General features: G+C 32.8%; 10 protein-coding genes and 1 non-coding gene across 22 annotated transcripts; 5 read left to right on the top strand and 6 right to left on the bottom strand.

Annotated features, from left to right (window-relative positions):
• Window positions 1-6,625: 6,625 nt before the first annotated feature.
• LOC118032484 (VIN3-like protein 2) lies at window positions 6,626-11,901 on the top strand. Of its 5 annotated transcripts, none has more exons than XM_073409962.1 (5): window positions 6,626-6,946; window positions 7,121-7,221; window positions 8,395-9,070; window positions 9,781-10,100; window positions 10,502-11,901. In XM_073409962.1, exons 2-5 carry the CDS (start codon window positions 7,203-7,205, stop codon window positions 11,677-11,679), a joined length of 2,193 nt encoding a protein of 730 aa, XP_073266063.1. In that variant the 5' UTR covers window positions 6,626-6,946; window positions 7,121-7,202; the 3' UTR covers window positions 11,680-11,901. The 5 variants fall into 5 exon arrangements, with proteins under 5 accessions (XP_073266063.1, XP_034893083.1, XP_073266064.1 ...); XM_035037192.2 differs by having other exon boundaries at window positions 7,141-7,221; XM_073409963.1 differs by having other exon boundaries at window positions 6,626-6,918.
• Window positions 11,902-12,046: 145 nt separating this feature from the next.
• LOC118032485 (ribulose bisphosphate carboxylase small subunit, chloroplastic) lies at window positions 12,047-14,293 on the top strand. Its single transcript, XM_035037195.2, is given in 7 exon segments — window positions 12,047-12,725; window positions 12,727-12,768; window positions 12,770-12,799; window positions 12,897-13,028; window positions 13,184-13,209; window positions 13,211-13,352; window positions 13,354-14,293. Coding segments are annotated over 7 exon segments (501 nt in total). The 5' UTR covers window positions 12,047-12,644; the 3' UTR covers window positions 13,402-14,293.
• Window positions 14,294-24,296: 10,003 nt separating this feature from the next.
• LOC118032486 (histone H4) lies at window positions 24,297-24,833 on the top strand. The gene has a single exon (XM_035037196.2). It carries the CDS (start codon window positions 24,352-24,354, stop codon window positions 24,661-24,663), a length of 312 nt encoding a protein of 103 aa, XP_034893087.1. The 5' UTR covers window positions 24,297-24,351; the 3' UTR covers window positions 24,664-24,833.
• A 1,870-nt stretch (window positions 24,834-26,703) lies between these two features.
• Window positions 26,704-29,171, top strand: LOC118032487 (uncharacterized). Its single transcript, XM_035037197.2, has one exon. The coding sequence runs from the start codon at window positions 27,017-27,019 to the stop codon at window positions 28,970-28,972; it is 1,956 nt and encodes a 651-aa protein (XP_034893088.1). The 5' UTR covers window positions 26,704-27,016; the 3' UTR covers window positions 28,973-29,171.
• An 18,693-nt stretch (window positions 29,172-47,864) lies between these two features.
• LOC118032488 (uncharacterized) lies at window positions 47,865-49,454 on the bottom strand. The gene has a single exon (XM_035037198.2). The coding sequence runs from the start codon at window positions 49,212-49,214 to the stop codon at window positions 48,417-48,419; it is 798 nt and encodes a 265-aa protein (XP_034893089.1). The 5' UTR covers window positions 49,215-49,454; the 3' UTR covers window positions 47,865-48,416.
• Window positions 49,455-61,361: 11,907 nt separating this feature from the next.
• Window positions 61,362-61,434, bottom strand: TRNAR-UCU (transfer RNA arginine (anticodon UCU)). Its single transcript has one exon. It is a non-coding gene; the product is annotated as a tRNA-Arg (tRNA).
• A 695-nt stretch (window positions 61,435-62,129) lies between these two features.
• LOC118032489 (uncharacterized) lies at window positions 62,130-69,646 on the bottom strand. Of its 7 annotated transcripts, none has more exons than XM_035037204.2 (6): window positions 69,202-69,642; window positions 68,448-68,562; window positions 67,367-68,032; window positions 67,017-67,128; window positions 65,587-65,648; window positions 62,130-62,444 (listed from the first exon to the last, which is right to left on the bottom strand). In XM_035037204.2, the coding sequence occupies exons 1-5, from the start codon at window positions 69,282-69,284 to the stop codon at window positions 65,623-65,625; spliced, it is 1,002 nt and encodes a 333-aa protein (XP_034893095.1). In that variant the 5' UTR covers window positions 69,285-69,642; the 3' UTR covers window positions 62,130-62,444; window positions 65,587-65,622. The 7 variants fall into 7 exon arrangements, with proteins under 7 accessions (XP_034893095.1, XP_034893091.1, XP_034893094.1 ...); XM_035037200.2 differs by lacking the exon at window positions 62,130-62,444 and adding an exon at window positions 64,586-64,851 and having other exon boundaries at window positions 69,202-69,641; XM_035037203.2 differs by lacking the exon at window positions 62,130-62,444 and adding an exon at window positions 64,857-65,063.
• A 4,224-nt stretch (window positions 69,647-73,870) lies between these two features.
• On the bottom strand, window positions 73,871-80,115 carry LOC118032476 (ribulose-1,5 bisphosphate carboxylase/oxygenase large subunit N-methyltransferase, chloroplastic). Of its 2 annotated transcripts, none has more exons than XM_035037181.2 (12): window positions 79,979-80,115; window positions 79,313-79,405; window positions 78,783-78,911; window positions 78,159-78,459; window positions 77,828-77,946; window positions 77,062-77,194; window positions 76,387-76,463; window positions 75,624-75,821; window positions 74,985-75,174; window positions 74,668-74,846; window positions 74,466-74,566; window positions 73,871-74,363 (listed from the first exon to the last, which is right to left on the bottom strand). In XM_035037181.2, exons 1-12 carry the CDS (start codon window positions 79,997-79,999, stop codon window positions 74,234-74,236), a joined length of 1,671 nt encoding a protein of 556 aa, XP_034893072.1. In that variant the 5' UTR covers window positions 80,000-80,115; the 3' UTR covers window positions 73,871-74,233. The 2 variants fall into 2 exon arrangements, with proteins under 2 accessions (XP_034893072.1, XP_073265788.1); XM_073409687.1 differs by having other exon boundaries at window positions 79,313-79,406; window positions 79,983-80,021.
• A 10,882-nt stretch (window positions 80,116-90,997) lies between these two features.
• LOC118032477 (AAA-ATPase At5g57480) lies at window positions 90,998-93,301 on the bottom strand. The gene has a single exon (XM_035037184.2). The coding sequence runs from the start codon at window positions 92,767-92,769 to the stop codon at window positions 91,216-91,218; it is 1,554 nt and encodes a 517-aa protein (XP_034893075.1). The 5' UTR covers window positions 92,770-93,301; the 3' UTR covers window positions 90,998-91,215.
• Window positions 93,302-100,739: 7,438 nt separating this feature from the next.
• On the top strand, window positions 100,740-103,169 carry LOC118032481 (uncharacterized). The gene is made up of 4 exons (XM_035037188.2): window positions 100,740-102,360; window positions 102,431-102,635; window positions 102,733-102,896; window positions 102,992-103,169. The coding sequence occupies exons 1-4, from the start codon at window positions 100,755-100,757 to the stop codon at window positions 103,132-103,134; spliced, it is 2,118 nt and encodes a 705-aa protein (XP_034893079.1). The 5' UTR covers window positions 100,740-100,754; the 3' UTR covers window positions 103,135-103,169.
• Window positions 103,170-117,560: 14,391 nt separating this feature from the next.
• LOC118032473 (protein YIP4b) lies at window positions 117,561-122,081 on the bottom strand. Its single transcript, XM_035037179.2, has 3 exons — window positions 121,403-122,081; window positions 118,283-118,357; window positions 117,561-118,012 (listed from the first exon to the last, which is right to left on the bottom strand). Exons 1-3 carry the CDS (start codon window positions 121,919-121,921, stop codon window positions 117,752-117,754), a joined length of 855 nt encoding a protein of 284 aa, XP_034893070.1. The 5' UTR covers window positions 121,922-122,081; the 3' UTR covers window positions 117,561-117,751.
• Between the last annotated feature and the right edge of the window lie 15,534 nt (window positions 122,082-137,615).

A 137,615-nucleotide genomic window follows, 5' to 3' on the forward strand; every position in this document is an offset into this window, starting at 1 on the left:
TAATGCCCATGGTCACAATGAAAAAGGAAATGTATATTAGGGTTCCTCGTGTCCGTCCTATTTTTTATAGGAGGTGGGTATTGTATATTTGTTTCCCTCTTATAACAGCTAGCACCTCAGTTTATATGATGGTGAAATATGTAATTATGAGCTCTATAAATGTCATTCATTTTTTTCAGCTAATGTAATTTTCCATTATGTTTTTGACACTAATAAGACTTTGGTTGGGTAGAGTATATAATATTTTCCATAAATAATAGTTGTAAACTCTATTAATCAAGGCTTATATGGCAATAAGCTTAAGGAGTCATTCTACATTAAGCATTTTATCATCGAACCTTTAGAGATAGACTATATTGCTTTCATCTTCCCTTTGTATGACGATGAATAGTTTTTTCTTGCTCTTTTTGGTAAGATGCTTGTGTTGAAGTGAGAAATGAGTTTGGAGCAAAGATTATAAAAGTGAAGAATAAAGTCAAGCTCTAAACATGCATATTCATAAAGTGTTGTCTATAAGCCCTAGCAGAGACGTAGTCTTTGAAGAGTCGAGTGTGCAATATTTCTATGACAAAGTAGGGATTATTTCATTTGTTGATGGTTATGTTCTTGCTCATGAACTCCTGAAGTTATGGAGCTTATATTACTCCTAGGTCTTTTTCTAGTGTGTTAACGAAACTCAAATGGATATTTGCAGTAACTTGATTCTTTGGAGCTTCTTGCATAAGAACAATATATGTACCTCCTTCTAAATGTAGGAGTGTGAGTGTTACTCACATGCATGTCATTTTTTTATGTTTGGTCATAGAATTAAAGTTGTCATTACATTCTTATTGGTACTTATTGTTGTGTAGCCAGAAGAGAGCAAAGATATAGTTGCATCATCGCAACAACGTCATTAAACGATACACATGATGGGAGAGATGTTGGAAAGCTAGAGGAGCTGGAGTCCATGTAGTGGGGAGATTAGTTATCCTCCCTTGTTCTAGAGTTTTGTCATCCATGAAAAGTGTTTTTGGTGAAAATATATGAGATGAAAATGAACTAACTTTTTGTTTAGGATCAAACAGATAACACTACTAATAAAGTCAATAAAAACTTCACAAAAAAATCAGGTTTTCCACGTTCAATGAAACTAGGCCAAGTCATGTAAGATGGGTTTCGAGTTTAGACTTGAATACTTTTGAAAAAAAAAGTCTCTTATGGAATCAAGGACTCTCCGATACTTAAATCGGTAATGGTAGAAGAAAAAATATATATATAAAAATTGCGTCTTATAACTTAGGACAAAGTGTTAAAGGTAAGACATAATCTTGTAATGTAAAAGAAAAATGGGAATATGTTTTATGGCTCAGGAGGCTTATCTCATATTTACCTTATAATCTTAATATTTATAGATCTTAGTAACAACGGCTTACCTCAAACATGAAGAGTGGTGTTGTAATTAATTGGTGGGAATGTTGGTGTCCATCATTGGTTGTAGTGTTTAGGGTATTGAGTTTCATAAGAAAAAAAAAATTGTTTTTGCATCGTTAACCATTAGATAAAAAATGAGGTGTATGCGTAAAAGTCTACACTTGTTAAGAATTTGTCAGAAACCATGTTAGTAAATCATGAAAAATATTATGTGTGTGGGTAGTGTGCAACCCCGCATTCTAGCTATTCGAAACTCTAAAAAATATTTTGGGACATGATGAATAAAGAAAAGAAAAATGTGTGGGATACATTTTGGCCAGCCCAAGAACTTTTCGTGTGTTGGAGTAGTAATTTGGATCGAGACCCGAATGACATAAGTACTACCATTTAGGCATGACGTAAACAACAACAAAAAGGTATTGTCATCTGGGCTACATGGCCTAAACGACAATAAATTAATTTTTTTTGTTAGAAATCCATTTTACGTGAACCATCATAATTGTATGGTATTTTAATTCCTATATTGTATTTGGAAAGTGATAAGGAATTGGAATGAAATTTAAAATTTTTAATATCTAATTCTTAAGAAAAAAATATTTATTAAAAAATAATTTAATGATAGTAAAAACAACACAGGTAATTATGATGGTAATGATGGAAGAGGAAAAGGAATAATAATAATAATAAATGTTGAATGATGAAATTGAAAAAACATGAGGTTATTTAAAAAAAAAAAACTAAGCAAACTCATGCTAATCTCCTAAACTTGGGTTAGCATCCTATACTCACAACCCATGAAATCTGGACCAAACTCAATAAAAAAGCTCAATTTCCAACCAATTTAATATTGAAAGTGTTAAACTAGAAACAAAATTTGCTATAGTAAAAAAAAAATTACAATGAAAATAACGAGGACAAATTTTGATAAGAAAAAAACTAAAGAGGGATGAAATTGAAAAAAAAAATAAAAAAGTATCTCACATAAAAAAAAATAGCAATAAAAAAAATATGGGTCAAATCTAATATATAAAAAAAAAATTTAAAAGATGATAAAATAAAAAAATTTATTTCATAAATTATTTCAAATAAAATAAATAGTAATAAAAAAAAACATGGATCAAATTTAAAAAACAAATAAATTGAAAGGTTACTTTAAAAATTCAAAAGATTAGACTTAAAAATCAAGAAGAAGAAAAAAAGTTGTTGTTCATGCACGCCACCTTAGGATGGAGGGGTCGCTAGGACTATTTGAACGCTACCTGGACACCATTGTTTGACAATGAAATGACCTCTTACCTGCAGTCTAAACATGCTGACAAGTTTAATACATGTGTCAATTATTTTTAAAACAATATTTATATTTATTAAAAAATTATCTTACCCCATATCAATTCAATTATAATAAAAAAAAACCAAGATAAAAATATAAAAATACTCATGGATATCAGTTAAAAAAAATTCTATTTTTAATGATAATTAGGTTATTTTATTGTATTTAAAAAATTGAAAATACAAAAAACGCACATGGGCACAAGCTTTTTTTATATATATAATAATTTTAATTGCAATATAATGATTTTACTGTATTATAAAAATGTGAAGATATTGCTTTATTCCTTATCTTATAATTAATGAAACTTTGTGAAAAGATAGTATTAATTTAATTGTTTTTATTTGAGAAAAACAAAATGATTGCTATAATAATAATATAAAAAAAAAAACCCACGTTCTCTAGATTTTCCATTAATATTTGGCTCGACATGTTTGCAGAACGTGATTGGGAGGGCCCTATGCCATTTTTCTAAACTCTTGAGAGTCATGTGTTGTTTTCTAGGAAAATTATTAAATTAATTGTGGTATATAAGGAAAGACAAGCTTCATTTACATATATAAGCAGCAGCGATGTAATTGAGTCTTTGAATAATATAGCTGTGAAATATATATATATATATATATATATATATATATATATATATATATATCTCAATTTCAACTACAGTTTTAACTAAATAATAATAAATACTAAATAAATATCAACTAAAAATACTTTTTTTCAAATCACAAAGCTACCACATTACCAAACAACTTTTTAAATTACTCCACACACACACACATATATATTTCGATGATTTTTAATTTAAATATTGTAGATTTAACTATTGTTATTACATCATTAAATAAATAATACTTTATATAAAATATTTTTTTGTTATTCCATTAAACTATCTACAATTCCATCATGTATGAAATATATCTGATAAAAAATACATTTTTCTTGGTTTCTTAAGAGCGCAACAACATCAGGTAAAATATAATCAGGAATAAACTTGGGATTGCGATCAAATTTTGCAAATGCTACGTTATCAAGCGATCTCCGTCTAATTTATATAGTGTCATTTAATAATGTTTAATACTAGTTTTTTGAATAAAACACAATTAAAAATAAAAAAAATATTTTTATTTATTTATTTTACTATGTCGAACCCTGTTCAATGCATTTTTAGTTTTGAACCGGACCCGGTCCATCATAAAAGTGGAGAATGTCTCCACTGTTCACTGATCAGTGGAGCATTCACGTGAATAGTGGAACACTATTCAGTGATTCCTCCACGCAAGAAGTAGCAAAATTGTACTTTTAGAAAACCTGTGGCACAACCATAATTTATGGTGGGGTCTACAAAATAAAATTGCATTTTTTTAACCAAACGACAATATCTATCGACTGCAGGTGAACCTTACCCGTAACCATACTACCAAATGGCCACATAAAATTCAATGGGCTGGATGGCAAGATAGCGAGAAGTTAATGCCATGATTAGTATGAAAAACAGACATATTCATGAAAATAACCATCTAATTTTCCTTGTATAAACATGGATACCGTTTGTCACTTTTTGCTTTTAAATAATTTTAATAAATTTTGTTAGAGTTTTTTTTTTTTTTTTTTTTTTAATTTTTTTTTATATTTCTAGGTCATTTTGATTTATTGATGTTAAAAATAAATTTTAAAAAATTAAAAAAATATATATATTTCAAATAAAAAATATTTTAAAAAACAACAACTAACATAATATCAAATAAACTCATATTACCTCTAACAAATACTTTTTATCATTTGATTATGTTTCTTTAACCATTTTTATATTCACATCACAAAACCAAATAGAAACGTATCCAATTTATCTTTTGATTATGCTTCATGAACCACTTTTGCGTTCCCATCATATAGCAATGATTGTGATTCTCGTGCTTGTAATAGAAAAATTATATTTCATGCGGTTCTCACATAATATGCGAGCAGGAATTCATTTTTTCTTATTATATGATGAAGAGACATTATTGGACCAACTGAGATTAATTTTCTTAGATGAAAAACTCAAGATTCCAAAACATGTCATCAATTGACTTTCATATTCTTTCCTTTAAAAAAATAAAATAAAAAAAAGGACTTTTATTGCAAATTAATAAAAATGAGCACCTTTTGGGAGAAAAATCAAATCTCCTTTTGGAGATTCATGACAGTTAATTATTGTTAGAGAATAATATAAATTATATCTTAGAACATTACCTAACAAGATAAGTTATTAGGTTAAGATGGTTTTTTGATATGGTATCAGAGCCTTAATGACCAAGCAGTCACAAGTTCAAACCTCATCATCCCTATTTATTTGATAAAAAATCAAACCCAAGGTAATATAAATATGTACAAGTTTTAAGCCCAAATAACTTTCACTTAAGGAGATGTGTTAGAGAATAATATAAATCATATCCCGAAACTTTACATAACAACTTAACCTATTGAGTTGAGATGATTATTTGATAATTATTAACAAAACTATATTCCAACAATAATTAAACAATGTTTTAGCTTTTAATAAATTAACTTAGGTCAACTTCTTGCATAGGTTCTCATTAATGCATCTTTGTGTTGTGAGAATAAAACCTATAGTTTAAAAAATAAAATAAAATAAAATCAAGGTTGTAGCCTTTTGAGGCACCATGGCGATGGAGAAAGAGAAAGGTGTAGATTAATTACTTGATACTCTTACTTGGTGGTTTCTTTAGGGGATTAAAATATGCACAATGCTTTGAAGTATTCCACTTTCCCCTCAATTATGTTATATATCTAAAGAAAGAAATCATTGGACATGGGAAGATAATAAAAAAGAATGGAAGGGCTTCTTTCATTTGCTGAATGAGGAAAACCACCTACCATGGAAAGCATCACTATTATTTTATAGAGGTGCAGTCAAATAAGTCACTCGTTGAGTAGTATCATTTGGCCAAACAAATTAACTTCCAGAAATTATGTCTTGCCATTCGCCAGTTATATTTCCTAGCAACTTCCTCTGGCTGCCTAATTTATTTACCCCTTTCAATATTGGTGCAGGCAAATCCACCGAATGCCCTCTTCTTTGGCATCATCTCCTATGTCCAAAATAATCGTTTTTTTTTTTTTTTTTTTTAATGATAATAAATATAGCTTGATTGATTAGGTTTTAAATTTGTTTTTCAATAATCACAGGTTTAAATCCTTTCAAAACTACTAGAGGTTTATATAATTATTAACTTTAAAATTCATTGGATTAGTTGTGGTTTACGCAAGCTGATCTAGGTACCTGTATTAATAAAAAAATCAGTTTTATGAGATAATTTACACTTTATCACTCTAAGCATGGCCAAAAACATCACATAGTAGAGGGGATTGTCGCTGCTGAAATGCCAATAAAGAATATGACACCGTTGGCTTTGGGACTGATAGGTTAGCATAGGTAAAGGAGAGGAACACAAGTCAAAATATCAACGTGTAATGTTCTGTTTGTTCCCATCTGCGATCCAAGTGTTTTTTTTTAAACTAGGGATAAAACTTGAAAGATAACTTCTATAGTACAGACAACCTTGTATCATTAGTTTCAATAACAGGATCGTGTTTCATACCATGTTATATTATACACATCAAAAATAAAAAACAAAAATAAGAATTCTGTATCTAAAACATTTTACTGTATCACGACGGGATCTTGTCAGTCGTAAATGATGGCATAATACTCTGTCTTTTACTCGCACAAGCAAGAATAAATAAATAAGAAGGGAAGGTGGTTGAGAGGGTAGAAAAAGAAAGATGGCATGCACCCGCTTTTCATAGCGTATCTTCCCCCACAGGACTATTTATTTATTTATTTATTTTTCTTCTTCTTCTTTTTATTTCCTCCCTCTCTCTCTCTCTCTCTCTCCAGCAAAAACAACTCCTCCTCGAATCTCCTTTCACTGCACAGTTTTGGGGTCCTGAAAACTAAAGGAGGACCCATCCATCCTCACTCACCATATTAAAAACTGACCTATAGTCCTACACTGCACAGATAGAGAGAGAGAGAGAGAGAGAGGGAAAAATAATAATAATAATATCTCTCTATCTATTTTTTAGACATATATAGAGAAAAGAAGAGCAGAGAAGAGAAGAAAAGAGCAGAGCATGCTTATTTATCCATGGATTCGCTTGTTCTGGTAGAATTTCCAAGTGCCCTTTTCTTGGGTATCTTTGCTTCCCTTCCCGTTCACTCTCTCTCCCTATCACATAACAAATACACAGTTTTTTTCTTCTTCTATATGGGTTTGTTTTATTTTTATTTGTTATATATACAAAGTTTCCGTTTTTCGTTTTCTGTGTATAGCTAAGCTAGTGTTGTTTTATGTGATGGTGTGTCAGGGATTTTCTCTTTTTTGCAGGTTGGGGTTACGTTGGTAATGTGATGTGCTAAGTGGGTTTTTGTTCTTCGATAAATTCTACAATGGATTCGTCTTTTGAGGGTAAGTTTTATTGTGTTTTGATTTAATTGTGTTGGATTTCATTCTTTTTTGAGGTTTTGGTTTGGATTTGGGAAGATTTGTGATGTGAGCCATTAAATGTTTCTCTTGTCTGTTGTTTTTCATGGCCTAAAGTCAGAATCTTGCTATGGATTTGTAATCTGCATGGTAATTAATTTGAAAAAAAAAAACTACCTTTTGTTTTAAGATTTGGGTGTCGATTAGTGTTTCTTTTCTTGGGTTTTTTATATGTGACGAAAAAATTACAGCTTTATGGACGCTGGGTAAGAGTAGTGGTTGAACTTGTGATCACCAGTCTTTTTACTGATATTCAGTTTTAAGTTTATGAAAATAGACTTTGGTGGGTGAGTTTTCAAGGCTGGTAAACTGCATTTTTGTTTGATTCTATAATGAAAGTGGTTTCCTTCTCTGCATTATGTAGAATCTGTATGCATTTATATTGAAGAAGCAAGTTTATATATTATATAATGGATTGTTATCTTTCGGGCACGCCACTGTGTGAAGTAACACTTCCAATGACTTTTGTGAAAAGCCCAGAGGCAGAGACATTTCAAAGCCAAATCAAGTTTTGTGTGATTCTATAATTCACGCGTGTATGATTGGTGATTTTAATTAATTATATCAGAGCATCCTTTGTGAAAGTGTTTGATTATTTGATGTAGTTGGAATGTCTCTTTTAATTTCAGTCAACTATCTTGTTGTATGTTTTGATGTAGCTTATTGAAAAATGGTAACAAGTTGTTTAATAGTATCGAGAGAAAGGAAAAGAAATTTAGATCAAGCTTTTCAAATGAGTCTCCCAACTGGTTGTTAATGGAAACATGCTGACTCCAAGCTGGTTACATGTGGTTGGTTAAGCAGTCTTTCATATAAGATCATCATTTTCTCTGCTTTCTTCTGTTTTGACATATAAAGCAAATTGGTCTAAGTCATTCTAATTTACTGTAAATTTAAGAATTACATTAGTTTATAATGCAAAGCATGCTTTAATGTGTTCTTACATGCAGTTTGACATTCTACCTTTGCTCCGTTTTTTTTTTTTAACAAATATAGCATTGTGTCTCCTTATTCTTTGATTCTTCTTTTAACTAATCTAAAGTCTGTTCTGAGACATATTTTCTTTCTATCTTTGTTTTTTTTTCCCATGCAACATAGGAGGTGCTCTTGATCCGTCAAAATGCAGTAAGTATAGTATGAATGAAAAGAGAGAACTTGTCTACCAATTATCAAAGTGGCCAGGTGCATCTGAAAGACTACAGTCATGGAGCCGTCAGGAGATTCTGCAGATCCTATGTGCAGAGATGGGAAAAGAAAGAAAATATACAGGCTTGACAAAGTTGAAAATCATAGAGCACCTTTTAAAAATTGTATCTGAAAAAAAATCTGGGGAATGTGAGGCCTCACCTGACCTCGAGACCAAATTATCTGCTGCATCCATTCAGGGAGCTTCCAAAAGGCAGAGGAAAACTGATAACCCCTCTCGGGTACCTGTTTCACTGAGCTGTGTTGCAACCAACAATGGGATCAGTGATCAAGGCAATACTGTATACTGCAAAAACTCAGCATGTAGAGCTACCTTAAGACCAGCTGACACGTTTTGCAAGAGGTGTTCGTGTTGTATCTGTCGTCAGTACGATGACAACAAAGATCCCAGCCTGTGGTTAATTTGCAGCTCAGAGCCTCCTTTTCAAGGTGTTGCCTGTAGCATGTCATGCCATCTTGATTGTGCCTTAAAACAGGAAAGTTCTGGAATAGGGAAAAATGGACGTCATGGTAGACTTGATGGGAGCTTTCGCTGTTTTTATTGTGGGAAAGTTAACGATTTGCTAGGGTATTTATTCCCTCTCTTTTTATTTGGCATGTTACTTCTGTATTTTTTTTTTTCCTCGCTGTCTGGCATGTTTGCATTTGGTGGGTATGTTTCTCTTTTGAGACAGTTCATACTGGTGTTTGGTAATTCTTGGAGTACTTTCAGCCCCGTGTACTGTTTTCTCCCCTTCTTCATCAATGGAATTCTGATTTTTAAACAGTTTGTGGGTATCATAACACATTTGGTAGCAAATTAAGTTGCTGTTTTTCCTTCCCTCCTGCGGAATCATAGCTCTTTCATATATTCCACATCCATTATCAGAGCTATAGAGTAAAACTATAGTTTCCACATCATGTTTAACAGACTAATTCCATAGTGAGAGACAATTAACTTTTTAGTTATTGGATTTGTTAAATTGGTTATCTTTCTTAATACCACCTGCTCCATCCAGCATGAACATCCACAATAGTTCTGACAATTGTACATGGGCTATGGATAATACATTCTTCATGCAACCTGAGAATTATGTCTGCCATAAATTTAGTGCAAGTAGCAAATGTTCGATCAGATGTACTGCTAGTTTGGAAAATCACAGTATAGAACAATTCCTGATATGTCATGTCCTTTGCAATATCTGATTTTGAATGGTACATGATATTGACACAAATATAAATTTTGAATTTGAAAGATAAAGTTTTGATTAATTGTGTTGGTCTCTTGAATTTATTCAGATGCTGGAGAAAACAATTGTTGATGGCTAAAGATACCAGGAGGGTAGACATTCTGTGCTATCGTGTATCCTTAAGCCAAAAACTCCTGAATGGGACTGAAAAGTATCAGAAGCTTCTTGAGATTGTTGGTGAAGCTGCAACAAAACTTGAGGCTGAAGTGGGTCCTTTAATTGGTTTACCTGTAAAGATGGGTAGAGGTATTGTTAACAGGCTTTCTTCAGGATCAGAGGTTCAGAAACTCTGCACTTTTGCTTTGGAGTCACTGGACAAAATGCTTTCAAACACCATTTCACATCCATTGCCTGATCCGAAGATGCAAGGTAACCATTGGTTTTTTTGTTTTCTTGTTGTGACATAAGGATTTCAACGAGAAAGAGCAAAAATAGTTCAACTGGAGAATTAAGCAACCATCTCTAAAACACAATGCATTAGAGAACAGTGCCAAGAGCACATGTCATTGAACACGTAAAAAAACGAGCACATTCCAAAAACTTTGCATGTGTTACATGAAGCATAATATATTTACTTGCTGCAGAAAGTTGGATTTTTATCCAAGGACTGGTAATTCCAGAATGCATCATGGAAACATGGGCACTTTTGATCATGGAAAGTTAGGTCATTGCTGTTGGAAATATTTTCTGTTGTCCAAAATGCTGGTTTTTCAAGGTATTGACTCTTAGGGAAGCATTAATAACCTTAAGGTGTTCTCATGTCTCTACAGATTCAAACATGATTGCTCCAATCACAGTTAACTTTGAAGATGTACATTCGACTTCCCTTGCCTTGGTTTTGGGTTATGAAGATTCTTCAGCTGATGATATTGTTGGTTACACTTTGTGGCATCGTAAAGGTCATGATCTGGATTATCCAGCAGAACCTACTTGCAGGCTGTTCTTGCCAAATACAAGATATGTTGTCGCAGGTCTATCTCCAGCCACAGAGTATCATTTTAAAGTTGTTCCGTTCAATGGTGTAAGAGAATTGGGTACGTGTGAAGTTCAGTGCTCAACCGGAATGACTCAGGAAGAAGTCCTAAACTATTCAATAGTAGAAAGAAGTCAAAGCCCAAATACCAATTGTAGCAGCCTCTCTAATCCGTCTTCTGTGGAGGATGAAACAAATAACAATCCACCATGCAATGATCAGATTGTCAATCGAGCAGACAATTATCGTACTTGTTTGAAGGACAGTGATAAAATTGTTTCTGCCAACAAGTCCAATGGTGCTTTAAATTTCTCTGGCACCCTTGCAGATGCAATTCCCTTGCTAGATGAGGAACATGCCACACAGGTGGTAAGCTCCAAGCTCAATTCTGATATGCAAATGCTTGATAAGAAGCACATGACAGAGGGTCAAATCATTGAGTTAATTACCGATAATGGGTCAGATGCCCCTGTCCAGGCTGCCATGGAATGCATGCCATTTGTGAGCAACTCTGAAGCTAGCTTGCCCATTACTCCCTGCAAACTGGAAATGCACAAGGATGGGCAAGGAAGAAATGGAAGATTTAAATCCAGTGACAAAGACATAGTAAATGGGTCTGGAAAAGGAGAGGAGCCCCAAGATGGCAGCACTTCAAAGAAGAGAAGTGGGGAAAGGCGAGACGAGGAGTGCATGGCAAATGGTAATTCAGATAGGGACTTTGAGTATTACGTGAAGATAATCAGATGGTTAGAGTGTGAGGGACATATCGAGAAGAATTTCCGACAGAAATTCTTGACTTGGTATGGCTTGAGGGCAACAGAGCAAGAGGTAAGGGTTGTTAAGACATTCGTTGATACCTTCATTGAAGATCCTGCTTCTCTAGCAGAACAAATCATGGACACCTTTTCGGAATGTATTTCCAGCAGGAGATCATCAGTTGTGCCATCTGGGTTCTGCATGAAGCTCTGGCATTGACAAATCCTATTATGGTTACTTTGACTAGATCAAATTAAATAGCCCTTGTGCACAAACCCGCCAAGGGACTGTGTGGCAGTAATTCTTTAATTAGATCCCATTAAAATTCTTCATTCAGACTATCATCATTCACATGTATTGTCAGTATTTGTCATTCTTATGTTGCAAGAATGTCAGGATTCGTTTACTTTTATAATACAGCATCCATCTCATTCAATAGAACAGTTCCTTAAGCAGGCATGTTGATAAAGAGCATGACAATGGAACCAGATGGGGCTATATGGTGCTCTTTGCAAACATGGAGTGTATTGGTTCATGGTGATGTTCATTTAGGAGGCTTTAGATCCAACTAGGTCCTCAAAATGGTTCAAAAACTTGTTCTGAATGATATGGCCTGTTATAAATCCCCTACAGGCATATATGACTTGAATGTCGTTCTGCTGGTGTTGGATGATGCATTATTGTGTAAAGATTGATATATTTCTTTACCTGCTGAGGCCTGAGCTCAATAATGAACAGCAAGCTAAACCATCCAGTTTCACCTGTAACTTTTGGATCTTAAAACAAGACCATAGGGTTGCAGAGTAAGCTGACAGTCTCTTATTATTGGATGGTCTGTGCTGTTTTGATGGTTTACTGTGCAGCACCATTAGTGTGCATTTTGCCTCAATTTTATAAGCAGTACTGACATGAAACAAGACTCGGCCTACTGGAAACTCTAGTGATACCCATTGGTGTCTCACTACTTGCCAAATTGAATATTCAGACCCGTAGGGTTACACTGATGTCCTCAAGTGGGGTTGCAGAAACTCAGTGGAACCATTAGCTAGTGGGTCCCAAACTATTTCCTGATGCCACGTGTGTATCTACCACGACAAGAAGGTTAAAGGAACCTTTGCTGTGCTGTTTAGTCTCTCTCTCTATCTCTATCTTCGAATCTTTTCTAAGCAAAAAGTTTCAAGAGAATGTCTGCCGGAATCTTTGCAGCTCCTGCTGTGGCTGGTTCTGGTTACCATGGCTTAAAAGCACACCCCGCAAAAGAAGTTGTTTTCTACCATGGATTCTGTTGCATGGAGCCGCAAAACCGTGGTCCAATGGTTCTAAAATTTCTTGAATGAAGGTAATATGATTGAACATGTATGTCATCAAATACTGCTTAATTAAATCTCTTGTGGTCTTTGTTTCCTACTTACATGCAATACTTGTTAATCAAATAGAAATGGAATCCAATCAACAACAAGAAATTTGAGGCTCTGTCTTACCTGACTCCTCTTTCTGATGATTCAATTGCAAAGGAGATTGATTACATGATGAAGAAAGGATGGATCCCTTGCCTTGAATTTGATGATGTAAGATAAAGTATAGATTCCATCTACATGCATGATAGACAGCCAAAGATTAAGTTTTTCTTCTCAACTTGTATTTGATTTGTGTACTAGTAGGGGAGACAGTCTTTGATCTAGCCTCTTTATTTAGCTAATTTAACTTTGTCCAATGTTATTAGGCGGGGAGCATGCATCGGGAGCACAGCAGGATACTACGATGGAAGGTGCTGGACATTGTGGAAGCTCCCTATGTTTGGATGCACCGTCTCCTGATCTCAAGTCCTCCATGAAATCGATGAGTGCTAAAGGGCATGACCAAATGCTTGCATCCGTTGCCTGGCATTTGAAAAACAAGCACCAGGTTCAGTGCATGGCTTTTTGTCATTCAAAAACCTAGCATCTAAAGCAATAGTTTTTGTCAGTCTCATCAAAAAATTTCTATTTTTTTTTCCACTCTTGAGCATTCATACCATTTTCATGATGCTCCAGTACTCCGATTTTACATACCATGTATTTGATAAGCCCCCACTAGCCTAGCAGTGAGATCTTGAATTAAGATTTTGCTCTCTTGGTGTTTGGGCTAGAAATGGTAAAAATATTGGGTACTGCATCGAATTGAACGAGGGAGCGGGGTAGGTAATGTACATGACGATTTGGGAACTCGCCTGCCCGATTGGCAGAGGAGTGTCGTCCTTTGTAGTTGGGGGTGATTAGCAGACCATCCCTTCAGCTGTCATAAGATATAAACCTGATATCGTCAAACAGTGGATCGATCCTCTTTCTTCTGTACTGTTCTCTTTGATTGCCAGATTTCGTCAAAAAGTGGATCGATCTTCTTTCCTCTGTACTCTTTAGTTGCCATATTACAGGAGATCTTCCCTGCAGTAGGGTGATCTTGTAGCCGAGAACCAAGTGCAGTTTTGAGTCTTTAGATGTACTGAACCGAAATTCAGCAAGCACAATTGAGAGGTAGAGAGAGCACCCATTGTGTTTGTTTTTGCTCAATTGCAAATGAGACACATCAGTCTCTGATTGTTGCAGAATAATAAACCTGACAATTCTGGGTATACGAGACTCGACAAAACACAACACAATCTAATGTCAGCGCAGGAGCACATGGGAACACAAACTAAACATTGAGACTAATCTTGCTTAACTGCCCATCTGGACACAAATTGATTCTAAGACTGTCAGAATAATTATTCAGTGGTCGTAAATACCATGATGGAAGAATGCAGTCATCAATTCGTATGAGCATCTATAACACAAAAATAACTCTAGGCGCCAAACCCTCACCAGTGTGGCACTTGGGGCCTTGGCTTCAAAACCAATCTTCATGCTCACAAAATACTACCAATTCCATAGCCAAGAAAATGACAAAAAATGGTAAAATAATTGACAAATCAGATACAAAAATCTCATTTCATGGTAAAGCAGAAAACTCGGGTCTTACAAGGTTTTTCATCAACGTCCTACTGGTGGAATCCAAGCATGATAACAGCACCAATGAGTCACCTCGTGCTAAAAGACACTTCGCATCTGTAAAAACAAAGAAACAGCGACCAGGAAAAAGTACAGCAAAAAAAGAGTTGCCTGTTCGTTCTTAAACATTTTTTTCTCGACACGTGCATGCCAAAGATGCAATCATGGTCACAAAGTTTAGGAATACCAAAACACAAACAAACAAGGAAGAAGAAGAAAACGTGGGAAAGTGCTTTATGATTGAAAAAAGCATTGATAAATAGATAAATTAACATGCATCCATTAAAACAGGCCTCGGCATACATTAATAACACCTTATTCACATCAATGGAGAGACAATGCACTTGTTTCTTTCTTTCTTTATTTCTTATTTATTTATTTATTCTGGGGGGGGGGGTGAATAAAGTGACAAACACTCATTGATAGGCATAATCAAAATTAAACATTCAGATACAGTTATGCAACAAGAGAAAACACGACCTTGGATCAGTAAATGAGAAAACACGACCTTGGATCAGTAAATGAGACAGATAGGAGCCAGGGCCAAGGAGAAACCACGATTGCTCGAGCTTGCAGCAGGTATTGCACTGGAAAATAGAGCAGGTGGTATTCAGATAAAATACTCATGTGGCTGTCTTCTATGATGATAAGTTGCAGATTAAAAACCACCATACATTTCATCCACACCATCAGCACTTAAAATCTAACCGCCATGTATACAATACGAACATGACTCTTGTCTACAAAGTAAGACTATTGCAGGTCACTTTTTTTCATTCCAGCATACTTCATCAAAATGGAACTTAATGTCTAATGGATAAGAAGCATCCAATCAAAAACATTATATTGGTGCTATGCTCTAAGAGAAGAGAAAGCTCTCCTCTTATTTTCACTTTGTTTTCAGAGAGAGAAGAGGAAGTTTAATAATTGAGGCAGAACCTATTCACAAACTATATACACCCACGACAAAATTTCATTCTATATTCTGAAAATTGTTTCATTATTATCTACTACAATAAATTGAACTTCAATCTAGATTTCTCCTATTGAAATTCCAATTATTTACCAGTGCATGAAGCAATTTGAATTTGAATCAATCTTTCTTAATCAAGTCTACATCAAACAAATCAAAAACAAACTGCACTCAATCAAGGCCAGTTTTAGTTTTTTGTTTTCTTATCTGATATTGGGCTTTGAAGTTGCACGCAGCCATTGCACTAAAGCTTTAGTAGAAAGAAACAAGATGTACACCACCCATCATTAAGAAGTTCCTCTTAAGATATTCAAATATCTCAATGCAACCTTGAATACACAAGTACAAACAGTCATTCCAAGAACCTGAGGAAGAATAGCAGGCACAAGCACTCAAGCAGTTCACATTACCGAGAAACTCTCCACTATCTTCACACTATCATGGTCCAATTTTCATATTCCTAATCATGCAGAAAAAAACTTAAATGCAGAACATCCATCGTAGCAAACCAAACAAATCCAAACTTATTTTATGGTCATCAAATTCAAGACTAACTTTAATACGTGTATTTAATACTTGCATGCATGGCGGTATGTTCTCATCTCCCAGACCAACATCAAACAATACGTGTATTTAATACTTCAAGTTTCATAAATTAAGAACATCAAAGGAAGGAATTACTATATTATCCAATCCAGGTTAAAAGAAGAAGAAGCAAGCAACCAGCACAAAATCCCTCCTTCATAACCTCCAAAACAAAGACAAAAGAGCGAAAAATTAATGAAACCTAAACAAACAGAAAATTAGTCAGAGCCCCACACCTTGTGAAAAAAATATAAGTGATTCCTCTCGAGGGGCAATGTCTGATTAAACCGTCCTCTACGATTCATTTACTACCTAGGCTGTCGTTTCGCAACGGCTCTAACTCTACTAACATCCTCACTAGGCACTGGCTTCCCTTGAGTCGAATCAATTGATGGAATCCCTAACTGCTTCATCATCTCGATCTCATCCTCATCCATCAAACCCCCACTGTTGCAAACCAGGAAGAATCGTAGCGGGGAAGAGGATTTTATTGAAACGATGACATTTTTAATAATGCTTAATCTAGCCTTCAGCCTACACGTACCATTTAAATAAAACAGCCACTTACCATCATGCAACGCTAGTCTTGTCTTTTATTTATGTTAGTTGTTAGTATTGTTACTATCATGAGATACATGTGTAACTAAACTAACAAATTCTAGCATCTATTCCCTAGTACATTTGTAACAACTTAAGGAATAGAAGAATAGAATAATGCAATATAACAATTCTCGTGTTTTTCCCTCTATTCCCTCTTCTTTTTCTCTCATCTTCTTCCCATTATCCCTCTACTATTCTACTTACATTTTATGTTAGTTGGGAAGGCCACTACCAACCTAACTCATCAATTGGATTCCCTTCTAATTGGTTCTCTCAAGATTCAAATTGCAACAAGTGGTATCAGAGCCATAGATCTTTGGACTTCAGCTATGGCACCAGACACAAGATCTCAAGAAGCTAGAAGACTCCTTCAACATTACAAATAAGGAACAATCGCAATGGCATGAACAAGTTTTGAACCTATTAGAAACCTATGGGCAACTGTTACACTCTACCAAATCGACTCAAGATGCTAAGATCGAGGAGCTCAAATGAACTCATCAGTGGAATAGCTTACCAACAAAATATCCTACTATAGAGGATGCAATCAAATACGATGGGTCGTAGCCCCATGAAAGAATTCATAATGGAGGTTCTGTTTCAAAACCCGGTTGGTCTGGCGATGATAGGCAACCCTCCTATAAGATAAATAAACCTTGAAAAGATTTTTCATATTTTGATGGCGAAGATGTTCACAAATAGTTATATAAATGCAATCAATATTTTAACGTGGAAGAAATTAAGGGATCAAAAGGGGTTAAGTTCGCTTCTTTTTATTTAGACGGCATGGCTTTATACTGGCATCAAAACTTTACAAGGAATCTTAAGGGTCGGGAGGTTACTTAGAAAGAATATATTGAGGCTTTGTATGGCCGATTTGGTGGTCAATAGGATCCCTTCAAGGTGCTTATGGAGCTAAAGAAAATTGACAGCTTGGAGGCATATATTCAAGATTTGATGTACTCTAGAACAAAGTAGACATTAATGGAAAAACAAGCAATGATGTTTTTTATCGGAGGATTGGAAATAGAAATCAAGAATCCAGTTAAAATATTCAACCCTAAGGCTCTCAAACAAGCCTATAATCTTGCTCACTTGTAAGATAATACTCTGGATTATAGAAAATCCCACTCCCAACCACATCAAACATAGCACAAATACACCCCTAAGTCCTGCCCCACATTACCCCCACCAAACAACACACACCATTACTATATTCAAGACATCCAGCAATATAAAACTTTAACAACCTCAAACAACAACAAAATGGCATACTACCCTCCTTAATAAAACCAACCAGTTCAATAAAAGCTAGAGACTTAGAAGAAAGAAGGGCTAAGGGACTATGCTTCTAGTGTGATGAAAGGTTTGTTCCAAGCCACAAATGCAAAAATAAGCAATTTTATTCCTTGTGCATAATAGAAGATGATGAGGATGTGTAGATGTAGAAGGTGAAGTGAATGTTATTGAGCATGAATCACTCACCCCCCTATATTTCTCTCAATGCCTAGGAAGGTATAGTGGGTTGCCATACAGTAAAAGTAACCAGAAACGCTGACAACCATCTTCTAAGCATTCTGATTGATTATGATGTACCATAACTTTATCAATAGTACATCTGCCAATAAGCTGCAATATCTAGTGATTAATACTTAAAAGTGCATTTTTATCAAGATTTTATATCATCATTTTGCACTTGAAGTATCAATAACTCCTTAACTAGAGCATGTTTTATAATAACATGTCTGATAATATAAGATAGCTTTAATTTGTAGTAAATGCTCATTTTAAATACAAGCATATCTCATAATTCAAAGGATTGATTAATGTGATTAACTATTGAAAGTGAAAAGATAAAGAAAAGGCTAAGCTTAGAAAATATATGCTGATTAAATTCAAATTGGAACACTTTTCAGTCATTGGGTCATATCTAGAGATGTAGATCTTGGATTCCAGTTTGGTTTATATGGCTAGAAAGTTAAGACATAGGCCTAAAACATTCATGAGAGTCCAAGACTCAATTCTGCCATTTGGAAGTCCAAATCTTAGCATCAAAAGAGAAGTCTGAATCTGTCCTACAGCCCAAATACTATTCAGTGTTCAACATATATCTCGAGTTTTAGAAGTTCAAATGACCTCTTTCTTATTTTGTTGGAAAACTGAGATGATTTCCCAAAACTTTCATGAAGACTATTTGTTTAAATTCTGATGTTAGCAATGACGTTTCCTGTAGACAAGAAGATAATGATTGTTACCAAGTCAAAAGGTGGCCACCCACTCAATAATTAGTCATCAAATCAATAGTTCTAAATTTTAGCACATAAAAGGAGCCATTTTCCATGTATTTAGGCATCTTGGTTGTTTATATCAAGATATTGCTCCTGCTCTCTTTATTTGTATTTTGTAATGTTCAAGTTTTATTCCATGTTATATTTTCTTTAATCTCTTGTTTATGCTTTTCATTTCCTTTGCTATACTTATATAATTATGTTCTTACCTTATGTATCTATGTTTCTCTTCTTCATTACATTTAGCTAAGTTTATTATGTCAAGGTGAAAAGGTGTCACTAATGGTGTTAGGATAAGTATAATATAAACTCAATATGGATTTCAATGTTTATATCCTAAAAAACTTGCTATTGGCATATCTTATCATTTTTATCTTATTAATTCTTAATACATTACTTGTTAAATGGTTAATCTAGATTTGTGTTGTATAACACTTGGTACAACAATGTTTGGCACTTTCATAGCCAACTGTATGGTATAACCTATACATGTGCTATAAAAGGAACTTGATTTGTTATGGACATAAGTTAGTATCATGAATTCCTGAAAATATTTAAAAGTTTGGTGTTACTTAAATAAGATAATTAATATGATCATGTTAACAATTTATAATGAGCTATTAATGACAAATCATCCGATTGTAACCTCCTTTGTGTGTGGTTTCTGGTTGAGTAACAAAAAAAGTTTATATTATACTTGTTTGAAATACCATTAGTGGATCCTCTAACATTGACATTTGTTTTTATCATTGTTTAATCTTTATATCAATCTTACATCTTAAAGTCCTATTTAACTCATCATCACCATCATCGTCGTCGTCGTCGTCGTCGTCGCCGCTGTTATTATTATTTATAATTTATATAGTTAACCTCCCTTTGGTTCGGCCCTGGTCTTGTTGGGTTATTTATTACTTCTACATTCTTGCACTTAGGATAAGACATCAAACTCTTTGATTGTGTCATCTAGTTACTCCCATTAGAACCTTAGTGGTAGAAACAACAAATGGTGGAATTATGCACTGCTCAACAATGTGTAGAAATTTTATATGGAGAATGCAAGGAGTGAGTTTCATGACGAGTGTCTTCATTGTCGATTTAATTAATTATGCATGATGTTGGGTATCTAACTATAAAGATCTCTAGATGTCCTTCAAATGGCACGACCAAGACGTATTACTCAAAGCCATCAATTACACCGGGGTATAAACCATTGAGTTGACACAACTTAACATCTTGCTGGTTAATCCTACACAATTGGCAAGTATAAGTTTATCCAGTCTAACACCTATCAAGGGTAAAAACAGTACTACAAGTTTTATGTCACCATCAACCACAAGCAACTAGAAGAGGGAATTAACTCTAAAAGAACTACTTAAAAGTTACAAGGAGATATTCAAAGAACTTAAGGGACTGCCCTTCATCAAAACTCATGACCACACTATCCCTAAGAAGAAAGGTGTTCAATCAATTAACCTTAGACCCTATAGATACTCTAGAGTGCAAAACGACATATTGGAAAAGATGGTGGAGGAAATACTTGAGTATGTAATCATCTAACAGAGCAATAACCCCTTTGTTTCCCCTATTATTTTGGTTAAGAAAAAAGATAGGTCCTGAAGACTTTGTGTTGATTATAAGGCCCTCAATCAACTTACCATCAAAGATAAATTTCCAATACCTCTAGTTGATGAGTTATTAGAAAAATTGATGGGTACAATTATATTCTCAAAGGTGGATCTACGATCTGGTTACCACCAGATTAGAATGACTTCTTAAGATGTGTTCAAGATAGCATTTCAAACTCATAACAATTACTATGAATTCTTAGTAATGTTATTTGGGCTTACCAACTCCCCTGCCATTTTCTAAAGCTTGATGAATGAAGTGTTCAAAAAGCATCTAAAGAAGTTTATGTTAGTATTTTTTTATAACATCTTGATCTATAGTCATTCAATGATTGAAAATCTAGAGCACTTACAAATAGTATTTGAGTTACTAAAAAGGCATCAGTTTGTGGCTAAGAGTAGTAAGTGTGCATTTGGCATTCATCAAGTGGAATATTTAGGGCATGTGATCTCTAAGGAAGGAGTAACTACTGACCCTAAAAAGATTTAAATCATTATCGACTGGCCTGAACCCAAGAATGTCAAGCAATTACGTGGATTGTTAGGTTGTACTAGCTATTATAAATAGTTTGTCAAAGACTATAAATCCATTAGCAAACCACTAACTCAGCTACTAAAAAAAGATGCATTTTCCTAGAATGAAGATGCAGTTAGGGCTTTCAAAGGCCTAAAGGAAGCTATGACATAACCCCCGATTCTCTCCCTACTTGACCTTAACAAGCATTTTATGGTTGAAACAGATGTATTAGGATCTAGTATAGGTGTCGTGCTTATGCAAGAGGGACACCCTATAAGGCTATAACAATCATCAGCAAATCCTTGGGACCGAGACAACAAGCCTTATCTATTTATGAAAGGGAAATGTTAGTCATCCTAAATGCGATTACCAAGTGGAGATACTACCTATGGGGAAGACATTTTACTATTATAACAAACCATCCAAGTCATTCTAGTACATTCATCGATAAATGTGACAAAATAACGGGCTTTCGATATGGTAGAAAATTTTGCAGGACCCCATACATCAGAATGTATAATGGTAAAAGGTTCTGAACTTTTTTTTTTTTTTTTTGTAATATCTGCCTTCCATGTTTCTTGTAAAGGCTCCCCTCTTAGGGGTTTCTTGTGTTTTGGAGCTTAAGGACTAAATTCAACATTTCAAGAAACATGAAGGATCAAATAAAAAAGGATAAAGACAAGGCAAATTTGATGAAGTGACAAGAATATGGCGCGGCAAATGCGGGCCTGATTCTTTGTCTTATCTTTATTATAAAAATACTTCTCAATCAACAAACAATTGTATTTCAAACCAATCTATCTTTACCTTTAGCACTAGACAGCTTGCGCTTATACAAGGGTTGATTATTTTTTATTTGATTTGGTTTTTATTTTTTAAAAATAATTAAAAAATTTTTTTAAATTAAAATCGATTTAAAATTGACCAGTTTTAATTCAGTTTTTTTTTTAATAAAAAACCGGCTCAAACTGGTTTGGCTTGGTTTTTCTGGTTTAGCTTAGGGCTAAGCATTTTCGGTTCGGTCCGGTTTTGGACCAAAATAAACAACCAAACCAATTTTTTTTTTTTTTAAGATTTGGAACCGAACCGAACTGAAAACCAGTTCAAACCGATTAATTTCGGTTCGGTTCGGTTTTTTCCCCTTCCAAACAGGTTCAAACTGAAATTATGTCGGTTGAGTTTTTTTTGGGCTTTTTATTAACCACATTTTTCAGCAGTTTTGTTTCTGTACTTGCTTCCAAATCGGTAGCATGTAATTTACAATCCAAATCCCAAAATACAATAACGAGAACAGTCTGAAAATGGAAGGAACATTGAGCCAAAACTGGAAGTTTTGCAGAATTAAATCATAGACCAAAGAAAAGCAAATCCTCCCCGTAAAATGGTAGACAATGACAAATATCTTTGCCATAACTGAGTATCACAAGTATTGCAGGTTGTTCAACTGAATGTAACATGTTGCATATAACTACATCTTGTACCTCTTTATCAAGAACACAACTAAACTCAAACATACCTCAAATATCATATTTTTTAAGTTGGATCTGTGATACCTTAACACAGATTTGAGAAATAAGAGGCAGAGAGTAAGGAGGAGAAGACAGATTTGAGAGATGAGAGATGAGAGGCAGAGAAAACATGGAGAAGAAGGCCGATTTGAGAGACGAGAGGGTAGGTACAGGGGGCGGCTGAGAAAATGAGAATGGTGAGATAAGTTTAGGGTTAGAAAATATGTTATTTATACTTGCTTTTTTTCAAGAGATAGCTTAGTTGAACCAGACCGGTTTGGTTCGGTTCAATCGGTTTTAGAATTTGAAAACCGAAACCAAACCGAACCAGAAATATTTTGTAATTTTCTAATCGGTTTAATCGGTTTTTTTTCACGGTTCGGTTTTCTCGGTTATTTTTTTTCCGGTTTTCTCGGTTTAATCGGTTTTTTGGTTTATTTGCTCACCCCTAGTTTGGCTTGGTTTTGGCTTGACTTTTTTTTCCGGTTTGGGTTCGATTTGGTTTTTTCGGTTTCAGGCTTATAAAACCAAAACTAAACCGAACCAATTAGTTTTTTTTTTTTAAATTTTAATAGGTTTAATCAATTTTTTTTATATTTGATTTTTTCCGTTATTTTTTTTTTTTTTTATATAATTGATTTTCCTATTTTTTTACTTACCAAGAAAAAATTGTTATTATATGCCAGTTGAAACGACAGCTCCCCTGTAAAAATTTGTTACTTTCAAAAATCGCAAAACAATTGAAAAGTTCTGCTTTGTTACAAAAATAAAAGGTTTTATTTTTTAGCACAGTAATAAAATAAATTAAAAAAATATTTAAAATAATACTTTAACTTGATAAGTCGGCATGTGACATATACAACTCGCTAAAATATTATGGTCATGATGTCTTTGCTAACCTCTTAACTCCCTCTCACAAACAAAAAAAACCTAACAATTCATAATTCATAAAAAAAACAATTTATAATTTATCTTCCCCTTCAAAATTAAAAAATCAAAAATAGTTCATGATTCATCTTAATTAACAATTAATAATTAAATACAGAAACACATGTCTCACATGCTGTCGTGGTTAACTTTCTGGGGTGAATTTGGCTTGTTGATAATAATATTCAACACATCTACAATGGTATATGGAAGTCAAAATAAAATAATGTATTAACATGTGTTATCTCTAAGCAAGATCAGGGTCGTGATGTTTTTGCTAGAAAGAGCTCCAGGAAGCTATAAATTAGTCTTTGATTTTATAAAACAAATTAAATAGCCCCTTTAATTTAAAAAATAATTTTGAAATTTAATATTATATTATTTTAAAAATATATTCTCTTACCATCAAGATTCTCACGTCATCTACTTTTTTTTTTTTTTTTTTTTGTTCTTTTCCCTTTCATAAAAAATAATAATTAAAAATCAGCTTGATACTTGATAGTTTCCATGCTTCTTTGGTGAAATGTCATTTAAAATTTTGGGTTAACCAAACGCGGCAAAGAAGCTCTGTGTTTTCACATTTCATGGGCGTAAGAACCATCCCGCTTAAAAAATTCCACTTCCAAAGTACCCACGATCCCGCTCTACCCAATTCCACCAATCAGATTCAAGGATACATAATCCAATGGTCAATAACCTAAATCTCAATCCTCACGCGGATCGCCATCTGATCCAACGACCACCACACCGCCTTGCCTTCTATAAAACTAACTCTCCAAACTCTACCTCATCAAATCAAATCACAATAAATCAAAAGACAAAAGTCAAAATCTCCTAAAAAAATGTCAGGGAGAGGAAAGGGAGGCAAGGGATTGGGTAAGGGAGGGGCCAAGAGGCATCGTAAGGTTCTTCGTGATAACATCCAGGGTATCACCAAGCCCGCGATCCGTCGTCTAGCAAGGCGTGGTGGTGTCAAGCGTATCAGTGGTCTTATCTACGAGGAGACCAGAGGCGTGCTCAAGATCTTCCTGGAGAATGTGATTCGTGATGCTGTAACCTACACAGAGCACGCACGCCGCAAGACAGTGACTGCTATGGATGTAGTGTATGCTTTGAAGAGGCAAGGCCGTACTCTTTATGGTTTTGGTGGTTAAAGGAATTTGGGGATTTTCTGGGCTAGTGGTCGATTTAGGGTGCTTCTTTTTTCCTTTTTAGGGTGCGTGGGTTGATAGGCTTTAGGTAGATGTCTAATTCTTGTATTTTCAAAGCTGCAAGTGTCTCTCTCTTGATGCTTGATCTAAATGAAATGCTCCCTTTCCTTTTTCTTCCGTGTCCTGTTTTGACCGGTTTTAATTTCTGATTCGATCTCCCAAGTTGAATTCTTCTGTTTGCATACTGGATTTTGCTTTGGCGTTGCATATATATATATATTTCACCACCAATTCCGGGATCTTAGGTTTGACAAAGTAAGAATCCGAGAGCGCTGCTGTTTGTTTGGATGTATTACCGTTAGTTGAATCAGAACTGGGTTGAACTGTTTGATAACCTATACTTTTATGACGCAGCTCGCTAATTTAACGAAGAAATGCTTAAAAAGAGTAATCTTGTGGATGGGAATGCTAAGACTGTAGGATACCAATGATTGGTTTGAGATTGTTCCTCAGAATTGTCTGTCGTGAGTTATATACTTGAAGGGTATTATTTACTAGTCTGTTCCGGATAGTATTTTGTTTGATGTTTAATTAATCAAAAAAACTAGCAGAGGCCGAAAAAACCAGCTGTGTCCAATTCAATTCAACTTTGAGCTAAATTGCAAGTCTGGGCACTGCTTCTGAGTGCCCATTTTGTCTAAAAATTTGGGGTTTCAGCATTTTTCTTAAGAATTGGATCTGCTGTTTGTGTTTGGATGCACCCGCATGGTGTTGAAAATATGGCGGAGTAATGGGATTTTCAAAACAATTTTTAGTGCAACGTTTTTCATCAATCACAGATCTAAAGAAAAGGGTGAATGGTTCCTATGTTTTTGCCCTGTTTGTTTCATCAACCTGCCTGCTTCATGAAGAATAGTTTTATTCTATAAAATAAATTATTTTTTAATATTTGATGGTGTTATAAAAAAATAAATTTAAAAATTAATGTTTTGATTTTATTTCAAGTTTGTTAAAAAAAAATGAGGAAATCTAATAAATAAAAATTTTAAAAAATATAATTTCATAAGTTATTTTAAATAAAATAAATAAAAATTAAAATAATAAAAAGTAAATCTTACAAAGAATAGAGTTGGAGAATGATAAATTTTTTAAAAAAATCTAATTTCATAATTATTTTAAATAAAATAAATAATAATTAAAATAATAGAGACCAAATATGATAGAAAAAAAGTTGAAAAATAATAAAATTAAAAAATATATAATTTCATAAATTATTTCAAGTAAAATAAATATAATTAAAAGAATAAAAATTAACTGTGATAAATAAAAAATTTTAATTAAAAAAAATGATAAGATAAAAATAAATAATAATAATAAAAGTAATGATTAAGATTGATATAAAAATCAAATTAAATAATTTTTTTAAAAAAATTAAAATAAAATATATAACAATTAAAATATTGAAAAATCAAATTTGATATAATTAATAAATAACACAAGATATTTTTAATTTTTTGCAACTTTTAAATAATATTTTCTGTTTAAAATAAAAAATATGTTTTTTTAGAAAACATGTCAAATTTTTTATTGATTGAAAAATATTTTCATTGATTAACTTTAATAATAACAAACAAAAATAAAAATGTTTAGACCACTTTCCATGAAACATGAAACAAACTGGCCTTGGATTCATTGCAACGTATGCATTCAATTCCCTGAGTGGAATTTTTGTTTGGATGATGAGAAAATACAACCAGTTTTTTTATTTTGTTCTTAATTTTCCTAGCAACCAGACAATAAATCTAATCCGGCACCTCGGTCAATGCTTAATGTCAAAGAATGAATTTGGAATAGTTGTTTAATTCCCTTGAATCTTTCAAACAAATTGTGATGATATTCGTAAATCAAGAATCTTGGACATGAAAATGCTGGGAGCAAAATCAGTTTCAAGTGTAGTAATGTGCCTCTAGGCTTTATCTGAAAGGTCCGTAGTTGGGCTTAAATAGTTGCTTACTTTAACCGGGCAGGCCCATAAGACATCTTCGTCACTCTGAATCCTAACTCCTAATCACCTCCTCGCATCTCTCTTCCTCTCACCGATCGCCATTTCCTTTCTCCAACAACCGCTCCCAGTCAATCATTTGTCCTTTGTTCTTCAAGGTAAGGGCTCTCCTTCTCAGGGATTTCCCAAGATCTAATAGCAAAAAATATATATGGAAAAACTTTGTTTTCTTTTAGTTTTGATGTAAAGGATAAAAAATTGCTTCCAATTTACTTTCCGTTGTAAACCAATCAAACCAGGGTAGCTCATAACAAACAGATCTAAATCAATTTTTTTTTTTTTTTTAAAACTACCATGTCCTGTTTAGCCCTTTCTTTGCAACCCTCAAATGGATCCGATATCCTCCTCCAAACCCGTGAGTGGTTCCCACCCGCTCGCGCACTCATCGCCACCTCCGCCTTCCGCCAAACGCGCCTAGCCTTCGCCGCCACCAAACACCAACCAACCGCAACCACCAACCCTAGCAACCTTTCTTCCGACGATTACTCCCTCTCTGCAGCCTCTGTCGACTCCATTGCCTCTCTCGGTGACGATCCCCTCGCCGCCTCCAGCGGCCAGCTGATTGTCGGTGTTGAGAGCCGTTACCGTGTAGTCTATCGTCTAGTCAATGGAATCTACATTCTAGGTGTCACGATTGCAGATGGCGACAACTCAGTTAATGTGTTTGAGTGCATCAACATTGTTAATCAAGCTGTTAGTGTCATTGTAACTGCTTGTCGTGGCGTAGATGTGACTCCAGAGAAGCTCAGCCGGAAATACGCAGAGATCTATATGGCATTGGATATTGTACTTCGAGGTGTGAGCCATATCAGACTTGCAGCTATGCTAACTTCAATGCATGGAGATGGCATTGCAAAAATGGTGCATTCTGCTTTGGATACGGAGAACAAAATACGCGGAGCAGATAGTTGGTCTAATCTGGAAGTGCAGGCATCTGAGCAGCAGGCTAGCATTGAGGCATTTTCGAATGCAAGTTTTGAGTTGCCTCCGGAGACTATTGCCGCTGGAGATGAGGTGGCAGCGAGTCTTGCACCTGTTATAAGTGAGCAGGATCAAAAGTTGGAAAAACTTGAGGAACCTGAGGGGCCTAAAGATCCGTTTGCTGCGAGTGAGGCAGTAAATAAGCCAGAGGAGTTGGCTGGTGAATTTAAAAAGGATAAGACTCAGTCTAAGGATTTGACTCTTGCATTGGCAGGGTTGGAGGTTACTACATTGCCCCCTGCAGAGGCGACGCAAGCAACACATATAAGCGTGGAGGGATTTGAAGGGGACTATGGTGGGATTGAGTTTAGTAATGAACAGGCTTCTTTGGGAGAAACATTTGAAGGTTTCGGAGATGCATGGGGGGGTGGATTGGATGCTTCAGAGTTTGTGGGGCCGAAGAAAATCCCCAAACAACAAGGTCTCGGTGGACTTGAATTGTTGCAAACTGGTGATAGTGGCGATGCAGCAGCAGCAGCAGCAAAGGCTGCGAGTGGAGCTACAGGTACTCCTCTTGAGAATCTTTTGGTTCAGAAAACTGAAATGAAGGGTCCTGAGATGTATATTGTAGAGGAAATTAGTGCAGAGTTTAGGGAATCGTTGCTTGCAAGAGTTGGATTAATGGGCCTGGTTTATTTGAGAACATTGTCCCCTAAAACTGCTGCTGATAAAGAAACTGAGTTTTCATTTCGAGTTGATAATACAAGTGCTGTCAAGAGATTTGTTATGCAGGGTTCAAAGGTTAGTAGCCTAGGTAATGGGATGTTTCATGTGAGGACTGCACCCTCTGATGAGCCTATACCAATATTGAAGTATAGTTTGCTGCCTAGGCAAACTCCATTGCCGTTAAGGGTTCGTCTTACACAGCGCCATAGTGGAACTTTACTATCCTTGATGATCCAGTATGTTTCAAATCCAGATCTTCCAGCACCGCTCACTGATGTGACATTTATTTTGAAATTACCAGTAGACCCTACATTGTTGAAGGTTTCGCCTAAAGCTGTGTTAAATAGGTCAGAGAGAGAGTTGAAATGGCATGTGCCAGAGATTCCACTCAATGGTTCTCCTGGTCGATTGAAGGCAAGAATGCCTGTTGATTCTAACGAGGGAGAGGTTGATGAAGAGATTGAGGTTTTTGGTTACGCTAAGTTTTCGATGCAAGGAAAGACTTCTTTATCTGGCATTTGTCTACGGCCTGCTTCAGAGGGTAAGGCAGACTTTTATGAGGTTAGTCACAGATACGAGAGTGGGGTTTACATGTGCAATTGATCATTGACATTATGGCTGCTTGCTTACAGATTGTTGTGTTTGTTTTTCTCTTCTTTTAGTGTCCTGTGTTTTGTTGTTTTCCTTTGCTTGTACCATTCTTTGATATTGAGCTTGTACTCTAGATTGAGATTTGTGAAAACTTTGCTGTTACTTGTTATTAGCTAATCATTTTAGTAATGGATAGTGAATTTTGATATTTTATCCCTGTTTCTTTTAGCTGTTCATGGTCACTTATCGTTTGAAGTTCATGGTCTTAATATCATTTTGTTTTATATGAGATTTATCTGTGTACTATTGTCAAAATAAATTGTGCCTTTCGTTTACTATTCATATAGCACATGTGTGAAAGGATTCTAGGTAGAGCATCGAGTTTAATTAAGCTAGTAACATTATCATATTCTGGTGCACCTGATAGAAAAAAAAATAGTGATTGGCCTGTGTACTGAGACAATGACAATAGGGCAATTTCAGGTGTTGTTTTTCAATTTTATAATGGCACTGAGCAAATTATTGATGATGACATTGGTATCACTTGAATGGAGAGAGTTTGTAATGCTCAATCAAGAAATAACCAGCCGTGTAGGTTTTAGTTCTGCATTGAAAATTCCAATAGAACCTGTCCATCTGTGTCTTGTGTTGCATTCATTTTGTTGCTGTCATCTCATTGATATCCAATTAGTGCTTCTATTTGCCTTATAAGCTCCTCTTTCTACTTCAATGAAGGAATGTGTTAGGTATATGCAATGCTCTGTCAGATTTGAACACACTAAAGCAACATAGATCTTTTTAACATTCAACTACAGTCAATAGGCAAAGTCATGGAAGTTTGAATCTTTGAAGTTTTCTTCGATTTGATGGCTCTTAATGAAGTCGCTTTCAGGTTTTGCTTGACATGCATCCTTCAGTGATTTGATAGGTTAATGGAAAGCAGCATCTGATAAGTTTTCAATGAATAGCCAAAAATAGATTCTCTTGAAAAAATCTTGTTGGGTACTTGTGCTTGATGAGTTACTTGGCATATTTTCGAGTTTTCTGTGAGGCATATCCTTAAGCTGAACTTGCAGCTTCTCCTTTGATATTGCTGTTATGAAGGTTGTTTTGCATCTGAAGCATGTCTTGCTCTCAATTATAGAAAAGATTGTCCTATGCAATGAAACACATGCACATACAAACAAAGCACATGTGCGCACACATGGACACACACACACCTAAACGCATTAATTCATTTATACACAGTGCTTGGTTTTTATCGAACAATCTTAAGTATTAGGATGCCCTTCAAATTGTCAAATGTGCAGAAATTAAGGAGATATACCTTTTCAATTTTTTTTTTTTTAATATCTGATTGTGTGGAAAGAACCAATTTTATGCTGTTTCTACAAAGTAGGATGATTGAAATGGATGTCTAGGAGTGGAAATCAGGTTGGGGCCATTTTTTTGAAGGCTTTCCTGATACTGGCAATGAAGAACAAATCATGTAAAACTATAAGATAAGTTTTCAATATGATGAGAACAAGGTTCTGACATTGACATCTACCATATTTCAGAAGTCCATCGGAACTTCTCTAAAGGATGCATTTGTCATCCTTATCAAGTATACTGATCAAGTAATCATTCTAGAATACTAGATAAGAGTTTTCTGTTTTTGTCCTCATCAGCTATTTGTGCGGATGCTTTCTTTTGTGCCCAAGAAATTTTTATTTCCAACTTGTGAAACTTTCTTTTCTTGAATCTATATCATGTTTAAAATTAAAATAATAATATAAACACATGATGGCGTCTTTACCTGTGAGCTTTGCACCCAAGGCGCACTTCAACGAACTCCTGCTATCAGATTTATCTACTTGTGTATGTAGTTATTGAGCTATACTATAATTGAAATTCTGTAGCTAGCATTTTTATTTGTCAGCCGAAAGACTAAAGGTCTCTCTTTGGGATTTCTGGAATGAAGCTTTTTTGAATTGGAAAGTTGGGCTTCTGAAATTGATTGCAATCCTAGATCCTGATCTATCAACTTGTAGAAACAGATGGTGTCAATCATGTGATTTGACTTTTTGGCTGTCTGGAATGCATAATTCATCATTACCGGGAATTTGTTTAGGGAGAGTTGGATTCTTCAAAATATGAAATTGGATTGTGGTTTGATGGTTTTTTAATAAGTGGAAGAGATAGAAGGTTGCCCACTAGGACAGGTTGGAAATAGTTCAAGGATGGAAATCTTTATTATGAATTCATTGCTTTTAGCATTCAGTTGGTACGCACTGCACCAGTTCACTGTCAAGTTTGATTCCACATGCAAGGTACACACCGTATTCAGCTGCTAAACCCCTCAACAGCTCACTTTCAGATTCAGAAGGCAAATATGGCCCTTAGATGGTGTGTGGTGTAGTTTTTGCATCTGTTTTAAGTTTGCCTGACAACATAACTAAACACGCCTAGTCTGACTATTAATTCAATTTCCACTAGAAAAAGCTTATGCAGTAATGGTATACTGTGAATTGCTTTGTCATTTATTGGATGAAACTAGATAATTTTGTCCTCACTAGTGAATAGGTTACGAGGGTCTGCAGAATTTTGTGAATAATACCGGTGTCCTTAAGAGGTGGGGATTCTGAATGCTCTTCTGAATTCTGTGGTTTTTTCCATGTGCTTGTTCAGTCAGTAGACTATATTTAGGTCAGATATAAAAAACTTCATGTTATATGTAAGATGAATTCAATAATTCATCTCTGGACAGAGAAGAACTTCATAGTTTCCCTCTGATTCTTAGGGTTCCTCCCCCATAAAAACAGTACATGCACTACCGTTTTTGTCCTTTTTATGATGACAATAATCTAGTCTTACATCCAGGCTTGAGTTAACTCAAAGCATGTGTATCTTGATGACGAGTGGAATTTTAGCCTTTTCGTTTCTTAACGATTGAACTTACTTGGCAGCCCTAGTAAATGGGTTATTATTATTATTTTTTTAGTGTAATTCTCCATAATTTTATCCCCTTAACTTATATGTAAAGGCACGCATAAAGTATTTTTGTTTGAGCACATATATGTGTTTAAGAGGGTATTTGGTATTGAACAGTGATTTTATTAGAATATCAAAACGATTTAAAAAACGTGTATTGAAAAAATAAATTTAAAATTTAAAAAAATTCAAAAAATTTGAAGAGCATCGCTCAATCATAAAAAAAAAAAAAAAAAAATTGGCTGTAAATCCAAATTGTCACCGGAATGCATTGAAATAACCTATCTTCTTAGGCATGCATCGGATTTTATAATTTTTTTTTTTCAAGTAAAAGAATTCTCACCTTTTTCCAATTCCCCAAACCAACAATCTTGATTGTCATGAATAAATCCTATAATGAGGTATGATTTTTATAAATTGAGTTAAGTTGTTTTTTTATTGATTTATTTTTAACTTGAATAAAAAAGTTTGTTACAAAGTTTTGATTTAATGAAAATTTAAATTTTCATTATTTCTTAAAAAAAAAAAAGTCTGGAGTCATTTTTATATATATAAAAAATCTCTTAACTTCAAAAAAGCTAGATAACATAATCTTTGAAGCACTTGGTTAGTATTTCTTGCTCTTTAATAGCTAAGATCAAGTTGTTAAAATCAGAATTAACTTATAAAATTGTATGATTTTACAAGTTAATATATATATATATATATATATATAGTAAAATATGGTTAAAAATTCAAAAATCAATAAACTCGGTCATTTCAATAAACTCAGATTGAGTTTACGAAGTTTACCTAATAAATTGAAGAAGTAAGGTTCGAAGAATTTGACAATAATTTTTTCAAATAATCAAGATCGTTAAAAATCTTTTTCAATTCCATCTTCATTGCTCCTATAAATCTCTCTCTCTCTCTCTAAATCTAAAATGTGTGGTTCAGCTTCAAAATCTATAAATGTAAAAACAGAAATTAAAAAGAAAATCTTTAGAGTTTAAAAGCCAAAAACACAATTGAAGAATCCAAAGAAATAAATTAAAATCACATGCAAATCACCCTGCTCGAATAGCTCCAACAGATCCCACACAACACCATAACATTTCAGCCACCACCAGAGACTGACAGCAACCAAAACAGAAACTAGAAGGCCAACCCCATCCTCCACTCTTTCCTTTCCCCGAGATCACCTTCTTTCTCGCTACCAACCAAGGAGAGTTAAAATATTCGCCACATATAGCTAGTACTGTTCAGTGGATCTCCAATAAAATTATAAAATTGATATTTTTAAGTTATTTAAATTATATATGAATTTTTATTTGAATTATATTTTTTAGGGTGTTAGAACTTCATTTTAGTATTATTTATTTTATTTTTATTTTAATTATGAGTTATATTATTATTTATTACTTGAAATTATCATTATATATTTTAATTAATTAAAATATTTTACTTATAATTTTATGATTTGAGTTTACCATTTGAATTTATATTATATTTTATATGGTATTAAAAAAATATTTTAAACAAACCTTTACTGATACCATGATTGAAAGAGAGTAAAGGAAACGTAATGTATAGCCCAACCGAAGTGCTTGCCTTTGAAAGCAATCTAGCTAGCTTCTCATTATCCAAAGCACTTCCCCTTTTTTCTCACCTTTCATAAATTACTGCTCAACAAAATTCCATCCAGCTAGTTTTGGTTAAGTTTTATGGCAAAAATAAGGGCAGAATCAACGTCACCATAGCTTGTCTCCAGCCATTTCCCTTTCTTCTCTTTTCTTGTCAGAATTTATTTTTCCAAGTAGTTTTTTAAAATTTATTGAGGCAATGAATAAACTAGCGAAAATGCTGGCTCCAAAGCCCGGTGGCACAATCCCCACGCCGCCGCCATTCTTTTCTAAACCGGTTGCTTGAAGACCACTTCCATATCTTCGTCTTGTGTTCTCTCGATTAGCATTTAAAGCCATAATTTCGTCCATTATTACTGTTGACAACATGATGGCAGAGTTTCATGATTCAGCAAGGAAGCATCACTATCCTTCGTTCACAAGCGAGAATGATTTTTTCTTCTTTTCTTTTATTTTCGCATGGATGTTAAGAAAGAGTACTTGGTGGGTTAGATACTTTAATTAGTTGAATAGCCCAAAACTCGATTAAATGTATGACTTTCTCCATGCTCAATAAACCGCACCATGATATAAAAATATGCACTTACTTAAATCATGTTTTTTTTATTTCATATACCCATCATCTTCAATATGACATTATACGCATACAATTAACAGAGTTTAATATGACAATACAAACTTCAATGCTCTTGATATAAATTAGAGATATTCTAACAAAAAAAAAAAAGAAAAGAAAGAAAGAAAGAGAGATAGAGAGAAAAGGGATTGTTGATTTTGATGGTATGATTTATCTATAATTTCTTTCCTCTTGGTAGCATGTCTATAATATGATTTTTCTGTTAATTGTTATATTGGTGATTGGAAAGTAGTGCAATTGGAGAAAATCTCGTTCTACATTAACAAAATTGAAAGTGCCTGGGTTTTTCACTATAACACATAATGATTTTTTTTTTTTTTATATAATTTAGTTCTTAAATTCTGTTTTTCTTCAATTGCATCCTTTTATGCCCCCAATTCACTTTGGTCATATTACTTTTTAGACCATAGCTTTCTGGTCCCTCAATATTGCAAAATTTCAATTGTCATGCAAAACTTTATATTTCTTACTTTTTAGTCCTTTGTTTGAGAGAGCATAGAGAAAGTTACCGGATCCCAATGATAGAGAGAAAAAGTCTGGTTGACATTGATTAGGGACGATCTTGGTGTCAATAAGTTCTATTCGATGAAGAAAGTCTCACCTAGATGTTATTTAGCCTTCCTATCACCTAAAATAATAGATATGAACTAACAAAGTTTTTATGTTTCAAGTTGATTTTAGACTTTTGGACCTTTTTAGGTAATTGATGCTATATATAGGTTTATCAAGGTATATACAGTGTTTTGAATAAAAAGAATTATTGAAAATTGAGTTTTTAGGTAAAAAAAAATCCACTAACCTCAAATATTTTCAATCGATGCATTGCCTGATTTTTTTTTTCTAATTCATCCACCTCATTTCCAAATAATAAAAAAAAAGCACACATGCACGAGCTATTTTCAAAATGGACAACGCATAGCCTGAATTTTTTTTTTTAAAAATATTTGGGGCGAATGATGTGTCATTCACCCCATTTCCAAATGCAAAAATAAGGGCACACATGCATGAGCTCTTTTCAAAACGAGCCAGCCACACAAGCCTAGCTTCCCAAGTACAAAAACACCTAACCGTTTTTCCCTATATTTTTTATTTTTTTAATTGATAACTCTTTTATATCTATTTTTCTTTAAAATAAGTTTTTAATTTATATCTAGATTAATAACCCTTCTATCTAATTTTTTAGATTGTTTATTTAGCCTTTTTTAAATATTAGTTATTTAAAACAAAATTATTTTGTATGTTTTTAATATTTCAAAGAGGTTATTATAATTCATATATAATTTTTATGTTTTATAGAAATAAAATTTGTTTTTAAAAATAAATAATTATTTGCTCTTAGTAAGAAAAAGAAACCTTTAAGATTAAAAAACATGTGCATTAACGGCAAACATTTCAGTTAAATATTATACTTATCTATCTTTTACTTTTATGAGAAATATTATCCTTTTATTTTAGAATCTAATTGGCATTAACTACTCTTTCTCAGTTTATCGATTCATGCATTTTGAAATTTTTTTATATTTTTTAGTTAAGAGAATCATGATACAGTAAAATGTAATCACAAGATTGTCCTATTTTTTTTACCACATTAAGAATTAATTTAAGATCCTACACGCGCAATTGCATTAATAACTTTTTTTTATATTTATTAAGCACATATGATGCTCGTTTTATTTTATTTTATGTAAGTACCAACTTTTTGATTCATAGTTATATTTTCCCCTCAATGTCAAAACACGCATTAACAACACCTACACATTCATCACTTTATGTTAGAAAAACAATTATTTGACCCGTGATGAAGCAAGTAGAATAAACGCACTAACAATTGTTTTTGTATTTATTAGCACATATACTTATCACTTTATTTAATTAAATGCATGTATAAGCTTCTTGATTTATTATTAGGATTTTCCATCAAAAAACATGAAAAAACAATCAAATTGTTTTTTGCTAAATAAAAATTATTTGATCAAAGCATGAGTCAAATAGCTATTACTCTTACAAAATCAATTAATTTTGTTATAAAACAACACACCATGTAAAAGGATCAAACAATTAGTTTAATGCATACCATGTAAGAGGATTAAACAAAAACATTAATATAATTTTTCTGTTGGTAGATTGTAGTGAATTTTATCAACAGAATATGCCCTTGTTATATCCATTGGTAAAAACTGATGGAAATATTCCATCAATATATACTGAGAGAATTACAGTGCTAAAAGAAGAAATTAAAAATCCAAAAAGTACGATGATGTTTCATTTTTACTGATAGAATTATTGATAGATTGAAATCCATAAGTAAATCCGCTTGTAATATTTAATTTATGACATGACGAGTGATCCTTTTTTCTCCCTCCATCATTTTTATCTACAACAAACAACACCCCCTAATTTATAACAAATAAATCACCCACTATAAATTTGGCCACCCCAACAATCAGTTTATTTGCACCCTTATTTTGATTCAAATTTTATCGAATATTTTCCACTTTAAGTAAGCAAAAATATCCGTTTTTTATTTGAGATCAATTTTAAAATGTTAATTTTTATTTTATATTTTTGTAGTATATGTATTTTGTTAGGTGTTCACTTGTTTTATAGCATTTTCTCATAAAATTTGTTGTATGAATGTATGATTTGTACATGTTAGAGTTTGTTTGAGATTTTATAAATTTGTATTTGTTTGTAAATTGATGAAATGTATTTTGAATTTGTGACTTAGGTGTTTTGTGATAAAATAAATAATAACTTATTTAACGAGTCCATTTTATATTTTGTCAATTTTATTGTTGAGTTGAAATTTTCGGTAAATGTATAGAAATTTGAATTTATGTAGATAATTGATAATGAATTAAGAGTACTATTAAAATATAGTGAATAAGTTTGAGATAAACCAATTTTTGCAAATTTATTTAGTTTACATAATTAATTAATACATATAGTCATCAATATGCTTTATAGGTTTGATATAAATAATGAATGATTGTTCATGAATGTATCGACATTCACCCAAAAAATTATGAAGGATGAATTATTGTAATGGGTTTCAGGGTTTTATTAATTACACACTATCTAATTCGAGACATATTAGTAGAAGTGGTATTAGATATTCATGTAAGAGGTGTAAAAATAAAAGGTTTCTTGATCCAGATGTTATAATGATGCATCTTCTACAAAAAGAGTTCATGAAGAGATAGTTGTGTTGGTTTGCACACCAAGAACCATATATTCCTTCCGAGACCACAATACAAAGGATAGTTGGGTAAACTTCTAGTTCTAGTAACGTGCATAAAGTTATAGATGACAATACTAATCTATATAGAAATATAGTTATGGATGCGATGAAATAAATCAGAATTATATTGGTAAATTTCCAATTATAGATGAAGAACCTAATATAGACACAACCAAGTTTTTTGATCTTTTGAAAAACTCCGACGAACCATTATGAGATGGGTGCACAAATCATATTAAATTATTGGTTGTTGCATATGTATTCACCATTAAGTCAGATCATGGGTTAATAAAGGCCAGTTATGACATAATTATCGAATAAACAAGAAGCATTTTACTTGAAGGGAATAGGTTGGAAGATAAATTTTATGTGAAACCCTTCGACCTAGGATACCAGAAAATTGACATGTGCCCAAACTTTTGTATGTTATACTACATTAAAAATACAGAGTTAATTGAGTGTAGCACATGTGTACTTGCTCCTTATAAACCTAGAACTGTCAGGAAAATGACTCTTGTTACATATAGAAAACTTACATACTTTTTAATCACATATGGATTGCAAAGGTTATTCATGACACTAAAGATTGATAAACATATGACATGACATCATTCACATGATGCAATGGATGAAGTTATAATGCATCCTTCTAATGGTGAAGCCTGAAAACATTTTAACAAGATGCATCTTTAGTATTCAATGAAATCAAGAAATATGTGTTTTGGGTTATGTGTAGATTGATTCAATCAATTTGCGTCATTTGCTACCTTTTTATTTTTGTTGGCTGATGATACTCACGATTTAGAACTTGCCACCAGGGATGTGTATGAGGTTGGAGTTCATGTTTTTATCTACAGTTATACCTTGTCCTAATAGTCCAAGTCGGAATATAGATGTTTATCTTTGACCGCTGATTTATTAGTTTAAGCAGCTGTGGTCATCTAAGGCTTTGACTATGATATCTTGAGGAAACAAAATTTTCAGATAAAGTCAATTTTAATATGTATTATCAATGATTTTCCTGCATATGGTAGGGTTTTTGGTTAGAGCATGAATGAAAAACTAGCATGTCCATACTGTATGGAAAATAATAAGGCATTTATGTTAACAAATGGCAGTAAAATGTCTTTTTTTTGCAACCAACAGTTCTTGCCAACGGACCATAAGTATAGAAAAAATAGAAAAAACTTATTATTGGTAAAGTTGAAAGGGATGTTGCACTGCTGCTATTATCGAGTGAAAAATTGTATAACATGGTATCGAGGTACAATGGCATTAATAAATGGCAGTAAAACATCTTTTTTTATTGCCACCAACAGTTCTTGCCAACAGACCACAAGTATAGAAAGAATAGAAAAGACTTCTTGTTGGTAAAGTTGAAAAGGATGTTGCACTGTTGCTATTATCGGGTGAAGAATTGTATAACGTGGTATCAAGGTACAATGACATTATCTTTGGTTGTCAATCTTGTTAGCAGAAGTTTTTAGTTTTGGTTTGACTCACAATTGGATAAAGTGAAGTATTTTCTAGGAGCTTTCTTATTGAAAGATTAATCTTCTCCGTCATAACCTTGATGTCATGTACATTGAAAATAACATGTTTGAAAATATTTTCAACACAGTTATAGACGTGACAGGGAGGACAAAGGACAACATCACGACTATAATGAATATATCTTTTTTTTTTTTTTTTTTATCACTGTAAAAATATAAAGTTGGTTTATAATGGGTTAGGGGTCGTGAAGCTCAAAGCCAACTTCATCATAGATATGAATACATAGTTACTTGTTTACCAAGGACTTAAGAGTCTGTGTTTTTCTGATGGACATGCTTTAAACATATCAAGAATGGTGAATTTGGAGGATTGCAGATTATATGGAATGAAAAGTAGTAATTGCCATGTATTTATGCAAATACCCATTCCACTAGCTTACCAAGATTTATTACCAAAAGAGATATGGGATGAAATCTCAGAGATTAATCATTTCTTTAGAGCTATATACTTTAACAAGTTGCAAACATAGCATATAAAGAGGCTTGAAACAAATATCATCCAGATAATCTGCAAACTTCAGATGATATGTAAACCCCAAGAGAAAAAAAAATACATAGGAATTCAGAAATTTTTGAATATGAATTTTCGGGGTAAAATAATTCGAGATATTATAATGAACCCGGTACTGTCGAGGGTTGGATTTAATTGGAGAAAATAATAATAATAATAATAATAATAAATATAATAATAATACACTTAAGGGAAAAAGGGGGCCTAAATGCAAATAAGTGAAAATATAGAGTATAAACACTCTCTGCTCACCCAAAAACAAAATCGGGAGGAACCATAAGGAGAGAGAGAATATGGAGTTTTATACCCATTCTTGAAAAATCAAGAGAGAAACACTAACATTTTGAGAACTCATCCAAGATTTAGAGCTTATAGATGGGATAGACACTTGAGAGCAAGGGATTACCAAGAAATTGAACAAGAAGAAAAGAAATGAGGGAGTTGAAAATCTTCAATTGGTTGAAGATCAAGATCTTAATTTGTACCGGGTAAGGTATTCTAAACATGATTTAAGAATATATATATATATATATATATATATATATATATATATATATATATCATTTTTCTTTTCGATAAAGGAATGATGCTTTGATATCGAATCATAGGTTAGGGTTTTTAGACATAAATTGGGGAAAAGGTATTTATTGTTGAGATTAAGTTAATTTATGTGTATGATATGTAGTTTATTAAAGTATTGTGTGAAGGGAGGGGGAGACAACTCTGGACAGACTTGTCTCCTGACTTTTGGTGAGATTTTGAATAGAGGGATGAGGGAATTAGGATTGGATTCCTCATAAAAATTATAGATTTGAATGTTAGCTAACCAAGAAAACTGGTCTTACTCAATTTGGAGATGTAGAACTCCAGTTATGGGTTACCAACAAAAACTGAGTCGTGACTGATTATGTAGGGTAGCAGGACTGATTTGTTGATGAGCAATTTTGACCATCTTAGAGGCAGAACTGGGTTCTCCTTCCTCAAAGAACTGGTAGCCTCGTGTCTTAGCTTTCTAACTAGATAAATCTCACTTAAAATGGAGTTTTAGAACCTTAGATATAGTTAAAAACCTGATGAGTGTTGGACAGTGACAGTTCAAAGTGAGACAGTGACAATTGAAAATTGGACAGTGACAGTTCAAAGTTAGACGGTGACAATTGAAAATTGGACAGTGACAGTTCAAAACTAGACAGTGACAGTTGGAAATTAGACAGTGACAGTTCAAAGTTAGACAGTTACAGTTCAAAACTAGACAATGACAGTTGGAAATTGGACAGTAACAATAGACTTTCACGTGAATACTATAAATAAGAATATAAAAGAATTGAGTCATATGAACGCCTACACATTGAGATACTAACTCTGAAAATATATATGAAATATGTATGTATGTTATTATGAGGAAATGAACATGCATAGAAAGTAACATACGAGTGATGGATGAATATGAATTCTCTATAATATCGGCTTGAAGGAATTATAACAAGAAGAAAACTTCCTTGTGATTCAGGAGGAGCAACCAGGATTGGATCTTCTGTTAGGGGAGGTCGCGAGACCGACGAAGCAAGTGTGTGATTTTTCTGGTGCATGCAATTACAATAAATGTCGTGTTCAATATAAATAAAATCTAGCGTGAATTACAAGATTAGCTTTGGCTAATGATGTCCGTGATAGGATTGCCAGGATGTGAATTACAAGATTAGCTTCGGCTAATGGCATCCGTGATTGGATTGCCGGGATGTGAATTACAAGATTAGCTTCGGCTAATGCAAAGTCACCAAGTGTATGCAAGTAAATAAGATTATTTATCTAAGAATATACAAATGAGTGTTAATTGGGTTTAAAAGATTTACAAGTAAAATATAAGCTTCTTGTTAGAAATTCTCATGGATTCGATGGAAAGTTAATACTTCATTCGTATTCATTACATGAGTATACATATATTCTTTATCAACATAATGGTATGTTTATTCATGTACAGGTCCATCAAACATCCAGGAAGATCATTAGTTTAGGACTCTACTTTATGATGCTTATGTAAATATTTAACTTAAGCAAAAGGGAATTTACGTGATATATAGTATATTTTTGTGTAAACCTTGATGTAATTATAAAAGTTCAGCTTAACATTTAGTATTTTAGTTATCTTGTAATTAACCATTTGAAACATTTAGGGACACTTATTATGATGTAATTATTTTCCTTGCATGTTAGTATTTCTTTTCTTTTAAATTTTATGACCATGTTCATATTTATCTTACTCATATAATGTATATATTGTGAGGAATTATGAGGTTTGATATAAGGTCTGGAATTATAGGACCTTGTGATGGTGGATTGATTGAGTAAATGATAGTAGTCGATAACTTGGGATGTCCTAAATGCAAACGAAACTCTGCCGAATTTTTTTTTTATAAAAAATTTACCCTCAAATAAAGAGGATATGTTGGAATTTTATTACATTAATCGAGTCGTACAGCCAGACTGTTACATGATATTCCCTCCATTATTCTTCGACTCAATATAGCATCTACCCAAACATCTACTATTAGAGGTAAAAGTTGAAGGCCCAATCCAATATGGATGGATGTATCCATTCGAGAGGTTAGGGATTACATATGTATTATAATTAAAACTCTATTTAAAAAAAAATTCAAAACATTCATTTAATTGCATGCAGGTACTTGTTTAACCTCAAGAGAAAAGTAAAAAATAAAGCGCGTATCAAGGCTTTAATATGCGAGACTTATATTGTTAAAGAAATCTCAACATTTTTCTTGAATTATTTTGAGCCTCACTTAAAATTAAGAATCAAACGCGTTCCAAACATGACGATAGTGGGAAAGTGCCTTCGAGTGAGAACTTATCAATATTCTCCCATTCTGGATGACCCGTACTAAAAAATACAGTAAGGAAAAGATATTTGATAGAAATAGAATTCAAACATGTGCATAAATATTTGCTAGTTAACTATAATGAGTTAAGACCTTTTGTCTAGTAAGTTTAATACTTAACATGTTGTTACTTTCAAACAATTTTTCTTTTGCACTATCATAAACTAATAGATTTTTGAATTCCTCGTAAGCAATATCGTTAATTTTTATTGTTCTAAAACCCCCAGCTACCTGAATCCCAAATCTTTCAATTACAAGATAAATAATTTTCCATGTGGTTCAAAACACATGTAAGGATTGTTTAATTATTCTTATTTTTTATACTGTGTAAGAGATTTAATTCATGTACCAAGTTTATCAATTGGGAGTAAATGTTAATGTTACTTTGAATTTACTAAGTCTTGGTCTTGAAAGAAAGGCGAAGTGCTATAATGGGTATTTTTTCAATAAACATATGTTTCATATTGAAGAGTATGGTCATTATAGAAAGACATATAACAATGGAGTTTGTGTTCAGGGATTAAATTTTAATGAGTTTGAAGTTCATTACTATGGAAAGTTAGAAGAGGTCATTGAATTGTAATATCATAAAGAGCATAATACAATCTTTTTATTTAAATGTTATTGGTATGATACCACTGACAGAGAAATCAAAATAGACCCTCATCATGGTTTGGTCAAAATTAATACAAATGATAGACTCCTCAACATTGACGATGTCTTTGGTTTTGCCAAGCAATGCCAACAAATTTATTACACAAACACTTCTTTATTTAGAAATGATCGTTCAAGAGTTAAATCCTCAACATTGACAATGTCTTTGTTTTTGCCAAGCAATACCAATAAATTTATTACTCATACACTCCTTCCTTTAGAAAGGATTGTTTAATAGTTGATTGGTTATCTATAGTGAAAACCAAACTGAGGGGTCATATCTTGGTTATTCAGAATGTCAAGGATGATTTAACCATAAGAGATGATGTCTTTCAACTTGATGAGTTAGTTGATCCATATTGAGTTACTCTGCCTAATGTTTTAGAAGAATATTCAAATTTTCATGTCATTGATAATATTTTTGTTGATGTTGGGATTTAAATGATGTTTTGAGAGCCAACAAACATAAACAAGTCAATGAAGATGATGATAACGGTGAAATCAATGTAGAAAATTGTGATGGAGATGAAAACATTGAAGAAAAGGACAATTCTGATTAATTTGCACAATATGAATGTGTAATACCATAAAATATAATGTAATATTTTTTGATGAAATTTACTTGAATGTAATGACAATGATGTTTATTTATTATTAAATAACAATGAAGCATTTATTTTATGTGATATTATTATTAAAAATAAAACTAGTGTTACTGTGCTGTTGTAACTTGAAGTACTTGCAGGATGGATACATAAGAAATATAAATACAATTTGACAACAAAAATTGTTTTACACTAATGAAAAGATCGATAATCTGTAAAATACTAACATATACACCAATGGATTGAATCCATTGCTACATTCTATAGAGCATTGAAATTGTTCCATTCTCTATAACACTGTTCATTGTGTTCAATGTATACGAGATCATCGATGATTAATGTCTGTTAGTATTTTCTAGAGAGTTAAGGAACTGTTCACTTCTCATTTTCACTATTTATTACTATTCAGTACAAGTGGGATCACTAACGGTTAATGTATGTTGGTATTTTCTCAGATGGAATCACTAATGGTTTGGAAAAATCTTCTATTAAATTAAAATTTTTAACTAGACGTTACAGATGGAAATACCAAAATAAAAAATAAAAAATAAATATTTAAATGGCCATTAGGAATTTTCTCTGTAAAAATCCCCTAAATTAAAAGAGTAGAATCCCTGAAATCAAAACAGATGGGCACATATCTCTTCCCCTTTAGCTTATTCTCTTCTCCTCCTAAATCTTCATCTTTGTTTCTCTTCTCTTCTTCTCCATGAGCATGTATGTCTTCTCCTCTTTTCTCCTTCTATTCTTCTCTTATTATGTAACATTTAACATAATGTTTGAATTTCGTTTTATCTTCTTAAGATCATGAGAACTCACAACGACAATAAGATAACATTCTTCATTTTCCTTCTTCTTTTTTTAATGTTTTTTTTGCATTTTTTTAAATTTCTATTATTAATAATTGTATGAATGGGACTTGTTGTTCTTTAATGATTGTATGAATGTTTTTTTTTTTTAATTTGCTTTTTAATTTTTATGTTCTTATCTTTCATTAAATATTATTAGATTTTAATTTTATTTACAAGACCCACATAATCATTATGGTTACCTAATTGATTTGTAAGTGATAACAAAAGTTTTTTATTTCATGAAAAATAAAAAAAAATAGCTAAGATAATAGTTAGGATAAATGAATAGTTTTTTAATGTGAAATATTGATACTATGAATACTTTAACGTGTTTATATTTATCTCCTATGATCATTTCATAAATGGTTGTAGCAGAGTTAATTGAAAATTTGGTTAAATTAACATAATTGAAATGATTAGATTGGCATAAATTGAAGTAAAATCAACTGGTTTATGGAAATCCAATTTAAATTGTTGTGTATTTAGAGGTTTAAAATTTTTGGGTAGTCTCCTGTATAGGGGATGTGTTGCCGATTTTTTTATTTTAAATAGGAATGATTTACAATACTTTAATCTTTTAATTGATGTAGATGCCTATGAGAAAGTCAATAACACATCGTATGGACATGATCACTACTAATTCTCCTAGCAACAATTCAGACAACCATGAGTCGTTAGGTGTCGACCAAGAACAAACACTTAAGACACAAGCATCCACCATATTGAGGGAGGGGTCCCTTCAAAGTAGGATTCATTTACTTGGAAGTACTAGGCTTAGAGGAAGAACAATTTTTCAATGTAAGTTTGTTTTTCCTTTACATCAACAAGTTAATAAGTTTTGAAAAAATAATTTTAATTAACAAATGAAATTTCAGGTTTATAAACATTGGTGTTGCCAGAACCATACCATAACTCCAGTGCAGAGAATCGACACTGGTGTGTTCACAATTCTGTTACTAGGCATACTGATAGCTCTGTTTCGTTCGTTTCACATGCAAAGAGGATGATAAGATTCTTTACTAATCACATCAAATTTTTTTATTTAATATATTTACTAACATTATTTTTCTCTTGCAGGCTGCAATTCTTGGATGTGAATTAAGCCCGATAAGGCTTTCTATGGAAACGTACATATGGAGTGATAATTGCTAAAAAAAAGAAGTGTAGTAGCTCGTGAATAGTCAAGCTCAACACTTTATGGTATGTTAGTTTTCAACCATTTTTTTTTAAGTTATTATTATTTTTTTAAATTTGCTTCAATGGAGTTAGGTTTCCAAACATCCTAAATGAAAACCTATGATTGATGCATGGTTTAGAAGGTTTAAGGTTAGTATTGACTTAAATATTTTTTTTATTATGTTAATTTGGTTAGTTTATTAATATTAATGAAAATTTTATTTTACAAATTTTAACTGCAAGGAAAATTTTGAATGAGATAGAGCTGACAATGCAATTGCAAGGTGGGTTTGGGAGAATCACGCTGCAACTAGGTAAGGTTGAAATCAAGATAAATTTTGTAATCCTTTTATTCAATTTTATTTTTTATTTACTAATAGATAATTCATTTTTACCATAAAGTTTGCAAGATTTTTTGTACGAGACAAAAAAAAAAAAAAAAACCCAAAAGATATGCGAAAGAAAGAGAGTTTCTAAGATAAAAGAACATGATGGTTTTGGAGGATTTTAGACCTTCGTACATCTTGGAGGCTGTATGAGTGAAATATATTCAGCACATGATGTCTGAACGTTTCGTGTGACGATCACACTCTGGTGTGGAGAACCGGAACCATTATGTTTATGGTTTTGTTACCATGCATACCAACAACTTTGTTTCGTTCATTTCACACGCGAAGCGGATGATAAAATTCTTTATTAATTACATCAATTTTTTGTTTAATATATTTAACTAACAATAATTTTCTCTTGCAAGCTACGGTTCTTATACGTGACTTAAGCCCGATAGAGTTTTATGTGGAAATGCACATGTGGAGTGATGACCACCAAATAAAAGTGCAGCAATTCGTGGATAATCGAGTTCAACACTTTATAGTATGTTGGTTTTCAACCATTTTTTTCTTAAATTATTTTTTTTTTTTGAATTTCCTAACTTTGTTTTCTAGGATACATATAACACCTGGTTGAAAGATAGATACAAAAACGATCCTTCGACCCATTTGGATTTGTAGTTAGAGGGAGGTTCATCCAGTGGACCTGATAGAAATCGGATGTATGGTCTCTCAACACTACAACTGAGGACTTACTAACGACCCGTGATGTTTCAACCATTATATGCTCACAATCGATTTCGAGCACTCCAACTCTGGAGTTCGAGATGATTTTAGACCAATGAGTTTAAGCTCAAACAACTCATCTTGTTGCTGATTATGAATGACTCATTGTTGAGATGATCGAACTCTATTGATTGGTGATGGAGATGAAATCATAGATGGGTGGTACATATGCTCCCTTTTATTTGCCCTGTGGTCTCAATGAAGATCTGCCTCCTCCTTCTCCTATGCCTCTATTCTAGATGAATTTTATTTGAACTGATAAATGTTTAAATTTATAATGAATATTTTATTTTTATATGAATTCAATTATTTTCTACTTCTGTTTAATATACTCTTTTTCAATGAAATTACAGATGGTACGTTTGACGGTTATATGTCAAATTCACCGAGGGGATTATCGATGGAAAAAAAATCATTGATGGAATAACATACATATACGACTTTTCTGTTAGTAATATGTTATATTCACCGATGAAAATATTTGCAAAATGAAGTGAGTAAATTATTTTAGCTGCTTTTACCATTAATAAATCCATCAGTAAAATTGTTATCGACGAACTCACCGATAGACTACAAATCACCGACGAGAGTTTTTTCGATGGAGTATTTTTATCCGTGAGCTTGTTGGTAAAAGTTGTGCCGACAAATTGCAAGTATAAATATTGGCAGAAAATTCCATTGATAAATCTAAAAATTCTAGTAATGATGCAAGGGTGGGGAACACTGATTTTGAGATGATAAAGCCTCCAAACTATTTACTATGGACAAACATAGTAGTTATCCTCGTAGTCCATTATTAACCACCAATTTAGTAAGTATGATCAATTATTCCGCCTGTCGGCCTCTCTCATCAATACATATACAATTATGGTTGTCAACTTGTATAAATGACATTGCAGAGATCATGAGAGTTGTGGTTGGCACAACATAGACGATGATCCAGCAATGCATCGATATTCATCCGACCTTCAACTTGGTTTAATTGCACTGCATTTTCTACTTTGTCAGCTTCTTAAACTACTGGAACTGTTTTTAGACGATAAGTAAATGATGAGCCCAGGAAGCATCGGTGTGTAATAAAGAAAAACAAAAAAAAATATTATTTATTGAATATATAATATCAACCATCCACCAACTTTCAACATCTAGCTATAAATAAAGAGACAAAATCCCAAAAGTGACAATAACATTAGGTATAAATCACAGATAATATCGATATTTTTAATTATGCCACTCGCGGGACTCTCGTGATCATCTTTCACTTCACTCTCCACCACCTAACCTAAAAATAAAAAATTAAAAAAAACCCCTCAAATCTTGAATGCTCAGTTACTAAGGGGGCCATGAATATTATCAACCATGCATGTTCCATCACTCTACTCTTATCACCAAAATCATGTCCCTTGCTTCTACGTTGAGTCACAATTACATTACCCTCGCAACCAAGGCACCAACCAAATCAATCCTCACATTTAATCCAATCACCATTTTACCCTCACCAAAATCACCCACTCTTTTTTCGCACAGCAAACTTTTAGACCCAATATTGTCCCGAAAATGTTGATTTGGACGGACATCACCTGCATGGCAAGTGCCAGATCCAATCCCATTTGTTTCCATCTGCTCATACCTGGGGCGTCAGGAACGACGTCGCTACAGCAACACTAGCAGGGTCCTTGCAGCTTAATACTCTAAGCAGCCTACAAGAGCCCTTGCTAATAGAACTCTGGCTAACCGGCGCCTTCTTGCCGTCGGTATCAACAGGCGGGAACATGGTCATCGAACAATTACGGCGAACTTGCCGGCTTTTTATATCGCTAAGGTCCATCTCTGTAGGAGGCTTAACCACCCCGAGCATCAGCAGATACCATCGGGGCTTTGAGGTCGTCCTCTTAACTTCACCTCTTGCATGGATACTCTTTAATGATGAACTTCTTTCAATATCCAATTCCGGTGAAAATTTCTTAGAGCTAGGAAACCTTTCAAGGTTGCGATAATCCAGAGACCGACTGTTTCTCATGAGTGCAATATTATTCTTGGTACTACTCGAACGACTTCCAGAACTTTTCAACTCGGATAAAGACTCGCATCGGCGACGAAAAGAAATGCGTTGTTGGTCTTCTTTAGTTTGATTTTGGGGAGTAAAGTAGGGCTCAATGAAGGGAACGAGCTTACCATGAAAGATAATGTCTTCAGCTGAACTCATCTCTGAGCTTAGGTCGCTAAAGAACTCGAAGAATTCGGCAGGCTCCGATGATGGTCTTGCACTATTGTGGGCAGCTACATCTGGGCTTTCTTTGTTCCTGCCTTGTAGCGGGAGGTCACAAAGAGAGAGAGCTTCTTCTTCTTCTTCTCGGTCTCGGTCTCGGTCTCGGTCGTGTTCCTGTTCTCGATCACGGTGGAGATTGGTGTAATCTCCCATATTTGTGGAGAGAGATATCAAATGTGGGGAGGGGGAATGTTCTTGTGGTTTCTATATATATTATGAACTTAAGAGGAGGTTTGCTACAGAAAAAAAAAAAGAGAGAGAGAGAGAGAGAAAGAAGAACGAAATTTTAATTTTTAATTTTTTTGGTCTCTCTAATTCCCTCTCTCCTTTCTGTTCTTGGCATTTATCAATGCTTTGTAAAATAGAGGAGAAGGAGAGTATAAATACTATGTATAGAGTTAAGGAAAAAGAGAGGCAAAGACCACGCACATTGGATTTTTTGGGCCATAATAATTTAAGTTTTGGAGTATGTGGGGATTCTATGATAAGATGGTGTTGTTTTGGCTTTGTAGGTGGGAGAGATAAAGCCATTTGGATAGGGTGAAAACAAAGAATTGAGTGTTACATCGTTAGGACAAGAGGAGAGAGAGAGAGAGGGAGTGGACAACAGTGAAGAGGGAGGTCCTTCTTTCCAGCACTTTCGACCAGGTTTTGGAGGTGGCTGTTCTTTACTTGTTATTTTCAAATAAAAAATATTTTAAAAAATATAAATAAATAAATAAAAAACTAAATGCTTTTACTAGACAATACAGTTCTACGCAGTACGAGCTGAAGTATTTTAGATTTTATAAATGCCTCTCTTTTGTCTTTGCTTAACAGACTTTTTTTCTTCAATTTCTTCCTTACATATTCATTTTCTAAGAATTAGACTTGATGATGTATCTATATTGGTTATTATCGTGTCAAAATTATTTTAGCAACATTGAATCATTCAATTTTTGCAAAATTAAATTAAATTATTAAAAAAATAAAAAATAACTAGACCAGGATTGAAAATGGGTAAAAATGTAACCCATCTTTGGTCTAAGCATTTTTTCGTCCAACATTTTTTTTGAAAAAAATTCCTTGCAATTTCTTTTTTATTTATTTTTTTTAATCTTTTTAGTTCGACAATTATACATTTTAATCAAAAACTTTTTTTTTATTCATGTTTAAATAGTTGCTTTTGAGATAAGAGAGAGAAAATTTTTATAAATGGGAGAGGAGAGATAAAACCAATGATTGTCCATATTCCAAAAAATAAAAAACATGTTATTAGTTTTAATAGCTTCTATTCTATTAAGGTATTTTTTTACCCTTTGTATTTACTGAAAAACTATATCATGGCTGACAAAGAATTTTTTTCAGGTTTGATTTTATATTTTAGATAAATTTATAGGTGTTTTGGATTGAAAATTTGATTTATTGAGGTTTTAAAAATATTTTTTTATAGATATTTTTAAACAAAAATAAATTGAAAATTAGTTTTTTGAATTGGAAAAACTCACCGCATGATTTTCAAATTATTTCATTGATGGTTGAAATTTGATAATACAGGTAATGAATTGTCCATAGTTTTGATAAAAAAAAATATGGGTTTGTAAGCCTTGCGCATAGCCTGACTTTTTTTATGTGCTAGGCTCATAAGCCTAAATATTTTTGTCTTTTGTTTACCTTTATGTCTTTTAATTTTAATTTAAACCATTAAAATAGACTAATTAAAAGTTTATTTGATAATTTTTAATTGAATGAAATCCAATTTCCCCTAAGATCATAGTCTTTTTTTATCGTTATTATATTAGCAAGTGCTCTTTTATACAATCCTTTATACTCTATTTTTTTTTTAATAAATCAATCACTTTCATGTGCATAACTATTATTATATGATTAGATAATAAAATTAATTAAAAAAATAAAGTTATTAAACCTAATTAGATTATATATTTATCGGGTTAATATGGGTCGATCCAATAATCATCGTCTCAATATTTAAAAAACAATGTTAGCACACCATCGCCTTTAATTTTTTTCCAATCAAATCAGGTTTTTTTAGGGTTGATCGGATTGCTCTTTAACTCATTTAGTCAAATCAAGTTTTTTTAGGGTTGATCATATTGCTCTTTAACTCATTTAGTCAATCGAGTCATATGAAATCAACTCTAACTCGGTTTAGTTTAAGAATCAAGTCAAGCAAGAGCTTAATCCAACAGGTGTTTAGTTTCAATTGAGATTTATTAAAACATTAAAAGGGTTTTTTTTTTTTTTTTTTTTTTTTGCATTAGAGATTAACTTTTGATGTGAATTGCGATAAAGCGTGGACAAGTTTACTGTGGGTTGTAATAATAATTTCTCTCCATTATTTTTCCTTTAGGATTTTTTTATACTTTGTTCATCTAACTTTTTATTTTATCTTGTCCTTTCATGTTGTGTAAATTAAAAATTGAGCTTGATAATTTATTTTACTTTTCTTTCTAATAGGTTATTTTGTGTTGGCATGGCAGGATGTCGAGGTTGAGGAGTCACCACTTAGTTGTTTGGTTTAAGGTCACAAGGAAACCCATGTATACTAGTCTTATATGAAATTCTAAGGTAAAATACTGATTGTGGTTATGAAAGATATTAGTACGCCTAGCACATCTTACCTAAGATAATTTGCATTGTATGATGAATCATTACTCTTAAGACCAATTCGGCAAAAATATTTGTATTTGGGGTAAATAAATACAAAATTCAATGAATAGTGAGAAAAATCAATTTTTTAGAGTCAATTTGGGTGTTAATTAGAAGAAATTGAAGTTTGGGGGCTGAAATTGGACTTTGAAAAGCTTAATTAGCCAAATCAAGGGCTTAATTGTGAAATATTATAATTTTATAGCCAATTAGGGGTTTGATTGAAGAAATTCAGGACTAAGGACCAACTTGTAAATGGTACGCAATTTCAGGGGTATAAATTGGTGAAATCAGGGGCTAAATTAAAAAAAATAAAAAGTTGAATGGTTAATTAGGGGTCCAATTGAACAAATCAGAAATCAAGGACCAAAATGAAAATGACACTAAATTCTAGTGTTTAACCCAAATGACATGTCATTCAACCTCTATTCATCTTCTTTCTTGGCAGTTCATAATGATCGAGTTGGCACTTTATAAGAGCTCGTTGTAGAGTTCTAGACCTCAAAATGACATGAGATTTTTGCTAATAGAAAAGGAACATCCCTTTTACTACCCCATTTCCATGAAATTAGGCCTTTACATCCCAATTATTCCATATTAGTTTCTAACATCTTGTCCCTGATCAATCATTACTCAATTTTTAGATTATAGACTGATCGAGTTGACACCTTCAAACGAGTGAACGTAGAGCTACAAACCTCCAAATTGAGCAATGTTTGATCCATAAAAAAGATGTGCACCCTTTTTACCAACTTCAGAAGGTCTTTAATGACGATGACGTTAGAATTGCTTCGACGAAGCCTAAAAAATAATTAACTTAATCAGCCTTGACTGAGATACTTATTGGTGCAAAACCACCTAACATTTTCATGTGTTAACACTCCAAAGCTCCAAAAGAATTATTATCAAGGGCTATAAAACGTTCCCCCAAGATCAGAAGGTGAAGAATGCATGCCTTTATCTCCAAGTAAAGGAAACCCACTTAGGCCAAAACCACCATTGCAAAAACCATTGAAGGATAGAGTATTTAGTTGTGAAATTTTTTTATTGAACTCTTATTTTGATCAAAGGGCTCAGCTTTGATCAATTTTTGATGAAATCTATCAAAAAACCTAGAAAAATCCTATAAATAACCTTGGAAATTCAAGATGACTAAATTTTAAGGAGCATAAAAACGAGTACTTAGAAAATTATCTTAGTTGTTAAATTTTATGAGCCTAGCATAAGAGTTTCTTCATCTTTGATATGCAGCAAGTTTGAGGAAACAAAACCTTACAAAGGAAAGAAAAGAAAGGCAATAGATGTTCAAGAGATTTGAATGAATATTTCTTAACCTAAAGGTGGAGTCCAGTGACCTACTTGATTAGATTTTTATTGTCATTTGGTTTGTGTTTATGTTTACAGTTATGAAAATATGTTTGGAATGCTTGAAAAGCCTCCTAGTTAAATTAGTTTTTGATAAAATAATGCTTGTTTTTTTTAGTTTTGTTAGTTTGATTAATGCATTGATAAGATATGTTGTTAATCCTGGGTTTCTAAGGCTTTTGTCATGACCAAAATATGTTTATAAATAATTTTTTAATCCAAATTGCATGGATAAGCTTGCTGTTTTTATTTGCCAGTTTTGGAAAATGGGATGTCATGCATGTTTTTCGTGATTTGTTGTTTGTTTTGATTCAAATGTATATGATTATGACAATGTGGTCTGTGTGAACCAAAAAGATTCAATTTCGAGGTTTGGTATGCATTCCTAGCCTTAGTAGTAGGATGATGCATTTCTAGGCAAAATCTGAATTGGTGTTCTTCATGTTTTTCCCAAGAACATTGTCTTAGCTACGAGTTTTTGACCTATTTTATTTAATTTCTTTGCATCTTCACATTCTTATTACATCATTTAACAATGATCCAGGGTCTTCATGCATTAATAACTATTTCCAGTGAGTTTTAATGTTAGGGTTTTGGTTTTTTGTACCAAAATGTTTTTGGTCAAATCAAGATTATTAAGTGATAATTGTTGAGTTTTGTTGCTTGATTATTGGTCCTTGCATGGTCTACAACCTTTTTGTTCCTTTTATTTCATGAAATCTTGTCTAGTTTATAGTTCGTGTTACTGGAATCACTTTGAATGTTCATCTGTATTCTTTGTGTTCTTTGTTTTTTCTGGGTTTTGATCTATTTTCACCAAAAATTTTGAGTTTTTTGTATTCTTAACAAATTTAATCTATTTTTGTTTTGGTTTTTGTTTATGGCTTGTTTTTTTGGTCAAACTCATATCTTTGGTTTGGTTCATGGTTGGACCAATGATTTATGGTCAACATGGTCAGGTTAAAATTGAGTCAATGGTTAAGGCTTTGTTTGGCTAGCAATATTTTTACTAAAGTTTTTTTTTCATTTAAGGGTGAGTTTGACAAACACCCCTTAGGTTTGTTTTGGGGAGTTTTATTACAAAAAAAAAAAAGGGGTTTTTGTCAAACAAAGCTTAGAAAAAAAAAACATAAACAATAAAAATTATAGAACAAATACTTTTTTTTTCTTGTATATGGGCCAAAAATTCCTTAAAATTATTTGAGCATTTTTATTTAAAAATTATAAAATACTTTATAAAAGATATTGCATTGATTTTACAACAAGTTAATAAAATTTCAAAGGATTTTAACCTATATTTCAATAACTCTAAAAATTTTAATTCAAGAAAATTAATGGTCAATATCTTGACATAAATGCTAGACCTATAAGTAGACTAATATTAATCAATTTAAATTGGGAGTATTTTTTACCATAATATACGAGTTATGAAAAACCCTTTCGCTTTTCAGGATAGGTGAACCTTGTTAGAGCACATACATGAACCCTTTTCTATAAGAATTTATTTTGACATACGAGCCCATAATATATTTGAAATGCTAGATTTATTTATGGGAGTAAATCTTTTTTCTAAGCCGTAGACAAACCACCAGTTAGAAACCCATCAAAACCTTTAAATCATATCTAGACCATACAATAAAGTTTACCTCAGGTAAGGTGCCCTAGATGTGTTAATGTCTTTTCTAGTATACCAGGTCTTTTAGTGACCCTAAATCAAATAACTAGATTGCGACTCCTTGACCCCCACAATGTCACTCACTCTACACTCACATGTGCGACAGCCCTCAAAGTTCAAGAATTGAAATTTTTTTTTTTTTATGGAATTAATTCAAATAAATCATAATTAATGTTTATTCCTTAGAAGTTACACTTTAATTCATGCCATAACATCACAACCCATAACTATTTATGTTAATTTACCAAAATTTCCAAAATTGATATAAACCCTAAGTTTTCCTAATTTGGGGATTTTCAATTTCTAACATAATAAAAGAATAAAAAACACCATTAGAACATAAAAAATACTTTATTAAAGTGTTTTAATACAACTTTCCAAGCCTTATGAGCTCCTTTCCAAAGTTCCACTCCTTTCTTTTCAATTCAGCCAACTTTCTCTTTCTAGTTCTTCCACCAAAACTCTCACTGAAAACCACTAACTAAGGTTTAATCTTAAGTAAACCTTACTAACCAATATCTAGTAATTTAAACTTGTAAGAAAAAGAAAAGAGGAGAGGAATTTTTTAGAATTTCTAAGGTATTTTTCTCTATTAATGGCGCCAACCAACTTAAGTAGAAAAAGGAAGGAACTTTTTCTCTTATTTATAATTTTCCGCTCTTTATAATATCTATAGGTTATTTTGGTTAGTTCTATGATCCTCGATATTTTTCATGTATAACTATTTTCTTTATTCCCTCCAAAGTTATACTCTAATATTTTATGAAATTTCACCCATATAAAATTTTTTTTCTTTAATTTATTCTTTCCTTGTCAAGGTTTTATTATATATTTACCCAATCATGATTAATGCTCGCATATCGATTTATTATTTTATTCAGGACTTTAAACTAATTTACTGAGGACTTTCACCCCCAATCATAAAAATCTTCCTTTGAATTTATCATTTTTTAGTCTCGGATTTACACTACTTAAAACTAATTACTAAAGACTTTCACCTCCAATCTTACACTTTTAGGCCAGGGGTTTACAAAAAGAGATTGTCACCACTCTTAATGCATTTGAAAGAACTACACCAGCACCTAGTAAAACTAGGCCAAATTGCTCTTATCTTTAATGATCATGTATAGCCACCTAACCCTCACCGGTATAAACCTGATATGAGATATGATTACCAGGGTTATAGACCATGACATCGAAACATGTGTTGTATTTAAGAGACATGTTGGTTTATTGATTAAACATGGTTTGATATCTTTCAATGAATATACAAGCACTTCTAATTTAACTAAAAACCCTCTTCCATACAAACACCAATATTGAGGGTGTGAATGTAATAATTATTGAAGATGTGGCATATGATGAGAAAAAGGTAGCTTTGATGGTTTTGAAATCACTTGAACATGCAAATTAGTTAAGTATGGATGATGGTTTACTAAGAATGGGTCTCCTAGGTTAATCCATCATTGTAATAGTAAGCAATCAATTAGCCATAAAATGCTTGATGAAAGGAGTTGTTATAGTGAATGTTGCATTGTCAGCCCATTTTTGTTACTGGAATTTATGGATAAAGTCATTAAAACCTTATTTGCTCGAGTTTATTTTTAATGTATTTTGGGATTAAATCTTTTTACAATGAAGTGTGCCTTTTATATGTCTTATTCTTGCTTTGAAACCATGATATGCATATTTGAAAGTAATATGACAAATTCATTCAAAATTGGTCGAATTTCAAAATATATCATACAAATAGTAAAAGGAGTTTGTCTTTTTATGAATCTTGAAATTTCATTTTTTATCCCAATGAACCTTAAAAGGTAGAGTCTAATTTATCTTTTCTTTTCAACCCTAAAATATGCTCTCCTCCCTCATTAAACCTAAAAGGATAAAATTCTACTAGTCTCCAAGTTTTGAAGCAATTAAATAAATGATTATAAATAGTATGCACACGGTTCATGATCCCCTATCATATTTTCTCTAAGGTTTTAATGATTAACAATAAGGCTGAGATTTATCAACATGAATATATTTTAATTTAAGATGAAGAAAGGACATCTTTGATATATCCATCAAAAGTAAAAGATTATATTTTGTCGTTCCTATTTGAACCTTGTATATTTTCTTGAATAATAACTCAAACTAAGATCACCCTTCACACTAGAGGAGCATGTTTTGGAAGTTTTTGAATGATTAATGCAATTCTTGAAATAAAAAGAAATAAAAAGATTATAAAAAGGATGAAAAATGTTACAAATAAGAGAAAGAAAATAACACTTATGAAAAAAAAAGGCTATCTAGAACATCCCAAATAAGGGTACAAAGTCCAGAATTGACGACACAATATCAATGATGGACAATGAGATAGAGCTTAGAGAATTGAGATTGATGTGAGACCAATTACATAAATGTCAAAATCAAGACGAGAAGCCTAGAAGATCTTAGTATATAAACAAGTGATCTTATGTCCTTATATCCTTAAACATCATTTGAGCTTTAGCCTACATTACATGTTTTTAAAAGTCCTTCTTAGTCAAAAACATTTTATCTATATTGATAAGTGTTAACCATTAAAAGAGAACATAAAAAAATTTCAAGAAAAATATGACTCATATGGGTGTTGTATATCATTGAATAATGACATTAAATCAAAATCACATAAAACAAGATACTCCTTTTGAAAGTCAACTCTCATTTTAGAACCTATTGTTTTCTTTATAAAATAACCCTTCATATTTTGAAAAATCAATTATAGCCATTCATAGCCAAGATTTTGAAATAATTGTTCTTTTCCATTACCTAACCAATAACAATTTCATCATATGCCAACACTCAAAATTACATTTTAGCTGGGGGCAATTCATCTTGAAGAGACCAATTATGATTATAATAGTGGAACAATGATTTGATGAACTCCATCGCGAGCTAAGGTGACAGATTTTTCATGGAGATGATGAAAATGAAAAATAATGAACATAAAATCTTGGACTACATTTAAGGGCAAGGACAAGCAGAGTCAATATGGTCTAAGCTAATATGATGGAAGGATCATTCTTCTTCTTCTTCTTCCTTTTTTTTTTTTTTTTTTATCAAATGTAAGTAATTGTATAGATAAAAAAGGAAACAAAGCTGAAAACCAACAAGTTAGAATATACAGGCATATACATACAAGCAAACAAAGGGAACATACTCTCTTGAACAAGTAAATACAACCACAGAGGAAACATGCTCCCTGAACAAAGATAGCAAAACCAACAAGCTTAACAAAAAGCTATGGTAGACCAGCATAACCAGCAGCACACACATCCAACATTCTTATTCATTGATATGAATGAGAGAGAGAGAGAGAGAGAGAGAGAGAACATTGGAAGACAAACTTATGGCAAGCATTGAACGTATTAGGGTCATTTAAACAGTTCAAGTAATCTCGTACCTAGTGATTGACATTTCTAAAGTTGACGGTCTTTGTAGATACCAACTATAAGAATAGTGGGGTTTCAAAAAATATATAAGTTTTACTTTACAAATAAATCAAAATAAGTTGCTGCTATGGTCAAACCTTGGAATCAGGAAATTTCAAGCCTCGCAATCAAGAAATTTTCAAGCCCTATAATTAGAAAGTTCAACTCTACCGTCAAAAAGTTGAGCTCTTCCATTAGGAAGTGTAAGCCATACGATTAGAAAAATTCAAGCCCTATAATTAGAAAATTTAAGTCAAGCTTGCAATCAAAATATCTTTTAATTATTCGATATGAGAGTAGTCGCTTCTCTTATGAGATTTTTTTATCATAATAATAATAAAAAAAAAACCTTTTCTAGTATTATATTTCTTTACAAATTTATTATACAAAATCAAAGGAAAATGAATTTTTCAATGTCTTTGTACCATAGATATTGTAAAGAAATAGAAACTATTATAACTCATTTTCTACTCTTATTTTCTAAAATGTTTTAAAAAAAATGTATTTCTAAAGCAAGTTAGTCAATTTATGGTATTTTTGACACTTTCACTTATTTTATTGTGAGATGAGTATTTATAAAAAATAAAAACAAAGAAAAAAAAAAAAAAGAGTTTAAAGAGTGAAATAAAAATAAAAAGAGAACAAGGGACTAAGGTGATTAGGGACTAATAATATGAGAAATTATACGAAAGAGAAAAAAGGAAAATAAATTGGAGGATCAAGTAAGGTTAAAAAATTATTAAAAGAGATCCTACACATTAAGAAGAGAAAATTTAATTAATTAGAAATTTGTGGTCAAGAAGAAAATAATATAATTTTCTAATATTATTTTTTCAATTTTGTTTTTCCTGTTTTGCAGAGAATCACGAACAATATAAATAAAAGGTATTCCCCCAACAAGGGGACACATTGAGATTGAAAAAAAGATACTCTTGCAAAATAAACTACCAAAAACCCTAGCATAAGAGAAAGAAAAAATAAAACCAAGTAAAAATAAAAATAAAAATAAAGTTTTGAATTGCCTAAAAAATCTAGCATCACAACATCAACTATTCGGCCTTTGATCTTCCATCTTCCATGGAGGTGACTAACATTGCTAGAAAAAAAAAAAAAGAGGAAGTTTTTTCCCATCTAGTCATCTACGACATAGAGTGGTCCACTTGCCTCCCTATCTTGGTGGCGCGTGACAAAACACCTTGAAAGCTAAATTGGTCATCGACATGTGTAATACAACCGCCTACACTGCTTTTACCATCACTTTTTTTTTTCTTTATTCTAGCCTTTTGGTCTAGTTCCAACCTATTTAGATGACTTGTAAATGTCAATTTTAATTCTCATATATGATTTTTTTTAGAATAGTTTTTTTTTATTTATTTGTTAATTTTTTACTTGTGAATGTGTATTAATTTATATGTTGTTTTGAATAAATTCACGATGAGCACATGATTTTGTCCTTGTATTCATTAAATTGGTCGGAATATTTATGGTTATTTATGGTGAATATGTTGGGATAAATAATTGATTTATGGTGGATTAATACAAATTGGGTGATTAAAGGAAACGATTCAAAACCCGAGTTAGTCTCATTGTGTAATAATCATTTACTATTATTTAAAATCTTGTCCCAATAATAATAAATAAATAAAAAAGGATTGTACATCGTTATCTAGCCTAAATTTCAAATCATTATCCTATGATTTTTTAACCTCTAATAAATATATATTTTTAGTTTAGAAAAAATATTAACATGTATGCATAATAAGTGTTTTTTTTTCTTAAAATCAAATAACAATACAGCTTACTTAGGTATGATTTTTTTTGTGTGTGATTTTCATATTTGTTTTAACATAATTAATCCCTTACCTAAAAATCTCTGAAGACCAATTAGAATTTCTAATAACTATAAAATTAGACAGCTTGCAAAATAAACTACCAAAAAACCTAGCACAAGGAAGAGAGAAAAAAGAAACAAAAAAAATACAAGTTATTGAATTGCGTAGAAAATCTAGCGTCAGAGAATGAATTTTTTGGCCTCCAATCTCAAGTCTCTCATAAAGATGATTGACATTGATGGAGCCAACAAGAACAAGAAGTAGTTGTCTACAACACGAGTGGTCCACGTGCCTCCTTTCCTTAGTGTCCCGTGAAAAAAATCCTTGAAAGCTAGATCGGTCATCGATACGTGTAGTCTATGCGCTAATATTGTTTTTTCTAGCACTTTTTTTTTCTTCATTCAAACATTTGGTCAAGTTCCAACCTATTCCAATGACTTGTTCCAACATTGTTTTAATACTTATATGTGATTTATTTTTTTTAACATAATTTGTGAATTTCTTTGTTAGTTTTTGACTTTAAACATGTATTAATTTGTATTTTGTTTTGAACAAATTTGTGATGAGCACATGATTTTCTCTTTGTATTTATACTCATATTAATTAATTGAATTAATTGGAATATTTATAGTTATTTATGGTGAATATGTTGGGAAATATAATTAATTTGTGATGGATTAATATAAATTGAGTAATTAAAGAAAATGATTCAAAACTCGAGTCTTCGTTTACTATTATTTCAAATCTTACCACATAATAATAATAAAAAAAAAAAAACAAAAACAAAAGTGAGGATTATACCTCCTTGTCAAACCTAAATCTAAAATAACTATCCTATGAATTTTTAACTCTAATAAACATATCTATTTAGTTTAGAAAAAAATATTAACTTGTATGTATAATAAGTATTTTTATCATAAAATCAATCAACAATGTAATTTACATTAGGTATGATGTTTGTTGGTGATTATTATTTTTTCTTTAACATAACTAGTTCCTTATCCAAAAATTTCTGAAAAGTAATTTCATAAAACTAGATGAGGATTTATTTATTTTATTTTTAATCCTTTCACATAATTAGATAGCTAAAATATTTCTTGTGGGAAGTGAGGGAGAGGCTTTCTCTCATAGAACTGTGACTTTTACGTAATAATTATTACAAGAAATATGTACATTTCACCAAATACTTATTAATAATTTTATTCCCAAACTATTTATATATCAATTTTATTATTAAACTTTAAAAAAATTTCCTTAAAATCAATTAGTTGTATTTTTAAAATTTGCCCTAATTATAACCTCAATGGCAAAAATTGAAGTTCACGCCCGGTGGGACTCGAACCCACAGTCGCCTGATTAGAAGTCAGACGCCTTATCCATTAGGCCACGGGCGCTAGTTTTATCTTATTGTTCGAACTATAAATATATGTATAATATAAATAAAATAGAAGATGTCCGCGCTACGCCAACGAAAGGAACTTCATTTGTTAGAGGACATCGAAGTTTGAAAGCAAAAACATGAATAGTATCTCTTTTCTTCTTTGCTATTATAGATTTGCTTGAAAATGATAGAGAGATGCAGACTAGTTCATTTAAAAAACAGATGCGGATTGCTGTGTTTAAAAATTATAATAGCTATAATTATTTTTGAAAGTATTTGTTTTTAGAAAATATGTAAAAATAATATATATATATATATATATATATATATATATATATATATATGAACTAGTCTGCATCTCTCTATCATTTTCAAGCAAATCCATGATGGCAAAGAAGAAAAGAGACTTTTAATGTTTTTGCTTTCAAACTTCGATGTGAATAAATTAAAATAATTTTAAAAAACAAAATATTAAAAATAAATAATTATTTTAATTTAATATCAATAAATTAAAATAATTTTAAAAAACAAAAAAATAATATATTTTTTTTAAATAATTTCTTTTAATTTTTTAACACTTTTGTAGTACTTAACGAAATCTTAAAGGTTAAGTGGTTAATCAAAACAGATTAAGCAAATAAAAAGCACATTTCATTTTTACAAACTATAAGATGGTTATGATTTTGGCTACGTTATAAGAGCCTTGCATTTTGGTCCCTCAAACATGTCATAACTGGCAATCCTCCCGTGATAAATTTTCAGTTTACATATAATTTGGATTTGTGTAGTACCAAATATTATTTCTTCAAAGAAGCACATTTTGAGACTACATGAATACATATACAATTTATGTGGCTATGGAATCTATAAAATGACAATCCACTCCTGCGGCTTCTTCTACTCCTGTTTCGTGGAGGTAGATTAGCCGGACCCTGAATTTCTAAAACAACAGGGAAGATATTGACAGCTGTTATCTTCCTCCTCAGTGCTTGCTTTCTACACTTCAGAAAGAAATTCAGTCACCTGCATGCACAAAACATGGATGGATCCTTTCAATCTTGCAGTTCATAGAAATGGAGATCATCACTGCGTTATAACCATTTAGCATTGGGAAATATCTGTCAGAAGTGCGTTCAATCGAAATCTTGTCACCCAAATGTTAAGCCACCAAATTCAACTACAAGAAGAAAACACAAGACTGGAGTTTATGAAAGAGGAGATTTAAGTTGCATTTGTTTTGCATCTGTTTTTACATTGACGGTACAAACAACACAGCTAGGTATTTGATAACGGTTAAAAGTATATTTTATACTATGAAGTCCACTAAAAATTTAAGTTTGAAATCCAGATTTTATAAAGCAGTTTTTACATGCTTTTTTATTTTTTTATTTGTTTTTTTAATTTCAAATGCGCTTTCCAAAAAAAATTAATAATTTTTTATTTTTTCTTTGCTTCAAATTAATATTTTTTTTGTGTTTTTAGATCATTTTAATACATTATTTTTTTACATGCTTTTTTAATTGAAAATAAAAATATATTATTTTAATACATTTACAAGTAAAAAACATTTTGAAAAGCAAATGCAACCACAACTACCAAACATTTTAGTACGTTTGGCAACGCGTTAACGGTTGTGTTTCTTTAAAAACACACTTATTAAGTGTTTGGTTACAGATTCTTATAAAATCAAAAAACATGGGTCCCACCATTTATATGCGGTAGGACCACGATTTTGACTAAAGCAATAAAATACTGCTTTTTTCACAAGTTTCAACCTGTTGGTTGGAACTTCTCTAGACTGATTAGTATGGCTAATTACATGCACCGTGCAAGTGAATTGCACTGTACACACGAACAGTGCAAGTGATTGCCATGTAAACAATATTTTTTTAGAGTAAATTTAAAAAAAAAAAAAAAAAAAAACTAGTTTAGAGTAAATTAAATTTACTTGTATTGCCATGTAAACAATATTTTTTTTTCCTGAAAAACTAGTGTAGAGTGAATTAAATTCACTCACACTGTAATATCAAATCAATTTTATTCCTGATAATATTTTATAATTTTATTGCACGCTTAAAAAATTATAGAAATTGTAGTTCTTGTCGAATGAATTCTGTACGTAATGAAATTGTAGATGGTTTAATGGAATAATAAAAAAATATTTCATATAAAGTATTATTTATTTCATGAAATAATAACAATAGTTAAATCTACAACATTTAAATTAAAAACCATCAATATCAAAATATATATATATATTTAAAAAAAAAATTATTTTATAATTTTAATTTCAAAAGCATTCTTAACCAAACACATTAAACTACTTTTTATTCAACCTCAATTTCAACCACAGTTTTAACCAAACACCTATTTTTTCAAACCAACCTCAATTAAAAATACTTTTTATAAAACAACTTTTTTCAAACCACAACCACAACAGCTACCGCAATACCAAACACACTCAAAATATATGTTTTTTGCTTTACATAAAACTCAACCACAATTTTTACCAAACACGTATTTAAATCCACCAAACCACACATAACCACACTTTTTTAAAACTTACTTTTTTCAAACAACAACCACAAAAGCTATCTCCAAAAAACAAACACACTTGTCTCTTTGTACATCTAACAGTTAAACTAATTATCTAGTCATCTCAACCACACAGATTCATATTTACATAACACAGATTCACATTTACATAAATACGTTTGTTTTTTAAGATAACTTTTGTAGTTGTGGCTTTAAAAAAATAAGTTTTAAAAAAAATATAATTATGCGTAATTAGTGGATTTAGATACATATTTGGTAAAAATTATAGTTGATGTTTATGTGCAGCAAAAAAACATGTATAAAATATTTAGCATTTGTGTGATTACGGTTGCTTTTCAAAATGCTTTTTACTTGAAAATGCATTAAAATAATATATTTTAAAAAATATATATATTTTTGATATCAACGCATTAAAATGATCTAAAACACCAAAAAAAAAAAATTAATTTGAAGCAAATAAAAAATAATAAAAAAATCATCAAATTTCTTCAAAATCGCTTTTGAAATGTAAAAACAAACAGTTTTACAAAACTCGGTTCAAAAAACATGTAAAAACTGTTTCACGAAAACTGCATTTCAAACTCAATTTTTTAGACACAGTATAAAACACAGTTACCAAATACCTTACAGCGTTTTTTGCACCGCAAACACAAAGGCAGGTGCAAAACAGATGCAATACTATTACACAGAATTTTGAGAAAGTATCCACACTTGAGACTGTCTCCATGCTCCCTCTCTGGTCCCTATTTTGGATGCACCAATTCTCAAGACTCAACACTGCACTTCGATTGGACTTTAGACTATGGAATCATTATTAGCATTCATAAATAGCTCCGGTGTTGACAAGTCATTCATATTTCAAATTCCTAAGCATCTGTTAAAAAAAAAAAACGACTAGCCAATTGCAGTTGCCCACAACATTGAACATTTTTTGCCCTAAGCTACATAAAAAGACTGATTGATCCATGACCCTAAGAGACAATGGCTTCTAACACATGTTTGAAAGCAAAATGGAGCTTCCAACTCTTTCCCATGTGGTCTCTTATCAATTGCTCCAATATTCCTCAATTTGAAACTTCAGTTTTGCTATAGAAACGGACTTTTGTCAACAAGCATTTATTTGGGAAGACATAGATCTTATGCTATATCAATTTCAAGTGGTGAGAACATAGCAGCTGCAAAAAATTCATGTACTAGTGGTACAAGAATTACAATATGCCCCCTATATCAAAAGACTTGGGTAAAGCATGAAATTGGGTGCCAAAACACAAAGAAGCATCTAGTTGATTTCATGCAAAAAAGATCATCATAGGTTTCAGAGTGGAATCTGGGTCAAGAAGACAAAATTGGTTCAGTAGCTGAAAAGGGGACGAAAATCCATCATAACAATCGTCTTCGTTCCAAAATAAGAATAGCAAGCAAACACTCAAAGTCACAATGTCAGTGTTTTATGTTAAGTTGTCACCATTTTTTTCTCAGAGTTGGCAATGTGGGATATTTACATCATCCACTAACAAGTAATGCCATATTACCTCAGTTTTATATTTTTGTTAAATATCTCACAAGAGTATAGTTCATAGGGAAATAAATTTCAAGGGAATAGAATTACCTTTCACCTCAATAATGAGCAGTGTAATACTACTTCTCAAGCTGAATAAACTAGAAAAGGCACTGCAGAGAGAAGCAAGTTAATAACCTTAATCAGTGTAATGTTAAACAAGGATTCAAGCATGGGCAATAAAACAACATAAAAAAATATGAATTACAACAGTTCTCTCTATCATTAAAAAAACACAGGAGCTCAAATTTCCAATCTATTTCCTCGGTTCACAAATTGAAGCCACAAGTACAAAATAAAGATGGGACAAGTGATCCATATCATTCACAGGATCGTTCTATTACACCTACATGTCCAAATTGCGAATGAGACTATGATGTTCTCTTTTCCTTTTTGTGTTTTGACAAAAGAGAAGGTTATGATGATGGCATCACCTTTTTCAAATTTACTTCATGTGTAAGCACTTAGAGGACTTGACAAACCCAGTTATTTAAAATGCTCCTTTGATCAGAAACAAATGTTCCCTTAGACCAAAATCTCATCCACAGACACATGTCATGTAGGAAATGTTGAAATGATAATAGTCAGGATTTCAATGCTAGGTAAATACTTCCAAAGTACATTTTTTGTTGAGCTAAAATAATGTAAAGAATGACAAATGAGCTAGCAAAGTTGACAGAACAATCAGATATTTCTCACTGATCAAAGAAAGAAGTTCCTTATCATGTGATGGGACCAAATTAAACAAAAAGGCTCCTAATATCTACAACGGTTGAATGCCTGTCTAACAGAAGATGAGCTTCAGGAATTTTGGATTTGAAAATTCTGGTTAACATATTTCATAGAAAAAGTAGACAATTCTGATGAGAAGTTAAAAGTTGGATATCATATTTCATAGAAAGGACTTCTAAGCTTAACCTGGTAACTTGAAATGCATTTTCAACAAGATAAACCAAACAAGTAAAGGAGTAGTAAAATGATGGCATGAGGATGAGATTGTTGGTAGTTTGCTTGATCAATTAAGACATATGGTATCATTATAGTAGTGCTTGTAAGCACCTGTGAATCTAGCAGCAAAAAAGCATTCTGTGCAGAAATTGGTTTTGGATATGCTAAATATCCAAACCTAACCATCGAATGATATCTCCAAGGAGCTAACAATTTTAAATTAATGGAACCACATCTTCTGTTAAGGCCAAAAGTAACAACAAAATATCTGCTTAGTTCAATATGACATCATTAAGCCAGTAAATTGTCTTTAACTACATAACTTCCTAGAGTATATACTTGTTCAACAATGTCCACAATACCGGATCATTCCAATATGTTGATCAGTGGTCTCAAATTAAGTATTGTCTCCAATACCAGATGCTGGCTATGTGCTTTGATCAGCTAGTACAAGGGGAGAACCGAGAGAATGGTGTTTGGCAATCATTTTTCAACAAAATAGTGCATGAAGTTCAAAAGAATCAAGAGCTTACCAATTAAGAAAATGCTGAGCATTAAAGCAAGAGTAAGTTGGATGGAACAGCTGAACTGCAGGTGCAGTGGGGTTTGCAATTGCCTTTGGAAACCACCAGTCTGACCAGAGAGCTGCAGAAGGTTAAAATTTTATAATATCTCTTGGGAATCTTCCAAAACATAATGATTTGTAAAGTAAAAAAAAAACAAATAGATCTTGACAATTGCACAAATACTGATCCATTTAGATTGAAAATAATATGAGAAGCCATCCCAGCCTTCACTTTCACAATTATAATGCAAAAGGAACATTTATTTCAGACAGATAAATAATCCATTTTCACATATCATAAGCAATTAACTATTTCACCTGATTGAACAAAGTAATCGATCCCTTTGCCCGAGAATGTTCTCCAAACCTTTGCTTCCAGAAGAAAGGTTTGTACCCTTTTTCTTTAGGAGTGGCCTCAACACTTGACTTCATTTTGTCCCTTTGTTTGTCATCACGAGCAACCACGAATTTCATAGAACCAGTATTTGGTGAACTCCATGTTCTCCTTGAACCAGTTGTTTTATCAACTTGACTGATTATATCATCCTTCATTCCAAGATTTTCTTTCTCTTGTATATCTATAATAAATTCTCCATTTTTATTATCAGTAATGAATTCATTTTCATCAGAAGTACCTCTACTACAGGTGGGCCCAGAGTTATGGTCCACTTTTTTTCTCTTATGAGGGTTCTCTCTAGGAGAACCTTTCATGGGAGATTTGGCCGTGGTGCAATCATCTTTCACATTCTCTGGAATTTGGATGGTTCCAGATAGAAACATGGCTAAATCATCACATTCTTCTTTATCTAGATTCACCCATCGAAAAGGTCGCTTTCCTTCCCCAATAAAAGCTTCCCTTAGAGCTGCTTCAACAAGAGTTATTTGACTTTCAATAGCAGTGACAAATTGCTTATGCCTAGATGCGGTGAAATCATCAGAACAATGTCCACGGCTCAACTGAACAGCCCTCTCAAACTCCTCCAACTGTTTCATGGTTCAAAGATCAATGATACAGGGGAAAATGGAGAAACAAATGAAAAGAGAGAACTATTAGCGAAAAAGAAATCAGTCAACTGTAAGAATTGAAAACAAAATTTATAGTGATTTCCTAGCACTCAGTTCATTTGGCTAGGGTTTGCAGTAAAAGGGGTAAAAGTATTATGATACTTAATAATATTGATAAGTGAAATTTAGGAAAAAGCACACACTCTAAGCAAGGGATTCAAAGTTGGATGAGTTGAGGTTAGCTTTTCATCTGTCAGATGTAAATAATAGAAAACATAGAATTGGAAATACTCCTTCAACTGAAGTTTAACATTCAATATACTGAAAAGTAGTTCAAAGAAACGGATTCAGAGAGGCATGTAATAAATTTAGAGGTTTGAAGAACGAAATACACCTGCCATTTGGCGGTGCCTAAAGCAGTTTGGAGCTCTCTGGAGAGTTGATCCAAATCCTCTGGTTTTGATCCCTCTCTCTTCTCTCTTGTCCACATTCTATATGCTGATTCCATCCTGCCAAAAACAAAAATAACCAAAACTGCTTCAATTTCAGTTCAATAGAAGTCTAAGAGCATATGAGCATTCTAATAATTATCAAGTTTGTAGCACAAGAATAACTTGTTGATTTCATTAGAATGCAGAGCTACCTGCCTTCAAAGAGCACAAGAATAACTTTCTGCTAGTGAAAATTGAAAACTCTCCAAAATTACAGGAAATAGAATTTATGATACTTGAAGATCAACAATTTCAAAGATAGGAATATATAGTCATGCATTACAAAACAAACAACACAAACCCCAAATTTTCACATCAACAAGACCTGAAAAACAAAGAAATAAGGCACGCATCCGCATATTTGGTGCTAAACTTTAAATTGAAGAGTTTGACATCACAACACATTTACAAACACATTCCATAAACTAAATAGGCAGAAATTCCAACCAAGAAAACCCCAAAATCTACAAGACAACCTTTAAAACAGAGCAATAAACACACATCCAGACAACCTCAGGAGCAAAACATATAATAAACATCAGTATGCAGCATGCAAAACCCAATTCAAAATACAATCCATAGTCGTAAAACTGGAGAAACCAAACAAATTGTTGTACCGAACAAATATAGAATGTAAAGCATGAAACGAAAACGTACACATCAGCAGATTCCTGAACCTCCTCTGCAGCAGAAAAGAAAGCATCTTTTTGCCATAGATCGAAGCTGTTAGCTACCATCATCTTCTTCACTTCAAATTCAACAACAAAACAAACGCAATAAGAAACCCGTTCAGGCACAAACAGAAACCCAAAAATTATCAACAAATGTTTTTCTTTTTTGCTTTGCTTGGACGGATATGCTTTCTTTTCTCTCTTCTCTCTTCTCTCTCTCTCTTCTCTTCTGTACTAAGAAGAAGCAAAGAATGAGAGAGAAGAGAGGACAGATGAAAGAAAGCAAGAAAGAAAGAGACGTTTAAGCAAATTCTTCAGTCTCTCTCTTTATTTTTTATTTTTTGAAAAAAATAAAAATACTATGCCTCCATTTCTTCCTTATGTGGCGTGCTCGCTCTGTAGATGAAAGATTGTGCCCTTATTTTATTATTTCCTATTAATTTAAAAAAATGGAAAAACCATGCAATAAATTTAAGTGGTTCTATCTTCTGTTTACAGTTTCATGTTATTACTGTTTATTATTATTATTATTATTATTATTATTGATAGCACTAACATGTTCTTTATACTTTTTAGACTTCAACTACTATATTCGTCAGCGCTTCTCGTATGGGTTAGAACTTAGAACTACTTTTTTTTAAATATTCAGAGTATTTAATTTTTTTATAATATTATTAAATTCAATTAAATAGTTTCATTTTAAAATCTAAATTACGAGTTGTTATCCAACTCAAGTTTTAAATTAAATTATATAAAAGCTTATATAAAATGAATCATTTAATTTAATGGATTCATAGATAGTTTAAATTACTTATAAAAATATGACATAATTTTAAAAAAAAACTTTATAAAAATAATTTTTTTTATATTGAGACGATACCAAATTGAATCGACCTTGATCACTCTGTGATCCTAGGTCATAGAATTCAATGGGTTTAATAACTTTTTTGTTTCTATAAATTACTTTTATTTAATTTTATGATAAAATTAAATGATTGTAAAATCAAGCACCAACCCTAAAAAAAATATTTATTTAAAATTGTGATAACCCTATAGAAAATAAAAAAAATAAACCATGAATTCTTTTTCTCAACTAGTTCAATATTAAAGAAGAATGAAATAAAAAACAATTAGAAAAATCAAGGGACTAAAAACTAGAAAAAAAAAAATCTGGTTTGATGGGTAAACCCGTTAAGCCTATGAATCGGGTAACTTGGGTAAATAAGTCAAACCCATAAACCGGGTAATGAACTCCATTGAAATTAATAACTTTTTTTTTTATCTAAACTATTGTTTTTATTTAATTATATGATAATAAAAATAGACAATCGTACAAATCAAGCGTTAAACCAATAGTGAGACTTTTTTTGAAGACTATGATAACCTCATAGAAAGCAAAACAAAACAAATTATGAAACTCAATTCTCAATCAATTCAATATCGAATGATAAAATACAATTTTTTTTAAAAAAAGTTAAACTTGCTAAACCCGTCAATAGGTCCATGGATTTTCTAAAATTTAATAACATGTTTTTTTTTAACTATATGATAAAAAAAAATATACAACCATGTAATCTAGTTAAATTAGACAGAAAAAAGAAGAAGAAAGAAACCCTGCTAAACTTGCGAACTCCACAAATTTTAATAACTTAGTTTTTTTTTTTAAATAGTTTTTATTTAACTAAATTTTTTTAAAAATAAATCATACCACGATGTTAAAATATTTTCTTGATACCGCAATAATTATATAAAAGACAAATCAAAATAAATTATCAACAATAAAACCCCATAAACACATTTTATAAGGATTAAATTAAAAAAAAATCAATAACCAAAAGGAAGGGAAAAAAAGGTCAAAATAAAAAAAACAATTGTGATCCAAAATGCTAATGGGTGTGGGGAAACCATGTTTTCCTCGCACCTTTTAGACATCGTTTAGGAACGCGTGCAAACCATGTTCCCAAAAAATTAAATTTTTTTTGGGTAAAATTTAATATGATTTGTATGTTTTGGATCGTTTTGATGTGCTGATGTCAAAAATAATTTTTTTAAAAAATAAAAAAGCATCATTGACATGCATTTCGGCACGAAAAGTTATTTGAAAAAGCAACCGCTACCACACTACCAAACATACTTAGGGGTTTCTTGAAAGTGTGGTAGCGATTATTTTTAAAAGTGTTTTTTGCTCGGAAATACATCAAAATAATATTTTTTATTTTTTTAATTATTTTTAACATTAGTACATCAAAACGATATAAAACAATACAAAGAAAATTAATTTTAAGCAAAAAAAATTCAAATTTTTAAGAAATATGGTTTCAACCATGTTTCTAAATAGTCACTTAGCTTTATATTAATTAGAAGAAAAACAAAACTTTGCTAAACCAGCGAACCGGAACAACCACGATTACCTCGTTAAACTCACAAACAAGGTCAATTAATTCCACAAAGTTTAATAACCTAATTTTTTCTTAAATAATTTTTTTTTATTTAACTAAATGTTTTTTAAAAAATAAACCATACCATGATGTTGGAATATTTTTCTAATACCAACCCAATGATAAAATATTTTTTTTGATATCGCGATAATCAAATAAAGGATATATTAAAATAAATTATCAACTCTAAATCCCCATAAACACATCATATAAAGACTAAATTAAAAAAAAATCAATAACCAAAGGAAAAAAAAAAGGAGTCAAAATAAAAATAAAAAAGTATGATTCACAATGCTAATGGGTGTAGGGAAATTGTGTTTTCCCACACCTTTTAGGGGTATTTAAGAGTATGGTAGTAGTTACATTTAAAAGTTATTTTTGCTTGAAAATGCATCAAAATAATATTTTTTTTTATTATTTAAAAATTATTTTTGACATCAGCTCATCAAAACGATAAAAAAACATACAAAAAAAATTAATTTTAAGCAAAAAAAATTAATTTTAAGCAAAAAAAAATTTTTAGGAAATGTGGTTTCAACCATGTTCCCAAATAGTCACTTAGCTTTATATTAATTGGAAAAAAAAAAAAGGTACTTTGCTAAACCCGTAAATCAGGGGCAACTAAGGTTACCTCGTTAAACTCACAAATCGAGTCATTGACCGCACAAAGTTTAATAACCTAATTTTTTTTTGAAATCATTTTTTATTTAACTATATTTTTTTAAAAAATAAATCATACCGTGATGTTGATATATTTTCTAATACCAACCTAATGCTAATATATTTTTTTTTATATTGTGATAACCATATAAAAAGTAAATTAAAATAAATTATCAATTTTATATCTTTATAGACACATAATATAAGGACTAAATAAAAAAAATTAATAACCAAAGAAGAAAAAAAAAAGGCTCAAAATTAAAAAAAACAAAATACTACTGTAATCCACAATGCTAATGAATATGGGAAAACCATGTTCTCCTCACATCTTTGAGTTTTATATTTATTTAATTAATACTTAATACTTAATAAGGTATATTTTTAAAGGAAGGTTATGTATAGAAAATCAGATTTCATAAACACAAACAACAGTTTTAATTTAAACGAAATTATCTTCTTTTCTTTTATTATTAATCAGTGATAACATTGTACTTTAACTGCTCCATGAATTTGGATTTAAGATTCTGTATCCAATTCTGACTGTTTAAATTTCTTAAGCAAAATCCGTATTTATTTCGGCTAATTAATTGTTATTTATCCATTATCGCCCTTATCTTTAATTGTCCAAAAAAAGGTGGAAGGATGGAGATGCGGTCTTGTTTGTGCACAAGTGATTTTAATCTTAAATTAATTTTATTTTCTTGCACTTATAAAATAAAATAAGAAAGAAGTTTAAAGAAAGGGAAAGGACAAGGAGCTGCCCCTCGGCCATAAAATTGTATTCTCCCTTTATTTTTATTTTATTTTTTCTTCTGGATAATATTTCTACTTTAGACATATATTATACTAATGATGCAAAGGGAATTGTTAATGATGGTTCGTGAAGATGAAGGACATGAAAAAAAGGTAAGGTGGTCCGTCCTCCTCCTTCCTCCTAGTCATAACCTCACTAACCACCGCTTCAACAACCACTCCTTTTATATATATATATGTGTGTGTGTGTGTGTGGTAGGAGGGAGCAAATTGGAAGAAGCCTGCCCAGCAGCAATTGCTGTTGAATTTAGTTTTTTCTTGCTTGAAATTCCAGTGAAGAGTAGATATTTTGTCTTAAAAACAAGTGGGCAAAGGCCAATACGCTGGCAACCAGCTGGTGGTTGTGGTTCGTTAAGGTTCTATTCCCATGTTTGATTTGTCGGCACGGACCTAACTCCATGATAGACAAGATTTGAGGTGGCAGTGGTTTCTTTTTCTTGATCTTGCCTGCTGCTCAATTAACTAGAGTGAAAATTCTTTAGTATTCGATGAGTTTATGACATTCTAATAGAGGGTTGCTCCTTTTTACCTTCTCTTCCAAGCAAGACACTTCTTCTAAACTGGTTTTGTGTGGTCTGAATCGCTAGAGTTCTGCTCTCCCCATAGACCACATGGTTTGTGGAGTAGCTTGTTAGGTAGACAACTCCAAAATCACACACCAATTGATTTAATCACTCAACAAGATTCTCTCAGCAATTTCTATTCAAATTCAACAAATCTATAGAAGAAACAAGACTATAAATCATGATTTGGTATGCTTGAAAACCTTTTATTTGTCAAGTCAAATCCGGGCATCCGTATCTAATCTCCAACATAATGTAGCCTCTCTTGATTTACTATTATTTTAATCTGCCACACATCCAAACGCAAAAACAAAGAGCATCCTTCCCCTAAGACCACCCATTTGTCCATTCCCTTGCATAAAAATAAAAATTATGGAGGCTTGAGACACCAAAAGGCCATTGACCTTGTGGTGTAACAATAATTAAAGATTTATGCGTCATGATCAGTACGCTCCATCTACGTTAATTTTTATCATGGCTTTTAGGTTGGGGAGGATACATCCCAGGATTGAAGCAGACACATTGTGCTTTCAAGCCAGCTCATCTAAAGCTCAGACAATTCATCTTGCACCAAGTTGAGACCCGCGGCACATGATGTTAAAATTGAGGAGACAATCCTTCTTTGTAGATCTTTGAACTCCAATGCCAGCTTCACATCCCAGCTAGCATCATCACTGCAAGGATGACATAAAACCTTCCATTAAAATTTTAAACGTAAATAATTTGTTTCATAACAGACATGTTCTAAGCTATTTGATGAATAGAGAATTCGTTACCTGTCGACAAGATCTGTGTCACCAAGATTTTCCATCATGCTACTGAAGGTTGACTGAAGATCTTTGAGAACTTCTATTTCATTCTCCAGGTTTGATATCTCCTAATTTTACAAGTACACAGAAACAGATATCAAAGTCAAGCAGGGTTAAAGAAAAATATATTCAAAGTTAAGCCAATTTAGGAAATATGCATAGAAATTACAATGGTCTTGGCGTGTGGTGCGGGACTCCGAGCTCCACGTAGATAATCCAATAATGGAGATGGCAAGCCATAATAGAATATATTATGGTTGTTTGAGAACCAAGTTCCCCTCACCATGTGAGAAGTCCAGCTCGATGTTGGGCAACCCTCAATACAATAAGCATCGCCAACATCAATATCTGCACATGTTTGTGAGTGAGTGAGTACTGACTCTAAGTTCATAGAAGGAAACAATAACCCTGAATGATAGAACTTCAAATTCCCAAGCATTGGTTACGATTTTTCCTTTGTAGGGTGTTTGGGGCAAAGAAGATTACCCAATGGAATTACATCATATGGATTGTCTCCTTGAGGCATGAAACCATAGAATGTAATTAGATGTGAACTAGAGAAGTTTCCATAGCTAAGGCAGCATTGCTCTCCAAAACAAGAAGGCCGTGTGAGTGGGAATTTCAGTGTATTTGTTGCAGAATCTACTTTACCATAGTGAACGATGTGTGGGTAGAGCTGCAAAGAAAGGTTTCAGAACATGAACAAGAAGCATGCTTCTCCAAAATGGTGTAAAGGTATGATAAGAAAGTCGAGAATAATAAAACAAACAGCAAAACACTTTGCATGTGAACAACCATGCAATTAACCCCAGAAGCCCAACACAGGAGTAAAATGATCATAACTACGGACTATCAGCTTTTTGGGAAGCAAAATATTGAGAATTCGACAAAAGTATATCCTAGCATAAATGAATTAGATCATGGTGTCAGTTTTCAAGTTAACAAAATCAACAAAGAGATCAGCATAAGGGTGGCAGAATATATAATAGTGGCTCCAGTCCAGGCATGTTATTCAGAAGCAAATTCCACTACCTTTGGGAGCCTTAAGTTTAGTCTAAACTAGATAGATATAAAAATACACAGCTAAGCACAAAAAAATGGTGAAACCAGGAAGGAATGGTATACCGAATGGTTAAGAAAGCCTGCAATAGGAATCAAGCAAGTCCTCAGTTTTCCATCAACAAACATAACTTTCATGCTATTAGAGTACCACAGTTCACAAGCCCATAAGAATTGCTCCCATGTGTAGAGCTCTGGCAAAAATACTTCAGGATAATTTTTGCACAGTGGAGGAACCAGCTCATCATATTGAACTCGCAAGTGCTGTGAAAATTGGAGGTAACAAATAAACCACATTAAGGTGTTATTTCTTAAATTCCAAAAAACATATACTGCTGCACATGTAAAATCAGTGAGAACCATTGCTTTGATGAAATCCTAATGGAAAAAAGTCAGAAATTTTATTTCCATATTCAGACTCACAAATGAAAGCATAAATTTAAATAACACAATGTTTTCCCATCTATATGCATATAAAAGTAAAACATAAAATATTTTGAACATTTTATGATGCTATAATTAACGTCTTGGAAAGATTGCAAGGCACAGCCTGCTTCTGATATACAGCAAGTATCCCTTAATCGCATAACAGTTCAATGATTTGGCAAATAGAGATCCTACAAACTCCAAATTTTTTTTTTCTTAAGGGTTTCATTCCTTAATATAATAGCTTGTGACATTTGATGCATCAGAGATCAGCAAACTAGCATCAGATCGTTAAAAAACAGAGGTCATCTAACAGTATCAATATTCTTTGCCCGCACTCTAGTGTCCCTTGTAAGAAGCAAAGTTTTAACAAATAAAAACATCATTTTGCATGCCATATTACCTCTTTTGCTTGCATTATCTCCTCTAAAAGCAAGGTTCCATCCAAAGCCATGATTGCATCAACTCCAAAGCTCAGCCCTGTATAAATTCAAAAAGGAGATGAGGGAATTGAAGCCATAAAAGCAGAATAAGCAAATTTTAGAATTAAGAAAAAGGGGTTTGCCATACTCGCTCCTGCAAGAGTGGGAGACTGGGATGAGAACTCTGGAGACTCTGTTACCCTTCAGCAATTTAGCTTGAGATAGCTATTCTAATGCATCAAAGTTACATTTTCTTCGTTGCAAGCTTGCAACTTCATACTTTTTTACTATTGCACTAGACAACAGCCTTGATACAATCAGACATGAATGTTTTTCCCCCAAAATAGTATACACTTAATTGAAGATGAAATTAATACTTAGAGATCAACAAATCAGCTTCACTTCCAAAATGCTCAAGCGATAAGATTTTAAGATTACCCTTTGTAGAAGGATCATGAACTTGCCATCAACAAAGTTTCAATTTTAGAACCCCCCCTAAATTATATGATTGTTACACGCATCAGAATTTTAGCATTAACTAAAGGGGACAAATGCATCTCAAAGCAATAACTAAAGATTAGTATCTTATTTCATGTTAGTTGCTTCCAAGTTGACAAAGTATCATTGACAAAGTGTAGCAGATCAAAGGGGAATACCAGTCTTGAATTCCTCTGGCAGAGTGTCAAAGTAAATCTTGAATTTTGAAGAACAGTTGTGCCTCTCCTTCATGCTCCATAGTAACAACATGGTCTCAGAGGTAATCCCATCAATCTTTTCCAATATATGATACTGCAAGCAAACTAAATAGTAAACCTTACTACAGAGAATTGCGGTGATATTTAAGATTTTAGGTTCGGGTCATATTCAACAGTTCTACATCAACAGTTCTACATCCCTTTCAAGTATCGTTTACATTTCAAATAAAATATGAGAGAGCAGGCATGATAAAGCTCATGTTTGGACTCATCACCAAGGACATATCCATGACTTTTATTGTTGATCAAGTTTTGTGTTGAGCACGTAGCAAAAGCTCTCTTATGCCATATGACAACTCAACTTTTCAGCTAATTGGTCAGCAATCATACATAAGGTAAGGCATTCTTATCTTAACTTTTTTCCATGTGCTAAGGTTTTAAAACAAATTCTCCGTTGGATTTCTTATGGGTGGGGTGTTCTTTATAACACGCACACACATGTTCTATCATTTACCTTCATATAGCTTTACAATCAATAACAATTTGTAGTTTAGATAACAGGCAAGTATTCACATCAGATGATATTTATTGACAGCTTTAGATGTCAGCATTATAGAGACTTGCTCTAGTTCTATACAAATGCTCCCATTATCAGTAAACATCAATGAAACAAGTACTCCTTACAAATTGGAGGTATTTATTTATGTTCACGGATGATGAAACATACCATGTCAGATTTGTGCACATGCTCCTCAGAAATAATAATAGACACAGGAATCTCCAAAGCAATGTCTTCAACTTTAAGGTCTTTTGTTGCTATGGCTCCTCTGCCAGCTCCTTCAACACCTTTAGGAAGTATAAAGTAGGGAAAACGCAATATGTTAAGGAGTAGATTTCATTTCTCTTCTAAACATAATTACCTCTTTACCCCTTCTATCAGTTTCAATTCAACTTTAGATCCATACAAAAGGTAGACATCCCAAGGGAAAAAAAAAAAAACACCCTCTTATATGCATTTTTTATTGGATGTGAAGTCTTAAACTAATATTGGAACTTACATGCTATCTTCAAGCTTGTTTTTACACCATTGCTCTCCCCCCATTTTTCTAAACACTTTTCTTTGTCACAACTGCAGCTTCTATCAATTCTACTCTCCACTTTGTTCTTGTCTGTGAATTCCTGGATCCTTTTAAGAACTTCATCTTGCAAGGTTTGCAAGAAGTTCATTTCCTTCTGTCTTTCACAAGAGGAGTAGCTGTTAATAAGTGAAAGGACCGAATTGAGCGCCTCCACCTCATTCCTGGGGCTCCAATATTCAAATGATGAACAGTCGTTGACCTTGCCAAAATAAAGTTCTACCTGTATTACAGAGGAGCACCAATTTCTCCATCATTATTTGCTTCATGAATTACACTTCAACCTATGCTATGTGATTTGTGCCATTCTCACAAAACAGTGAATAAACAAGCAAAATACATTGAAACTAAAGGCTTCAATATGCCAAAGGTGAACGCATATGAAGACCAACCTGCCAAATTGCCTGGCAGTCGTTCTGCCCAGCTGGGGAACAAGGTAAATACCGACTTAACAAAAAGAAACTCCAATTTAGCTGCTTCTTAAGTCCTAACATCTATCTAACATAGAGAGAGGGAGAGAGGGAGAGAGGGAGAGAGAGAGTTTACCTCGTCTAAATGTATAATTCTTGCAATCTGAAGTATTCTTTCCAAGATGGTTGCAATTGCATCAGGACATGAAGATCTATGAAACTGCACTTGTTCCCTGATATCAAAACCCATACTATGTAGTAAATTCTGTCAAACAACAAGAAACATTATCAAAACAAAGGTAAGAAATTAGCATCTCAATCAAATGTCTCTCTTATTAGGACCTTGAAAAGTGTGATTGAATCAAAATACTAAGTAGACAACAAGATTAACTGACATTGGAAAGCAGCATCCCCAGAGACACTATTAAATTTGTGTGCTTGTCAGTTGTCACTTTCTCCAAGTAAAAATTAGACAATGTGAGTCTTTCCTAAAAAAAGGGACTCAAGCTACAGTTCCATCTATCATACTCCATTTGGAAATGGCGCCAATTAATTCATATTATATAACTTTGGTTACATGCATTTTCTTCTCTATGCATCCCATCCAAATATAACTTAAAAAAAAATAGTATTCAAAAGAATAAGACCATTTGTTTTATTTCTCACCTTCTTTTTATAAAAAAAAGGGTCATTTTGAGAGAGCTCAAGAACTATTTCACATCCATCACTTGTCTTGATGATCTTATTAGATGAACATGGCTGCAACAGATACGGGAGACCAGGAATGAGAATTTATTTTTCACAGGAGATAAAATAAATGAAATCAGGAAAAGAACACAGAGCAATGAAAAAGGTTAAAATGATTCAATTCTATAATACGACTAATCCGAAAGTAAGAATACATGCACAAGCCCTCAAAAAATCCGTTTCCTGTTCCTTTAGGAACTCCCACCATCCCAGTTGAAATTATGTGCCTTGTACAATGTGGTGAAAAGCCCATAACAAAAAACCAAAGAAAAAATACACAAAAAACCCAGGATAAGAAAAGAAAAAAGATAACCAAAAATGAACACACACACGCATATACATCACAAACTAAACCCTTTTTAGATAACCAGATTATCACATAAAGCTTGTTAGGAAGACCTGTTATAGATAACTACAAGAAGTAAAACATAGACTTATTCAAGACCAATCACTTAGAAAACTGAGCTAGCAAAGAGTGACAGCAATACTCGTCAGTTTGGTTAGGGAAAACAGTAAAATCACTAAATATCAGATTATTCAAAAGAAAATGAAGAGAACACAGTGTAAGAAAAGACTTGGGTTTACCTTATTATTATTATTATCCATTGATGAACTCAAGATGAAGCAGGAGCCCAGACCGAGCAGAGATGGTCGTGAGGAAGGGAAAGGTCAAGACAGGTTTCGCTTTGCAGGGTTTTGATTTTGGGTAAACTATACTATAGTCTCTGTAGATTCCACCATGTTACACTTCAGCCCCTATAATTTAAGAGCTTCTGATACTAACCATAAAGCAAGCGCGATTGCCCTCGTAACTGGTGCACCAGTCATCATCTCGCATCGGAGAGGTAAATAAAACTCTTAGGTGGTTTATATTACATGTGTGATGGTTTTTTTTTTTTTTAAGTAGGTCGATTATTTAAATTTATGAAATTTACATTTTGGCATGAGATTTACCACCAATAATGGATTGATGAACCAGATTGGAATGGATGGGCTGGTGTTATTTATAAAAACAAGCTCTCCGGGTGTTTTTAAAAACCCTCCGATGACTGACTCAGGGCAAGGTTTTGCTTAAGGAAGGAAGAATGGATGTGGGTCAAGGCTTGAGGGGTGCAAATTTTCTTTCATTCCAATACAAGAAACTGCAGTTTTAACAGATTATCAACCAGATGATTCCGTGATGACGTGTCTCCTAAGTGCAGCAGAGAACTCGACTATCTGTTCATCATGTGTTTTCTAATTATCTGTTCATCAATGCTGCATACAATGGTTTTTGTTTACTAATCGGTTAATGATTGAAGACGGTGAGTGGATGCGCCATGGCAATGGTTACCGGTGCTTGCACAGTTAAAAAGAATGTCAGACTTGGTTTCTACAGGAATAGGCTCAGCTCATCATCGACGATTTGAAAGAGGTAGGCCTCTTCGGTGCAACTCAAGCCAGTTCAGGTATCATTTCACCGTCCCGGAATGAAGATCCTTAGGAGCCAAGTATCCCATCATCCCAGCCTTTACAGGTTCACATCCTTCATATAAGGCATAAATTCATATACAAGCAACACTACCCTTCTCAACACACCATCCTAGTAAAATGATCAAATTATTGTGCCTAAAGTATGGTGGAGATAATCATCAATTTCAATACATTGCCAGAAATGACCAGTGTGAAATTTTAGGATGTCAACATATTATGTCATGGAGATGTTAGGAAAAACTATTAATCAATATCAATAAACAGTGAAATGCTAAGGTTTCTTTTATTTTGGTTCGTTCAAATTTTTGAGGTTTTTTTTAAAAAATTTTATCCTCCGTTGGATTTATTGGGTGTTAAACTTTTATAATTTATTTTCATTTATTTTTTATAGATTTATCCCGATCTAATGACCCGAGTTACGAATTTTACATATTAATTATGTTAACTCAGGTCACTTTTTTGTCATTTTTTAATTAGTTTTTTTTTCTTCAACTTCATCCTTCAATATTAAATTGATCGGAAATCGAGTTTCATAATTGTTTTGTGATTTTTTTTTCTATAAGGTCATCACAGTCTCATAACTTGGTTCAAGATTTTTATGGATTAGTCAGATTGAATCAAGTTAAATTTTTGTCTTTTTTAATTGAATATTTTTTTTTTCAATTTCATCCTTTAATATTGAATTGATTAGGAATTGGATTTTATAGTTTTTTTCTCAATTTAGTTTTTATGGAGTTATCTTGATCTTCTAACTTGGGTTTAACAGGCTAACCCAGGACTCATATCATCTTTTTTTTTTTTTAATTTAATTTTTTTAATTTAATCCTTCAACATTGGATTGATTAAGAATTGAGATTTATTTTTTTATTTTTTTATGAAGTTATCATGGTCTTATGACCTCGATCGCAGGTTAGGTTGGTTGACTCCGGTTTTTTTTAATTGAACTTTTTTAAACTTCATCGTTCAATATTTGATTGATTGAGAATTAGATTTCATATTTTTTTTTAGTTTGTGTTCTATGAGATTATCCTGGTCTCATGACTCAAGTCACAGGTTTGGTCAGTAATTGACTAAGGTGGTTTTTTTATATCTTTTTTTTTTAATATCATCCTTAAACATTGGGTTGATTGGATATTAAGCTTTATAATTTGTTTCGATTTTCTTTATATGAGGTTATCTCGGTCTCTTGACTTAGGTTTGGCACGTTAACACGAGTTGACTTTGCTCATTGTTTTAGTTAAATTTTATTTTTAATTTTATTCTTCATCATTGGGTTGATTAAGAATTGTGTTTAATAAAAAAAAAATTTTTTTTGCTTTCTTTAGAGGTATTAGAGTCTTGTGACCTGAGTAACGGATTTGACAGGTTAAACTAGGTTGATCTAACCGATATTTTAAAAAAAATGTCATTTGGATTTCTTTTAATGAATATCATCGTCCAGTTGTCTTTGGGCCACCAAATCAACTAGATCATATTAAGGTCAATTCTCATATAGTATTTATTGAATGGGTAAAAACAAATAAATTATTTATGAATGGGTGATAATAATATCACTTGACTAATGACAATGACACTAAACTTATGGAGTGTCATTTTAAATTATTGAAGGGATAAGATAAATAAATAATTTACATATGTAGAATTTAAAGTGTGGTCATCATGTTGGTAACTTTTGTATTTGAAAATGTTGTTAAATATGATGAAAGGTGTTGGAAAAGATTTTAAAACATAGTTAATAATGAGCACCTTTGAGACCAAATTAAAAATTGAATCCATTTATTTTTTGGATTAAAACTTAGTTGAGATTTAATCTTCAACACAAGTTCTTTAACATGGAGCATTACCACGATAAAAAAAAAAAACTACAGTGAATGAGAAATTGATCTTAAAGAACCCTTAGTTGACATGTTTTGATAAAACCTAAAAACCTCTAAAAGAACTCTATCCCACGTAGAAAAGAAATAAAATTTTATGGTATTTATAAAGTGAGAAGTTGCAAAGTTAAAATTGAGTTTAAAAGACACCAAGCTTTTATATAGGAGATGTCTTAAATAAAATGGATTTAGGCTTAAACTCATGTGCACTGTCTGGCTTGACTCATGCTCGAGGCTAGGCCTAGGTGCAAGAAGATTATTTTTTGCTAAATGAGAATTTGGACTTGGGCCTGGTCCATTAAGAATTAATTCTTTAATCTTTTACCTTTCAAAATTTATTATAAATAGAGGGCATGAACAATTTTCCTATAAGTTTTTACTAGATTTTTACACATTTTCCTTCATAATAGCACCGTTAAAACATCAATTTGATATAAGTGTACATCTTGGTGACCTTTAGGTCATATTTAATATTTATATATTTTAATGATAACATTTAAATGAAAATAAATTAATAATATGCTTGGTTGAGATTAAGTTTAAACAGGTTTATATGAAGATCATTAACAATATAAAAAATTAAATGAAGAAATAAATCAACAAGTTCAAGATACAAAATGTGTGAAAACTTAGTTTTTAAAGGATTCATTTTAGTGCTTGTTATGTAAATCATTATATCTTACTTGATAGCACAAATTAAAATGAATTCACACACTTCATATTGCATGCATAATAGGATTAATATGCATTTAGTCGCTACAAGATTCACTAGGCTTAAATTGATATATATTTAGTCACTTCAAGATTCACTAGGTTAAAACTGTTAAACCTGGATTTTAAGTTGAACCGATCAACCGCTTAACCATACCAAGTAAACCAGTCAACCGTGTTCATTAGGGATGAAGACCGATTGGCTTGACCAATCTAAATCGCTTTATCATTTTAGATGTCAAAAGAACAATAACAACTATAAAACAACTAGTTTTTACTATATATATATATATAATTGAAGAATTAGGTAAATAATTTGAATATATATCATATACAAGTTATTTCAAGAGCAAAAAAAACTTCAAATCATTAATCCTAAATCATGCTCATTTTTATACATTAAAACCTTCATATTCTTACATAAGAGTATAAATTCTCATACTCATTATATTTAAACACCCTCATATATTTTAAGTGCTATTAAATGAGCTATAGAGATATAAGCTTCAGTTGTATTATCTATTCTTTGAGAGAGTGTTATTACATTTCAAACAATTATAATCTTTCAAGAGTTTAAGTGAAAAACTCTTGGTCATTAGTAAGGTATATCACCAAGGTGAAAAATCTTGAAGATGATATTTCTTTAAGTGGTGAAAAGGGGATTGATGAGAATTCATTAAAAACATTGTAATCTTTGGCTTGGATTAGTAAATAATACAATACTCAAGACCGGTTTGGTACCTGTGGTATGGATGTAGGCTTGCCGAATCACATTAAAAATCGAGTTTGTGATTTCTATCCCTATATTCTTTACTTTAAGCATTTTAATTATATTGTTGGTTAATTGTGTTTAGTTAAGTTAATTGTAATATTTGTTATTATTAGTAAAACACATAATTTACCCTTCCTTATATGTTATTGTTGCCTTCACATTAGAACAACAATTGGTATCAGAACTTAATTTTTATTTATGTAAGTTTGCTTAAACTTTGAGTAGAATGACAACCACTAATTTTAATATTCAAAATGAATGATCATCAACCTCTATGCTACTTTTCTTTGAAGGTAATTATTATACATATTGAAAAACTAGAATGATTATATATCTTCAATCTATTGATTATGATTTATGGCTATCTTTTGAGAATGAACCTCACATGCCTACTAAGATTGAAAATGTTTAACAGTTCCTAAAGCTATAAGTGATTATATCGATGGTGATAAAAAGTTATTTTCTATGGATGTTAAAGCCATGAACACTTTGTATTGTCCATTGAGTAGAAGTGAACTCAATAAGATCACATCATGCAAAAATTTTGGAGATATATGACAAACATTATAGATAACACATGAAAGAATAGATCAAGTAAAGGAATAAAATATTGGCATGTTAATACATCAATATGAGTTATTTTAAATGCTTCCAAATAAATCCGTAACTAGTATGTTTACTAGAATTAAAACTTTTATTAATAATTTAGATGCTTTTTGTAGGACTTATACTAATTCCAATATTGTGAGCAAAACTCTTAGATCTTTACGAAAGACTTGGGAAACAAAGGTGATAGTAATTCGATAAGCTAAGAACCTCACCAAACTTTCATTGGAAGAACTCATCAGATCAATTATGACTCATGAAATCACCATAAAAATAAAAAAAAAAAAAGAACTAGAAAAGAAGCCAAAGAAGAATTTGGCATCCAAAACCACTCCCTGTATTGATAGTAATGATGATGAAGAAGTGGAGAAGGACATTGCACTTATTATAAGATAATTATGAAATTTCCTAAAAAAAAAGCAAGGGCATAAAAAGTTTTCAAATTTCAAGAATGACGAAAATAAGGAAGAATATAGCAAGGAAAATCTTAGATGCTATAATTGCATGAAACCAGCCCTAATTGCATGATTTCATAGTTAATTTTAATTAATTCATATAAAATATTTAAATCCAATAATTTTATGACCTAAGTCATGAGTTTTGAAGGTAAGCTCAAGTTGACTTTTCTTTTTAGGTTTTTTTTTAATTAATTTTTTCTTATTTTCATCATTCGACTTTAGGTTATTTGGCCTTTATTTCATGATTTTTATTGCTTTCTTTTTCTATGAGATTATCTTGATTTCATATCTCGAGTTGCAGGTTAGTTGAGTTAACTCGGGCTTTATCTAATGTTTTTTTCTTGATTTTTTTCCAGTTTTTTCATTTCATTGTTTTTTTTTTTTTTTATGTGAGGTTATCTCGATATCATAACCATGCCATAAATTTAGCATATTGACTCAAGTTAGTTTTTATCCTCTTTAAAAACTGATTTTTTTTTCAATTCGTCCTTCATCGTTTGATTTGCTAGTTAATTAAGATTTACATATTTTTTTTTTTTTATAAGGTTATCCCATTCTCATTTAATTTTTTATTTGTTATCAAATAAGACTGTTGAGACATTTTAAGAATATTTAGAGGATTTATTTTTATAATATTGACAAGTATTTATTTTTTTATTAGTAATTGTCAATTTTTGGGTTTTTTTTTTTATTGTCATTGCCTTTTTATAATTATATATTTAAATTAACCAAGCTTATTTAACTCATGTTATTTATAAGTGAAATCAACTCTAATTGCATGAATTAATAGCTAATTTCATGACTCAATTCAAACATTCAACTCAACATAAAACTCTTAAATTAGGCAATTTATCTAAACATTCAACTCAACACAAAACTCAACCTAATTCATGTTATTTTCATATTTAATTGCGTGAAACCAACCCTAATTGCATGATTGCATAGTTAATTTTAACTAATTCATACAAAATCTTTAATTCCAGTAACTTAATTCAAACATTTAACAAAACACAAAACTCAACAAAATCCAACTAATTCATATTATTTTTAAGCTCAAACCCTAATTGACTTAATTTAGATTTAATTTATTAAATCCCAACAATTCCTAAACAATAATTTAATCACAACTAGACCAATTATAAATTAAATATAAAACCCTAATAATATAGGATATTTACGTTACTTTTTTACTGAAAAGTGGTGGTAGTGGCTAGGAAGTGACTAATTTCTTTTTATATCGTGTTATTCCTTTAAAAATTTATAATTTATTGTGCTAATTAAAAAGAAATCAAAGCTAAGGCTCACTGTCCTATGTCATTAGTCAGTGTACTTTTCTTTTTGTTAACATTCTCTTGTTACTTGCTTTTTATCGGGAAAAAAGAAAGAGAAAAAGATGTTACATTCACTAGTTAATTAGCATAAAAGAACAGGAAACAAAGAGTATTTTAGGTAATGTTTGGAAACACGGTGAAACATAGTTTGTAAAAAATTTAAAATTTTTTTTAAAAATTTAATGTTTTATAATTTTGATATTGTTTGATATTAAAAAATAATTTTTAAAAAATAAAAAAATATTATTAACATATATTTCAGCACGAAAAAGTTATTTAAAAAACAACCGTTACACTATCAAGTTATTTGAAAATCTTGCAATTAGTAATTTCCAACAACTACATTTCCTCTTCCACAACCAGTTTTGAAAATTTCCAAGAATAATTAAAGAAAAGATAATAAGAATCCAGACAAAATAATAATAATAATAATAATAAACCCTGAAAATCCAAAACCCAGCATTGAAGTGAGAAAAAATAAAAAGGAAAGAAAATCATAAGATGAGCAAGGAGCTGGATAACATCATCAGCTCGATTGTTGCATCGATGTGCCTTTGGTTGGCGAGTATCTCCTTTCGGCGTCCCCATGGACTCGCCCACCTTGGCACCTCGCTCATTTTCTCTCTTCGTATAAAAGTGTATTAGTAACAAATACTTTTTAAATAATTTTTTATACTTGAAAATATATATTAATAATATTTTTTTTATTTTTAAAAGTTATTTTTAACATCAGCACATCAAAACGATTCAAAACATACAAATTATATTAAATTTTAACAAAAAAAAATTATTGACCAACCAATTACAATAAAAACTACTATATATTTACAATGATGATAGTCTAAGTATTGTGAAGAAAACAGTGTTACAATAAAAAAAAAAAAAAAAAAAAGTGATCAGCCACGATAAGCATAAGCTTCTATGTTTGAAGAAATCAAATGAATTAATACTGAAAATTATCATTTATTGCATGTGACTCATTTATCCGCACATGTGCACAACGTCGTAGAAGTTGTTGCCAGTCCAACATAGAGCCCACTTATCACCACCAACTCATGCCCTTGCTCGTCATGATAGGCCGGAAGACCTGGTGTCTCTGAAGCCCAATCCTAGATTCCCCCCCCCCTCTCTTCATCTGGTCCATGCAGCTAAAAAGTCTCATCTCCCATTTTTCTTTTCAAATCCTTGACCATTGTGAGATATCTCCCATGTTTATCTTAGAGGTTACAATCTTTCCTCTGTCATTCAATTCTGACATCTAGGTTTCAGCGTCTCAGCAAAGGCGGCGGCGGCGGCGGCTAAGCGCTAAAGATGGTCTGGTCAAGAAAACTGTATAGAGCCTTCGAGCTCAAAGACTGGTGTGAATATACAGGCATCAATAATTGAACAATTCTCCGAGTGTATTACAGGAGACCAATATGGCCGGCCCTGGACTTGTTCAGAATGAGCAAATTAATTTGAGAACTCCACGGCACCGATATTCAAACCCGTCATTTTCTTTGATTTGATATTATTTCCTTTCACCGGAAAAGAAAGCGTGCGTGTCAATTTTCATGAAGAAATTAAAGAAAGTAAATCTTTTTTGAAGACTAACTTTTATTAAGAACCAAAGCTGTTCTTGGATTATACCTTCATGATTTCATCCTTTTTCTTGGTTCCCACCTGTTAATTAGGGCCTTTCGAACTTGAAGAGAACAAGTGGAATAAGTTCGTAGATTCCCAAAGATATGGTCGTAGTAGGATAAACATAGCATATGCAAAAAGATTGACATTTTCGACATTAAATCTTTGGTCATTTTCCATTTCTCTTGTTGATCTTACTCCTTCCTTTGGTCTAAGATGCTACAATCTTTTGATGGTTGATAGATCCCTATTCAAATTCCACTCAAATATTAAATATATATTATTCGCCATTTCTTACTAATTAACTCCCATACTCCTGCATTAGAATCTGATGCTCATCAAGTATTTTTTTTGTTTTTCTTTAATGTGGGCTTGACAAAATGCTATATTCAATATGTTCCATGCAGGAAAAAAAGAGAGAGAGAGCATTAAGCAAAACTGCGAGACAATGTTTTGTTCGGTCGGGTCTTCTCTCATAACGTTTTACCATATGAAATCACACTGGGATTTTAAATATTGGACCAAAATTCCATGTTGCATGTATATATACACACAATAAGAAGTGGTCTAAGATCCTCCTAAAATGGGAAAAATTGTCTCTAAGCCAGGCCCGTTGAATTTATTCTTGGTAAGGCAATTAGGCACCCAACGTGAGGCTTAAAACGTTTGGTAGAGAATGCCAACCGTACAAGTCGATTTTTCTGTCTGCGTGGGACATGTAAATGCCTCAGTGGGAAACCACAAGAATAAAGAATATATTATAAATACTAAACTATTGGTTTGCTGCTTAGCATGCATGGATTGCGATGACTGATGTGTGCTGGTTTGGAGTTGAGCTATCCCAAAGACATACCTGCTTCGTTGTCTGTAGGCGTGTCACGGTGGCAGTGCATAATTTACTGAAATAATTAGTCTTTTTTCTTCTTTTCTTCCTTCTTGGGTGTGCATGAAATGTTGCTCGTTATGATTGAGGTGAAGACCATTAACGTTGTGATTCAACATAAAATTATGATTCCTGAGCTAAGGGTATAGGTAGTCGCAAAACGCCAAGAGGCTAGACCTGCAAAATTTGTTTAAGAATCAACACTGAGGAGATATAGAATCCAAAATCCGAACTGTGATTGGTCCAAATTAGCAAATGCACCCCCCTTGTTTCCTGAAGAACTGTCACGTAACTATATTCCTTCCCCTTCATGTTCTGGGCCACAAATCTTGTAGGCTAATATCCAACAATGGAGTCCCAACTCCCCACAGCTGAGGTAACAGAGCACACGGTTGCATAATTGATCTGCTTCTACATTGATTTCACCGACAGGAGTACCATGTAATAATTTTCATACCAAATACTTGACAATTAGCAGTATACACATCGGAATCTTTCTCTACTGGCGAGAAAAGTCATCATGCGAGGCCCGGTATCTAACCGTGTTAAAGCAGCGGTGGCTCTCCTGAAAACAGAAGTACGTGCTTATCATTTCTCTTGGTGTCTTATTCGTGGCTCCAAATCTACAACACAACTTTTTTAAAAAAATAAATAAATAAAGTGTTGATAGTTGGTACAATATAAAGTGGCATTCTCCTCCGATAATGAAAATGTACATTTGGCTCTGCCGTGCCAGCTATCATCTCTCCCTTTTCCTTCATTCATGTTTTCCATGGAAAATAAATATTAATTTCCGGAGAGAAAATTGTCACAACGTAGGCCAAGATCCATGCCTAGGCTTGACAACCCTTTCTAGACTTTTTTAGTTACTTTAGCTCCCCAATCCTTCCTTTCCCCGACATGAAATCTGGAGCTTGTTAATCAAATTTGCCCTTCTTTTTGTTTTTCCTAAAGTGCCCTTTAAATCCTATCCATAAGCCGCGTCACTTCAAGAATAGAATTATTATTATGGCATACTTTAACATAATTAGAAAATGACAAGGCAAAGCACCGACTGCAACAAATCTTAAGGAAGAACTCGAGAAGGTTATGAACGTCTTTTCTGATTACGTCCCGAGGTGGTTCCATGCTTGCTTCCTTGTTTTCCCATTCTTAAATCCGTGGACAAAGTCCTGTATGCACAAGTTCATGCATCATTTTTTTCGTACTGGAGTATGATTTTTGTGAAACTTACGAGAAAGGGAGCCAAAAAGAAAAAGAAATCCACCAATTTGACATAGAAAGAATTGAGATCAGATGAATAGTGATATATAGTGGCCCATTGCACAAATAATGAAGGGGACTGCATCTTCATCTCTGCATACTTTCATGAAAGGATGACAATGGAATTGACAAGGAACCTTTATTCTTTGTCTCGCCAAAGCAACAATGAATGGGGGTTTACATGACAGTTTGTCAAGATCTGCTACCTAACATCTAGCCATCATGTTTCACTTTCTCTATCCTTCCCGTCTCGTTGCTTACACATCAATTCCTCTCCTTGGCAATTGATAAATTAGGCAAGGTGTTGCCACAAACTGAGAAAAAAAAAACCCAGAAAAGAAAATAGTAACTTGGAGGATACAATTGGATCCTTCCCAAGTGCGCACCCTTGATGCTACTTAGCAGCGTAGATCACAATCCAAGGCCACACAGTCATTCCCTAATTGAGAGTTGTAGTGGAAGAAGAGCATGTGGTTCACAGTTGCAGAGGAGGATGATGAGAAGGGAAAAATGGAGGCGTCATTCTAGACCCTTAAAAGTAAAGCGCATAAGAAAATCCCACATGGCCAAGCCAACCACACCACATGCAAATAAGCTTATCTGTTGATCATATGATACTACTTTCATTATTTAATCAACATTAAGATGGATAACAATATTAAACATTGAAAAAAATTGGAGACCTAATATTATCCAGTACAGATTCACTTCCAATCTTCGCAGCAGCCCACCACCACCGCTTATTGCTATGCACCAGCAACAATTTGAAGATAAAATAGAAATACTTTCAATCCAGAGACCAGCCAGTAAAATACTTCATTTTCTATATCATTTAATCTTCTTCTCTTCATCCTCCTCTTCTTTCTTGATGCCGTCCTCATAGTCACAACCTTCTTTAGGACTCTCCAAAGCTCTCTTCTCTTGCTCTTCCTCTTCCTCTCTCTCCACATCATTCAAGTTCTTCTCTCTAACACATTCGCCACTCTTCAATTTCATCTCTGCCTTATTCTTCAATGCCTCCAACAATTCAATCACTGCCCTGTCCTTATTTCTCCTGTTCTTGATCAATAACTCACTTATATCAGCAGGAGTCATCTCTGCCTTGTCAATAACCTCTTCCAATTCCTTCAAAACCCCCTCATCCAAATCACTTTCTGCATTGCCCAAGTAATTCTTCAACAAGATCCTCAACGCAGGAAATGAACAGTAGCTCATGAAAACATGCATGTCCATTCTACCACTCCTTAACAATGCAGGATCAAGTTTGTCAATGTGGTTTGTTGTGAACACGAAAATCCGCTCGCTTCCACAACATGACCACAACCCGTCAGTAAAATTCAATAACCCAGATAAAGTTATTGAGTTCCCTCCTTCATCACCAGTGCTAACACCAGACCCGGATCGCATTTCTGGGTCACAGTAACTCCTCCCAATAGAACTACTATTATTAGGACCACCCTTCTTCCTATTACTCAAATCAATAGAACAATCAATGTCCTCAATAACAATGATAGATTTTGAGCTTGTTTTCATCAAAAGTTTTCTAAGTTCAGAGTTATGGTGTACCTCAGTCAATTCAAGATCGTAAATATCATAACCAAGATAATTAGCCATGGCAGCAATCATGCTAGATTTACCAGTACCAGGAGGTCCATAAAGCAAATAACCTCTCTTCCAAGCTCTACCTGTCTTTTGATAAAAAGATTGACCATTTGCAAAATCTGTCAAATCTTCAATGATCTCAGCTTTCTTGACAGGGTCCATAGCCAGAGTTTCAAAAGTACTTGGGTGCTTAAATGGCACTGACTCCCAAGGATGCCCTCTTGAATCCAAAGACCCACCTCTTGAATTAGTGTACAGAAGCCTGTCCTCGTTTTTCCTCCTCATTTCACTGGCTTTCTCCATAATGTAATCAAGATAAGAATCAAGAATCAAAGTCTTGTCCTTTTTCTTGATACGTAGAGTGAAACCTCTCTTCTCGTCAGGCAATGGACGCCAGGAAAATGTCTGTGCTTGTCTTTGAGTCACAATATGTTCCCAAAGGACAGTAACACCATTGAAGGTGTCAAAGATAGTGTCATTGTTTGTTAGGCCAAAAGTTATGGCACTTGAATTCAGAGCACGAGTGAGGCTCAAACGGCTGCCAGAGATGGAGACACAGGAGCTTAGATAGAGTTGGACTGCGTTGTAGAGCTCGTTGGTGTTGACTCCATCAATTTCTGTTATATCAAAGTAGCAATAAGAACTGAACATGTTAAAGACCCGGTTGAAGAGTTTCAGAGTTGCAAACCGGAGCTCTGGTGGGAATAATACATGAAGGAGACTTTGACAAAAGGCCAACACACCAAGTATTGAGGCCAAAGAGCCCCAATATTCTTTCATTCTGCTGTTCCTTTTTGTAAAGGATTGAGAGAGGTGGTGTTTAGTTTTTTGGGTTTTTTTTTATGAGAGCGGAGAGGGAAAGAACCAAGGAGGTGTTTTCTTTCTGTTCTCTCACTTTTGAGGATGTTTTGTAAAAGGGTCTTTCTTGCTTTAATTTATAGGGGACTGATGGGCCTTGGGATTTTGAGGGGTTTCTCTGTAGAAACTGGGGAATTTGTGGAGGGAGAGATGGGAATAAAGGAAAAGTAGGGGCACAAAAAGGGCAAGGGAAAGGAAAGGTTTTGAGATGTGGAGGAATTGGTGGACCAATATATATATATACAAGTACAAAGAAAACAGCAAGGTAAAGAGGGGAAAAAACAAAAAGGATCTTGGAGTCTTGAGTTGGTGAAGATCAGAGATGGGTCCAATTTGGTGTTCGAGGTGTTGGGGACTCGAGTGATTCACAGGAGATTTTGCTGGACCATTTTTGTTTTCTAACTCCCTTCCAGTGCTCTATTATGGAGGATTTGAAAAGGTCCTTTGCTTACAGGGAAAAAAAAAAAAAAAACTGAGATGGATCGTGAAATGAGAGAGATGAATGCATGAATGGGACAATGAATGAGGCTGGACAGCAGACCTGCGGTTATGTTTCAGAAAAGCAAAGCCATAGCTATTTGAGTGACATCTTTTTTACCAGCACCATATAGCTTAACATTTTCATTAATCCGACGGAGATTTGGCAGGGATTATTAAATTCGAGAGAGATCAGAATTCAGAAACTAAACGGAGAAGCAAAAAAACAAAAAGGAAATCCAAAGGGCATCGTGATGTATCATTCTTATCAAGTGAAAGGTTTTTTCAAGCATATGCCCTTACCTTAAGAAGTTATCCCGTGTTTGATTACAGAGATTAATTTAAACTTGATCGTTCCAACTGCAAATCTTCTTACCATGCCTCCAAAAGTCAGAGAGCATTGCGTGTTATTGACCCAGGATGCCGGCGAGGAAAGGATAAATAAGAAATTACGACTGCTATAAAAGCCAATATATTATTATTTAAGCACCTGAGAGCTCTCATGTACAAAAATCAAAAGCATTTGTGGTCAAGTGACAAAGAATCAGAGTGAAATTGCTCGGTACTGACAAGGATTGGGTTATTCTCATTTTTTATTTTTTAGATTTAAATCGCTGGAAAATCGAATGTAATTAATTAATGGCGAAGAGCGAAGGCTGAAGGTTTTTAACTTTTTATTCAACCCCATTGGCCCTTCCAGGCCCACGTGAAAAGCTTGTACGTGCAGTACTATGGTTATCTCATATTTGGAGTTTTTTTTGGCTTCTAACATAGCAAGAAAAAAAAATGAAGATATATCAGTGATTAGCAAGAATTGAGTGTATCTCTTTTAAGTTATAACATTATTGGATATAAAATTCAATAAAATAATAATAAAGAAAATAATCATACACCACTGGAAAAATTTCAACAAGATGAATCTAATAATATCAAAAACAATTATTAACAATAATTGAAGTGAGCTTTATGAGTAATCTACGCAAGTGAGTCCTGACTTATAGCTTGTGTGGTCCATTTCATTAACTATTGTTATTTTTGTTTGTAGTGCATTATTTTATCATATTTGTTTTACAGCATTGGAATAAAAATAAAAAAAACTTAAAGAGTTAGTCCCAAGTAAATCTCTTCTTTTTCAACTAGAATAAAGTTGTTACACAGAAATGGAATATTTATTTCCCTCCAATGCCTATTAACCAATGGCCCGTTACCAGCTAACTTACTGCAAGGGTTCTGTCATAAAGTTCGCTTGATTTAGTTGAGAAAAAGATCTTCAAAGATCGAGGTTGATGTCTAAATAAACAGGTTATTCTCTTTTCAGCCATTGGATTAGAGCTTTTAATCCTGGGATTTCATCTTAATCTCTCTCTCGACAGCAGCTGTCTAAATCTTAATGGGCATCTGCTTAGCGACTCTTCATGTACAAAGTCCACAACTGCATGCGTGCAGAAGAAGAGCCTATCTTCTTACTTAGCCTGTCCGAATCGTCTGAGGCAGACACCCTTTTCTCACCACTGTCTCCTACATGCATTGTCTTAATAATTACGTACCGACATGTTTAGTTGAATATAATGGATCGCATACTGTAATATAATGGGCTTTGATTACTTATTACATCATAAACATCGTGGATTAAACTATAATTCTTGATAATACAAGGATAAAAAACTTTCCAATAAGAATTAATTTTTAAATTAAAAAAAAAACATAGGGATTAAAATAACTCTTAAGAATTATAAAGACTTGAAATGAAACTTTATAAAAAGCCTCCATTATATCGCCAAGTATTTTCATAGTAATGCATCATTCCATTCCATTTTCATTATTATATAATTGGTTGTAATATATTACACTAATTATATCAAATATGTCGCAGCTGTTTCATTTTAATATAGACTTTGTTGAGCAAGATGCAGACCTTTTTAAAGAATATCATTATGCTAAACGATACTGCAATCTGAATTTGTAGTTAATTTTGGTAAATGTTTTTTTTTATTAAAATAGATATTTAGGCCAACTTACGCGTACTTCGACTAATCTTACGAGCTTTTAAGTTAACAACCATATAAGCTCTTTAGTGACCATCATATTAGTAATTACATGGTTTGAACTTAAAATCACAGGTAGAGCACACCCCTTGATCTTAAATTATTACCACTAAACCACCTACTAGATAATTATTAATTTTGGTAAATGTTAATTATAAAGCGTGACGATGCTTGGTTTAATTAGATGTTAATCAACATAAACATAAAACTAGATGTTTCAATTTGTTAATTATTAAATGATTAGCTCAAAGAATAAACATTATAATCTTATGGATAAATCCTTAGCATGTATAATAATTGATTCTCTCACACACATATAATTTATATGTACATAAACTTAAACAAAATATATAGTATATCTATTTGTTGAAGAACTTACTACGTGTAAAAAGAATGCAAAATACATTGTTGTTAAAGATTGTATCTTTTATCCTTCAAGAATTTATTCTCCACTACTTGATGCAAATTAATTGTAAGGAAACATTCTCCTAGAATTTCAATAATGAAAAGTTGCGCTACAAATTAAAATCTACAAACTTAATAAAAGTGACTTGAACTTTCTCCACCAAAAACAAGGACCTAAAACTCTAGAATAACAAAAGGAAAAGCATGAAAACCAGAGGAAAAAGAAGGCAGAAATGTTGATTTTTGATGCTCGGAACACCTCCCTCCTCCAACTTTTATTTATACTAAATTTTGAAACAAAAAATAAAGCATAAATAATTATATTAATTTACAGAATTAACTTTTGTTGTTTTTAACCCTTATTACTCGTTATAAAACTAAATAGAACCTAATATTTTTACATTACAAAATCAAATATTTCCCCCCAAAAAATAAACTATTCAAACAGTGGAATATTAATAATAAGACATGTTATTCATAAGGCTAGCTAAAAATATCTTTCTAGGCCAAAAAATGTTTTTAGCCTAGGCTCGGGCGAACCGAGCACATGTATATGTGGATTAAGTCAAAAACCTGCTTAGCCTAGAGTTTCTTCCCTATAAATACTTTTGTATTTTATTTTTCACTATATAAGCTACAAAAAAATATTCTTATAATTTGTTGACGCACCTTGGTATATGAGTGAAAACTCTAAAATGTGTAGTGTTTTCATTATACATTATAGTGGCAGTGAGTGAAAACACTATAGTTTTTAGTAGTGCCTTCTTTTTATACTTTTTTCTTGTTATTAGATTTTGTATTATTTGGGGATTTGGCTTGATAATTTGATTTGATTTATTTTTTATTGGGTTGTTGTGATGTTAAAAAAACTATTCAACATTGGTTTGATGTTCTATTTTGCAAAAAAAAGTTTGATTTTATTATTTTCAACAAAATTTAAAATAAGAGGACCAAAATTGATAATGTGAAAAATAAAACTATTTTTTGGTCCAACATTGTTCATTCATCACTTTTCTAGGGGGATTAGCCTTGGGATTTTTCTTAATTGTATTTTGGTCATTTTAGTTTTATAATTATATGATTTGGTCAAAACTTTCATTGCATTCACATTTAGGTCCTATATTTGAGGGGAGAGAGAGGGTCTTTAAAAAACAAAAAAGGAGAGAGAGTAATTAGTTTTCATATTTCAATGATAAAAAAAAAAACTCATTTTTGGTGTTAATGAGTTTCATTCAACAAGAAGAGTTTCATTAAGGTTTTTTTTTTTAACCTTTCGTCTTGTAGGATCAAGCAGGTTGAGATTGAGAAAGAAAACTTTTTCAGCTTTATTTTGTGCTTTTGAATCAATTTAGGGATCTTTTAGGTTGAAAGATTGATTAATTGAGGTTTTAATGGATTTTTAGGTGGTTTCGGCCAAAATGAATTGAAAAGTAAATTTTTAGCTATTTTATGTTCTCACTTTGTGGCAACTCTCTCGTCACTAAAACATAGATTAGTAGACGACATGTCGTACGTGTTGTTTTTTAAAAAATAAAATTTATTTTCCTTTTAACACAAAAAATAATAATGAAGCCTATCCTTTTTTTTATTATATTGCCAGGCACTTTTTTTGTGTAGCCCTTCATGATGTTTTGTTTTTAGAAAAAAATTATTTGATTGCTAATTTGTTTTTAAATATTGTTTGATTAATTATCATTTATTTTTTATTTTTTATTTTTTTTTGAAAAAGGTTATAACATCCTTATTATAACATTAGAAGATGCTCTCTTTTTTTCATCCTTCACAATGATTTTATTTTTTTAATTTTATTTGGTGGCTTTCCTGTCTATTTTAATTTTAATTTTCATATAGTGAAACATAAATATTCCAAAAAAATAAGTTGTTAAACCCACCGAGACTTATGAGCCAAGTCGCGGGCTAACCTGAGTTGACCTAAGTTAATCCAAAACATTGTCGTTTCAGTGTATATATATAAAAAAAGATTAAAAAACTCAATCTTCAAAAACTTCTTCTTAAAATCAAATTGGGTTTTTAATTTAATCATATTGGATCCACTTTCAGTCAATTCAATATGAAACCCGAGTCAAGCAAGGGTCCAAGTTATAGGGTCTCCACTAGGTTGTGTTTGGTGACATTGCCAAAACACTACCCACAAAATGCACATGCAGTGTCTTGCTCTTATATTTCTCAATGCATCCACACCAACATTAGCAGAATCTATGTAAAAAAAAAAAAAATCCTTACAAAAATGACATGTAAAAATTGAAACATGTCGATGAGATGAAAGAGTTTCAATTCAAATGATGTCTTTTTTATCCTTATTTAAAGTCATTCAAATTTATTTTGAATTTATTTGGATGTCTTTTTAACTTTTATTAAATGAAGTACATAGAATTATATAGTTATATTTCTTCATAGAAAAAAAAAGGAAATGACAAATTATATAACAAATAATTTTGTTTCATTGGAGTTTTAATTTTTACTCTTGTTATAAAAAATAAAATAAAAACTATTTGCTATATAACTAAATACAAAAATTTTAAAAGGCTTCCTGCAACAAGATATCAAATATCTTAATTCAAATCCATCTCTTAACTTTCTAACTTGATGTTTAGTTAATAACTCTCCTAAATGGGCACATAAAATTAGTAGCACATAAAATTTTTAACGTACAATAAAATACTTTTCTTACTAGTATAAAATATGGTTGCAACAACTGCATTTTTTTTTAAGTAAAAGTTATTTTTATTTGACTTGCAACAGAGTGTAGGCTACTGGACTCATAGTTTTTAAACCCGGCCCGGCCCGGCGGGTCGACCCGGGACCCGGCCGACCCGGGCATGAAACCGGTCCGGGTGAAGGCCAAAACCCGCTTGGGAATTGGCCCGGCCAAACCCGGTCGACCCGGGACCCGGACGACCCGGGCAAACCCGGGTGAGACCCGGCCACTTTTTTTTTTACTTTCCTTGTCATTAAACGGTGTCGTTTAATGACATATCCTACTGACTACTGAGCACCGAAGCGAAGACAGAAGAAGATCGAAATCGAAGAACTTAACCTAATCTCTCTCGCACGAATTGAACGGAGCAGAAGAAGAACGAAGCAGACGAAGAACGAAGCAAAAAATATTAAACACCGCCTTCAATCCACGCTGCAAAAGGTTTGAATCTCCTTCTCACTCTCTGTTTTGTTTATTGTTCGTTGTTTTCTCATTTCTGGGTTCTGGCGTCAATTTCAGTTTCAAGTTTCAACCCGATTCAAGATCATACTTCTTTCCCTCGCTGCCATCGATCTCACAGAAGAAGAAACCTCAGCCCTCAGGTATGTTTCTCCAACCCGATTGCTGCTACAATGTCTGTATTTTCTTCTACCAGTGACCTCTGTTTCAATAGCTCTGTTTCTTCTATTCGTGTGTGTTGTTTGTTCGTTCATTTGTTTGATGCTGCCAGTGGACTTAAATTGATGCAGAAATGTTAGAATGCTCTCGGATTAGAAATGTTAGAATTGATGCAGAAATGTAGGATTAGAAATGAACTGAGAAATGTTAGAATGCTCTCGGATTAGATTGCAGAAATGTTAGAAATGTTAGAATTGATGCAGAAATGCTCTCGGATTAGATTGCAGAAATGTTAGAAATGTTAGAATTGATGCAAAAATGCTCTCGGATTAGCTAAAAAACACATAGCAGCTAAAAAAATGGAAGCACGACAACACAATGAGCACTGAAAGATTGCAGATAAGAATGGCAATTTATGGAAAGTAATTTCAAAATCTCTTTTTGTATAATCCCATCCAGCTTTAGCACCCATTACTGTGCAATTTAAACATTCTTCCTTTCACGCAATGCCCGATAATAAGAATGGTAAATGTCACCTTATCAGGGTCACATCTCTTCTCTTCCATCTCTTTTAGAATCACATTCCCCTCGTCCACATTGCCAGCCTTGCAGAACCCATCAATCACAGGATTGTACATAAATGGTTTTGGAATTATACTACTATTCTTTATTTGCTCCAGAAAATCACGAGCTTCATTAAGTCTATTCTCCTTGCAAAGAGCATTAATGAGAACAGCATAAGTATAAACAATTAGAGATACATTTCTTGTTTTCATCACATTCCAAAACTTTAAGCCGTGGTTCACCTGACCAGCTCAATATAATTGATGTATAAGTCACAATGTCTGGTGAACAATCACTTCTAGATTGAATTTCCTTGAACAATTCACACCCTCTCTGTACTTCATTTGCCTTGCACAATCCATTTATAAGAGTATTATATATGACAACATCAGGTAAACATCCAAAACTCTCCGTGTCCTTGAAAAATTCAAGAGCTCTATCCACACCCCCTACTCTGCAAAGACCTCGGATAAGAATATTAAAAGTCCAAGTGTCAGGAGGAGATTGCATTACCAAATACTCTTTAAACAAGTAAAGAAATGGGATGAAATTTAATTTTTCATGATTGTTTACTAGAAATTCGAGCCTTGTGCAGGATTATGAGAAATTGTTATGGAGATACTGTATATCGAATTGGAGTGTTGAATTGAGAATTATTTTTGTCATGCATAAAGTTTATTTATATAAAATACTTCATGCATAAAGTTGAATTCAGAATTATCAGTGATGGAAAGTTATGCAATTCTATTGCATTATGTCAGGTTTGAAAATGTCTTCACATGATGGTAGTACTCCAAGTAGTGATCCTTCAACGGCCCAATCATCTCAACCTTCAATTTCCATGTCAAGTGGTAGTAGAGGAAAAACAGATTTAGCATGGGGTCATTGTAGAGAAGCTCCTGAACTTAGTGTTGGATGTAAAAAAACTAAATTAGTTTGTTTATATTGTGCTAAAGTATTTGCGGGTGGTGGTATTAATCGATTTAAGCAACATTTAGCTGGAGCTAAAGGAGAAGTTGGACAATGTCGCAAATGTCCTCCTGATGTTCGACATCAAATGCTTTTGAACCTTAAAGGAAATGTTGAAACGAAAAAAAAGAATTAGAGAAATGCAAGCAGATTTCAATCCCTTTAATGCACAACAAAGGGAGCATGAAAAATTGATGATTAGGCAATTAGAATATGATGATGGTGATGATGAGGAGGAGGAGGAGGATGAGGATGTCAATACTAAAAAACATATGTTACCACCGAAGGTTGCAAAAAAGAAAAAGATTCAAAGCACCGGTACTGTAAAACAATCAACTACAAGCTATGGAAAGCAGAAGAAATCTGCAACATTAGGGACATATTTCATGCCGAGAACAACTCCTGGTGCTCAAAAGTCTCTTCAGAATTGTTGGCAAAGGAAAGAAGCAGTTGAACGGTGTGATCTTGCTTTAGCGAAGTGGATGTTTGATGCATGTGTTCCATTTAATGCTGTTAACTCTGTGTATTATCAGCATGCCATAGATGCTGTAACAACCATGGGTCCTGGTTATAAAGGACCAAACTTGCATGCTATCCGTGGTTATTACTTGGCAAAAGCGGTTGATGAAGTGAAGATTTATGTTGAGAGTTATCGGGCGATTTGGAAGAAGACTGGTTGCACATTAATGGCTGATGGATGGACAGATCAGAAGAGGAGGACTTTAATTAACTTCTTAGTATATTGTCCTAAAGGAACAGTTTTTTTGAAAACGGTGGATGTATCAGATGTCTCAAAGACTGCTAGATTGCTGTATCAGTTGTTTAGAGAGGTTGTTTTGTATGTTGGGGTAGAAAACATTGTGCATATGGTGACTGATAATGCTGCAAATTATGTTGCTGCTGGCAGGTTATTGATGGAAGAATTTCATTCAATATTTTGGTCTCCTTGTGCTGCTCATTGCATCAACCTCATACTCCAGGACATTGGTAAATTGCAGTCAGTTGGTTCTGTTGTTGAGCATGCTTCTGGTATCACTAAGTATATTTATAATCATTGTTATCCATTGTATTTGATGAGGAAGTTCACTGGAGGAAAAGAAATACTTCGTCCAGCTCCTACTCGTTTTGCCACCAATTTCATTGCATTGCAAAGCATTTTAGCTCATAAAGATCAGTTGAGAGCTATGGTGACATCTAGGGAATGGGTCTCATCTGCTTATGCTAAAGATATCAAAGGAAAAAAGTTTGTTGAAAGTGTGCTAGACTCTTTGTTTTGGGAAGAATGTGCAATAATTGTGCGAATGAGTGAACCTTTAGTTCGAGTTCTACGATTGGTTGATGGTGATGCTAGACCTTCGATGGGATATTTGTATGATGCTATTCATCATGCAAAAGAAGAAATGATGAGGAGATTTCAAAAGAGAAAGCCTACAGTGAAACCTTTCATAGACATTATCAATAATCGGTGGGATGGACAATTTTATAGAAATCTTTATGCAGCGGCATTTTGGTTGAATCCTCGATTTCAATATGATGCAAATATAATGGATAAACATATGAGCACCATTTCTGCACTTCTAGATGTTCTTGAGAAGTATGCACATGGAAATCTACCATTACAAAGTAAGATTACAAGTGAGATGAAGTTTTTTAGGAATGCTGAACATGACTTTGGCCGAGTGTCCGCAAAAAATAATCGCACTCTTATGCCTCCAGGTATATAATTTGTATATTTAAAAATATTATTTGACAGTCTTACACTTTTACTTATTATTTTTTTGTATAGATGAATGGTGGATGACATATGGAACCAGCGCTCCAAATCTACAACAATTGGCTATACGAGTGTTAAGTCAAACTTGTAGTTCTTCGGGATGTGAGAGAAATTGGAGTATGTTTGAACATATTCATTCCAAGAAAAGAAATAGATTGGAGCACCAAAGGCTGAATGACCTTGTTTACGTCCACTGCAATCTAAGATTGAAACAAAAGTATTTTTCTTATCTCTGATTCCTTAAATATTATTTTATCTTGTTTAGTAGCATTATTAATAGTCATATTGTGTTTACCTTCACTTTTAATATATAGGAATTATTGGAAAGGACGAAATTATGATCCAATTAATGTTGAGACAATTTTTGACATTGAAAATTGGGTGGTCGAAGATGACCCATCAATCTTGACAACGGAAGAAGTAGAGAGTTTTCACCAAGCTCTATCAACTATGACCTTACAAGATACATTAGATGATGGTAATTAATGATTAATTATTTAATGATAAATATTATTTAAAATAAAGTTTTGTTTAACACATAATATTTATTTCTTAATTGTGTTTGAAATGTAGATGTCATAAATGTTAATGATATTGAAGATGATTGTGACGATGAAGTTTCAAAGGAGCATGCTGATGATTTATTAGGTGTTGACGATATTGGCTCCATTCCATCGACATTTGATCCAAATTTTTCTTCCATGGAGACAGAATAACTTAATGTGTTAATTCAACATAAGTGAATGTGTTGTTGTTTTAAATTTTGATGTTTTGCAGAATAACTTAATGTGTTAATTCAACATAAGTGAATGTGTTGTTGTTTTAAATTTTGATGTTTTGTTTTAAATATTTTAGAATTTATGTTGTTGGAATTTATGTGGTTGGATGTTTTGTTTTAAATATTTTATAATTTATATTTGGTTTGTATTTTGGATATTGAATTAAATTTATGTTGTTGGTTTATAATTTAAATTTGGTTTAAGGAAGTGTTGTATTGTAATTAGTTATGTGTTTTTTTTTTTTATATAGGTTTTTTTGGGTTGACCCGGGTTAACCCGGGTCAACCCACCTGACCCGTGACCCAGAAGGTCGACCGGGTCAATGACCGGGTCGGGTTTCAAAACTATGACTGGACTAGTGTTTATCTATTAAGGAAAAAACAAGTAAATATGTGTGTGTGTTAATTTGAATTCCTTTATAGAAAAATTCTCACAATAAATTTGATACTTGTACCAATTTGGAAAATTATTTATGTTAACAAATATTGATCAAAATTTACTATGTGTTTGTAAAATTTGTTTATTTCAAATCAATTATTTGAAAATTAATTGTTAATCATCTTGTAATTTAATGCAATTTAGTCCAACTTGGTTAAATTCACGATATGATAAATTTTGACCAAATCTTTTAATAGAAGCCTATACACGATTATTTTGAGAGTCTTTGCAATTTCTTTGGTTAGGTGGTTTGATTATCTATCCATTTATCTATGTTATTGATATTTCTAGATCCATTAAGTTATATATATTTTTTTTTAATGAGAAAAAAATATATAATTAGAAACTAAATCTTTAATGGAAACTAGTCTCACAAATCAAACAAGATTTAAGAAACCTACTTGATTTTAACATATTCAAAAAAGAGATAATGCATTTAAATTAAACTAAAAAAACATTAAAAAGTAATAAAAGAAAGACAAAGTTGTAAAGATTGTAAAAAAAAAAAAACAAGGAATATATTGTTTCTAGTCAATCACAATAGTTTCCTTGATTGATCACTTTCTAAATCCCCTAATCAATTTTTTACTTTTATTAGACCTAGTCAATTTCATTATTGACAATGGATTCTAGCCATATCTCTATTTAGAATAGTAAATAATAATTATTGTTGTTATTCATTAGATGTATGAATATATTTTTTATTATTAATATAAGTATTCTGATTAACTTGTGCATAACTTTATTTTTAGTAAAATATAGAAAATACATGTATAATTGCAATGACTTTTTGTAAATTATAGAAAATTAACAACTAGACAAGCATAGATAAAGTGGTAAGAACCAGCTGGTTAATTTTTTTTTTGTCCTCTTCTGTTTTGCTTGTAAAAGTGTACAAGAGAGAGAGACATGTGGAGAAGAGAGAGTCCAATCGGTTTGATAGCCCCGAGCTCTGTAGTTGCATGGTATGGTTTTAATCTGAAGAGAATCCTCATTGGGGCTCGTCTCTTCATGTCTGGTCACCAGCACATGCCCACACTTGCAAGCAAAGGTAAATCCAACCCAATAAGCAAAGCCACCCATCTCTGTCTCTCACACAGCAATTCCTGCCTGCTACTATTTTGTTTCAGCATGGCCATCATCAACGTGGCCGTAGCGATAATGCTGTCTGTTACTTCCTTCCACCTTCACGTAAACTGAATAATTTTTACAGAAAAAAAAACAGACAGTAAATACCTGAGTGGTAGCTATAGAGATACAGACAGTTTGACCGTACGATTTTATGCACATGTAATCCAAACAATGCTTCCAATGAGACTGTGCAATGCCAGCCAAACAGTCCTTTGCTGTCTGCGCATACAGCAGCGAGCGTGCATCCCGTCGAGAAACCAAGGGGCCAGGGAATTACTTTTTTTTTACCAAAGGTCAGGAGAAAATTACACGAATTGGATGTTAAAAACAAATACACATCCAGCAATGACCTCCATCTTAAACAATATATAGAACAAGAGTCCTTATTGTATACATTAAACATGTTTGTGATTTTCTTTATTTAAAAAAAAAAAAAAAAACTGAAAGTCAAATAGTAATATAACAAAATTACACTTAAATCATAAAAACTTTGAATTAATTAGATATTTGAGCTATAAGTTCTTTTCACCATAATTCAATTATTATTTTCGAAGGACAAACAATCTTTTTATTTTTTGTGCATAATTAAATGACTTGGCTACCTCTTAAATAAAAAGGAAATTATAATTTACATTAAGAGGCTTTTTAGTCTTTTCAAATTTTTGAATACATTGTAATTACTTAATTAACCTTTAAGTGAAAATCTACTAAACTATCCTTTTTATTTCTTCTTATGATTTTTTAGTTAATATCAAATTTGATTCAATGGTATTGTTATATTTAACTAACTATTAAATATTAGTTTAAAAAATTACTTACCAGCATGAGCATTGCAAGTGTCATCAAGTGAGCAATCCTCGCGTCCTTCGCAAGACTTGCACGAGGTTGTCATGTGACCAAACTTTGTATTTTAAGGTGTCGCTTGAATCATCTTGGTATCTCCTCCATGATGAGGCGGTGCATATTGCAAACATCTCTTCAGTCTGTTGTTAGTAGTTCTTTTTTCTTTCTCTTTCTTGATTTTCATGCTTGTCTTTTTAAAAAGTTAAAGCAATACTTTAATTTGTTATTTCTTCATACTTGGTCCGCATTGTTTTATTTGAAATAATTTATAAAATTAGAATTCATTTCAATTTTATCCCCCTTCAATTTATTTTCTTTTAAATTTGATCATTATTCTTTTGATTAATATTTCTTTTGTTTGAGATAGTTTTTTAAATTAATTTTTTTACTATTTCATCCTTTTTAATTTTTTATATAAAATTTGATCCTCATTCTTTTGATTGCTATTTTTTCACTTTGATAATTTTATTTATTTATTTTTATCTCATCCCTTAACATTAAATTTGTTGATAATTAGATTTTTTTATTGAGTCCGGTTTCTAAGATTTCACGTGTTGTAAGTTTTATAGATTAACCTAGATTTAGAAGGTTCTCCCAGGTTTTCTTGTCTTTTTTTAAAAAAAAAACTCTTTTTTTTTCAGCTTAACCATTCAATATTTATTTAATTATAGATTGGGCTCTGCTATTTTTATTTATTTTATTTTTATAGATTTTTTTCATAAATTTTAAAAATAACTTGGGTTATCTCGATTTTTTTTATATTTTTCATTCTTTGTTGAATTTATGTTGGAAAGTTTTTGAAATTCTTTTTTTTTTTTCTGATTTCATCCTTTAATATTAGATTGGTTGGAAATTATTTTTTCTTTTTGGTTCTATTTTTCTATGTTGAATTTTTTTGATATTAGACTTCATGATTTTTTTTTAAAAAATCATCTTTCTATTTATTTATTTCAATTTCATCACTTAGACCACAGGTTAGCTTAAGTTGGCTTAGAATTTTTTTCTAGGTTTGCTTTTTTAAAATTTAATAGTTGTTATGTTATATCCTTAAACATTGGATTGTTTTAAAATAGAGCTTCATAATCTTTTCCGATTTGCTTTCTATTAAGTTATCTTATTTACATGATTTAGATCGTAGAGTTTGGTTAGGTTGCTCAGTTTTCTAATTGTTTTTTTTTTTAATTTCATTCCTTTATATTTCATTTGTTTGAAATTAAAGTTTGACTTGTTTTTTTTTTTAGCTCATCCTAGTTTTATGACGTGACTTGCATATTTGACATGCTTATTTAGGTTAATATTAAAAAATAATTAGTCTTGCCGATAAAATAGAGTAGGCCATCTAGTAAATACCTACAACCTTGATTGGAGATCATGTAGAGAACACATAAAAACAAAAAATCCCACAAATGCTTGGTCCATTTGAGTAAAATATCTATGAAAAACTCATTTGCCGTTCTATTTACTATTTATTTTTTACCCAATTTTGTGGGGTAGTTTTTTAAATTTATTTTTATTTAATATTCTTACAATTAAATTAAATATTTTTTCAAAACATACAATTTAAATAATTTAAAAATATATATTTTATTAAATGAAATATTCTTTTCTTATATAAGCATTTTTTTATAATTTTATTAGTGACATGTTTTTTGAATTAAAAGTAAAGGCAATTAAAATGAATTATATAAAAACTTCAACAATTTAAAATAAGTAAAAAAATATATCTCTTCAGTAACTAAAAAAATTCTATAGTTTTATTTAAAAGAAAAGACAAATTTTGAATTATATTTAATGAAATAATATTTTACATATAATTTAAATTATTTTATTTAACAATAGCAAAGTAAATGATGCTACAATAATCATTTAGGAAACTAGAGTTGGCTGGAAAGTTAGGGTATAGAATCGTGGGTCTTAAAAATATAAGGAATAACAATTTGGAAGAAGAATGACTTGTTTATTCCATGACTGAACTTGGCTTAAATAGCCTTTACAAAGTAACCGAAAAGAGAAATAACAACCCACTAATACATGACTATAGCATTGTGGTACACGTAACAGAGAAATTGTCAAGCTTATACAACTAACATCCTGAAAGACAGGGATTTATTCTAACAATCAGGGATTTATTCTAACAAACAATTCTACTTAAACAACAACTTATCATTCCCTCCCTTAAACTAAACACTTTCAAGTATTTAGTTTATCTGATACTTCACATATTCCTAACATGTGTCGCAATTTAAGAAATTGTTCCAACTTTAGTGGCTTAGTCATCACGTAAGCTATTTGATCCTTTGTGCCACAAAATTCTAACTTGATAACACCATTTTTAACCAAATCTCGAAGAAAATGGAACCGCACATCTATATGCTTGCTTCTGCCATGCATGACAGGATTTTTAGAGAGTTTAACGGCTGAGCTGCTGTCACTCATGATTGTAGTGCTTCCTTCCTGCTTATGCCCTATTTTCTCTAGTATTCTCCTCATCCATACAGTCTGACAAGCACAATTTGCAGCTGCAACAAATTCAGCCTCAATGGTTGATAATGTGACTAGTGGTTGCTTCCTTGAAGACCATGAAACAGCTCCTGAATTCATCAAAAAAAATATCCAGAGGTGCTTTTCCTGTCCTCAACATCTCCGGCGTAATCACTGTCAGTGAATGCAAGAAGCTGTTCAGCTTCACCTCTTTTGTAAAGTATCCCGTAGCTCACTATCCCTTTCAAGTACCTGAGAGTTCTTTTGGCTGCTTGCAAATGTAGCTCTGTAGGCTTAGACATGTAACGATTAATTAAGCTCATAATGAACATTATATCCGGTCTAGTGGTGGTGAGATACATAAGACTTCCAACTATTTGCTTAAAATATGTTTCGTTAACTTTGACTCCTCCTTCATCACTATGTAATTTTGAACCTGGTATAATGGGACTACACACAACATTGCTATTCTCCATTCCAAAACGTTTTAGAACATCCAGTGCATGTTTTCTTTGGCAGATATATATACCATTAGCAGTTTGCAAAACCTCTATGCCAAGAAAAAACCTCATACCCCCCAAATCAGACATATCAAATTCCCTTAACATAGACTCTTTAAATTTACTCATCAAAACATCATCATCACCAGTATATATCAAGTCATCCACATAAATATTCACAATAAGAATTGTACCTTTATTGCTGGTTTTAACGAACAATGTTTGTTCACTGTGGCACCTCTGAAATCCTTCACTAACAAAGTGCGCCTCAATTCTACTAAACCAAGCTCGAGGAGCTTGTTTTAGTCCGTACAAGGCCTTTTGCAGTTTATACACTTTATACTCATTCCCTTTCTGCACATGCCCCATCGGCTGCTCTACATATACATCTTCACTTAATTCTCCATGAAGGAAGGCAGACTTTACGTCGAGTTGAAGAATCTTCCATCCCCTTTGAGCTGCTAAGGCAATAATGATGCGAACTGTATCCATTCTTGCCACTGGAGCATAGACTTCGGTGTAGTCTACTCCTTGTTGTTATGAATATCCCTTGGCCACCAACCTTGCTTTGTATTTGTCTACCTCTCCAAGTTCATTGAATTTTGTCTTATAAATTCACTTTACCCTAATTTTCTTGGCACCTACAGGCAACTCAGTTAATTGCCATGTTTCATTCCTCTCAATCGCCTGCATCTCAGCATCCATTGCCAGCCTCCATTTAGAACTCTTTTTAGCCTCTTTAAAACTAGATGGATTTGCAAACATAATTTGAGCCATGTTAACCTCAATATCCTCATCTAAAAAACCTTCACCCATGACATAATCATTCAAATATGCTGGAGCTCGTTGGATTCGTCTTCTTTCTTCATTTAGATTTTCTTCTGTTGATGCATTTGAAGCTTTGGTTGATGTATTTGAAGAGACTGAATTCGGCTCACCATTCACCATTCCCATATTTTCATTGCTATCTTCTTCACTGTTAACAACATCATCTTCGATCAAGTCATCGCATGTCTCATCATCTCCCCATTCTAAATCCACCAAGATTTGTTCTTCAAAACTCTTATCCCATTCCTAATGTTTTTCCTCTTCAAAAATGACATATTAGCTTACTACAATCCTTTTTGAGGCATAATCATATAATCGATATGCTTTTGATTCTTCACTGACACCTAAAAGAACACAGAGAAGGCTCTTGTTAGTCAACTTTGTCCTTCTGGCATAAGGGATATGGGCATATGAGATGCATCCAAAAACCCTGAAATGCTCCACTGTAGGTTTTACCCCGCTCCAAGCTTCCTGTGGTGTGACATCTTTTACTGCTAATGTGGGACTCCTGTTCAGCACATAAATTGCCCAGTTAACAGCTTCAGGCCAGAAGTTTTTTGGCATCTTCTTCTCAGATAACATGCTTCTCACCATATTCATCAATGTTCGATTTTTCTGTTCTGCCACTCCATTTTGTTGTGGAGTGTATGTTGCCGTTAACTGTCTCTTAATACCATGTTGCTTGCAGAACTTATTAAAATCTTTAGAATTAAATTCCCCACCTCTATCAGTTTGTAAGCATTTAATGGACAAACTAGTTTCATTTTCAACAAGTTTCTTAAAGCATTTAAACATGTTGAATGCTTCAGACTTCTCACTCAAAAAATATATCCATGCCTTCCTACTGAAATCATCTATGAAACATAGTGAGTACCTTTTCTTGTTGTTTGACATTGGAGAGATTGGACCGCAAATGTCTACATGTATTAGCTGCAACTTTTGTGTGGCTCTCCATGTGCTCTTTTTTGAAATAGGGTCTTTATGTTGTTTCCCTATTATGCAGTCAGTCACAGTAGATGCAGATAGTTGTGGAAGACCATGAATCATGTTCTTAGACTGTATTGTTCTTAAGCCTTTATAGCTTAAATGCCCATACCTGCAGTGCCAAAGATGAGCTAGATCTGAAGTAGTTGTGTGAAAACAGGTATTCTTCTCCTTCTTGGGTTGAAAGTTGGCAAATAATAAAAACATTCTATTGGCTGTCATCTCAGATTGAATAATAAGCCCTCTCTGTGGATGATCAACGTGACACTTTCCTGATTGGATTAGGATTGCAAAACCACGCTCTTGAAGTTGTCCAATGCTTAGGAGGTTATTCTTCAACTCTGAGACATAGAATACATCAATGATCACAAAGTTATTATCATTTAAATGTAGTCTCACCCTTCCTTTTCCAAAAACGGTCATCTTGGTATTATTTCCTAATTTTACTATTTCCCGAAACGTCTCATTCAATTCACAAAATGCAGCCTTGTTCCCACTCGTATGATTTGAGCAGCCTGAATCAAGGAACCAAATATCTTCTTGTGCTGTCTGGTTCACCTTGACATATGACATCAAGAGCATTTCTTCGTGTTCATTTAATTCAGTATAGTTGGCTTCCTTCTCCCAAGCTGGACACTCATACTGAAAATGCCCAAGCCGATGACACTTGTAGCATTCAATATTAGCCTTGTTGAAAGCTTGGCGACCCCTGCCTCTGTAGTCACCTCTGCCTTGACCTCTACCTCCATTTCTATCAGCTACAATCACTTTCAAAGCCTGCTCCTCGCCATTGCTCCTGTGAAACTTTTGTTCATGCACAACGAGTGAACTTTGCAGTTCATCAATAGTGAGTGCATCAATATCCTTAGATTCTTTAATTGAGACAACAACATAGTTGAATTTCTCAGTTAAAGTTCTAAGAATCTTTTCCATAATAGTGACGTCCTTCATCTGCTCTCCATTACTCCTCATTTTATTTGCTATACTCATGACACAAGCAAAATATTCTGTAATGGTTTCACTTGCTTTCATCTTTAGAAGTTCAAAATCTCTCCTCAATGCTTGAAGAGTTGAGCGCTTTACCCTTGCATTTCCCTCGAACTTCTTTCTCATCGAATCCCATATCTGTTTTGAGGTACGCTTCTCCAGAATTTGCTCAAGAATTGTCCTGTCCTGAAACAGATAATTCTTTACTTTGAGATCCTTCATCATCAAATCCTCCAATTACTTCTGTTGTGCTTCAGACAACACCATTTCTGCCACTGGTTCTTGATAACTAGTTTCAATCAGACTCTAGTACCCTTTGGATCTCAAGAGGTTTTCCATGAGCATACTCCAATGGTCATGATGACCATCAAAATGTGGAATAGCTGGTTGCAAAAAATTCTTTTCTTCACTCATCCTTTCTTTTCTTTTCTGTGTTTGGAAATCACTCAAAAGACTGCTATTTTTTTTTTTCAGGCCCCATGGGAGAGCTCTGATACCAAATTGTAAGGAATAACAATTTGGAAGAAGAATGACTTGTTTATTCCATAACTGAACTTGGCTTAAATAGCCTTTACAGAGTAACTGAAAAGAGAAATAACAGCCCACTAATACATGACTATAGCATTGTGGTACACGTAACAGAGAAATTGTCAAGCTTATGCAACTAACATCCTGAAAGATAGGGATTTATTCTAACAATCAGAGATTTATTCTAACAAACAATTCTACTTAAACAATAACTTATCAAAAAATTCGATTTTTTTTTTGAAAATATTTATAAAACACCATACATCTTAAAAGAAAGCCATTCTCAATATCAAAACACCCTAAAATTACTAAACAAATCCAAAATTAAATGGAATAAAAAAACCATTAATCCCCAATCTACTTTTTTTTTTTCCGATGAGATAAAAGTTTAAAAATATCTGGTGGTACTCCTCTGATCAAGAGAAATCTAATAACAACGTGATTATTATTTTTGTTGTTGATAGAATATGGTTAAATAATCACTTTCTTTTCTCTTTGTTTTTCAACAACCTTTTCTTTTCTATCTCAAAACTAATCGACTAAAAATATAAAAAAAAAAAATAAAGTTTAGAACCTAAACATAAAATCCTAAAATTAAAGGTATTATATGACTGCATGGAGAATTTTTGGATGAAAATTAGCTTTTTAACATGAATTTGAAAAAAAAAAACCTCTTTTGATTTATTTTTTTGGTTTTTTATTCTCAATCTTTCTTCTATTATTTGTTTATAATAAATTAAAATATTATTTAATTAAATTGGCCTCTAATTCAATCCTAAAATTTTACATGTATTATCAAGAACATTCAAAGATATGGAAATGTCAACAAATAAAATATCACAAATCAGAAATTCACAAATAAAATATCACAAATGTCAACAAATAAAATATCAATCTTTCTTTAAATTGTCAATCTTTCTTCTATTATTTGTTTATAATAGATTAAAATATTATTTAATTTAAAATGGCCTCTAATTCAATCCTAAAATTTTACATGTATTCTTAAGAACATTCAAAGATATGGAAATGACAACAAATAAAATGTCACAAATCAGAAATGTCACAAATGTCAACAAATAAAATATCACAACTAATAAAATTAAAATAAAATAAAGTTAAGGCTTTGGACCCGTATTATTTAAAAGAAAGCTATTTTATCTTTTAATCAAACACTTGGGTCAAACACATAGAAATTTATGTAACTCCCTAGTCTATCTTTAAGATATTTTCTTTCTAAAACACTTACTTGCAACATCACAATAATTAAAATGCAGCACAATTCAACAATATAGAACATACCCTTAGATAATATTATGATTCAGAACGTAAGAGTATAGATTAAAATATATCATATTCTTCTTTAATACAACAATTCAAAACAAACCATGGATAATATTAGTTATGCTACAAAAGTTAAGAATTTAGAATAAAATAATCCTACATCTTTTTTATTTGATGAGAAACTTATAATATACAAACGAAAGCAAGCAAAGCAAAAGGTAAACCATCAATATCTTTATTTTGGTCTTAATTAATTTAATTTAGTATCTGAATTATTCTTACAAAATATATTCAATCCTCAATGTAAATAAAATAAATTAAGATAAATTACAAAGAAGCATGCCATAAATGGCTTAAAAAGCATGCAATTAATTATTAAACCTATATAAAATAAAATATCTAGGGTGGGTTTGGTGTTTCAAGAAAACTATTTATTCATTGCTTGATTTCTTGAGTTTGAACCTATTCATCAAATTGAAATGAAGAATGCGTTTTAATTTAAAATCATTCAAAAAATATAAATTAATCTCAATTAACATGCAAGTTGATCTATTATAAAACCATTAATCATTTCTTTCAAGTTTTTTTTAATTTTCATTTTAGTCTAATTAAAGTCTTGTTGTTAATATATTTATAATTTAGAGACTAAAAATGAAACAATTTGTCTTTATATAAGTAGACAAGATTCAAATATGTCTATGCCTTTTCAATTGTGTCAATTATATCCTTGTATTGTATGCAATTCTTGTCCTTTTTATTAAAAGTTCTCATCCAAATTGATAGAATTATATTTTTCATTTAAAGATTTTATTTATAAAAAAGTAATAAAAAATTGCTTAGAGTGTGTTAAGAAACTAACAAATTTCAAAAATTAGTCGACCACAAAATATTTTACAAATAATATTTTTAAATTTTTGTGGGAAAATAAAATTATATTATTTTATAATTCAAAGAAAATTTTTGAAATGAAAAATATAATATTATCGATTTGGATAGAAAAACTTGAAAAAAAAATATATGGAAGAATTAAATACAATGTAAGGACATGATATATATATATATATATATATATATATATATATATATTAATTAATTATAGTGATATAATGGAGACTTGTTTAATTATATAAGGATAGATTGAATAGTTTATCCTATTTTATTAAATAGTTTCCATGACATAGTTAACTGAATGGGATAATTCAAATTACATTAAAAAAAAAATAGGAAATCTTGATTTATAGTTTTGTAAGGACAAAATTGTTCTTGCACCCAAACTTGAACCCAAAAAAGGCCACAACAACTTTCCACTCAAAGATGCCACAGTGGCACAACAACACTCGTACATTTATAAACAATGAAGCTGCTATTTTATTTTTTTTATTGCATTTTCATCTTAATTTTTTGTATTCAATTTAATCATTGTGAACAGTGAAGCTGCTCCCTTTTATATTTTTTTTCATTTTAATTTTTTTGTTACATAATTCCATGAGGTGAAGTCTTATATTATCGTTGAAAGACCATTTATTAATTTTAGTACAATAATCAAGATAAGATTATCATCAATAAACTAATAGGCATCTTTGAAATACTATTTCCGGTGAGGAGATCCATTGTTCATTCAAACAATGACTTTCTTTTTTAAGTTCCTAAGATCTTTTATGCTCTCATCCTTTAATTTCCTTTTTCTTATTTGCTACTTTAACATTACTTTGGTTTGAGATTATTCATGAAGATTTATTCTTCATAACTATATAGATCTCAAGGTGTTGGAGAAGCACTTTTCATTACTTTGTTGATATCTAATTTTATAAAAGAAAATTCAATTTTATTCATTTAAAATAGTTAGAGCTTACTGGATTAAAATTGAGTCTTAAACATCTTTTCGCTAATGTTAGAAACTAATTTATAAGGTCAGAGGAAGAGTTTGTGTTTTTTTTTTTGTCACTAAACTTTTTTTTTCTTAACTTGATCCATTTATATTGATTTTATTTAAAATTTAAATTTATTTGCTTAAATATAGGGTTCTTGTAATGTCAAGAAAAAAAATTTAGGCACTTGATTTATGCCCGGTTTAACAAAATAAAATAAAATTATATTGATATAAAATATTTAAATATTTAAAAATAAAAATAAAAATAAAAATAATTATAATAAACTAGGGTGGACATGCAAGATAACAAGATTTTTGCATGGATCACACGCTATAACATGGTGGAGTGGCCCACTTCGTTCAAACAACATGTGTAGCCTCCTCTAATGGTAAAAAATAGTCGTCGACGATAACATTTGAAGCATCGCGTCTAGTTCTCTCCATTAGGGTGATGTGTTTCTATTTATGGTCGGCGTTTAGGTGGCAACGGGCAACGATATTTTTCTTTTTCTTTTCCTTTTTTTTTTTTTTTTTCCATCTCCCCGAGATTTGTGCTGTCCAGTGAAAGTTAAAAGGTGTCCAATATTACATCCATTGTGTAAGCTGTAACTTATTCGGGCCATAAGAGTTTTGGGCATATTATCGCTGCTATGGGCTCTTAATTGACCTGAGCTTTAGAACCCGAGCCCAAAAGAAACAACACCACAGAGCAGGCTCGGCATTCAGAAGCACTCTTTCACTATTTCTTCTTCTTCCAATGCTTAATTAGCAGAAGCAAGCAAGCATCCATCTCAATTTGCAGTGTGACAGAAGGAAAAAAATGAAGCCCTGATTCACTCACCTCCCATTTCTCTCTTTCTTCAAACTCGTAAGTCCCTCCCTCTCTCTCTCTCCTGAATTGATTGATTCATTTCTATGCTTTTTCTTGATTTCTGGTTAATTGGGCTCGCTTTTCACTCATTTTCTTGCTTTCCCTTTTCTTTAATTTTCAGCCTGTCTCTTCTTTTTTTCTCTTATGTGATGGGAAGAATGAATGAATTCTCTGTATACTGTATGTGGCTTGTTTACTGCTTATGACACTGTGTTTTATATATTTTTTCCTGTAGTTTAAATGTGTAGGACCTTGTTGACTCCATGAATGTTAGCTATTCTCTCTAATGAACAAGGTAAATGTTTCCCTCCTAGTACCCCTTCGCTTCTGAAAGTGAGAGTTGGTTTCTGGCGTCCGTAACGTTTATCAATGTAGTCTGTGTCTCTCTGCTGAAGATTAGCCATTATCAAACCACCCTTTATTGAGTTGCTACTGGTAGAGATTGAATCCCATAACCTCCACGCTGCGATGGGTATTTTTCAAGCTGGTAGCCCACATATTCATGCATATATGTACATGAATAATCTTTTGTATTCAAATTGGATGCGCTTGTATCTTTTGTATTTTCTCGACAAGCTCGAACTTGTTCTAGGCTTCTAAATAATCTTAGAATCATTCTGTCACCTTTTAATTCTGAGATATTATTAAAGAAACTTAATCTTTCATCCAAATCAAATGATTACAGTACATGAGATTTGCATAAGTTAAGCTCCCCTCTTATTTTCCCATAATTTTAAATGCTTACAAGTACAGAACTTGTCTTTTTTTCTTCTGTTGAATCACAAAAGTCTTGATACCCCTGGATGCTCAGATCTTCCTGTCCATCATTGGATTTCTTATCCTTTCCCATCTATTTAAAATTCACAGTTTACATCAATTAATCACCTTTTGTATTACACAAACCACTTCGACTGAAAGAAATAGAAACAGTCTGACTTGTCATTTACTCCTTTTCTCTTTATCAACAACAACTGAAATGAGGTTGCAAGATTGGAAAAAAGACGGGAACTTGTGGCTTGTCATAATGTTTTAGTTTTGGGATGATGATTTGATTCACCTAACTATTTTTTCATTTTTTGTTGTATGGAAAGTTGAATGAAGTAATGGAATGAAGTTATGAACATAATAAAACAGTGAACTTGAATTAGCATTTTAAGCCTAAAGGAAAAGCTTAGGGTTTTATATATATATATATAGCAAAACTAGATCTATCTCCTTGTAGTGTAATTAACAAATCACAAGTTCCAAACTAGAATCTACCACAACGGACTCTCTCTCTCTCTTCTCTCTCTCTCTCTCTCTCTCTCTGAAGATAAAAGGAATATTATGTTCCTAATGTCACGAAACTCCAGCTTCCACAATGCCATTTAAAAATGCCCCATAGGCATTTGAAGTTTCTCTGTATTCTTCTCTTTTTAAATCTTGACTTGATAATACAAACTTTATGCAAAACCGGGAAAAACAACTACAGAACGTTCAGTAATGGAATTTTTGTGACAGCTACAGCTGTCATCTTTAGAAGCAGCATAAAAAATGGGAGGTTACAAAAAATACAAAATTTCCCTTCAGGACCTTAGGAACCTCTCAGACACCGTTTTCAGAAATGACATGAAGCAGAGGGTACATAACCACATCAAAGTTTCATAAGCTACTATATAACATCTGGCAGATTGAATCTCCAAACATGTGAAGTCAAAAAGGGTAAAAAAATATAGCAACATGAGCAGAAAATTAACCACCATGTAAAGTTCCTATGTACTGCTGTGAGTTTAATTGTTTATGAAAATTCCAACAATGGGAGTTGCTTATGCATTAATCAATGGCGATGATGAGAAAACCAACTGATACATACATGAGAAATACAGGGTAAAGTGCAAGTGCCTTTCTTCGTGGGTTTACAGCTGAACTCATGAAAGGATAGGCAGCCCACGAGCTCCAAGCCAGTGTCACAAATACCACAATCACTTTTATTATTACATTGTCCTTCAACATGCAGATGAAAGCTCCAATGTCTAGAGGAACGAGACAGTAACCCAGGAGGCTCAGACTTTGGAAGAAAATTATGTGTCCACCCTGTAACATCAAAGATGGAAATCACTTGCGATGTTGGCATGTGGCAGGCTTTTAAATTACCATAATTTGAAAATAATGGTACGCCAACATATATATTGAATTTCTCCATTCTATGCAACACAAACGTTTGACCAAATATAAAACTGGCAATATATCAGAGAAATTAAAGCTAGCTAATGTGTTCAATCCTGTGGGATGTAAGAGCATACACACACACACGGATTTGTGTGATTGTGCTTCGTGGAAAGGGCAGGATAAAGAAGCTATTACCAGCAGCAGGACATTCAGTGTCAAGATTACAGCACCAGCTGCGAGCAGTGCAAATGCAACAGCAAAAACCTCAGACTGGAAAATGACATGAAAACTGTTAGAGCTGAACAAACACTTGCAGCATTTTGCTCTAATAACAAATCAAATGTTCCTTTGAAAAGTAAAGAAAACATCGAGCAAGATGGGCAGCTAAAATCATCAAATCCAGAGTGGGATTATTAGTTTCTCAATATACATAGAATATGCTTCATTCATAACTGTCCATTTCTAGATCTTGCAAGAACAACAAGGTCAACTTCAGCGTTGCACAAAAACTGAAACATGAGAAGACATGCACAGAGACAGAAAATGAAAAGGAAATTACAACTCAACATCAACACCAAAATCACATATCAGCACTTAAATCCCAACTGAACTTTCTGATTGATCTAGCACATTCTGCCTTGGATATAATAACTATCAACATATACAAAGTCAAGAAGCATTGCAAGGCATTGACCAAATAGCAGGCATAAATATCAAATCATTGAATGTTCATGCAGTTGTTTTGGCCTTGCTTTTTGGTAACCATACAATTGCTTCAGTGCCACCTTGTAACAACTATGGATTCAATTGACCTTGTTGTTGGTTGGCCTGTGATGACCACACAGCAATTGATTAGCAATCATTCAAACACTATGTGAACACCACAAATAAGTTTTGTGACCACCACATAGCAAGGACAAAGCCAAGACGTTTGATAATGTTGCTATTTGTCACCACACAATAGCTTATATAGCATACGATGAAAAGTTGATCCAGGAAAGCAGGAAAAAAGGGCTATTTCTCTGTTTGTCACAACAGTTATATAGCCATCACACAGTAACCAACACCAGCAACAAACAAACCCAAAAAAAGTTTAACTTAGAGCTGCTTGGATCTCTTTTTAAAAAATTAGTATCGAACACTATTTTACATTTATTTTGTGTCAGAAAACCTATGATTCCATTTCATTTATTCTCTTTTTGATTAAAAGAAAAAAGATTCTACAGTATCTTGATAATTTTCTATTTAATAGCGGCATGAGATGACTTTCTCTTCTCTCTTCGGATCGGGCCAGTCACCTTCATTCGATGCGTATAGTTTTTGCTAGAGTGGGCGGCGCTGCCGCAGTATTTATTTCACTCAAGATTGGGTCTCTCTACCGGGTGTTCTGCCCGTGGCTTCGGGGGGGTATTCACATTTGGCATATGCCTGCTCTGACCGAGATCTTTGGAGATGATTCCGTCAAAAAAATTTTAAAAAAAGAATAGCCTATTCTTCTGTATCTCATATGGGTTTCTGTAATGCATTGTATGTCCCATAATAGGTCTCATTCTTCTACCCTTTTCCAGGAGTCGATGGCTATTCATAGCTATTACCTTGACACCAAAGAAGATGGAATTCGGTGGGTTCAAGAGGGCCTTTCTTAAGGCAAGCACTAGCTCCCTCATATCAGCAAAATGGTTGCAAATCAATCGATTTGGATGTCGACCGGCTGGCTGTTCATGTACCTTTATCGTTGGAGGCTCAAGTGGAGGCTCGTTTACTTATGTTTTCTCATATGAATCTCTTGTCTCCAGCTATCGGAGATCCCATTTCCGTACCAACTCAAGATAGCCCAATAGTGAAGATCCTTAGACCAACGGTTCCATTATTCTTGGTGGCTGCTCACGGGGCTTTCCCCTTGCTTAATTGGAAGGTTGTGCTCGACTAACTTCTCGCTAAATAAAGCAGGTTTTACATGAAGAAGATTTGGCTCAGCATGTTCTATTCGATACAGGTAGGAGAAGACCCCGACTCGGTATTCTTAAATCGGTATTCTTAAAAAAATAGAGAAATCAGAACATGAATTTCTGTCATTGTGTTTTAATGTTTTCTGGTCTTTTTATGCAATCATAGTTAATTTAGGGTCTGAATTTCCATGTTTTCTATCTAGAGTCAAAAGTCTTTAAAGAATTAGGAAGACCTAACAAAGTCCATAAGTTATTCTTTACTAATTATGATGTTCTACTCCAGGGATGAAAAAATGCTTCGCAGAAGTTTTATAAGCTTTCTAGCCATCCTTCAGATTGTGTGATGCAATCCTGATACTAAGCTATCTGATGAAACATTTGGGTACCTTCAAATTAATCCAGGCATAAAACCCAGAATATTTTTTTATTCTAGAAAAACCAACAAAAATTCAGACCTATTTTCACTTCCTTCAAACCCTACTTTTACAACCCTCAACAATTTCACAATCAATTGGCATAAACATGAAACCACAAAGCACAATTCACTTTTCATGAACAATTTACAGCACTCTGGTGTTCCTGTTGTCGGGCAGAAATTTCATTGTTCTCTGTTTTTGATCACTCAAAATTAAACATCTTGGTTCTTCAAACTAACAATTAGTTAACCATTGCAATCCTTTAGAGTCTTATAAGAATGTATTAAAATGCATTGTACACTGTCAAAGGTGTTTACATCTTGGTCTCAACCATCACGGAATGCACAGCATAGTAAACAATATTAAAAAATTTATCTTTAATGCATACATTTTCCACAAATCCACCAGAGAGGGACTAAATATGTACAGTTCCCACACTAAAAATCCTATTACGATGCAATGCTATGACGTATGCAACACAAACTAAGTGTTTTCCTGCAACATTTAACAAAGTAACAATAACATGCAGTCATTTTTATTAATTTTAGGTGACCTTTTTTGAAAAACAATAGCCCTCACGCTTGAAATAATGGACATTACAATAACATAACAGCTGCTGCGATTGTTACGGATGCAATTAACATGTCCCATTATATGACAGTGGCTACATGTCACGGTGCATTCAGATCATATTATGTGCCTGGGAGCCACAAATTCTAAAGCCAACATTGCTACCTCATCTCTCCAAACTATAGTTAAATATATCAGTACGGCAGTACCCATCATCTATCTCTGCCTTATCAATTCCTTCAAAACCGCATGAATTTGTAAGGAATAAAAAAAATGACTAAAAAGCTTACATTCCTACTAATTCCCATTCTTCAACTCTCACAGGCATACAACATTATCCTAAAGAGTTAAAAATAAATAAATAAATAAAATTTACTAACCTTTTTAACAGAAGCGGACCAAGAAAGAGTGAGTCCTAAGAAGACGATAAAGAAAAAGGGACCCCACAAATCCCAGTCTCTCAAGGCCTTACCCGGATCTTCACGATACGGGTTTGGAAACACAACCAGCTTCAAATTACTCAAAATCCTAGACAGATCTCTTTTTATCGTATCCCAAACTGGCTCCGTCAACGTATTCGGAAGGGACCCGAACCCGGTAGCAGCAATATTACCACCGGAAGAGTTACCAGTGCTAGGTGGCAGAGGAGGTAGAGGGGCGGAGGGGACGGCAGATGGCGGTTTTTGAAGAGTGGGGAGCTGTGCTTGAGCTGGAGGTGGAGGAAGATTTGATTGGATGAATGGAGATGAGGATACGGGTATTCGGGGCGGGCTTGGTGGACGGGCGGGTAGGACTGTTGAAGGACTGGATTGGATGGAGGAGTTGATTAGGTTCTCGATCTCGTCGATGTCTGATTGGGAAGATGCGTGGAGAGGGATCGTGTCGCTGTTATGCGACATTTTTTTTTTTTTGGTTATTTTCCGGAAAAATGTGTTGTTAGTTTTGTTTTCGCGGGAAAGTGATGGAAAATTGGGGAGTTTTTTCCAGATCTGATGGTGAGTTAAGCAGAGGATCTGGAGAGGGGATTCGCTGTTATATGGATCTTGAAGGTTTTTGTTCGTCTTTTTAGAGGTTGATAAACGTCGTCGTTTTGATATTGACGAGAAAGATAAATTAATGTTTGATGGTGGATGCTATTGGAGGTTGCTTTATTTTTTTTTGCATTTTTTTTAATTTCTTTTTAACATTTTAGTCCCACTTTTCTCAATGTTATCCTTAAAATATTTATTTAATTTTAAATTTATTTTTATAAATTATTTTAGTTTGCTTTTAATGAAGTTATCTTAGTTTCAAACAAACATTCTGATATTTAATGCGTATTTGGTTTGCACTTGATTTTATGAATATCTCTTCTTTTTTTATCGTATAATTAAGTAAAATTTATTTTTTAAAAAATAAACAAAAGTTTTCAAACCCAGTGTAATTTAAAATAATATAATATATTATCTTCTCAATATTAAAAAATAATCTCATCCTGATTTTTTTAAAGCCAAACAATGTTTTTTTTGTTGATTTTCTAGTTTACCTTGTGACCTGCTAAGTCGACTAGGTCATGTCAAGACAATTTTTTACATGTTTAATTTTAAACCCAAGCATGTCAAGGCATCGGGTAAGGAAGTTTCGAGATTGATATATTAAATCAGGTTTAATAATAATATTAAATAATCCCTTACAACTTGAATACTTTTTTTCTTTTGTTCAATTTTTTTTATTCAAGTCGTAGCTTAGTGCAACCATCTAAACTAGTTTTAACTAAAACTAATGGTTAGTTTTTCTTAATTAAATTATAATTTAAAATCATTATATTACTATTAACATTAAAAAAAACTAAAAAAAAATGGACTTTTACTAAATATTATTTGTTTGTTAATTGCAGAAATGTCATTATTGTAAGTTCTTACAATTGGTAGCCTTTTTCTTTTATATAATTTTTTGGGTTCTAGATATGGCTTCTTTACTAGCATATATATTATTTCTTACCTTTATTCTTATCTATATATATATAAATTTGTTTTATTAATTAAAAAACACCTAAACCTTTTTACTCTACTTTGATTTTCTAAAGACATCTAAAACCAACCACCTAGACCAATTTTCAAGAAAACAACCTTTCTCCATTACTTTTTTTTTTAGACTAGGGAGGAAAGCCCCCTAGTAAGAAAAAAAAAAAAAAAGGTACTCCTTTTCCCTATTTTAATAGCTAATACTTTTGTCTTTATTTTTTTTTTATAGTTAGAGAGATAAGTATAAAGTTAGAGATTAAGCACATCTTTAAGAACATAATCTATCTTCATTACTTTGTTTTTGGATTAGCTTGTGACACAAAAAAAAAAAAAAAATATATATATATATATATATATATATATTATATATATATATATATATATATATATATATATATATCCCTTCTCTCTATCTTGGTATCTAAATTTTTTTTTTGGTATCTAAATTTACCATTTAAAGTGTTTTAGAGGATGCTAAGAAGCATTTTATGGTAATTATTCTTATATAGGCAATGGAGTTTATTATTGTGATTATTATGTTCATTGTTTTTTCATGCACCATTATCTTTACTAGTTCACCTTAATAAGTGCAAGCATCCACAACCAAGAGAAGCTTTTAGTGGTAAGTTTGTCTATTCATCATTTTTTTTTTCATGATTTGTGCGAACATGTATATTGTAGTTGACTTACTATGTTATAGTGTATTGGTTCTCCATTCATAAACTAGAAGTATAAACTTTTGCATTGACTTGAAAATATGTCAGCTCCAACTCTTCTAAGCTATTGTGGATATGGAACAATCTTCAAAGGTAGAGGAAAGAAGTTTTGTGGCCACAATGAAATCAACAAAGAAGTTTTTCTTTTTCTTTTTATTTTTAGATGGTATTGATGCTTGGTTGGAGAAGAAAGTTTTTAATGGGATTAGTTTGGTAGCTAAGAAAACAAAGGAAATGGAGAGGAAAGACATTTTAGAATTTGATTGATTTTATTTTTATTTTTGTCATACCATGAAGGACACGACGATGAGGGTTTAAAATGTGAAGGAGAAAATAAAATAGTTGGAATCGCCACTTAATAATTAAAGAAAACTAGGGATCCTAAAATTAACACTAGTTTTTCTTTTTTTAGAGATTCAGGTATTGTGTTAGTTATGCTTAAGAAAAATAGACACCACTCTTACTACATCCTTTCAAATAAAAGGTTATTGTTGCTTGTGTTTTCCTAGATTGTTCTACGCTATAAAATTCAAAACTTATTCATGATTTATTTAAAACATGGCGTTGGTTCCTAAAAATAATATTTACCCTAAGTATGGGATGTGATCTTAGCTGAGATTTTTATGAAGAGAATTTATCTCAGGTTCAAAATGAATTAATTTCTCCCAAGTTCAAAAGGAATTGCAAGGGATATATTTGTTTTTGAATGTGAAAGAGAAAAAAAAAACTTGAGAGAGCGAAGAGAAGGGTTTCATATTATTTTGTACATATGAAAAGGAGAGAATGCCATTTTTTGTTTTTTGTTCTTATGAATTTTTTTTATATCCCAACCTTTGAAAATTTATTAACACGAAAGTAATAAACAAAATAATTAAAAATCATGAATTGGTTGAGAATTGATCAAATTGTGTTAAGAATGTATTTTAATGGAAATTTTTGTATTTATTTTCTATTTAAAAAAAAAGTAGAAAAAGTGATCGAAATGTGGGGTCAAAATCAACTTACATCAATTGTTACATATTGATAATGATTTGTTTTTATTTGATTGTGGCAAAAAAAAAAAAAAAGTTAACAATGTTCGAATGGTGTTTTGTGTTTATTGGTGTTTTATAAGATGCAACACAAGAATATTGAGTTGTAGTTAAAGTTGAAACATAATAAGTCTTGGTTTGGTGTATATTGAGGTGCGGTTATACATCTACAATTTTTTGTAAGATTGTAAAATATTTAGTTATTGTATTCAAGTATTAAGTGTTTTTCTTTAACACTTTTGTAATATTAGTATATGTTTTGTCCTCCAATCGAAGTGTCTTAAAAAATCAAATGATGTGATGGAATCCTTTACATTATTTTAAATGGTCATCTGGTTACTTTGAAAATATTGTTGGAATTTGAGCTTGTTCAAATATGAATGTTTGAATTGTACAAAAGATATTGGAAATCCATCACTTATCTAATTTGTAAGTTCATATTTCTAAGATGAATTTAAATGGTTTTCGAAGACTTAGAATCTAGAAAATAAAATGAAATGTGGACATTTTAGGTTAGATATTGGATATTGTGTAATAGAAATAATTAATGGTAGCCAGTAGTAATATATTGGTGACTAGCTTAATAAATATGTTTAAATCCATAGTGAGGTGTATTAGAAATAATAAATGAATGATATGTTTGATTTTTCTACATGCAAAAAAGAAGAAGCATAAAAGCATCTATAGTTGGCTTTTGTGATTGTATATGTAAAAGTAGTAACAAAACTCTTTTCTAGTGTCATTATTCCAGCCACGAAGCGTGGGTATAAAACTAGTTTTTACTATTACTATTTTAGCTATAACAAAATCTTTTATAATTTAATTTTATTAAATTAACAACATGTATATCTTTTCTTTAATTTTATTGTTGAATTAACAACTTGTATTTTTTGTCTTATTTTCCTTTTCATTTTAGTTAGAAAAATAAAAGATTTAAGGGAATAACAATTAAAGTGAGGTTTTAAAGACATTCAAATAAAGGTATAGTTTTTTGTGAAATTTATTTAGAATTATTATAAAAAAAACATAATTTCTTTTTAGTAATAATGAAAAAGATAATGATATAAGACAAACAATGTTGATGGTTCCAAGAAACTATATAAAAATATATATGGCTTGTTATTTGGACCATGATCTAAGAAGCAACAAACAACTATTATTTGCTTGTCATTTAGACCAAGATCTAAATGAGAATTATTTGTCGTTTAGGACCCAAATGGAAATCAAGCAATTCCTTGACTAAGGTGCAGATTTTTTAGAAGTCAAAGAGGATTAACCAACCTTACTTGAATAACTCACCACGCAAGTTGTCCAATACCTTATTAGGTAAAAATCTCAAGTTATTTTTTCAGTTCTCATAATTCAAGGTGCTTCACACCACCTACTGGCACACATTAGTCTTTAACCTTGTCAGAATAATGCCTACTGTCCTTACCCTCAATGTTAGGGCACCAACTTTCCTTATGAGAGTTAGGAATGATGAGCACTAACCTCTTTATTAATGATGCTTAAATTTTTCTCCACTTACTTTGAGGTCACTCTTCATTATTAATCCACTAACCCAAGATACTTACAACACTCTCTATGATCTACAAGGTAAAGTGATACAATCAAGATTTATAAATACATCGTGTCACCAGGTAAGTTCAGGATAAGTAATAAGAACACAATATAAGAACAAAGTTCTCACATAACTCCAAATATAAAACAAAGCGAACCATACCATAACCACTTCTTTGCTCTTGCTCTCCTCTCCACATATTTTTTTTTTTTACTACTACTCATATTATTCTCTTTCTCCACATACTACTCTCCTTCAATTTAAACATTAGAGGGTCCCCTGTTTCGATACAGAACATTTTTTGTAGGAAAGCTATATAAGACCAACAATCAAGCTCGATCACTCTACTAACCTAAGATAATAGTCATATAAAGCCCATTCTAGTATGAAGTTTTAGTGATATCGTCTATAGAAATTTAAACAAAAGCTAATCCATTCTCTTTTCACACTTATTACTCAAAATGTCTTTCTATAGCTAATCTGAGTCACGAGAGAGTGATTGACCTCTCTTCCACAAACATTTTAGATATCCAACATTTCTCTTATAAAGTGAGAGTTCTCAACAATGTTTTTCTAAAATACAAAAACAACTTTATGCTCTTTCATTCCTTTAATGAGAAATACAACAAGTAGCTTCATTGCATGCACCACTATGTTCACATAGATAACTCCAATTTCCTAAGGAAACAAGGCATAAATAAGTGCAAATTAGGCATGAAAATGCTTATACATTAACTATTTGAAGAAGTTATTCCCAAAAAATCTTTATTCACATGAGTGACTACCACCATCAATCTTCTTCTGAATCTCGCTTGTATGCTCCTTGTTGAAAAAATACCCTAACACAAAATGAGATCAATGATTGCTTGAGCTTCTAAAAATGAACATTATTCCCACCAGGTGAGAGACTCTTTAATTTGTCATCGAGTTATACACACTCATTTATTGAAAGATTATATCTTTGTGAAGGCTAACTTGGACAAGCTATGACAGTTTTATAAATCTCAAAAAGTATATATAAAATGCTAGAAGAATCCTAGAGCTTGTAAAGCAAAAGAGTGATATAATGTACAAAATCCTCCCTTTAATATTCCTTGGATATGCTCAGGTGTGGTATCACAATCTTGAGTTTGACTTTATCATTGACCTTCATAATATTTGTGTTAAGATTATCTCTTATTTTAACATAAGTAAATCAGCTAAAAATGCAGGATTGAGCTCTTTGGCATCATACAACAGGAAGATGAGAACACTAGAGCATATTTTAAAAGGTTTAACAAGGAAATGCTCAACATGGAGAATTTATGCAAACTTATTACCTATAAAATCTTGATCAATAAAGCACACAACTATTCTTTTGGGGAATGAAAATACACTCTTCCTAACAAAACTCTCCTCGATGTGAAACATGCAATAAAGAACCATATTTGGGTAGATGAACAAAAATATGACCAAACATGGACACTCCTATTTCTAAATAGTAGTCTCTTAAATGCCATCAATACCCTACCAAGACATCTAAAAAGAGCACTAGAGGATCTATTTGTGATCGCCTAACATCCTCGAGTTCTTAACCATACCCCTTACCACTATACATGCTAAGGTATTAGTTGCTATTAAGAAAAAAAAATAATATGTGCAATATCCCCTTTTCCTTTGAAAAGTAATGCGAACACAAACTACTCAAACAAGTTTAGTCAATTTCACAAAGATCACAACTATGATATAGAGGAATGTCATGCCTTGAAAAAAAAGATAGAATTGATCTCTATGAGATACCTCCAACAATTTGTAAGGAAATAAATACAACACGAACAAGTAAAGAAAGATCCTTACGATGCACCACTTGAGATCAAATAATTTTTTAAAATTATATCACTGTTATCTTTTAAGCTTTTCAAATAAAACCAATAGTGTTTTTTCATGTCTCCAAAATAGGTCTCCAATAAAATCTCCATTGCGAGATCTTTATTGAGTTCCCCATATCTTTGAATGGGTCTCCATATCTCTAATAAAATCTTCATGTCGAGATCTCCATTGAATTCTCCATGTCTTTAAACGAGTCTTCATGTCTCCAATAAAGTTTATGTGATGAGATTTACATGTCTCCAAATGAACTCCAATAAAGTTTATGTGATGAGATTTACATGTCTCCAAATGAATTCCCCATGTCTCCAAATGGATTTGCATGTCTCCACTGAAATCTCCATGTGTCTAATAAAAATATCAATATCCACGAGAATCTCCACATCATGTCTCCATGCAACATCTCCTTACACAATACTTTAACACTATTTTCACAATCACAAAGCATTCTTCACTTTCTAAATAATAATGTTCTCTACTTTAAGAGAAACAAATTCATCAAACCCTCATCTCTTTTGCAGGCACATTAACAAAAGCCACGAGTAGGCATGTTAGCAAAAACCATGAGAAAGTAAAACATGATAGCATAAAAGACTTGATGGGAAAAATGATCATGTCAAGAAATTATATAAAAAAATATTTGCTTGTCATTTGAGTCATGCCCTGAACAACAATCAAATAATTAGGCCACAACCCATATGACAAGCACACAATTCTTTACTTGTTTTTTTGGCCATGACCTAAATGATAAGCAAACAATTCTTTTTCCTTGGCTTGACAGTTGGGCCATACCCAAACAACAAGTAATTCCTTGACTGTCATGCCAGGTGCAAATTCCCTAAAAGTCAAGGAGGCCCAAACAACATCACCCACATAACTCACCATTATGGGGTTGTCCCATACCTTGTTGAGCACACACCTCAACATATTGTTTCAGTTCCTGTAATTCAAGGAGTCGCACACCACCCACTAGCACATGTTGCTACCTAATTTTTGACCCATGTTTTGATAAATTTTCAGAAAAATCCAAAAATAGAGGAAAAAAAACAACGAAAATAAAAAAAATATATGTTTTTAATATTTTTTCGTCATTTTAGCATTTTCAACGTCGTCTAAAAAAAAAGAATTTAAATTTTTAAGGGTATTTCAAACGCGTTCGACTTTTCACGCGTCATTTTTAAAACCATTGATTTTCCTCATCGAGTCGACGTTGATATTGCTTGTTTTTAAAAAATACAAAAAAAAAAATAAGAAAAATCAAAATTTACAAAAAGAAGAAGTTGAGGGACCAAGTAAGGAGACCTAGCAACATATTTACGTATAAATAGTAGTTTCCAACACTTGCATAAGTGGGGGGAATTTTGCAAAATTCAAGAGAAACACCAAAAATCCTAAACCTTAACCTAAACTTAACTCTACCCACACAAACCAACCACCCACCCCTGACCAACAGAAAAACCGCCGTTCCCCAAGGTCTTTGGGTGGTTGTTTTTAGAACAGAGCCAAGGAACCCCCCCCGATTTGTTGCTCCCCCAAATAGTCTCCCCTCACAGCTCTTTCCCCCTCAGCCACGATCTCCCCACTAGCCAGCCGCGAGACAAGCCCTCCTCTTTCAACCACAAGACAACCCTCATCTCCATCCTAGTCGTTCCCTTTCAGCACCAGACCTTCTCCATCTCGGCGACACTCCTCTCAGCCATCAATAACGCCTTCTTCTCCCTCAGCAGACGTCCAACAACAATGGCGAAGTAGCACCAACAGACCAGCCACCGCCCACCGACACAGAAGACCAACCCCACAGTGGCTCCTTTCTTCTCCCACCTCCACAGTAGCTCCAGTGGCCGTGGGCGACAACAGATCTCTTCTCCAGCTCTACCGGTCAGACCCGTCAAAAGCTTAGCAGCCGGCAACCCCTTTGTGTCTTTGCCTCCACCTGAAACAGAGAAGAATGGGAAAGAAGAGGAAAAGAACCGATTTGCAGAGAGAAGCAAATCCAAAATGGAGAAGAAGAGAAGGAGAAGCTAGATCTGACAAGAAGAAGCAAAAACCGAAGCAGATTTCAAAAACAAGGAAATAAAAAAGGCTTTATCAATTGTTCTGTTGCGTTTTCTTGGTGTTTCGCAGGTCACTTCCGGTGGGGAAGAGAAGAAGAAAGCAGGCCAGCCCCTGTTTCCCCTATCAAACAGCGGTGGCGCGTGGATCCGCTTGCCGCCAATAGCGGGGGCGCGTGGAGCAACGCGTCGCCACTGTTCCAGCACTGTTCATGCAGGTCCAGAATGTTTCCCAACACTGTTAAGGATTTTGGGGGGGTTTGTTTTGTAATTTTGAATTGTTTGATGTGATTGTTTTGTTGATTTTTGAACCATTTGTACTTTGTAAATATGGATGTAAAAGAAAAGAAAAGAAAAAAAAAATAGAGAAAAGAAAAGAAACAAAAATAGTGAAAGTTTATGTGTGTGTGTGTGTGTGTGTGTTTGTATTTGTTTTATGAAGGTTTTATTTATTTATTTTTTATGATAAAATTGCAAAGATTAAAGAAGAATTTAATATTTTGATTGGATCACGGTCAAGAATTATTAACTTATATGTAAGTTGTATTTTTAATAACTGATGAAAAGACAATTATTAAAACTTCTTTAACACATTAAATTCGCGAAACAGCTTACCTCAGGTAGGGTGCGTTAGGGGTGCTAATACCTTCCCTAACCAAAACCAGTCCCTTACCCGTGATCTCTGATAAGACTAGTACATCAAGTTTCCTAGTAGCCTGCAATCAATTACTAGGTGGCGACTCCAACAAACCAAATCAAAACCAACGCATAACGAGAAAAATTGCCAGCCGATGCCGCGCAGATTTTCCGACGTGCGACAGAATGACGACTCCACTGAGGAAGGTACTGTTTCTGACATTATTGGACTAAGCTTTGTGTTTTTGATGTGTTTAAGTTTTTGCATTTTTATCTTTTTGTTAATATTTTTTTTCCATGCATCACCTGTATTTGTTTTTGAAAGAACACACAAGCTTCTAGGTTAGGTGGGGAACTAACGATCTGCCTTAAGACTATTGGTCAGGGTTCTGATGTGTGAAACACCCAACTCATATCTGAGTGCCTGCTTGGTAATAGTGGGTATATGTGCCTTAACTATTCCTTGCAATGCCCCCATACTGTCTTTACAAAGAACGTCACTGAGCAGATATGAGACCCTTTTAAGACCAGATAGAAAACCTACCTATGTTCACGTAATGAATAGAACATGTCCTTAGGATGTATGTGCTATCGTTATTTGCATAAGGGCAAACCCTTCTTGAAGCATCTTGAACTCAAGACTTGTAGGTGACACAATGGTCGTCACTTAGAAAATTTTCATTGTAGAGTTTGGAAAAAAATCACGATTTTTGTTCCATTATACAAGAGTTACGACCTTGTCACCCCTCGAAGGGCGAGTTCATCATATAGATTACATGTTCATACATTTGTCATGCATGCACCAGAATGAAAAGGAGGTCCCCTACGAGTCTACAACACTCGACTTTGAACGAAAAAACACGGAAGATGAAGAGTGTGTTCGTTGTAATGTCGATTTTCAAGAAGAGTTGGAGTTTCTGAAGACAAATGTGAATCGCCGCTAGCTTACTCGAGCAAATACTAAAAAATAACTCTGAGGAAGTTCCTTCCAACTGACCGTTCATCTTTGTTCAAAACCCAACAACGACTCAGCCCGAAGAAATTAGGGGCAAACATGGTCAAGAGCCTCGACACAATCATGTATTTCTGCAAAAGCTTTGGTGGGAAGGCTAATCGAAGGGGAATTGCACCACCGGTGCATAATGGAGCCTATTATTGTTCTGCAAAAAAAAAAAAAAAAACCTCTATTTGATCATGCCTGCAAAACTTCTTGATTTTTGTTTCAACCTGTTCCAGTTTTTTATTGGTAACTTGGCTTAAAATTCCACAACACTTTCCTTGTCAAATGAGCCTTTATTGTTAATAAGATCATGTGCTTATAACATACCTTCATTTTTGTTGTTGTTTCATGCAAGTAACACATTGAGCATAATCGTTGGGCATGAAACCATCACACCAAGAATCTTTGAGTGTGTTTCCCTTTTCTTCCAAAACTATGCATGATCGCACATGTTCACAAGGATTTTTTGGAATTCAAAGTTTAGTACGAAAACAGAAATCATTTTGATGTTTGTCCAAAACAAACGAGTTCTAGAAATTCAGGTGATTCCTTAGAAAGGTAACCATGCACCTAGAAAACCTAAAAAAAAAAATAATAAAAACAAAAAGAACCCATGAAGTGACTCCAAAAGCTAGCTAAGTTTTATTTGAATGAATAATGAGAAATCACATTGTATACTCGCATGAAAGCAAGGCTTACCGATCCTAAATGTATGAGTTTGAAATGAAGAAAGACAATTTTTGATAATCTTTTCATGAGGCTAAAATATATCGTTTGCAGTCCCCTTTTGAGCCTAATGCTTTTCTTGAGATAAATAACCTTAGCTAAGATCACACCCCACACTGGGGGCAAGTGCGATGACATAGAGAAAACCTTAATGATCAAAAATGCCCAAGCAATACTAGGGGGCATAAAAGAAAATTCTCAATCATCAAAGGTGCCCAAACAAATCTAGGGGGCATGAAGAAAAATCCAAAGGATCAAAAGTTTTGAGCATATATAAAAAAATAATAATATATGATGATGCTCAAAATCATATGAAGAAAACAAAAGCAAAGAGAAAGAGTCCAAGCCCAACACTAAGGGGCACAATAGACAATTTTGGAAAGACATTCAAATGACAAAAGGTCAAGAAACAAGCACAAGTGATCCTTAGTTTTGAAATCCCTTAAACACCTTTTGAGCCTACAAGTATCATTTTTTTCATAACCAAGAGCCCAAGCCTACATTACGTGCCTAATCAAACCCTTTCTGATAAAAGGCAAGCAATCTGGATCAGTAGGCAATGCTTTCTCATGCAAACCAAATCATTATTCATGCAAATAAAATAAATGCTTTGTTCTCAATAGCCTTCAAATTGAAATTTAAACCTTTTTTGACAAACTAGATGTCACTTCATATTTTTCACCAAAAGCCAAAACAAAAAGTTTTCATCACTTCTGATAACCTCTCCATAGGAAACACTTGAATTTCTCCAGAATAAGTTTGATTTGAATCGATGTCAAAATAATTTATATATCTGGAATAGCTTTCGAATTCCAAAAAAAAAAAAATCTGTATGAAAACAACTCCTTGTCAAACCTTCCTTCACATAGCCTCATCCCCAAGCTTGAATTGAACACTTGGGGGCATGATCAAGCTGGGGAGCAATAAAAAAATATATCTGGTACGACTGGCTTCATGATTCCCTTTTTAAGAAACTACTGGGCTAAATTAGCAACCCTTGAGATAAAAAGACAGAGGACAAAGAACTATGATGATATCAAGTCCATCCTAGACGTCAAGATTACAAGAGATGACTCGAGTAAGCAAGAGTGAAAGAACCATCGAAGTTCACTACCAACACTCCAACTTTTGAGAAAGGAAAGACACCATGAAAAAAGGGGACCTATTTTTCTCAGGTAAGTATACATGCATATTGACCATAATGCATTGCTTTCAATATTGTCAGATCGATGTTTCATCATCATCTCGTGGGTAGTGCGTTTTCTAACCCTACCTCATTTCGAGTACGCCTTTGAGCCCTCACCTCTTTTTGTGTGCGCCTTTGAGCCATCATCTCGGGTAGTGCGTTTTCTAACCCTGCCTCCTTTTAAGAGCGCCTTTGAGCCCTCACTTCTTGGGTAGTGCGTTTTCTAACCCTACCTCATTTCAAGTGCGCCTTTGAGCCCTCACTTCTCGGGTAGTGTGTTTTCTAACCCTACCTCATTTTGAGTGTGCCTTTGAGCCCTCGCCAACATTTTTCTAGGTAGGTCACCCATTACAACGCAACCAATTCTGCATGTTTTTTTATCTGGGTAAGTCACCTATTACAATGAGGCCATTCTTCCATTTGGGTAGGTCACTCATTACAATGAGACCACTCTTTCCTTTTTTTTCTCTGGGTAGGTCACCCATTATAATGAGACCACACTTCATATTCTTTCTATCTAGGTAGGTCACCCATCATAATGAGATCGTTTTTTCACATTTTTTCCATCTGGGTAGGTCACCCATTATAATGAGACCGCACTTCATATTCTTTCCACCTGGGTAGGTCACCCATTACAATGAGACCGTTTTTTACACATTTTTTTGTTTTGGTTAAATGAGGTCGCCAGATGGGATCTCATGTAGCTTTGGTTAAAGGGAATCGCCAAATAGGATTTCAGGTTGACCGAGCTACACATATTTTTTAGTTCCAGTTGAATGAGGTCACCAGATGGGATTTCAGGTTGACCAAGTTACACACATTTTTTTTTGTTTTGGTTTAATGAGGTCGCCAGATGGGATCTTAGGTGGCTTTGGTTAAAGGGAATCGCCATATGGGATTTCAGGTTAACCGAGCTATACACATTTTTTAGTTCCAGTTGAATGAGGTCGCCGGATGGGATCTCAGATGGCTTTGGATAAAGGGAATCGCCAGATGAGATTTCAGGTTGACCGAGCTACACACATTTTTTAGTTCCAGTTGAATGAGGTCGCCAGATGGGATCTCAAGTGACTTTGGTTAAAGGGAATCGCCAGATAGGATTTCAGATTGATCGAGCTCCATATATTTTTTTGTTCCAATTGAATGAGGTCGCCAGATGGGATCTCAGGTGGCTTTGGTTAAAGGGAATCGCTAGATGAGATTTCAAGTTAACCGAGTTGCACACATTTTTTTGGTTTTGGTTTAATGAGGTCGTCAGATGGGATCTCATGTAGCTTTGGTTAAAGGGAATCGCTAGATGGGATTTCAGGTTAATCGAGCCACACATATTTTTTTAGTTCCAATTGAATGAGGTCGTCAGATGGGATCTCATGTAGCTTTGGTCAAAGGGAATCTCCATATGGGATTTTAGGTTGACCGAGCTACAACATTCTTTGGTTTTGGTAAAGGAGGTCGCCATATGGGATCTCAGGTTAGCGAAAGAGAGAGAGAGAGAGAGAGAGAGAGAGAGAGAGAGAGAGAGAAGAAAAAGAAATAAATAGAAAAAGAAAAAAAGTAAGGTCTTTAAATGAGTGGATATTGAGCAAGTTAGGAAGATAAGAAGACCAGTTTTTTTTTACAAAGCTTACTATGCAAAACATTGAGGAGTTTTACTTCGTAAGCATTGTAAAGAGGGGGCATCTGTTGCTACCCAATTTTTGACCCATGTTTTGATAAATTTTCAGACAAATCCAAAAATAGAGAAAAGAACAACGAAAATAAAAAAAATATATGTTTTTAATAATTTTTTCATCATTTTAGCATTTTCAACGTCGTCTAAAAAAAAAGAATTTAAATTTTTAAGGGTATTTCAAACGCGTTCGACTTTTCACACATCATTTTTAAAACCATTGATTTTCCTCATCGAGTCGACGTTGATATTGCTCGTTTTCAAAAAATACAAAAAAAAAAAGAAAAATCAAAATTTACAAAAAAAAGAAGTTGAGGGACCAAGTTGGGAGACCTAGCAACAGATTTGCATATAAATAGTAGTTTCCAACACTTGCATAAGCGGGGGGGCAATTTTGCAAAATCCAAGAGAAACACCAAAAACCCTAAACCTTAACCTAAACTTAACTCTACCCACACAAACCAGCCACCCACCCCTGACCAACAGAAAAACCGCTGTTCCCCAGGGTCCTTGGGTGGGTGTTTTCAAAATAGAGCTAAGGACCCCCCCGATTTGTTGCTCCCCCAAACAGTCTCCCCTCACAGCTCCTTCCCCCTCAGTCACGATCTCCCCACTCTGTTCATTGGTCCTCCTGTCGGCCAAAAACAAACCAAACAGCACCCCGTGATCTTGATTTTTTTTTTTTCAGCTGGCCGCGAGACAAGCCCTCCTCTTTCAACCACAAGATAACCCTCATCTTCATCCTAGCCGTTCCCTTTTAACACCAGACCTTCTCCATCTTGGCGGCACTCCTCTCAGCCATCAACAACGCCTTTTCTACCTACAGACTAGCCACCGCCTACCGACACAGAAGACCAACCCCACAGCGGCTCCTTTCTTCTCCCACCTCCATAGTAGCTCCAGGGGCCGCGGGTGACAACAGATCTCTTCTCCAGCTCCGCCGGCCAGACCCGTCAAAAGCTTAACAGCCGGCAGCCCCCTTGTGTCTTTGCCTCCACCTAAAACAGAGAAGAATGGGAAAGAAGAGGAAAAGAACCGATCTGCAGAGAGAAGCAAATCCAAAACGGAGAAGAAGAGAAGGAGAAGCCAGATCTGACAAGAAAAAGCAAAAACCGAAGCAGATTTCAAAAAAAGGAAATAAAAAAGGCTTTATCAATTGTTCTGTTGTGTTTTCTTGGTGTTTCGCAGGTCATTGCCGGCGGGGAAGAGAAGAAGAAGGCAGGTCAGTCCCTGTTTCCCCTATCAAACAGCGGTGGCGCGTGGAGCAACGCGCCGCCACTGTTCCAGCACTGTTCATGCAGGTTCAGAATGTTTCCCAACACTGTTAAGGATTTTTTGGGGGTTTGTTTTGTAATTTTGAATTGTTTGATGTGATTGTTTTGTTGATTTTTGAACCATTTGTACTTTGTAAATATGGATGTAAAAGAAAAGAAAAAAAAAAAAATAGAGAAAAGAAAAGAAACAAAAATAGTGAAAGTTTATGTGTGTGTGTGTGTGTTTGTATTTGTTTTATGAAGGTTTTATTTATTTATTTTTTATGATAAAATTGCAAAGATTAAAGAAGAATTTAATATTTTGATTGGATCACGGTCAAGAATTATTAACTTATACGTAAGTTGTATTTCTAATATTTGATGAAAAGACAATTATTAAAACTTCTTTAACACATTAAATTCGCGAAGCAGCTTACCTCAGGTAGGGTGCGTTAAGGGTGCTAATACCTTCCCTAACCACAACCAGTCCCTTACCCGCGATCTCTGACAAGACTAGTACATCGGGTTTCCTAGTAGCCTGCAATCAATTACTAGGTGGCGACTCCAACGAACCAAATCAAAACCAATGTATAACAAGAAAAATTATCAGCCGATGCTGCGCGGATTTTCCGATGTGCGACAGCACACATTAGTCTCTACCCTTGTTAGAATGACGCTTACTCTTCTCGTTTGTAATGCCAGGGCACCAACTTTCCTGATGAGAGTTATGCACCACAACTAATGACAAGTATCAACCTCTCTACCAATTATACTTAAAATGTTTCTCCACTCACCATGAATCACTCTCTATCATTACTTCTTTCACTCAAGGTACCTGTAACACTACTATCCACATGCCACAAGGTAAACTGATGTAATCAGAGTCTATAAATAC

This window comes from Populus alba, chromosome 6 (genome assembly GCF_005239225.2).
Source record: "Populus alba chromosome 6, ASM523922v2, whole genome shotgun sequence".
NCBI lineage: Eukaryota > Viridiplantae > Streptophyta > Magnoliopsida > Malpighiales > Salicaceae > Populus > Populus alba.

Bases quoted from the DNA above. Each gene is read 5' to 3' on its own strand.
- LOC118032484 (XM_073409962.1), top strand. The intron at 9,071-9,780 runs GTATTTATTCCC...GAATTTATTCAG, and splicing joins AAAGTTAACGATTTGCTAGG to ATGCTGGAGAAAACAATTGT. The intron at 10,101-10,501 runs GTAACCATTGGT...ATGTCTCTACAG, and splicing joins GCCTGATCCGAAGATGCAAG to ATTCAAACATGATTGCTCCA.
- LOC118032486 (XM_035037196.2), top strand. From the start codon at position 24,352: ATGTCAGGGAGAGGAAAGGGAGGCAAGGGATTGGGTAAGGGAGGGGCC.
- LOC118032487 (XM_035037197.2), top strand. From the start codon at position 27,017: ATGTCCTGTTTAGCCCTTTCTTTGCAACCCTCAAATGGATCCGATATC.
- LOC118032488 (XM_035037198.2), bottom strand. From the start codon at position 49,214: ATGGGAGATTACACCAATCTCCACCGTGATCGAGAACAGGAACACGAC.
- LOC118032489 (XM_035037204.2), bottom strand. From the start codon at position 69,284: ATGATGGTAGCTAACAGCTTCGATCTATGGCAAAAAGATGCTTTCTTT. The intron at 67,129-67,366 runs GTGAAATAGTTA...AACCTTCTGCAG, and splicing joins CGATTACTTTGTTCAATCAG to CTCTCTGGTCAGACTGGTGG. The intron at 65,649-67,016 runs GTAAGCTCTTGA...TTCTCTCTGCAG, and splicing joins GCTCAGCATTTTCTTAATTG to TGCCTTTTCTAGTTTATTCA.
- LOC118032476 (XM_035037181.2), bottom strand. From the start codon at position 79,999: ATGGATAATAATAATAATAAG. The intron at 78,912-79,312 runs GTGAGAAATAAA...GTTGTTTGACAG, and splicing joins CTTTTTTTTATAAAAAGAAG to AATTTACTACATAGTATGGG. The intron at 77,947-78,158 runs GTAAGTTCCAAT...TACTTCCTAAAG, and splicing joins AACAAGCTTGAAGATAGCAT to GTGTTGAAGGAGCTGGCAGA.
- LOC118032477 (XM_035037184.2), bottom strand. From the start codon at position 92,769: ATGAAAGAATATTGGGGCTCTTTGGCCTCAATACTTGGTGTGTTGGCC.
- LOC118032481 (XM_035037188.2), top strand. From the start codon at position 100,755: ATGTTGAAACGAAAAAAAAGAATTAGAGAAATGCAAGCAGATTTCAAT. The intron at 102,636-102,732 runs GTATTTTTCTTA...TTTAATATATAG, and splicing joins AATCTAAGATTGAAACAAAA to GAATTATTGGAAAGGACGAA. The intron at 102,897-102,991 runs GTAATTAATGAT...TTTGAAATGTAG, and splicing joins ACAAGATACATTAGATGATG to ATGTCATAAATGTTAATGAT.
- LOC118032473 (XM_035037179.2), bottom strand. From the start codon at position 121,921: ATGTCGCATAACAGCGACACGATCCCTCTCCACGCATCTTCCCAATCA. The intron at 118,358-121,402 runs GTTAGTAAATTT...GTCATTTTCCAG, and splicing joins GGTCCGCTTCTGTTAAAAAG to TCTGAGGTTTTTGCTGTTGC. The intron at 118,013-118,282 runs GTAATAGCTTCT...TTGATGTTACAG, and splicing joins CACTGAATGTCCTGCTGCTG to GGTGGACACATAATTTTCTT.